We start from the raw sequence: 143514 nt of genomic DNA, 5'->3' as shown, positions 1-143514 counted from the left end.
TGACATTCTTAAGCTCTTTGTACTGCCTTAGCATATTTTATCTTCTGTAGAATTTCTGACAGCTTAGTAACCTACACGACAAACACATTTCAACAATCATGACACACGGATCTATCCTTGGGATGAAACCATCATAGCCAAGTGGTCAAAACGTTTTCACTAAACATGGTGGACATACTGGGAAGAAAGTAGGTCGTCATAATTAACAGACCTATGCCCCCCCACCATCTCGTCCCTCTTTAACATTTCAGTGTAACCCTGGCCAAGCCACATGAGATGTGGGTGGACAGCTTGTGATGTGCTGTGTATTTTTACACTCAGCTCATCAAGAGCTAATGTGCCACCTGGCCATGTGGCAAAGCAATCAGTCAACTGCTTCACCCTGTGCCCACTGCAATGTGGCACAGATCAGACTCGGCTCCCATGTCAGTAAGTGCAAAGGGTTACGTGAACCGGATCTCTGAAAATGTTAAGGAGAAACAGAGTATTTGCAACTGTAGATTGAAGTCACCATCTCTCATCCAGCTTCCAGGAAGAAGCGAGGGGCATTTTGGATGGTTCAGAATAAATTATTCAGTCCTAGCCATGTTTACATGATTGTACAAATACACAGATGGTGAAAATAAAAGCAGGGACCCCTAGTTCCAGTGCATATACACATAGCACTGTGATATCCTGCACCAGAACAGAGGGCCATCTTTCACTTATAATTCCCTTGTCTGCCTTTCCTTCTACATTTACTGGAATTACTGCAAATCAGAGGCACAATGCACTGCCTGGGCACCTAGGGCAGTGACATCATGTGACTTCTGGGTTCTCCCCAGAGGAGGGGCACTCACTGCATTGTCTTTGCACTTCCCATTCCTTCTCCTGTGGAGGCTCCCCTTGAAGGAGGGGTCAGTGCCTTCTCAGTAACTAGGGCAGAGCCTGAGAGGCAGTCGTGCACCCCCCTTGGCACAGCATCCTGGCAGATGCCCCTCAGGCTCGACCCTAGTTATAGCTCTGCTGCATTGTACACCAAGCCAGGCCTAGCCTAAGGTGAAGCAGCACTTGTATGCACCCCCAACTTGCAGCAATCCCATTTTGGATCTTGGAAGAGGAGCAATCAGAATCAGATCTTGCTTCTTCCACTAGCTCCACCGCCACAATCGCTTGCTTGCTTGCAACAGTGGTGCTGGAGGAGGAGATTAATCACTGTGGCTGCTCCAGCCCTGCTGTCACTCTCAGCCAGCAAAGAGGATCGGACTGCACAGTGAAGACTCATTTTGTGATCAGTCAACATAGCCAGCCAGGAAATGGCTCTCTCAAGAGCATCAGTTGCTTTTAAAATTCACACAAAAGGTTCGCACTTGACACTGGAATAGGGACAGGCATGGAGGCGACGACTGTTTTAGCAAATGCAACCTGCTTCTCTGAATAGCTCCAGAGATGTTGTGTTGATTACTGTAAAGATGCACACATATTCTGCCTGTCAATAATTGTTTATTTTGAATCTTAATGTGTCCAAAGTGGAATCCACTGCTATAGTCTGCTGTGAAATTGCAGTGATGTGGTTTAAAGTAGGTTTCAAGAAACCATTCTGGTGTTTCATACCCTGGGGAGTCTGGAGCAGCTTTCAGGGCCAGTTTCCTGGAAGAAAGAGCTAGATCATGGGAAACTTGTGAGGTCTTTCTAAAAACAAAACAAAACAAAATCTACCACATGTATTTACAAATGCTGAGCAGGCATAATGGGATTCAACAGGACAGGAAATGCTTATTCAATACTGTTTCAAAGCAACACCTGTTGCCTCAAAGTGCAGTATTTCAGACTAAGGGAAAATGCAAAAGTCTCAGTCCTTTTCAATTTCTTATCTGTTCTGACCCACACAACACTTCCCTCCCTCCTGACTTCATCTCCATTTTGTGATAATCAAATCTAGCATTTACATGGAGTTTTAGACACTTCTTGTAATCCTACAAGATAGGTTAGTCTTGAAAATGGGGAGGAGGGCTGAAGCTGAGAGACAGAGGCTTATGTAAGAGGACATAGGTGATCCCAAAAACAGAGCTGAGAATGCCTCTCTTTGTCCTTGGTGAACCTGCGCTTCTCCCCACCTTCGAGACACATCCACACACATACAATACACCCCATACCTGTTCCAATATTCTTTCTCTGCCACCAGCAACGTGACCTTAGGACCACATTACAAACCCTTCCCTCTGCTGGGTGGGGTGTCTGTAAGTTGACAGCCCCTCCTGACTGAGTTACCAGGCAAAGTAACTTGACCAATGAGCCCTCTCAGCTGTTCTGCCTCCCTCTCTAGATGGTGTTTGGTTGTGTAAGGTCTAAGATATAAGGAGGCAAAGTAGGTAAAGACCTTGGCAGGCTTGTTTAATCCAGAACAAAAGGGAAAGTTTCTTGGAATCAAAAGAGACCCCCCCCCCCCCCAAAAAAAGGGGGTAAAGTGAAAAATATACACAAATGCCGAAATTCCTCAGATTCTGGCATAATACCACTTTCTTTTCCTATGCAGACATTCACACAATTTTACCCCAAAAATTGCAGCCCAGTACAAGAATTAGGTAAAAAAAAAAAAAAAGCACATGCAATGTGAAAGTCCACTTGTTTCTTTAGCAACTTCTGACATTTGCAAAGATGATGATGGACTGTGTCTAATTTTATTTAGCTAACGCTGAACAGTACCAGAGCATAGTGAGTTTTTGTTTGGGTTGTTTATTTTAACACTCATTCAGAAAGAAAGTACAATTGTTCTTTCATAATAGTATCGTACCAAAGAACAGTTCTCTACATTCAGATTTGCATACCCAAATGGTACTCTCAAATTCTGGAAGCTGTTGAACAACTGTACATAAATTAATGCCTTTAGACAAGACTGTGTATAAACCATCTGGTCTAGATTAGAAAGCCTGGCTAATTGTCAAAAGCAGATGCCATAGAAGTTTTTGGATGCTGCTTCTTCAGTTACCCCCTTCACTGTAACCTTGAATGACCATCTTTCCAAGTAAAGGCTCTGCCTGCCTTCTAAGCAAAAACTGCTGATTATATTGTGCAAAACAATGGTCTTAATAGAGGTGCATTTCCATTAATTGGATTATTTGTTCATTTTATTAAATGACTACTTAATTTTATTAAAAGCTATACCTGCTATATATATATATATATATATATATATATATATATATATATATATATATATATATATATATATATATATATATATATATATATATATATATATATATATATATGGTGGTTGGCAACCTTCAGTCTCGAAAGACTATGGTATAAGCCTATAGCACCCGGTATTCCCAGGCAGTCTCCCATCCAAGTACTAACCAGGCCTGACCCTGCTTAGCTTCCAAGATCAGACGAGATCAGGAATGTGTAAAATATTAAAATGTGTAAAATATTAAAAATATTTATATTTTATAAAATCAATCAATCAATCAATCAATAAATGATAGATAGATAGATAGATAGATAGATAGATAGATAGATAGACAGACCAAAAGGTTGGCGGTAAGGAAAAGGCGCTCATATAGGGCGCGTAGCCCTCCACGAGCGCTCTGGATCCTGTGGAGCACAGCTCCGCGGATCCTCCTCCTGCCCACCCCCCCAACACACCTCCTGCCCAACCTCTCTCCGCCCCCTGTCAGTCTCCCCCTTTCCCGGGGGAACGCCTGCTCCCCATCCCCATCCATGCCCCCATCTCTTGTTCTGCAGCTCTGCGGTCCAAGGGACTGCCGAGCCACAGAACCTGGGCAACTGCCCCACGCTAGCCCAGCATCAGCCGGCACTGGGTTGGCACTGGCGGGAGCCCGGTGGTGAGCCCCGCAAACGTGTCTTACAGCACGTTTGCGACTGTGGTCGGCGGCACGGCTCCATTCTTAATCATGAATGCTGAAGGAGTAACATAATTTGCTTGATCTGTGTGATAAGATGTAACTATCGTGAGATTCAGCTATATGCTAGTGGAAATCAAGCTCCATCTGGTAACATATAAATCAGCCCCAAATGTTAAAAAGGGCCCATGAAGTAAGAGAGTTATTAGACAGATTTAAACAATCTGTTTAAACAGTTTAAACAATCATGATGTCTTCCCAGGAAATCCTGGGAACTGTAATTTTGTCAGTTGAGCCTAGGGTGGAGACCAAAGGAAGGTATAACAACTGTCTTGCTGTCACATAGAAAGTGGACTTGTTCTCTATGGCTTCTGAGGATGGGGCTAGAACCAGTGGGTTGACACTACAGGGAAGTAATTCAACTCTCGATTCTAGGAAGAATAGCAACAATTAAGATGAATTTTCTACCAAGAATGCTATTCTTGTTCTAGACAATTCCTGTTTTAACATCTGATATACCATTTAAACAATGGCAAAAAGATTTATCCAAATTTATCTGGCAAGGGAAAAAGCCACGAGTTAAATATAAAATTCTACAGGATGCTAAAGAAAGTTGGGACTACCTGATTTAAAATTACATTTTGCTGCTTGTTGTTTAACTTGGATGAAGGAATGGGTAACACTGAGAAATAGAAGATTACTGGAATTAGAAGGACATGGTTTGAGGTTTGGCTGGCATGGGTATGACAAAACTAAGATTAATGCAGAGTTTAATAACCACTCTGTTAGGTGTGCCATTTTGAGAATTTGGAATAAATATAGTTAGATTTTGACCAAAAACTCCATTGTGATTATCACCGCAAGAAGCTTAGCATAGAAAAGACATGATAACTACACATAATTGGTTGACTTATCGGGATGTGTTAAAATTTTCTCAGGGAGAATGTATGTTAAAATCAAGAGAGGAAATATTAGATGAAGGATATGTGTGTCAGTGGTTTCATTACTTGCAAATTCAGGAAAGGTTTAGAATAGACTAAAGAACAACACAAATCAGAATTTGAAAGGGAGTTATGTTTAAACGAGAAACAAATTATCGCTAAAATTTATAAATTCTTATTAAAACTTGAAATGGAAGAACAACAAGTAAAAGCCTGCATGATAAAATGGGCTCAGAATTTTGGTTATAATATTTCAATGGATGAATGGATGGGTTTGTGGACAAGAGGTTTGAAGATTACTTTAAATATTAATCTTAAAGAAAATTTTTATAAGATGATGTACCATTGGTATTTGTCTCCCATGAAATTGGCTAAAATTTATAATACAATGGGACGTTGTTGGAAATGTGAACACCAGGAGGGATCATTTTTCATATGTGGTGGTCCTGCAAATTTGCAAAAAAAAATTGGATACAAATTCATTCGCAGATTCAGAAAATTCTAAAGATTAATATGCATGTTGGGTTTGATGGACAAACAATTGGAAAGACAACATGGTGTATTATTGCTGTACATGATTTAACGGCAGCAAAGTTACTCTATGCACAGAAATGGAAGTGTTCCAGTACACCAAAAATAGAAGATTGGCTGGCAAAGATGCTGGAGCATATAGATGCGTCAATATGTAGAGGTCAGCAGAAGCCTCTGCGGTGGCTTCCTTGCTGCTGCTTGTGTCGGCGCACCTGCGCCGACACAAGTAGCAACAGTAAGCGTGGGGGGCGGGGAGGAGGGGGGCATTTCTGTGTGGGAGGAGGGTGGCAATTAAGCTGGATCCTAACCCGCATCCCTACGGAGAACGGAGCGGCTTCAAGCCGCTCTGCTTTCCTCGGACTTGCGCTACCTCCAGAGATGGCGCAGGTCCGAGGAGACCCATTGGGGTCAGCAGCCCTTACCCAGGGGTAAGGGGAAGAGCTTCTCCTTGCACCTGGCTGAGCTGCTGCAGCCAACGAACCTGCGTTGGATGCAGTGCAAGCCTCCTGGCTTGCCTGCTCCAGCGCAGGTTTGTATTGTGCCCTTAATTAGAGAAAAGATATAATTTTTACAGGCCTGATTCCTCTGATTTGCTACGTTTTGCTCTTTTTATCTGACTTTTTATCTGACTATGGTTTTTATGGGTATATGTTAATGTGTTTTTAATATGTTTTTATTTGTGGTTAAATTATGTTTTTAATCTGTTTTTAATATGTTGTGAGCCGCCCTGGGTCCCTTTGGGGAGAAGGGCGGCATATAAATAAAGTTTAATAATAATAATTTAATAATAATAATAAAGATAATTATTATGTATATTTGTAAGCCTGTAGTAGAGATAAGTGTACTAACCACATAAGTTAATGTGGTTAGAGATAAGTGTAAGTCTTTTAAAATTTTAAGTTAGTTCAACATTGTAATGAAAATAATAAATAAAAACATAATAAAAACAATAATAAATAAGTTCTCAACCATTAAAGAAAGAAGAAACTACAGGGAAGTAGATTTACTGCTCAATCTTAACCAATTTTCCAGTGCCAATGAAGCTGCAATGCAGCCCCAAGGTAATGGAACAAAATTTCCCTGATCTTGAAGAGGGCTCTGTGACTGCTTCTCCTCTGCAGGATACCGTGCAACATTTGCATAATTAAGAGGGGGCAGAAGGTATATTGCCCTGGGTACCATGCCTTGAGGGGGTGTCAACCGCACCCCTTGACAACAAATCCTGAGGCAGGCATCCGGGAGGTAATATGAAGCATTGCAAAAACCGACAGTACCTTTCTAAGACCTCAGTGAGGCCTTCTGAAGTGCAAGAAGGCCATGTGCAGTCTCCTCGTGCCTCAGATAACCTCCTGGGCACCCCAGGGTGGTGTTCTGGGCATCTGGCCCTGGGGGGGTGTTAAAAATTTTTGTGCCCCCTGATACCAGATCTCTTAACTATGCCACTGTAGTGCACGCCCCATTGGCACTGCTGCATCAGCTCTGGAAAGTTGGATAGCATTGGGTTGTGCAGCTAGAGATGAGAATTTCCTAATTGTAAGAGCTGTCACACAGTCTGCCTGTACAATAGTGGGTTCTACCCCATTGAAAGTTTTCAAGCAGAGGTTGAACAGCCACCTATAAGGAAAGCTGTAGCAGGTGCTTGCACTGAGCAGAGGGTTGGGCTAGATGACCACTAATATTCCTTCCAACTCTAATGTTCCTATTGCCTCTAACTGAGAATTTTTGGCACCTCACCAAACTACACTTCCTATGGTTATAGGGGTGGAGATGGGGAGAACACCAGGATGGTCAAACTTGTATTAAACCACTGTAAGATCGTGGTGCAGACAGGGAAAGGCAGTTCAGGGGGCAGAGTGGCTGAAGGAAGATATACATAGTTTATGGCGATGGTAAAAACAGGAGTTTGCCTTACCTGGGTAAGTCTTGTTCCTGGTGGAGGCAGGGGGCATTCCTCATCAATGAGATTGTCCTTTGCTGCTGCTGGAGGCAGGGCCAATGAAAAGGCGGGCGGAGCTCCACAAGCACAGGGATCCAATCCCCAGATACTACATGCTGAGCTGTGACAGGATCCTCATACACACTACTATGACTGGTTGTAAACTTGCATCACAATTGTACTCTGTTTGGAAAACTGCATTTCACATAAATAGGTTTAATACGCCAGAAACAGAAGGGTTTGAACAAGGGAAAGAGGTCATAGGAAACCCTAAATACCACCTTGCATCTATGTTTATGAAGTAGAGGGAGTGATCCCCTGAAGTGTGGTGGGCGGAATGCCCCCTGCCTCCACTAGGAACAAGACTTACCTAGGTAAGGCAAACTCCTGTTTTCCCTGGTGGAGGCGGGGGCATTCCTCACCAATGAGATCTACCAGAGCAGTGTCCCTTGGGAGGGGGGGGCAATTAGATCACTCACTCTCACACCTTCAGTACTTTCTGGAGAACTTTCTTCCTGAAGGAAGTCTCTGCCGAGGCTGATAGATTTACCTTGTAGTGCTTGAAGAAATCAGGATGCGAACTCTAAGCCACTTAGCTAGAGTTACCAGGGACACCTTCTCACCCATGGTAAGTTACAGATAGAGTGTCCATCTTCCTGAATGGACAAGTGCGTTCTGTATGGAAGCTTAGGACTCTTCTGACACGTAGTGTGTGCCAAGCCTTTTTCCTTTAGGATTGGGACAAAATGATGGTAAAAACTAGTTCTTGTGGTCAGTGAAAAATTGAATTAACTTTGGGTAAGAAAAATGAGTCAGTCCTAAGCACCACGGTGATTGGAATACACATAACTCAGGATGGATAAGTCCCCCTGTTCAGATACCCTTCTTTCTGATGTTATAGCTACTAGAAAAGCAGTTTTATATGACAGGACTTCATGGGATTATGGCCACAGGCTCAAAGGAAGAACTCATTAAAGATGTTAGGACCCTGTTCAGATCCCAATTTGGAAGCCTATGAACAGGGGGAATGTTCAGTAACACTATCCCTCTGAGAAAATGTTCAGGAGGGGGATCTGAAAGGCGGATAGACCCACCCCCTGCCCCTTGGATGCCTTGGAGAGCCGCTACTTGATGATGTAGCGAACTAGTTCTAAGCTCCTTGACTAAGCCATCCTGGGGAAACTCCAGGATAACAAACACATCAGGTGAGGTAGGAGAGAAAACCTTATCCCTGCACCAGTCCCTAAAGGTTTTCCAGGTGGTCCTATACATGTTTCAAGCGCTCAGAGAATAGTCTGGGCTTTATAACCCTATTGGAGAAGTCCAATTGGTGCAATTCCAACTTTTCAACCTCTACACTGTCAATTGAAATCTGTGTGGTTGTGGGTATTGTAAAGGGCCTTGTAAGAGTAGATCTGGCCAGACTGGAATCTCCCAAGGTTCCTGTCTTAAAAATTTGGGTACCAAACTGGCCACTTTTGTGCCACCAGAACAACTTGGGAGCCCCTGAGGCCAAGTGCTTCGATAGTGCATCCACCACTTCCACTCCCTTGTCTCTTACCCTGGAGTAGATTTTGTTAAGTTGCGAGTTTTCCGCAGTAGCAAACTATTACAAATAGCAAACTACCTACTATGGGTGTCCAAATCTGATCCTAGTTTCTGGATGCAACCTGCACTCTGTTTCCAAGAGGCTCCATTTGTGTAGGCAGTCTGCCTCTATGTTCTTCTCTCCTGCTAGGTGTCAAGTTGTGAGAGAAAACTCTGTGTGTGTGTGTGTGTGTGTGTGTGTGTGTGTGTGTGTGTGTGTGTGTTTTGTGGATGCTGTCTGTTCTTACTAGAACATGACAATGGCAAAAATGAGGTTTGAGCTGAAAACAGAGCAAGACAGATAGATCTCAGCTCCAGGAGACTGATGCTTTGAGACATCTCCTGAGAGGAATAATGACCCTGAATCACTCTGCCATTTAGTTGGGCCCTCCAACCAAATATGCTGGTACTTGTGGTCAGGATTACTTGTTGCCAGTCCTGAAGGCTCACCCACCACTGCAAATCCCTCCTCAGGGGTGGTGGAATCAGAGTGTGGAAGTGGCATCTCCTCTCTATCTTCTTGAGTGGGACCAAAGACACTCCTGAAGAGTACTGGTCCAGTACTGGTGGAATTGGGTCCAGTTGACCAACTGGTGACAGAACCAACATTCATAGCAGGTGGACCAGGTGTTCCAGTATCTTGATGGGAACCAGTGAACTGTTTGATTGGATTATCACAAAACCATGAGTTTGCAGGCAGAGCACCCTCTGGTGCATGTTGAGCTCTGCTTGCTCCCTGGACAACAACTTCATTTAAAAGTCATCCAGGTGAGGGAAAAGAAACAGTCCCCTCTGCCTGAGATGCGCCAATAGTACCACTAACACTTTTGTGAACCCCTTGGGGAGGTCATTAACCCAAAGGGAAAGGCATGGTACTGAAAGTGCAAGAATTTGTAGGAGACCTCAGATACCTTCTGTGATTTTACAAAAACAGTTCAGCAACCTTAGATCTAGGATTCCATGCCTCTCTCCATTCCGCTTCAGTACTGGAAAGAGCACCAAATAAACCCTGGTACCTCTCTCAGCAGAGGGAACTGCCTCTATCGCCCCAATATGAGGCAGATGGTATATGGCTGCTAGGATAGCTGCATGTTTATTTGCATCCCTTGATTTTGAGATCTGCCAGAACCTGTCCCTTGGTTTCCTTACAAATTCCAAGGAATAGTCTTTGGACATGTCTCCAGGAACCATGCATCCAATATTGTGTTGTACCAGATTTGCACATAATCCTGAAACCTAGCCTGCACCTTGGGTAAGAAACCCCTGTGCGTGTCATCATGCCAACCTGTTTCATTCCCTGCCTTGGAAGAATGGGAATGCTGGAACTTTCTGCGGAAGTTCCCAGATTTGTGCCACTTGGGGTTGAATTTGGACGGCTCTCTGTTCCTTCTTTCAAGATGAAAGGGGCGAAAGCTCTGGTTGGCTTTAGTCTTGGAAGCAGTGGGAAGTGCTCTGTTTTTGTCCTTGTTTCAATGAGAACAAGGTCTAATGCTTGCCAAATTACTTAGATCTGGAGAATAGAGTCCCCAGTAATCTACTTTGAGATTGCACAGCCACAAATTTCTTATGGCCCCCACACTGGAGGTGGTAGCTCTAGAACAAATAGTCAGCTGAGAAAGCAGCTGGCAAGGATACCTCTGGAAGAGGTATCCAGCCTTGATTGGTTTGGATAAGGTGTTGTTGTTCCTCCCAGAAATTGGTGACTCCAGAGAAAAACAAATTGGCTGCTGAGGCTCTGAGAGCAAACGAAATAATCTAGAAAGCTCTCTTCAGCTACGCCTCAATGCATTTGTTGCATGGGACACAAGGGCCATGTTGCCCATCTGAAGGGATCACGGCCTGAGAAGACAGTGCTGCAACAGGTGCATCCATTCACTGATGGTAGCTTGAGTTTATCTAAGATTCCCTTAGGAAGAGAATAAAACTTACTCATGCGTTTGGTGTCACACTAGCCATGCACTGAGGAGGACCACTCCATCTCCATCATTTTAGGATGGGTTCTGGAAAAAGGCATCTCTGCTGGCCTCAGTGGACGCTGAGGAAAGAGTCTTTCTGGAGAAAGATTCTGAGGCTTTAAGGCTCAATGGCTTAATAACCTTATCAAATATCCTGGAAAAAACTCCCTCTGGAAAGAGGTTTTTCCATTGATGTGAGCTTCCGCACTCTCCACATCCTCACCATTTTTTTTTTTTTTGGTCCTTTACTGAGGAATGGGCAACTCTGAATCTGAGGAGCCAGATTGGCCTGAACATTGTGAGGGAGAGCTGGAAGGGACGGGGCTCCTCAATGCCTGAGGCTGCTTTCCCTTTCCCAACCTTGGTCTTTCAGTTGTTTAGGGAGTAAGCAGACCCTGCAAGGCTAGCTTGCCATCAATCAAGCCCTTGAGCCACAGCACCCAGGACAGGAGGAACAGGGGTGACAGCAATACCAGTGCTTGACCCCTTAAGCTTATTAGCACCTCTAGGCTATATATATAAATATATATTACCACACTGAACAGCCTAAGAATAACCATCTGGCTGTTCACTGGACCACTTATGAGGGAAAAACAGAGGCTTGGCAAAAAGAGCAGGAAAACAAACCCCTTACTGGGTTACTCACTGCATGTGAGGAAAATGTTGCCCGCTGAGATACAAAATGGCACCCGCTGAGGTAAAGAACTGAGCCAATGCTTGTGAGCGTTGGGCAGGGTCTGGGCACACTGATGGAGAGCCCTGCTCGGCTGCCCCTGGCAATGCAATAGTGCCTGGTCTCCCTCTGTTCCTCAAACCTGCCGCCACCTCAGAGAGGTGCAGACCAGGCACTGAGCCCAAACAGCTGAGGTAAAAAACAGAGCCAGTGCTTGTGAGCGTTGGGCAGGCTCTGAGCACGCTGATGGAGAGCCCTGCCTGACTGCCCTGACACTGCAATAGTGCCTTGATTGACGGGTGCGCCTCAGTTCCTCAAACCTGCCACCACCTCAAGCGCAGATCAGGCACTGTCAGCCCAAACAGCTGAGATACAAAATGGCGCCTGCTGAGGTAAAAAACAGAGCGGATGTTTGTGAACGTTGGGCAGGCTCTGAGCACACTGATGGAGAGCCCTGCCCGACTGCCCTGACACTGCAATAGTGCCTTGATGGAGGGGTCTGCCTCTGTTGCTCAACCTACCACCTCAGAGAGGCGCAGACCAGGCACTGTCAGCCCCAACTGCTGAGGTAAAAAATGGCACTTGCTGAGGTAATAGCAGACCTGATGCTTGTGAGCATTGGGCAGGCTGTGGGCACTCATGGAGAGTCCTGCCTGATCACCCCTGAACACTGCATTAGTGCTGGGTCGATCCAGGTCGACCCAAACCTGCCGCCACCTCAGAGAGGTGCAGACCAGGCGCTGCCAGCCCAAGCAGCAGTTTCCCTCTCAGCGGGAGAAATGGTGAAAAAAGTGGCAGTTAATGTTTCTGCGGCGAAGAGAGCCGGGCCTCAGCTGTCAGGCAAAAACGCTCCTTTCTCCCTGGAACTTGCTGAGGAGGGGAGTTGAGACAGGCTGAAGAGAACCATTTTCCCTTCGCTTTGAAATCGCTGAGGAAGAGCTCCAAAGGAGATGACTGAACTCAAGTGAGACATGGACATTCTGGGGACTGGATCCCTGTGCTTGTGGAGCTCTTTTCATTGGCCTTGTCATTGGCCCTGCCTCCAGCAGCAGGGAGGGACAATCCATTGGTGAGGAACACCCCCGCTTTACCAGGGAAACTCCAGTTTTCAGTCTTGTGGACAAAATGGGGTGAAGACGCAGAATTCCACTCAAACGCTCAGAAAAGCGTCTTGCAAAGGTTTTCATTCTGCCCAAATTGCGGAGTGTAGAAACTGCCAAGTTCATCAGCAATATCCTTTCTTGGAGGAGGATGGAAGAGCTGGTGTCCTGTACCACTGCTGAAATGTGAAAGAGATTAAAAGAGGGCACACCTGTTGTTGTTGGAAAGTACCATGGGTGTCTGTGACACAAATGCATCTGGCAAACACATCACAGGCCCAGCCTCCTCTTGATTCTTAGGCTGTCAATTGCAAAGGAAAGCAGTTGGAGAGTCGCACTGGAAGGACAGGACATTAGCCACAAAGACCTACATTTGTAGACAGGGAAAGTACTCCTAAAGGGTTTTTGCAAATACCTGAGTCACTCCTAGACAATGTGCAGTTATGTGGGGGAAGCAGGGTCAGGCTTGGGAAGATCTCTTGTGAAATTCAGAATGCATTCTGCATTTCATGAACAAGGCTTTGTGTCATGTGTGCCTGGTTCATGTACTATTTCTTTTCCTGGTGTATGCGTTTGTACAAGTGGCATAGCTAGAGGGGGTGAAAAGCACTAAATATTAAAGGGAGCCTCACCGCAGCATGCAAGCCACCCCTCCCCTTTCGAGCCATACCAGGTGGTGGGAGCAAAACAGAGGTGAATGCAGGCCCGAAATGGCTTCAAAGGGGAGTGGAAGGGGTGGCTTGCATGCTGCTGTGAGGCTCCCTGCAAAACATATTGCTTTGCACCCCCTTCAGATACACCACTGGTTCATACCATAATTGACACATTTCTTTGCAAAACTTGATGGCAGAGCTGTGAATACAAAGCTGCATGCATGTTTTGAAAATATTGCATGGTGCAACAAACAAACGCTCCTCAGAATCTAAGGGCCCAATCCTAGCCAATGCAGCCCTGAGGTAAGGGAATAAATGTTCCCATACCTTGAGGAGGCCTCCAAGACTGCCTCCAGAACACAGGAAGCAGTGCATGTCCTATAGGCACAGCATTGGATAGGACTGGATCCTAAGTTCTTCCTCAGTTAGCTAGCAGGAGGGACAATTTGTCACTTGGGTACATAGAAGTGAACATCAGAATTGTTACTCTGGGGCAGACAGACTGTATTAGTGTACATTAGAGCTTCATAGAACTCTTGTACAGTTTTTTTTTTTAAATCCTGAAATTTACAAAGTACAGGAAGTACAAATCCCAAACTGGTGCTGTCAAGTTACGGTCTCCCACAATGCAGTTTTTCAACCTCATAAAAATGTCAAGTCATTAAAGATTTGGCAAGATCTGCTCTTGAACTTGACCTTTACAGAGTGTTTTACAACTAGAGAGAAATTCAATTCTGTACTGTATCCAGAAGATCTTTAAGGCTGTGTCTTTGGATTTAGAAATGTTTTCCCATCATACAGTACCTGATTAATTAACATCAGCTGCAACCTTTAAACTCAGAATATTGTCTTTCTAGCTGCTGAGCTAGCAGTTACAGAAATATGTATGGCAGAGAACTAATTATATTAAGTGTGTGCATGTATGTATGTACATACACACACAATCTCAAGCAGCAGATTGCAAACAGTTCACAATGGTGTTTATTGCACTCCTCTATATATAGCAAATCCAGTTTCATGGAGGCTTTGCTTTGAGAGCTGTTTGATCTGCCTTTTCATCACCATGTGATGGAAAGCAGTATCTTTGTCCCACAAGGCAAGGCAAGGAAGAAATATCCCCTAATTTTGCAGAGCATGAACTTCAGCTACTATGATATAGGTGGTGAGGTCTGTATTGAATTTGGAAAACAGCATTCACTCAGTGAAAAGCCCGGCTACTCTGCTGCCCAGGATGACATGGACAATGTAGTATTTCAACTGACAAACCAACAGGATAAAGGTGACTGAATTTTTATACTTTATACGTTTAGAAGACTGCTGCGTGTAGGCACACTGTTGTGCAGATTGCAAATACTTTTATGCTACTTTAGAAGCATTGGACAAAAAGCGTTTTCATGTTATGAGCAACTGTTAAACTGAGTGCACAGAGACATTAAGGAAAGGGATAAAGCAAGCATGCCCACATTTGTTAAAATTTTAATGCATTTCCATTTTAATGCATTGTGAAACTGGTTGCTTGTTAGCCTTATCACACTGGTGGTTGGAGTTACATTACATGCAGCATTGCAGCATAAGTGGAATGACCGTCTCATCCATCAAATGTATGAGGACTGCACTGAACATCGCATTTCCAAATGCACACTGATTACAGAAATTATTGCATCTGCATCACAATCTGCTCTGAATGTGTAGTTCGCAGAGCAGGAAGGAACTCTATGCCCTATGTTTCCTGGATTGCAACAAATGTGTACATTTGGAACCCCAGTTGATATATGGGTAAAAGAACAAAACAGGATCACTCTTATGAATGTAGAATGTGAACTGAGCCTCATAAGAACCAAAGAAACCTGCTCAATCAGACCAACAGCCCATCTTGTCCAAGATCCTGCTTCCCTCAAGGATCAATCAGATGCATCCAAGAAACCTATGACTTGGAGGCAATAGCTTTCTTTGGCTGTTGACCTTCAGCGGCCTCCATGTAATTAGCCATTCATGTGGGGGAGTCTGGTTCTTTCTGCAAGCTATCTGCAAGGCAGGTCTCACACCACTCCTCCGCTATAGTACTATGGTGCACAGGACTGGTGCCAGGCTATTTTTGCCCTAGGCAAAGCTGACTATTTGCACCCTACATTTTTTAAATAAACTTTATAATTAATCACAGGCCTACAAAACTGAGGGTCTGGGGTGCTGATTCCAAAAATGGCATCCGTTTTGTCCTATTGCATCTAGTTTTGGAAATATAGTATAGCCTCGTTAGTGAATGGTTTAAGCAGCTTCCTCATGAGTAAGCCATGGTGTAGGCTTCCTCATGAGGAAGCTGCTTGAACCATTCACTAACGAGGCTATACTATATCTCCAAAACTAGACAAGATAAGGCAAAACGGATGCCATTTTTGGAATCAGCACCCCAAATATACACAGGAATTGGTGTAATGTTTAAGGAAGCAAAATGTGTGTTGTGCAGTGTTACACAGGCCTACATACATTTTGTTGTTAGACCTATTCTTAGGTATATTTGGGGTGCTGAATCCAAAAATGGCACTGGTTTTGCCCAAACGGCTTTCGTTTTGGAGGTATGGCATAGTCACCTTATATGCTGATTCAAGCAGCTTCCTTGTGAGGAAGCCTACACCATGGTGGCTATGTCGCACCCCTAAAACTAGAGCCAATTGGACAAAACCAATATCATTTTTGGATTCAATACTTCAAAAATATCCTAAATTTGTTCAAACATCCTTGGCAACTAAAAAAAAGGGGTTTTGAGGTGGGTCGACCTGTGTTATATTGCATAGCACTATTGTAGTATTTATCTTAAAATAAAAAATATAACTCAATGTAATTGGGGTTTGCTTGGCACAGCCTGGGACACGAGTCTCCTTCCCTGTGGGGGGATTAGAGAGGGGCTGGAGCTGGGCGGTCTCAGAGGGCTCTTAAGCCCCCAGCATCCAGCCTTCTTCCTCCTTTTGCATGTGGGCACAGTACTGACACCCACCCACCTACCCCAGAGCAGGCTGAGTTCTACTGGTCGCTGTTCAGGGCCAGGTAGGAATTTTTTGCTGCAGGCAGGATTGGCTGATGGTGGGTAGTTTTTTCACCTACCCCAGATTATCAGGGGTTGGGGTTTTTTTTCCTCTGCTGACTAACATCGGTCACTTTATGATGGGAGGTGGTGTGGGTTAGAAGGCATGAGATGGACTTTGGCGTGCACCTTCAGGCAGCATAGGCAGGGCAGAACCCACTTGCAGTCCTCAGGGGCTCAGTGGTACGAGGACATAGATGGGACCCTAGCTGGGACCACGGTGTCCATCTCAGAGGCTCAGCGGCTCAAGGTGGCATAGCCTGCAGTCTGTGGTGGGGAGCCCTTACAGGATAGACCTCGATGAGCTGCGCCGCCTAAGAAAGGGGCAAGGCTTGGAGTTGGGTGCATGCCCAGCCTGAGATGTGATTCTGGTGCGTTCCAGTGGTCCAGCCTCCGCACCACAGGTGCTTCGCTGCCACAGCAACTGCAGGTCTCAGCCTCTCCTTCTGTACTATAACTACTAATAAAGTGACCCTTTCTCCCAGGTCCGTTGTCTTGAGTGTTCACTGGGGGGGTGCACAAACAAACTCAGTTACCGTAGATACTCACCTATAAGGTGAAAAATTTCTTCCCAGAAAAGCAGCCTGAATCATTGCCCCACCTTATCTCTGGGGCAGGCAAGCAGCAAGGGTGAGGGGAGGCAAGTGAGCCAGCCAATCACTATTGTTGGAGGGAGGGAGCATGTGATCTTCTGCTGAGAGGAAGCTGTGCAGGCTGGGGTGCTGCTGAGCATTTGCAGCTGCCTGCGGGTGTGGTGCGTATATGCTCCATGTGCTCCTTCAGGCTGTTGCCCAGCCACCGAAGCCATCAGCAGCCCCCCTCGCTCAGCACCAGCACCCACAGAGGCATCTCTGGAGCGGCACCCAAGACAGAGCAGGAGACAATGAGCTGTGTGTGGGAGGGGGCATCTAAGCAGGGAGAAGCAGTCATTTGAAACAGCTGAGTCCATCTCCTCTTTCCTTCTTGTTCCCCCTTCCCCCCTTCCTACTGTATTTAAACTTCAAGCACTCCATTTGAAAGCCCAACTTGCTAACCCCCTTCCCATCTCCCCACAGATGAAGTTGAACAGGGTGGAGAAGGGGGGAGAGTGATCTTTTTAAAGAGAGAGAGACAGAAAGAGAGAGAGAGGCAGCCTGCAGAAGGCTATACCTTTGTTTCTCAAGCCATTGAAAGGGTTAAGTCCATCTCCTCTTTCCTTCTTGTTTTTGCCCCTCCCCTTTATTGAATCCAAACTTTAAACTCTCTGTTTAGAAGCTGAGGCTTGCTAGCCCCTCTCCCCATAACCATTCACCACTGATGAAGTTGTGGGGGGGGGGAGAAGAAGAAGAGTTAACTTATGAAAGGAAAAGTTTGTGTGTGAGAGAGAGAGCACTTAAAATAGTTAAGGCTACAATCCTAGCCTCACTTTCATGGGAGTAAGCCCCACTGACTATTAAGGGACTTGCTTCTGAATAGGCATGCCTAGGATTGGGCTCCCTTCTTGCTTTCCTCTCCACCTCTCCCCTTACTGTATACAGTCACACTTCAGTCTCTCCTTTGCAAAACTTTTTGCAAACCTCATTGCCCTATCCTCACCAATGAAGTTGGACTGGAGGGGAAAAGTCCCTGCATTTGTGTATGGGGGGGGGGGAGCATCTGTGTGTGTGTGAGAGAAGCAATCTCCTGTGTGTATGTCCTGGAAGAGTCCTGGAGACCTTGCAAAGATGTAAAACACAGGAAAAGCAGAGAGTAGAATTTAAAGTAGAATTATTCTGCAGCAACAGGTATTTTAGCCAGAGATCTTAGCTGCATGCTGGCAGGAGCTAGGAAACACTTGCAACAGCTGCTTATGTAGTAAGTTTTTAGGAGAACATGCTTGCTTCTGCAGTATCCCCCTGCCAGGACCGCCACACCAGTGCTGCTGCCCATCCATACCGGGTAAGATAGTAGAATGCCTCATCAAAGATAGGATCTCAAAACACATAGACGAACAGGCCTTGCTGAGGGAGAGTCAGCATGGCTTCTGTAAGGGTAAGTCTTGCCTCACGCACCTTATAGAATTCTTTGAAAAGGTCAACAGGCATGTGGATGTGGGAGAACCCGTGGACATTATATATCTGGACTTTCAGAAGGCATTTGACACGGTCCCTCACCAAAGGCTACTGAAAAAACTCCACAGTCAGGGAATTAGAGGACAGGTCCTCTCATGGATTGAGAACTGGTTGGAGGCCAGGAAGCAGAGAGTGGGTGTCAATGGGCAATTTTCACAATGGAGAAAGGTGAAAAGCGGTGTGCCCCAAGGATCTGTCCTGGGACTGGTGCTTTTCAACCTCTTCATAAATGACCTGGAGACAGGGTTGAGCAGTGAGGTGGCTAAGTTTGCAGACGACACCAAACGTTTCCGAGTGGTGAAGACCAGAAGTGATTGAGGAGCTCCAGAAGGATCTCTCCAGACTGGCAGAATGGGCAGCAAAATGGCAGATGCGCTTCAATGTCAGTAAGTGTAAAGTAATGCACGTTGGGGCAAAAAATCAAAACTTTAGATATAGGCTGATGGGTTCTGAGCTGTCTGTGACAGATCAGATCTTGGGGTGGTGGTGGACAGGTCGATGAAAGTGTCGACCCAATGTGCAGCAGCAGTGAAGAAGGCCAATTCTATGCTTGGGATCATTAGGAAGGGTATTGAGAACAAAACGGCTAATATTATAATGCCGTTATACAAATCTATGGTAAGGCCACACCTGGAGTATTGTGTCCAGTTCTGGTCGCCGCATCTCAAAAAAGACATAGTGGAAATGGAAAAGGTGCAAAAGAGAGCGACTAAGGTGATTACGGGGCTGGGGCACCTTCCTTATGAGGAAAGGCTACGGCGTTTGGGCCTCTTCAGCCTAGAAAAGAGACGCCTGAGGGGGGACATGATTGAGACATACAAAATTATGCAGGGGATGGACAGAGTGGATAGGGAGATGCTCTTTACACTCTCACATAATACCAGAACCAGGGGACATCCACTAAAATTGAGTGTTGGGCGGGTTAGGACAGACAAAAGAAAATATTTCTTTACTCAGCGTGTGGTTGGTCTGTGGAACTCCTTGCCACAGGATGTGGTGCTGGCGTCTAGCCTAGATGCCTTTAAAAGGGGATTGGACAAGTTTCTGGAGGAAAAATCCATTATAGGGTACAAGCCATGATGTGTATGCACAACCTCCTGATTTTAGAAATGGGTTATGTCAGAATGCCAGATGCAAGGGAGGGCACCAGGATGAGGTCTCTTGTTATCTGGTGTGCTCCCTGGGGCATTTGGTGGGCCTCTGTGAGATACAGGAAGCTGGACTAGATGGGCCTATGGCCTGATCCAGTGGGGCTGTTCTTATGTTCTTATGTTCTTCCTCCATAGAGGGTCTACTTCCAAGTAAATCAGGTGCAACTATGTGCAGCTGCACTTGCTCAGTCACTCCTTGTTGCTTATCTCTCTACTGTGAACTGAATTGCACACTCCCAGTTGTGTGTTGTGTGTTCTACATAGAGCTTTTGGCTTAAGGCACCAAGCACTTTAAAGGAGGATTTCATTAATGGTTCTACTGGTATGCTGTTTCCAGTGTACTTAGAGCCAATCCTAGGCTTATCTACTCAGAAGTAAGTCCCATTAAAGTCAATGAGGCTTACTCCCAGGAAAGTGTGGATGGGATTGTGGCCTTACTCTGATAGTGTTTACAAATGGTTGTTGAGAGAACAATTTAAAAAAATAGTGAATAAAAATATATCTTATGATCTATGAGATCATAGTTTTTAATAAATTAGAGATTATTTTTAATACTGTTTTTGCTATACTATGTATACATAGTATAGCAAAAACAGTAATAAAAATAGTGTTTGTACGTATGTATGTATACATACTATGTATGTATACTATGTATGTATAGATGTATACATACTATGTATGTATGTATTGGCAACCTTCAGTCTCGAAAGACTATGGTATCGCGCTCTGAAAGGTGGTTCTGGCACAGCGTCTAGTGTGGCTGAAAAGGCCAATCCGGGAGTGACAATCCCTTCCACACCGGGAGCAAGTGCAGTCTGTCCCTGGTCTGTCTCCCTGGCTATGGGCCTTCCTTCTTTGCCTCTTAGCCTCAGACTGTTGGCAAAGTGTCTCTTCAAACTGGGAAAGGCCATGCTGCACAGCCTGCCTCCAAGCGGGCCGCTCAGAGGCCAGGGTTTCCCACTTGTTGAGGTCCATCCCTAAGGCCTTCAGATCCCTCTTGCAGATGTCCTTGTATCGCAGCTGTGGTCTACCTGTAGGGCGCTTTCCTTGCACGAGTTCTCCATAGAGGAGATCCTTTGGGATCCGGCCATCATCCATTCTCACGACATGACCAAGCCAACGCAGGCGTCTCTGTTTCAGCAGTGAATACATGCTAGGGATTCCAGCACGTTCCAGGACTGTGTTGTTTGGAACTTTGTCCTGCCAGGTGATGCCGAGGATGCGTCGGAGGCAGCGCATGTGGAAAGCGCTCAGTTTCCTCTCCTGTTGTGAGCGAAGAGTCCATGACTCGCTGCAGTACAGAAGTGTACTCAGGACGCAAGCTCTGTAGACCTGGATCTTGGTTTGTTCCGTCAGCTTCTTGTTGGACCAGACTCTCTTTGTGAGTCTGGAAAACGTGGTAGCTGCTTTACCGATGCGCTTGTTTAGCTCGGTATCGAGAGAATGAGTGTCGGAGATCGTTGAGCCAAGGTACACAAAGTCATGGACAACCTCCAGTTCATGCTCAGAAATTGTAATGCAGGGAGGTGAGTCCACATCCTGAACCATGACCTGTGTTTTCTTCAGGCTGATTGTCAGTCCAAAATCTTGGCAGGCCTTGCTAAAACGATCCATGAGCTGCTGGAGATCTTTGGCAGAGTGGGTAGTGACAGCTGCATCGTCGGCAAAGAGGAAGTCACGCAGACATTTCAGCTGGACTTTGGATTTTGCTCTCAGTCTGGAGAGTACCATACATATACTATGTATATATACTGTGTTTTTAATAAATTAGTGACTGTACAGTTCTTAGGTAACAATTACTGGTAGGTTATTTTTCAGGATCTGGCCTCAGGTAATATCAGACAAAATTATAGTCAGACACCTCCCTAAGTTAAACCGCTGTCTTATCCGAGGGTCATAGCAAATTCCATGATTCTGGGCTCAAAACCTGCCCTCGTCTTATCTGTGAGATCAACTTATAGGCGAGTGTCTACGGTGCATTTTTTGCATTGTCAAACAATAGCAATCATGCTATCTATAGAACTGTGCCCCTCTGAGGTCTGTGCCTAGTTGGTCAAATGATAGCACCAGCCCTAGTAGTGCAGCCCTGATTGAATGTATGGAGCATAAGAATTGTCATGGCAGGAAATAAGCAGCAAGTTAGCAACTGAGGGGATTGAAATCTCACCAGTTGGGTAGCATGAGGAGCTGGCCAAAGTGCTTGACATCATTCTTAACACCCACCCACACTAAAACTATTCATGACTTCATACTTCTTTTGCTGCCTTTCCATTATGTCACTAGTGCCAAGAAAGGAAGGAATTATTGTGGAGTGGTTTGATCTGGCTTGGTGGAGCAGAGGAAGGACAGGCCAGAAAGATTGCTCATTTCCCCACCCACTGTTCAGGATACCTCCAACAGGGAAGGATAGCATTGCAAACCCAACTGCCCACCCTATGACTCCCCAGGTATCCAAACCATTTTACCTCTCATATGCCGTCATCGTATAATCCATTGATATGTTTTTCATAAATACATAGCTAATACAAATGCCTGCTCATGCTGGACACAATTGCATTAATTTGCCATAATGTTTGGAAGCACTGAGTTGTTCTTGAAATAAACGGCCCTCAAATGCCTTTTTTCAGAGCACAGAGCTTTGGGGTTGCACAGAAATATTCCTGAAACATTAAGCAGAAAGCTGAACTATCTCTAAATAGGACACAATGAATTTGCAGTAGTAAGTGTAAAAGAATGTGATTTCTATATGTAGTAGCATAGCCAGAGGGGGGTGGCACAAGCAGATGCTGCAACATATCTTGTAAGTTGCCCCTCCCACTTGCCATCAGAGCCATTTGGGGCAGTGATGTTAACGTTTTTGTGAACTTCCTGAGGAACTCTCTGGAAATTTTGGAAACCTTTTGAAAAATGTGTAGAAATTGCTGGAGAACTTTAGACCTACTCAAATTTAGGGTCCAATCCTATGCAGTGTGCACCACCTCACTGCTGGCATGCATGGTCGCAAACATTTGCAGCACATTTGCGGGCCGGTGGAGCACCAGAGCTCAGCCGCTCAGCAGTCATGCAGACCGCCAGACAGCGGAGCGGTAGGTGGGGGTGTGGGAAGAGGCAGGGTGGAGGTGTTCTGGGGTGGGGGGAGGCAGAGGGAGGGCGGGGAGAGGGCAGGGAGGAGGCGTGCTGGGGGGAGGAAGCAGGGTGGGAGGGAGGTGGGACATGGGGAGCTTTGCTGCACCGGATCCAGAGCCTCTGTGTCGAGCTGGCTACCCAACACAGAGGCTCTTCATTCTACGCCGACCTTCAGGTCGACGTAGAATCAAGTAGCCCCATTGCAGGACTACTCGCTTTACCCAGGTGAAGGGAACGAAAGTCCCCTTCTCCCAAGGAGGAGGTGGCTGCTCCCTGGAGTGCGCTGGATGCAGCAGTAGCCATTTTCGGCACCACTGCAGCCCAATGTGCTGGGCAGCTCAGGACTGGGCTGTAACACTTCAGGTAAATACTGTTCTAGAAGGCCACTGTGAGGGAGAGAGTGTTGCTCCGGTCTCTACCCAGCATGGCAATGCTGCATAGCACAGAACTGGAATTCCTAGAGAGGCCTGGTCTCTGCAGGTTACATGCAGTAAACCGAGGTCATAGAATGGCTACACAAGTTTGAACTGCAGGTGGAAGATACCATTTTGGAAGCTCTTCCCAAAACTGTCATATCTGGAAGAAAGCTTCTGATCTAGTCGATTCTCTGTGATGCTGGTTTTCATTTATATTTAGAGAGTATTCAAACAATATAATTTCCTACCTGCAGTCTGAAGTAGTCCATTCCATTCCAGTGCTGTCACTAGGGGGTGCAGACCACACTGGGTGACACTCTCGGGGGAAGGGGAGGGTGACACCAGTAGTGGCAAAAAGTTTGAAAACCTTTGGAAAATTTGTAGTCATGAATAATACCATCATGTTATATATCACAGAAAGGTAAATTCATGCAGAATGTAATGAAACAAACTGTATTGAAATACATGTGTTCTATGAAACATTATGGCCAATTAACCAGAAAAAGAAAACACAACTGTCTTTGATACATAAGTGGATTTTTGATACAAGTGGATTTTTAAAACTCAAAACGGACCAAAGAGATTGTTTCGAAAGCCAATGAGGTGTTATGACACAGCAGGGAACGAATAAGGTGTTAGTAAGAGTCAGCTCTCATTTCCATGTATCAGTGCTAATGCTAGAACTCTTATTCAGTTATGTGAGTGTCATCAAGTTGGCCACTGTTTTTTTGTTGGTTACTGATTTGCTGGGTGACCTGCACTGTTTATATATTATAATTAATTAATTAATTAATTAATTAATTAATTAATTAATTAATGGGGGTTACGCCAACCCTAGTAGCACCACTGCATTGAGACTGTGCGTATGATAATGTAATTTATTCTGTATGGTCTGGTACAGAAGCAGGTCCATCATGAATGTGAAGCAATGAGCTCCTGCACTGGATGGCACTAACCCCAGAGATGCCTCTGGTCGATTCTATCACCTAGGGTGGCAGTCTGGCACCTCATTTCTACTCATTCTGTTGCACATACCGACCCAGCCATGGGCACTGCTAAATATTGGCTTAGTCGTTGGTTGCATCCAGGAATTTGCAGCCTGAATCCATCTAACGGCCATTTGATTTGATCCCATTAGAATAAAAAATATTAAGGCACCCCAGCAGTCCTGAGAATTTTGATATTACATGAGCATGGACAGAGACCATGGCCATAGACGTAGGGTCCTTGGAGGAAAAGCAAAGTAGGGGCCATGCATTACCACACACGCATAATGTGGCCCTTTGTTTTTAATTTTTTTTCTAACTAGAGCTCCAGTACCAGCTTAAAAAGATTCAAAGGGGGGGGGGAGATATGGGGCTTTAATGCTTTGCCTCTACCATAGTTTTCACTCCTATCACATGCTATTATTTTGAGGGAGAAACCTCCCATCAAAAGCCAAGAGCTAAAGCCTTCTTATCCTACCGTCACAGTTTTGCATCATTTCAGCATGCTATTTGGAATAAACAAAAAACATGATTTGGCCCTAAACTGCAAATAAACAAAGAAAGTTAATGATGTATCTCAATATGCATTGTTTCGTCCTCAACAGCCATTGAAAAGGCCAGAATCCAGTATTCATATCAGTTTTTCTTTTCTGTACAGATAATTCATTATCAAGTCCAAAATATCTGGAGCATTACTAGATTTCCACCTTATTGAAATAATATTTCTTGCAATAAAAGTCTTTGCCAATTGTGAGCCTGGTCCCTATGATTTGTCTGCCCCACTCCAGGCCCAGAGGCCTAAAAACATCACTTTTGAAAACTGGAAGTGACGTTTTTAGGCCTTCTGGGGGCTGGAGAGGATGCACGTGGCCTCTGGCAGGTCTTCTGGTTTTCTGTGGAGTGACTGTAGGTTTTCCGGAGGCCTCAGAAGGCCTTCTGGTGGCCAGGGAGACCTGAAAAAATTGGGCCTCTAAACAGACCTGAAGGAAAAGAAAAAAAAGGAGGGTGGCAGGGGAGGGCATCGTGACGGCGCCTGTCATGTGGTACCGCAGGGCATTAGTCCCCTGACTCCCCCCGGTACATCAATGGTCTTTGCCCTTTGTTCAAGTCCTGAAATCTTGTTTGTGTGTGTGCCGTGTGTGTGTGTCTGTAATGGCATCTACTGCCCAGGTTTGAAGCGTTAACTGCTTGGGTTTCAGTAAAGCCAGCTATTCCTATAAATATTCCTTCACACCAATGGCACTGAAAATTTGAGCTGGATGCAGTAAAGATTGTTTGACTCTCAGAACAGCAGGTGTTTACCTCTTAATTAGTTTGTGAGAAAGGCATTCACACCACAGAGGTAGAGAAAGTGCTCTGCTTTCTGGAAAAGGGCTTGAAGCTAAACACAGAACGAAGGGGGAGGATGCAAAAGGTTAACGATTCCATCCCTTCATCCTCCTGTGGTCAGCAAATTTCCAAGAGCATCTGCCCCGAGGCTGCGACTTGATTAAGGGGGAAAGGCGGTGCTTTTTTGCATGTGTCATTTCACAAGTCCTTCTTTCCCTGACACTAACGGGCTCAGTTACATGGCAGTAGATTGCAGTGTAAGACAACATGCCAGAACTTGATCCTTTCTCCTCCTGGACAGGAAATGGCAGCCTCCCATTCTAAGGGGCAATGTAAGGCCTCTAAATCTTTTTAATCTCCGTCAGGTTAAGGTCTTGAAACCTGTCCAGGTTTACAGTTCCATTCCTTGGAAGAGGGTCTCACTTGCAGGGAAAGTGAAGGTTGCCAGGAGAAAGGTTCAAAGTGTTTTACATATATAAAATGGCTTATTCGGATCAGTAAGTCCTTAAATCATTCAAGCAGACAGGGAAGCTGAAGGGGGATTCTTCTTCCTTTTTTTATTGTAAAGGCTGTGATCATGGGTCTCTTGATCTCTGGCTCATTAAAGCTCCCCCCCTCCCACATTACACAGACCCCAAAGCTGCTATTTGCCCCAAGAGGGAAGCTGTTAATTGCCTGCAGTAACTTCCTTTCAAAGGCAAATGGCAGCATTGGGGAGACATTTTTGTTGTCTTTGCCCATTTAACACAAGACTATGGAATATTTATTGTTGTTGTTGACAGATATTACATACACTAATACTCAGGGCTTTTTTTCTAATGGAACGCGGGGGGACGGAGTTCCGGCACTTTTTTGCAGGGGCCCCTCCCCTTTGGAGGCATTCCGGGGGGGGGAGCAAAACAGAGGCATTCGCTGGGTGGGTGCTGTGGGGTGCAGGGTGGGCGGGCGCCTGGCCCCTGCCTGACCGCACAATGACCCCCTCCTGTCCCCATCCCCAAGCTCTCGCCTGAGCCCAGCCCGCCTCCCCTCCCCCCATGCTCTGCTTCCCCGTGCAGCTTCCAAGCCGGTGGAGGGTGTGGGGGGGACACGCCGACGCCGGGGAGGAGGACGGACAGCCAGCCAGCCAGGGAAATGGGCTGCGGCACCCACGGAATGCCCAGGTACTGGCTTGGCGGAGGAGGAGGGGAAGGAAGCTGGCTGGTGCAGCCCTCGTGCCAATCTGCAGCATGAGCCTAGGCATGTCTACTCAGAAGTAAGTCTCATTGTGCTCAATGGGGCTTGCTCCTGGGAAAGGGTGCATAGCCTTGCAGCCTGAGAGCCCAAGCCTATGCATGTCTACTCAGAAGTAAGTTCATCTTTAGGGGGGAAGCACATAAAAAATATTTTATTTCTGCAATAAAAAAATGGTTTAAAAATAAATAAATAAATAAATAAATAAATAAATAAATAAAAGATTAACAAGTTGTGAGTTCCTGCACCATTTTTTGTACAAAAAAAGCACTGCTAATACTGAAGTCACATGGTTGAGTGCCTAGCCAATGAGAAGAAAATAGGGTCATCCACAAATATGGAATCATGCTGGGACCTTTAACACATTTTACATTGGTAACACTTATGCTGGAAAACCTCCCTTATGAGGAAAGGCTACAGCGTTTGGGACTCTTCAGTCTAGAAAAAATGGCGTCTGAAGGGAGACATGATTGAGACATATAAAATTAAGCAGGTGATGGATAGAGTGGATAGAGGGATGTTCTTTTCCCTCTCACCAGAACCAGGGGACATCCACCAAAATTGACTGTTCGGGAGAGTTAGAACAGACATAAGAAAATATTTCTGGCATCTGGTAGACTACTGCAAGATACAGGAAGCTGGACTAGATGGGCTCGTAGTTTGATCCAGCAGAACTCTTCTTACGTTCTTTAGCTGGATAAATCTGAGGAGATTCTGGAAGCTGGTTCAGGGAAGGGAGAATAGGATCCATCATGTGCAGCTGCCACTAAGATCCAGCACCAGTCCCCAAACTGCCCCAGGTCTGGCCTACTCACCAACCCAATCTGCCCTCATGGCCAACTTACTAGGAATAGTGGAGCTTCTACAGGCCAGTGTCACCCGTGCACAGCCTCTGGAACTTTGCGCTGATGGCAGCAGCCTGCAGAACAAAGAAGTATTTGCCACGGCAGTGGCATGGGCCTTACAGTAGCAGATCATGAGCTCCACCAACATAAATCCTGGACAGGACTGGGCCCAAAGAGTCTGGGATGAAACTGTATATTTAAATGAAGTACGAGTTTCAAAGCAGAAGTAAGTGACAAGAGAAGAAAACACTCAAATGGAGAAACTAGTTGATTTTTTGCTTATAGCCTTAGAGGAACGTGGCGACTACACCACTGTTCCTACCACTTGGCAGCATAAATTAACTTGGGTTGTCTAAATCAATCCTTAATTATTTCTAGAATTATAGGTGGTGCCTGATCATCTGTGGATTTTTCATCCATGGATCTGACTCAAAGCAGGCATCCCAACCCACATTGAGCTCTGACCAAGCCCAGCCTGATGAAGTGACATCACCAAGCAGGAAAGTTTTTACCAATCCTAGGCGGCAATTATACCCACATTGACCCAGAAGTAGGTCCCATTTACTATCATTGTTAAAAGAATATACATAGCAGCTTGTTAAAAGTACAGGTCTGTAACATTTCCCCAAATGCAGACATATACCATGGTAGTATCAAGTCTAATATATTAAAAATAAAATATTGAAATGATCATGGACCCACCTGAAATTGGCTCGCGACCCACCTAGTGGGTCTCGACCCACAGTTTGAGAAACACTGATTTTGAAGCTATGCAATAACCCACTAAAATCCAAGCTATTTGAACAATATAATTTCCCAACACTAGAGGGCTGTTTTGCACAAGGTAACAAACTCCTTGGTTATCTTTGCAGGCAGCCAGCCCATGGGTGACTAGAACACTTCAAAAAGAAAGTTGCACTCTGGAATGCTTGCAAGAGTTCTATTGCTCAGGAGTCCTATTGTGTTCAATGAGGCTTACGCCCAAGAAAGTAAACATAGGATTGGAACCTGAATGAGTTTAAAAATGCCTTTTAATATAGAATTGAGAAAAGACAGATAGTATTTTGTACTTTGGAGATTTTTGCAGGCAAACTTTTAAAGCAGCCTTGTCCTTTCAAATCCATTTTTGCCCTTCATAATCAATTTCCTCCCTGGAAATTGTTTTTCTCCCACTGGACCTTTGTAGACACTTGAAATAGCTCTATAACCAGACACTTGGTGTGAAATTCTGATACTTTTCCTTTCTCCTCCCCATGGATTGAAATCCCTCCTCCGACATTTTGAACACAGATGGTTGAAGAAGTGATTCATGATCCAAACCGATTCCCAAATTTGGGTATCCTGTATGGCACGTTGTTACATTATGAAAGCTGTATGACTGGCTCAGTGCCTTATTCTGATTGAATATCCAGCCTGTAACATAATCCGAACATTCCTTTTTCCTAGATATGCTGTCTTCATTCTAAGCAGATCCCAAAATTGAGTCTCACTTTATTGTCAGAGAATTTTTCTGAAGAGCCATTCATTTTTAATTGCTAGGTATCATATACTATTAGTATGAAACAAGTTGTTTTAAGACTTTTGAAATATTTTGGATATTCTGACAGTGGTGAATCACATCTCAAAATTCCAGTTAATCACATCTGATCAGAAATTGGCACATATTTAACACTCTCACCTTCCCCTCTTGGAATATATGGTCATTACAATTTTTAAAGACCTGCTATTAAATATATGTAGAGATCCACCTTATATTGAACCAGGACAATGTTTCATCTTATTCAATTATTGTCCAAATTGACTGAGGCTGCAATCCTAACCACACTTTCCTGAGAGTAAGCCCCATTGAACAAAATAGGACTTACTTCTGAGTAGACCTGGTTAGGATTGTGCCCTGAGTCTCAAAACCAAAATTTTGAGATGGAAGCTCAACTTTCTACCTGGGTTATTTTATTTATTTATTTAAGAAATTTATACCCTGCCTTTCCCATGCCAAAGCAAATGCCCAAGGTGGCTTACTAAGCTTTATAATCAAGTACAAAGTATCACAACAAGTAAAAAACATCAAACAAGGCATTAAACATTAATTTTAACATTGCATGGTGAAAAACAATATCAAAAACAGAGCAAAAAAAATGTAAGGGAAAAAGGGAAAAGAACTCATTGAGCCAATGGGGAACTGATGAGTCCGGGGAGGCAGTCAAGTCACCACAGTATATCAGAGAAAACAGAGGGCAAAAATCCACTCAGCAACCAAATGCCTGCCAAATCAGGTATGTTTTCAGCCTCCAATGAAAAGCCATGAAAGAGGGAGTTGTTCTCAGTTCCCCTGGGCCAGCATCCCATAGTTGTGGTGCCACCACAGAGAAGGCTTGCCCCAAGCAGCCATCCCTCTCACTTGGGACAAAGGCCCCTTCAGCTGACCTGAGAGGGTGGGCTGGAATGTATGAAAGAAGGTGGTCTTTCAGGTAGTCTGGACCCAGGTCATGCAAGGCCTTAAAGCACCTTGAACTGGGACTGGAAGCGTGTGGGCAGCCAGTGTAGCTGCTGAAGCAGTGTTCCAGCTGAGTCAAAATGTCTGGCCCCCATAACCACTCAGGTCGCTGCATTTTGCACTAATTGCAGTTTCCACTCTTTTAGCAGGTAGCCCCCCATACAGCGCATTGCAGTAGTCCATTGAGGATACTAAAGCATGGGTCACTGTAGCCAGGTCTGAATGGCTCGGAAGTGCTCCAGAACAAATAAAAGGAAAAGAAACTTGCTCCCTGACTTAAATAGCAATTCCCTTCATGTTGGCGATTGCTTTTTCCCCCACTCATGAACATTTAACATAGTTAACCATTTTCAAGGCAAAGCAACCTGTTGCATAACTCTAATGATTGATATCAAATTATTTAGTCGATTTTCATAGTGATGAACATTGTCCTATAGAATTCCAACTCAGACTCTGGTTCAGAAAAGGATATTGATTTTTCCAGATACAGGTCACCCAAATGAAGAGTTTTCCCAAACGGGATTAGCTATAGAAGTAGCTACTTGCATGCATTTATTTCTACCTGACCCACAATTTCACATATTTTGAGTTTGCCATTTCCCCCCCAGCCCTGTCTAACTAGCACTTTCTCTCTCTAAGTATTTGACAGTAGAAAGATAAGCAAGAACATTTTTATTAGAGGGGGGTTGGGATTCTTGCTATGAGTATACACATTTATTTTTGCTGTGTACAAGTGTGATAGTTTAAAATAGTACTTTATTCAGCCGGCTGAAATGACACACAGTCTATGTATAGTTAATAGTTTTGACCTAGCAAGTGACACTGATCATACAAAAATGCTCAGTAGTTGCTTTACTCTCTGATCAAAGTGGTTAAGAAAATCCAAACCCGTTTGACAATTTCCCAGCACTTCTCTTCAATATTCATTCCTATCCATTTAAGACCATTATGAAGACTCAGTAGGACATTATTTTGCTTCTTTTGGGATACAAAGAATTGCTTGTTATCTATGGATCAGCTCTACCAGATTCAGAGAGAAGGTAAATGATTTGTTATCCAATATTACCATTTGTGTCCAGAAATGTGATTAGATTTCATTATACAGTACTTTGTAACAAATGGCCACTATCCAGCAGGGAGTTACACATGTCAAAGCCCCTTTGATTATCATGGGATTTAAATGCACATAAATGCAGCCAACACACCTTTAGTGAAACTAATTTTCCTCAGCTCATTTTATAGGTTTGCTAAAATGCCTGTGCAATTTAAAATTAGTCAAATTAACTTATCTAATGATGTTTGAAGATATTCTGCAATATTCAAATGATATGTATTTCCAAGTATCTTTTACAGAAACAAGGATTTTCTTATGGGGCTTATTAAAATATTTATTTTCTTATTAAAATAAATGTCATGGGGGAGGAACACTTTAAGTATTTTTAAAGAAAATTTCAACCAAGGGGTTTCTCTAAGCACAGCACAAACCACCAAAGACTGGGTGTTGGAAAATGCAGAACGTTACATTTTTTATCACCGAAGGATGCAAATTGTTTGATCTTCACAATGCCTTCTTAAGTTAGGTTTGGTTCAGTGTTAAGCTCTTTTCCATGAAAACAACGCCTGGGAATGTTTATATTTTTTTAAGAAATGCTTCTAGCAGCATTACATGCTGTCCAGTCTTCCCATCATACCGGTTTTCTACAGTCCAATATACTGTTTCACGAATGAGCCTAATAACTTGTATAGTTATATACTTAAAATAAAATAAACAGGATCCTCCCCCTTCAGAAACAGAAGTATATGAATTTCCATAGGCTTCCTCTTCATTTGGAGATGTCTAGGGAAGTTGAGCTGCAGATGCTGCGAATGCTGCTACTTCTGTTACCAATGGCATTCAGACTGACAGCCCTTCGTGCCAAACCAACAACTGTACTCCGTAGCTCTGGAATAAGACACTGGCAGCGGCAGCGGCAGCAGCAGCTACCCCCCCCATCTCCACAGAGAAAACAGCAGCCACCCACCCTACTACCAGCCTAGCACTATCGGGCGTCTCTCCAGGGTCTACTACTAAACTGCAGGGAGTGAAGTTGGGAACCACAGCATTGGAGACACGTGCATATTCCCTGGCTTTGAGCCTTGGGTCCAAACCTTTATACCCTTCAGCCAGCTTGCAAAGAGATCGGCATGGAAGTGCTTACAAAGTCACCTGCTGAGCAGACCATTATTCAAAAAGGGAATGCTGGAGAAAGCAGCAGCCGAAGGAGGAAGCACCATTCTCAAGATCCATCAACATCCTCCTCGGAGGAATCAAAATATGTGGAGATTTACGATTTCCCTGGAGGGAGGAGAGAGAGTCCCGAGGCTCTAAAATGGACTTTGGCAGGGAATGGAAGTAAAGTGGCCTTTATCAGACCTAAAAATGGATCTTGCGGGATCAGTGAGGTTAACAGAGTGGCTAACAATATGCTGGCAGAAAAATCTGCAAATCAAGCATCCCAGGACTCTAAATCTAAAATGCAAGACACTCCTTCCCCCTTGGGGATGAAGGCTGATGAGGTGGGGGGAATAATCACTGGCACCAGCTCAGGAGGGTCTAATGAGCATACTCTATCCCCTAGTATCTCCAACATTCAGCTTTATACAAACGGCTGCCCAGAATCATCCTCATCCTCTTGTCCTTCACCGGTGCAAAAGACAGGCAGCTATCCAAAAATGGATGACATGGGAACAGAGGGAAAAACCTCCTCTTCTTCATTTGGATACGAAAGCGATGAGGATGATGATGTGGACTGCAAAGAAATCTGTCAGAGTAACCAGCGAGGAGGGTGCAGGCATGCTTCACAACTGCTGCAGACCCAGCACAGCTACACCAGTGAAAACAACAGCAACCACAATGATGAAGCACATTATATTACAACCCATGAAATCCAGCTTAGCGAAGTGGACCATGACATGGATTTTGACTATGGATTAGCCTCTCGGTGGGACTTTGAGGACAACAATGTTATCTATTCCTTTGTGGATTACGCTTCCTTTGGGAGCGAAGAGACTCTTGCAGACACACAGACGGAAGAGGACAATAGCTGTTATCTCAGCACGACCACCAGTGATCCCAATAATCAGACAGACAGTATTGATAATACCAGCAGCACAGAGATAGTCAGCATTAATTCTGAAAATGATACCCCTAGCACAGACAAATGCGCCAGCTCGGAAGAAAGTCAGTCCAAGAACCTCAGCAACATGAGTGAGAATTCTGCAGGCCAGATACTCCTATCAATCAAACCAACTTCCAGGGCTATAAATGAGCCTAGCAACCAGCACGAAAAGCAAAACATTATTTATGCTGCCAAGCATGAAGGCGACATGAGCCTCTGTGTCTCCACAGCTCATGAACGAAATGCAAGTTTAAAACAAGATGTGTTTCATGACTATGCAAAAAAATTTATTGCAGTTCCTGCACGCTTGCAAACAAAGTGTGGAGCCATAAGAGGACGGGAACTGGGAGGATATTCAAGTGGTGCCTCCAGTGTGGTAAGTGAGTTGGACGATGCAGATAAAGAAGTCAGAAGCCTCACAGCGAGGGCATTCCGGAGCTTGGCTTATCCCTACTTTGATGCCCTGAACCTGAGCTCCAGCGAGTCATCCACATCTCTTTCAGATCACACCCTAGGAATCAACCGATGGTCAACTTACTTGGATTTAAAGTGTGGCAGCCTTGGGCAGAAAGCAGAGCAGAATCTTTTCAAAAGTAGTACTGCATCTGCTGGATGGAACCGAAGCACTGGGACAAAGACATCCAGTGACCAGTTCTACATTCACGCCAATAAGTCACAGACTAAAGCACTAGAGTTTGTTGTCAGCAAGCTCGATGGGGAAATAACACATGTTGAAACGCCACCTAACCTTGAAAAACGGATCCAGTCCGGCTCCCGGGTTGTTACTTTGCTGGAGACTTTGAATTTTAGCAGCAATCTTAATGCGGGTGTTCCCAGACCTGCGAAACCTTCCGAAAATGCTGCTGCCAGATCAGGTTGCACAGATGAGATTACAGAAACACTGCCAAAGGAGCTGGGCAATGAAGCTTGCAAACAAACTGGGCTGGCTGCAGAAAGCATGGAAGGCACACAGAAGAAATCCAAATTTGCATCTAGCCTCCTCAAAAATGTCATTTCCAAGAAAATGCAACTGGAACACGAGTTCAAAATGGAAAGGGGAGAGATTACAGACACCTCGTACTCAGGTATGTCCAATTCTTTATCTTCTAAAGAGGTAGATGGCACCTCCAAAGAGAAGTTGAGAGATGGGGGTTTGCAGAGACAGAATTCAAGATATTCAGAAGGCAGCTCTGACTACACTATTGTAACAGCTGATGATTTGGGGGAGTTTTTTGAGAGCAAGTCCCCAACCTCCAAGCCGTCCACTCCCTGGGAGGGAAATATTAGCCTGGACAGATCCCTTTCTGAGACATTCTTAGAAGAGGCATGTAAAATAAAAGAGAGTGCTTCAGAAACTCTCAAGGCAACTTTTCTCCGTAGCCAGAACAGTGCATTTAGAATGTGGAAAGAAAAAGAAGCTGAGAAAAAGGAGGAAAAGCCTCTTGTGGGAAAACTGAAAATTTCATCCAAAGGCGACTGGAAGGCTAATTTGGGAGAAATCTCAGCCAACAAATCAACTAAAATGTCAAGCCTCTTTGTCCCAAATATCCAACCAACCACCAAAGAAAATCAATGCAACAAGCAAGTGACAACATATTCTACCGCAACCAGTGCAGCAGCTCAAACTGCCATTGCCACCACAATGATAAAGCCCAAACCTCCAGAGATCAAGATCAGCTTGGGCAGCTTGCAGCAGAACAAAGACCACCCCTTCAATATTGCTAAACTCCTCACACCCAAGATAGCTGGAAGTGCCCCAAACTTTTTCAAGGCAATTGAAGACACCAGGTGCCAACAGCAAAAACAATTCAAAGGTGAGGGTATGGATAAAGTGCCCCAGTTTCTAGTGCGTGATGTAAGAGAAAGCAAGCCTAAGGTCCAAGGGCCTATCCATCAGGTGAGAGATGTCAGGAAACTAATCAAGAGTAGTAACTACAGCCTTGACTCAGGGGATAACAACAGTGACAGAGGCAGCGCCAACTCTGATCAGGGAAGCCCTGAACAGAAATCCAAGCAGCTGGTGACAGCAGGCATTCCCAGGTCTCTGTCTCCCATGGTGATAACTTGTCAGGCCGTAAGCCACAGCAAGGAGGACAAGAAGGCCAGCAAGACTTCTGAGATGGGAGCCAAAGCAAGCAGCGGATCCAAAGTGCTACCTTCCAACCAGGAGGGGACAATCCTGGTACACAGGACCTCAGGGAGGCTGCCTGTGGCTACCATAGCTCCTAACAAAAGTGACCCTCGCCAGCCTGCTGTGCTGAAGATAGTCTCCAAAACATCTGTACCCTGGCGGCACCAACCACAGCCATCCCTGCAACTACAACCTATGCCAGTGGAGAAAAGTGGCAAAGTAGGACCACTGGTAGCAGCTGCAGAAGAAGAACTTCTCTCAGAGGATGTGACCAAGGCACCTCTTACTGTGAACCACCAGGCACTGGAGAAGCTCACCGCTGCAGTCCGGAGCATGGAGGAACTCTACAGCTTCCACAAGAATGAATGGAAGCGCAAGAGTGACCCATTGCCCATAACCGACAGCCACGTCTTGTCTCTCATTGCCAGTGAGGAACAGGCCATGGGGGCCAGCACCAGGGATGAGTTGATGGCTGGTGCCAAGGTTCTGGACCAGGAGGCTGGTCGGAGCATGAGGTTAACACCACCCTCCAGCAGCGTCACCGCCGCCACCAGCAAAGCCACCTCAGAGCGCCAACCCCGCAGCAGAACTGCCAACCTCACCAAGAACATGGAGAAGGTCTCAGCCAAGACAGCTGCCTTTGAGAGCCTGGCACTGTCTCGAGAGTGGCCACGTGGGTCGGGCTTCCGTGGGGAGGCAGCAGTGACAGGGCTTGCAGAGAGGGGCAAGGCCCCAGTGGTGCCCCGCAACATGTTCAACACCCAGAAGGCCAAGCAGCCCCAGGATCCTTCCCCACCACCGCGAGGTCTCAAAAGCCAGGTTGGGCCTCGCTCCGTCAAACTCTTCGGGGACAGGCCCGAGCCTGAGAAGGGCCCCAAGCCAGTGGCTCCAGACTGCGGGAACTATTTGGCCATCCCCCTCAAGGAGCCATCTGTGGAGCCACCGGCCAGAGATGGAGGCAGCCGCTCGGGCCTGGTTTCTGCCACCGCAACTGCAGCTGCCTTGTGCCGCCACCAGCAAACCCCCTACAGCTCAGGCAGGAGCCAGGCAGGTGCCATTTCAACCAAGGTGCAGCAGCAGCAGCAGCTCACAGGGGAGGAAAGCGGCGGCAGCCCTGCCATCACCATTCCCGCCGCCCCCCAGCCTCTGGCCCCTCAGCAGCTCCAGCCGGCAGCCTCAGCAGCTCCTCCACCTCAACTCGAAGTGTCTCCCGCACAGATCTTCCCTCAGGCCTTGTCACTGGCTGCCGCTGCTGCCGCCTTGACTGGTGCCCAGGCTGCGCCCTTGCTCTGCTTCTCACCCCCCATGCCCGCCCCCTCCGAGCCACCCCACATACAGCGCAAGGTACTGCTGGACCTTAGCACGGGCCAGTGCTATGTGGTGGAGGTGCCCTTGCAGCAGCAGCCACTGCCACCACCTCAGAAGCGGCGTCTCTTTGACCCAGAGACTGGGCAGTATGTGGAGGTGCCACTGCCTGTCCAGCCACCCATGCTGCCTCCGCCACCCATGACCCCCATGACACTCCCCATTTCCCCGCTGGCTGGGACCTATGGTGCCCCTGCCGCAGCCTACATGATCTACCCAGGCTTCCTGCCAGCCGTTCTGCCCGCCAACACCCTGCAAGGGCAGCTCGCCCCGCAGCAGCCTGCCAGCAGTGCTGACCCCAGTGCCAGCCCCGGGGCTGACAGCCCTTACTACATGCCCACAGGCAAGGCCGGTCAGCAGCAGCCACAGCCCCAGCCCCAGCAGCAGCAGCCAGCGGCGGCTCCCAGCAGTGAGGGGAAGGCACCACTCATCAGCATCACTTCACAGCCCCTCAGCGGCCCCAGGATCATTGCGCCACCCTCCTTCGACGGCACCACCATGCGCTTCGTCGTGGAGCATCGGTGATGATGATGGAGAGAGAGCGTTGCTGATGCTGTGACAGCTGGATGAGTGAGTAACTTGGTTGGTCACCTTGACCTCTTTCCAGGATGCAGGAGAAAGCAGCCAACAGAGGGTAATCCTGACTGTAATCCTTGGCACACTTACTTGGGAAGTCAGTGTTAATGGGGCTTCAGTGTCCCAAGTGTCACTGAAGTCAATGGGGCTACTTCCAGTAGACATGCATAGGATCAGTGACACACCTGGGGGGGCATGGATGCAAATGGCCTGAGTGCCATGTCTGCAGGGGCAGTGCCACCAGCCTCAATTCCGCTGCCTGTTTATGGCAATCAGAATCGCGCCTGGAGTGACTACGGGTTGCGGCCACTCCGGCTGTGATTTGGTGCTGTTCTGGGCTACCCCCCTCCTTTATAGGAGAAGAGGAGGGGGTGGCCTAGAGTGGCAGTGTGTCAGATGCTCCTGGCACGCAGATGCTCTAGGCTGCAGGCAGCCCCCCCTTTCCTCCTATAAAGAAGGAGAGAAGAGGGGCGACCCAGAACAGAGTTGAAACGCGGACGAAGTGGCAGGAACTTGCAGTCAACTCCGGGCTGCGCCTTTCATCTCCTTGAAGAGATGAAAGACCAGGCCCAGAATGGCAGCATGTCTGGAGTGGCAGCCACTCAGGGTGCGATTCTGCACCACTCTTGGATCTGGACTGTATCATTTGTCTCCTCCAAGGAGACAAAACATGTGCCTCAGAGTGGCAGGAATTGCACCCAGAGGAATTGCAATCCAGGTGCGATTCCAGAAGTGATTGAGGTGATGTGATGATATCACTGCAATTGCTTCTGGGTCAGGGGCAGGAAGGTGGCAAATACAGGGGTGGCCCCGGGCAGGAAAAGCACAGGACTGCCACTGCATAGGATTGTGGTGTAAATTCACAATGCGTTTAGCTGCAGCTTTTAGGGTCATAGCTGATGGTTTCCTACAGAGATGCAGGGCACATGGGGGGGCAAAGGGCCCAGTGTCAAAAACCTGGAGCCAAAGGAGGAGACCCAGAAATTTCCTGGGATTGTACTTTTTTTTTATCTCACCTGAACTCACTGCCTTTGCAAGATGCTAGGGGCACTATTTGGGGCAGTGGTTGCTGCAAGACATATGCATCGGGCTGCAGAATGCATACATGACACTCTAGGTCAAATCTGGGAGAAAACGGACCTGCTACAGTAGCACTTTGGCTTGTGGATCCCCTAACCATGTAGGAGTGGACCATATGTCCCCTAACCATGGACATGGTTCTGCAGGACTACAGCCACTGCAGAAGTAAGTTTTGGTATACACAGGATACTTTCCATTCTAGTGTGAGCCTAAATACGATGATGCTAATCTCCTGCAATGATTTTCTATATTTGAAAGATTTTAGAGATACTTGGGAGTGTGTTTGATTTTCCATATTATTGTATCTAGCTGCCAACACTGCATGAACAGATAGACCTGGGTTCTTCATTGGGAAGCTCAGTAGACCTGGGCTTCAATGACTTTTCTGGCTATTGCCAACCTCCCCCTGTCCTGTTTTGCCCCCTCCCTACTCCTGTTTTACTCACCCTTGTCACCATCACCCTCCCTGCTCTGTTTCCTCCCCTCCCCCTTTGGGAGGGGGCCCAAAAGAAACTTTGTACCCCATGATAAAATTCCTGTCAGAATGGCCCTGCAGAGGTGTATAGGAAGAAAAAGGGAGGGAAGCTGTGAAGACGGTTCAAGTGTGTGGCATGCAGGGCACGCCTGCATTAGGAACACTACCCATCAAGGTAATGGCACAATCAATGCTTGCGTGATGTTCACATTTGCATGGAAAGCTGTCGGTGAGTTATACACCATCCTGTGTGATCAGAGGCATATCTAAAGGCTGTGGCACCTGAGGCAGTGACGTCATGATGTCATGTCATCAAATGATGTTGTGACATCACTTCCAGGTTCGCCCAGTTAAGGAGGTGGCGCTGGTGGCTGCTGCTTCACAGTCAGGCTGCTGCCCCCCTTCCTTTTCCTGTGGGGGCTCCCCCTTTTGGTAGTGCCCAGGCCAATGGCCCCATAGGCTCCGGCCTTGTTACACCTCTGTGTGTGGTGAGTGCACACTTCTGTTTTACAGTTCACAGCTTGTAGTGTACTGATGCCCAGAAGCCATAACCAGTTTGGGCAGAATAGATATACAGGTGGAGCCTATTTATCCACGTTAGTTCCATTCCGTGACTCAGTGCGATTAACAAAAAATGCATTGTGCTAAATTCCATAGAGTTACGCAAATACACTGCAGCCTGACACTTACAGATGGAAGGAAACTAAGGCAGCTGTTATCAATCCCCTCCCCTCCGCTCTGTACTCAGCCCTCCCCGTTGCCAGCTGCCTGGCTTCTTTCACATGGGATGCTGATCTTTTAAGAGTCCAGCCCTATGCATTTCTACTCAGAAATAAGCCCCATTCTAGTCAATGGGGCTTTCTCCCAGGAAAGTGTGGAGAGGGTTGTAGGCTATATCTCATGCTTTGCTTGGTGGGAAGGCTTGCTTGTGTCGGTGATTGCCTGCACCATCTCAATGGGGGGGGGGGGAATTTGGCAAACACTCCCTGGGTTTTTTAAAGCAATCCCCTCTGTTGCTACCACTGTGTGTGTGTGAGAGAGAGAGAGAGAGAGAGAGAGTGCGAGAGAGCGCGCGCGAGCGCGCGCATGCGTGCGCGCGCGCATGCATGTGCTCCACCTTGCTGCATGTATTCTGGTTACAGAGATTTTCAGCCCCCCCCTTCCTCTCTTCAACCTCTTTGCTGGCTCAGGGGCTCCAGGAGTGTTACTGTTCCTTTGCAAGGAGAACCTCTTCCAGGGCTCCAGGGCTATTTCCCTGCCTGGGCGAGGCAGAGCCTTTTTGCAGTGGTTTGGGCTGCCTGAAAATGGATTGAGACGCCAGTGCAGGGCAAAGGAGGCAAAGGTGTGTGTGACTTTCGGTTCCCCCACTCCCATTTGTCTCCGTGGAGACAAATCCGCAGATAAAAAATTCGTGAATAAATAGGCTGCACCTGTATGTGGACTTGTAACACATGCTGGTGTAAATGTGGTTTTACGCATGGATTGGGCTGCATTGTAGCTGCACCAGTACTGGAAAGCTGGATAGGATTGGGCCCTTAGTTTTTGCACTTTGAGAAAAAGAATGAGGCAGAAAAAGTATATGTGGATCTTTCTGAAAGAAAAAGGGTACGCTGCAGGGGAATGTATTGAAATACTGTACTGGCTGTGGCTATTTTGCATCTCTGATCCTCCCCGTCCGTTGTGGTCCTCTTTGATTTCAAGGGAAGGTAAATTCAGTCAAGTAGGGTGATCAACAAATGCAGAACACACACAGAGAGAGAGAGAGAGAGAGAAGGAGTGATCAACACACACACACACATGCTGCAGGTCACAGATTCGCATCTGTGACCTGCAGTATGCTAACACTAGGGCAGTGGTTCTCAAACTGTGGGTGGGGGACCCACCAGTGGATCATGATCCAATTTTGGGTGGTTCATGAAACTGACAGGGCAGATTAGGCAATGTGCATCAAGGGTTAAGCAAGCTGCTACTTAGGGGAGAGCACTGCTGCCCAATCACCATTCTAGTCACACCCCTTGGCATTTATAAATCAGGCAGCAGTCTCTAGAGCCCCTAAAAAGTTTGAGAACCACTGCCCTAGGGTTACCAACCTTTCCCCACCCCTCTTTAACAGCTGCTTAACCTGCAGACATTCAAGAGAGGAGCTTTTCCTATAATGCATCTGCATAGTGGGAACAGTAAGGAACAGAAGTTTAGCCAGACGAATGTTGGCTGTCATAATACTCCCTCCCTCCCCCCATATTCCATTTCAGACACTGTCTCAGCTGCATGTCTGAATCCACCCAGTGCAGAGAAGGACTAGCATGGAATGTGCTATATGCCTTGGCCAAAATTAGCAGAGTTCTCCAGCACTTTTGTGTTTTCTGGGTTGCAGTTAAGTGCAGAAGTACCTGGTTCATCATAAAGAAAGCTACCTGTATATGACAGGGCATGCTTGAAAGTAATAAATCCTTCGTCTTAACGGGAGGGATATTCTATACTCGTAGTTGCACGAATGGTCTTGTCAGGTGTCTCTGTAGACTAGAGCTGCAAACAAGCTAGCATGCTCTTCTGAGGGCACAACTAGATGACTAGGTGTCATGGAGGGGGTGGCAGGAGATCTGTGATTGTATCACCACCTCTTTTAAAATTTAAAGCTTATTTAGGTGGTTCTAAATTACAGTGAAGTCATGGTTTTGGGAGGAGGGAACCCCTTGCCACTCTGCTTTTAAATCACCCACAACTGTCATTTGCCCTGCACTAAGAAAATATACAGGTGTATCTTTTTCCCCCTACAGGGCAAATAACATCTTTTTTGGAAAAGTAATTTAGTTTGGGGAAATGAAGAAGGGGGAAAGAAAGAACTTACTTCTCCCCCAATGCCACAGCCCTAATCTGAGTTGGATCTTCTCTTTCCTGCCTCTGAAATCCCCCAAACAATAATTGATCTCCTGTCATCTCATCTAGTTGTAACCTAAGTGCTCAAGTATAATGCTACATATGAGGTGTAATCTCCAATATACTAATAAATAAAAAAAATCATATTTTAGATTTTATTTTAAGAATTGTTTGATTATGTGTTTTATTTCACTGACCACTTTATGTGTAATACAAGCATTGTTACCAGCAAGCTCCAGTAACTGAGCCAAAGTTTTTTTTTTTAGGAAAAAAAAATGAAAAGATCTCATCACCCCCACATCAGCTTCTCCCCAATGTAGTTCTAAAAATGTCAGCGCAATCCCATGCATGTGTACTCATAAGTAAGTTTTATTATTTTCAATGGGGTTTACTACCAGGAAAGTTTGTATTAGATTGCAGCCCTCTTCCTGGGCCTGATCCAGCAATATTACCTGTGCAGGTCGAAGTGGCCCCATAGTAGCTGCTGGGGTTACTCAGGGCAAGGAAACAAATGCCCCTTTACCCCAAGGAGACCTCCAGCAGCCAAAACTCCCTTGCAGGATGCAGCAGAAGCTGCACCAGCACTGCTACATTGCAGCACGAGGAATTAGGATTGTGCTACAAGTTCAATAAAGTGTCAATTTTTATAGACAACACTGTGGGTGGCCTGAAGCAAGTCACTGTTTCTCAGTGGAACCTACCAGACTTTCACAGGGTTTTTGTTGAAATAAACAAGGCAAGAATCATAAAGCTGTGAAATGTGTTATAGATTTGATATTTAGGGCTTTATTCTAAGATTCTTTCTGATAACTTTTATGTAGAAAATAAAGAATTGAATTTGTGTTTTTACTTTATCTTGCAGGCACAAAGAACAAGGTTGTCTCTCCCTTAATCTGAAAATGACTTGGTAATGCTAAGAACTCAATTTTAACTGCTGCTTCTGTTTTCTTACATATTTCTCATGCAATTCTTTGTACAAGTGTTCAAAACAAGTGTTTGTTCTTTGCATAACTACCACCACCCCAGTTTTGAACTATGCATAAATTTAATTATGCAAACATGACTGGATGAATTATGGTACTTTCTATATAGTTTTTGTATGTAGAAACCATGCAGTAACTTTTACACCTACATAACACATGTGGCTAAGGGCGCAATCCTAACCCACTATCCAGCACTGACAAAAGGGCAGTGCAACTCCAAGGTAAGGGAACAAATATTTCCTTACTTTGAGGAGGCCTCTGTGAGTGCCACCCAACTGCAGGATGCAGCACACGTTCCATTGGCATTGGCATAGCTAAGACAGTGCTGGAAACTTGATTAGAATTTGGACCTAACTGTGTTATGTGCAAATGTGTGTAAAAGTGTCTATGGCCACTTTGTTTAAAATAAGAAGCAATTTTGAGTGGAAGGAAAGGAAAAGTAAGCACATAATCCCTTCCCTTCCATCTTTATTTTTACTCCAAATCTAGGGGAACCCAAAGGGAGGCTGACAAGAAAGGGTTGAGCCCCCTTAATCTTACCCAGCCAACTCAAAGTTGCTTTTCTTTGAAAACAAGAAATCAATAGGGCTTTGTTAAAGACATTGGTATGTAATGCTTAGTTTTCCTTTAAGATAAACTTTCAACATTTTATAGGTACCACTCCATTGTCTGGGGGAAATATATATGTACAGGTAGCATAGAGTCAATTCAAATGTAGTACTGTCTCTTAATTTCGATGCACTCATATTACGGTTATAGACCTGGTTTCCATTGAAGTCTTGGGATAATCAGAGAAGCTGATTGAGACTCTGGTTTACATTGTATGTATGCACTTTGATGAATTCTATTCAAAACACCTAGGTCCTAATCCAACAAAAGCTGGTCATATCTCAGTCCCACTGAAAAGAGTTGTGACTAACTTGCAACCTAGGTTTTAATGGAATGTGAAGCCTGATTGGATGCACTTTTACTTGGAAGAAGCCTCATTGAATTCAACAGGGCTTACTCCCAAGTGAGTGTACCTAGAATTGCAATAGCATTTGTCATAACTAAATTTAACTTGATTGGGCCCTGAAATTTAATTTATTATATTTTTGAATGATTTCAGATGCAGTTATGCAAATAACTAGAAACGTTGTTTGGTTGCTTTTATTATTTAAAGTTGCTGCTTTGTACTGTCTTGTGACATGACAAGGAGCCTGGACTGCCACTGTTTTTTTTAAACATCAGGAAGCTAGCAAAGGAATGTAGTTAAATATATCATTTAAAAGGTAGCCTCCTTTTTCTGGCAGCATTCTTATGCCTTAATACTTGCATCACAGGCAGAAATTTAACTGGTTAAGCTTTCCTCAATTGCTTTAGCTGCTTCAGTACTAGCTTTTCTTTCTGGAATTGCCCTCCTTTGTTCACTCAATTTTGTTGTATGTATTGTTTCCCTGTGTGATGATTTCTGATGATTTTGTGGGAGACAATTGTAGCATCATCTTGTCCAGTTTGGACAAAGACTTTTTCTGTGCCTTAAATTAAACTCTTTTGCACCCACCCCTTTCTATTGCAGGGTCAGCCCATTTTATTGCTTCTTGTTGATTCTGGCTAGGGAATTAGTGATGAATTGCTGTTTCATTGCCCTTTGATTTGCCACTTTAGTTGCCCACTGTCAGTTTCTGTTTCCACATAAGAGGGAGATGGATGAACTGTACAGATTTCCTTTAAAAATATAGACAGTGCTATTTTGCAATGAAATCAAAAACAAATGAAGGGAATCAGTCATTATTCTCCTCTCTTCCTCAAAGGCAGGGGTGCCCAAACCCCGACCCTGGGGCCACTTGCGGCCCTCGAGGATTCCCAATCCAGCCCTCAGGAAGCCCCCCGTCTCCAATGAGCCTCTGGGCCTCCAGAGCCTTGCTGGAGCCCATGCTGGCCTGATGCAACTGCTCTCAGCGTGACGGCCAACTGTTCGACCTCTCACATGAGCTGTGGGATGAGGGCTCCCTCCACTGCTTGCTTTTTCACATCTGTGATGCAACAGTGGCAGCAAAGGAAAGGCTGGCCTTGCTTTGTGCAAGGACTTTTATAGGCCTTGAGCTATTGCAAGACCTTCATTCATTCATATGTTCCATCTCTAATATATCATTTATGTAAATTTATTCAAAATTTAAATTTAAATTAATTCTTTTTTTCCTGGCCCCCAGCACAGTGTCAGAGAGTTGATGTGGCCCTCCTGCCAAAAACTTTGGATACCCCTGCTCCAAGGGAACAGAAACTAACCTGAACGATTCACAGAGGCCCTTCCAAGAGAAAATCATCACTAATCCCTCAGTCAGGATCTATAAAATAGGCTGAACTTACAGGCAGTACACTTTTAATTAAATTGCTAGGCATCTTGGCTGAATGGAACTTGCCACAGGAAAGCTCACTGTTAGGTAATATAACATTAGATCCGTGGTTCCCAAATGGTGGGTCGTGACTCAATTTTTGGTGGGTATGAAACTGACAAGCTGAAGGTTTACAAGAAAAATTTATTGAGCCCTATGGAAAGTAAAACTGAGCCACAATGTGTGTTTACTTGTGAGTAGGCTAATGAGCCTCAGTCCACATTGAAAGGCAGGCCAAGAAGCACACAGTGCCACCAGACTAGTTCTAATCCTCCAATCCAATGAATTTAGGCCCCAAAAAACTCTCAAGAAGGAAGTCCCCCCAACTGACAAGGAAAATGTATTGAGTCATATGGAAAGTAAAACTAAGCCGCTTGTGCACATTTACTTGCATGTAAGCAACCATGACTCAGCTCTTATTGAAGGCCAGGCAAAGGGGAGCACAAGGCCACTAGAATGGTTCTGATCTGATTAATGTGGAGCTCAACAAATGCATCGGAATGCAGCCGCCCTCCACCATAGTAAAAAGAATAAAAATAGAGGTTTGAGCGACTATTAAAGTGAAACGTTTTTTTAGTGTCATAAAGCTAGATGAGTCCTGGATAGTGTCATTTTAAAAAGTGGGTCTCGGTGCTAAAACGTTTGGGAACCACTGCACTAGATTATAACGCTGTGCAAAGCAATACACTTTCTGGTGGAGTTGTCAGGGTTTCTAGCTTAACAGAACTTATCTGTGATTAAGGGCGCAATCCTAACCTGCTTTCCAGCACTGACATAAGGGCAATGCAACTCTGAGGTAAGGGAACAAACATTGCCTTACCTTGAGGGGCCCTCCATGACTGCTCCCCAACTGCAGGATGCAGCACATGCCCCACTGGTACAGCTATGTCAGTGCTGGAAAGCAGGTTAGGATTGTGCCCTAAATGTAGAGGACAGTTTTGGCCATCACGAAGCACATTGTTGGATTTTTTAGTGTTGTACTAAAATTCTGTATGAACTCTCCATTTGAATTTCACTTCCAGCTCATTATAGAAAAACAATATTTCTACTACCCCTGTAGCACTGAAAGGCTCTAATACGAAAGTAACCATTAATCTTCATGTGAGAAAAGCTATATACCCAATGAATTTCTGCCTGTTGTTTAGCAGTCCCAATGGTGTTAACTCTAATTTTAAAACCTTTATTTCAAAGGATAATATTTATTTTCTGCTCTTTCTAACAATTTACCTGTAAGAGTTTCTTTTGTTTTTGATATGTATGCATTTTGGAGTTACTTCAGACAGTGTTTTGTAAATGTTAGCTACTCTGCATTTTCTTGTTAACTTCCCAGGTCAGCGATTTTCAACCACTGTGCCATGGCACATTGGTGTGCCACAAATAGTCTGCTGGTGTGCCATGGGAGTTTGGGTGAGGATTATGTATTAGTAGGGCCATTGGGGGATGGGAGCCCCCAGCCAGCAGTATGGTGTGCCTTGTCAATTGTCAAAAAAACTGATAATGTGCCTTGACAATTTTAGCACCTTTTCAGTGTGCCATGAGATGAAAAGGCTTGAAAATTGCTGACCTAGGCCAACAACTTGTATATTGGCATTTGTTTGAAGCTTAAATATTTACCTCAAAGCTCTCACAGGGGAGAAGAATGAACATTAGGGCTCTGATCCTATGTGCAATTACCTGGGAGTAAGCTCTATTGAAGACAGTGGTACTTGCTTCTAAGGAGGCATTCATGTGCTTTTAGAAAACACATGAACTTTTGGAAAGGAGAGATGTAGGTGGTTTACTTGGCGTCGGTGCTGCAATCTTAGCTGTACTTTGGGCATGTCAGCATCCTGAAGTTACAGTGGGGTACTTGAAGTGCACAATAACCAGTGCAAGAAGCAATATCCCTAGAAGACACACCTTGTAGTGTAGGTATTTCCATAACTGCCTCCCATATAGAGAAAGCCAGTACAGTTGGGCTTCAGTATCTGTGGGGGATCTGTTCCTGGACCCCCCTGCAAATATCGAAACTCACAGATAATCGAATCTACAGGACAGGGCCATAGACGACCTCCAGATGTAACAGGAAGTGTCTTCCAGTCATGATTGGAGGTGTTCTGAAGTGCATGGCCTCCCCGTGCCTTGTAAGACACACTTCTGGTTTTCCACTAAACTGAAAGTGCGTCACAGAAGGCTCCAGTAGGTGCAGGGAGGTTGCACCTCCCTACCAATGTGACTGGAAGACTCTTCTGGTCATGTCTGGAGGTACAGTGAGACCCTCCAGACCCACGTTGGGTCAAACCTGCAAGTCCTGAACCCACAGATAAGGAAGACCAACCTGTAATGCTGATCCTAATGTTTCCCTATCCTCCCACGTGAACTGTGTAAAGGTGCTATGTCATTCACAGAGACTGGGTATACTCAGTCAAATATGCTAACCCTAACCTCTCTCCCCAACTCACAGTTTACAGTTATGTCTTGATTTCACTGTTGTACTGAAATTAATACAGCTTTTAACAAGTCAGTTACGTAGTGTCATGGTGCCATATTTCCCTTGTAGGGGCCACCATTTCCCTGTTGTGATTTTATCAGATTTGCCACTGAAGTAAATCTGGATGTTCGTATCAGACAAAACACCTGGGCAGGTTTAAGCGAACCTGCTGTATGTGATGTTACCAGGAGGCTCTAACAGAAGCTGAAAACAGAAACAAACAACTCCTATACAGGGAAATGATGCCGAAAACAGATACTGGCAGCTGCAATACAGTCTGGTTTTGAGTTATAGCTGGATGGTATACCAAGATACTGGACCTTAAGAGAAGGAAATCTTTTATTGAATAAATCCATAGGGTAGAGGTGGATTTGCTCTGTCAGTCTTAACAACTGCTTGGCCAAGGCACTTCAAATGAAGGGCACAATCCTTAACTATGCCACTCTGGGTTGCTACAACCAACAGCCAAGTGTTGGCAAGCCCTGCAAGCAGCTATCATGTCACAATAATTGCTGGTGCTTCTTATAAGTGGTGGTATGTATGAGCTCTCAGCCAGGAACAGGGTACCACAGGCATATGGCTTCTAGCTGGAACTGGTTGCAAATGCTCTTGCTGCAGCAGGATCAGAGGCTCGTATCTGGATCCAAGTTACCCTGTGGTTTGCTGTGGCTGGTGAGCCATGAGCACAGCTCAGCAGGTTTATAGATCCATCCTTAGAACAAATATAATCACAGCTCCTTTCTGAACTCAAGTTCATAGCCAAACTAAATAACTCTGGCATTCTAACAATGAACCTTATCTATTTCTCCAGGGTTGTTGAATTACAGAAATATAAGCATAATTCAATGAGTTCTAAGCTATATGTTTCTTGAGACACAATCCAGCACAGTGAGGCTTAAGTGTGCATAACTGTGCTCTAGTTGTGATCTTGTTCTGAAATAGTGAACTTTAAACTTTCATAAAACATGGTTAGATAGGTGTTTAATTTGCCATAGTGTGAGCGAATTTCCATAAGTGCCTTTCACTTTCATTATCACCTAAGATACATCTCAGCTCTGATTCATTTGCATTTCCTTCACCCACAAGTGAAGAAGGGTTCATGCATTGAAGGTACCCTGGCTGCTACTCACCTGCATGTTTGCTCCACAAATAATAAGTTCTGTGGATAGTGGATAGAACACCAATTATGCCATGTTCACAGGTGGCACCAAAAGCTTTTCTGCTCACCAAAAGGCTGAAAATGTGATTGCAAAACCATCTTCCTTCAAGCTGTTCAAAAACTGAATTCCTGCACAGTCAGAGCTGCATTATAGTCATTCACATGACTATAATAGAATGGGAGAGGCTCAAAGATGCTTTTGGTGGTACACATGAATGGCTCTTATAGCCTTATGAAATACACTGCAATGTTTTGCAGTATACATCTGGTTAGTGAACACTTTAAGGCATGATGTTCCCATTTCTTTCTTTTTTTTCACTGTATAAAATAAGTCAACTCTTCTGTAGGATAAATAATGTTCTTTTTTCTCCTACTTGTTGTTCCCTCCCTCTAATTTAAATGCTTCCTTTAAAAAATGCATCCTTGCTGTTTTATGAAAACATTCTTTATTAACAAACATACTCTTATCATTTTTCAAATCCCACAAGGATTTGCTGCACAAGGATTTCTGCATGATGCAATACAGAAATGTTTGCAGAAAGGCCACACAATATAGGTACAAAGCTAGTTCAACCAGACTCATAACACTAGCATCTGGTCAATTGCATTCTCCTCTCCCATCTTGGTGCTCAGAGATGTTCCACTATATAGTTTACAATAAACAGGTTTGCACATAGACACACACATACCACAATTCAATACAAAGTTAGGCAACTTTAACTCTGTCTTGGATTGTGGACCAATACTCTCAGGGTTTACAGTTTTGCTTAGTGTACTTGAAAATAAGAGTGGAACTACTTGTTATCAGAAATACGAAGGTGCTGCCCAAAACAACAGGCCCATGTTAAGTGCCCCCCCCCCTCTGTTTTCTTCCGTATCATGTTGTTTAATTTACCTAATATCCTGACATCATCCTGTTGAACATTTGCTTTGGCTGATGAAGGTGGGGAAAAATAGCTTAATGACATCAGACCACCAGTGTTTCTGATATGGTGTTTCACATTTAAAAACCCAAAACAGCTGCCCCCTGTATCTAAGTACTTGTAGAGATTTAAGCAGCTGTAAAATATCAGTGATCTCATGAGGCAATGCCACAAGCCATCCCCCCCCCCCCCACAGATCACCTCACTTGGTATATTTCACTTGATTCTGATGTCAAGCTTTGTTTAATCTTTACTGTTGATGCTAAATAAATGTGGTGATTGCAGAAGGAAAACTCAATTCTGTATGATTGCTGTGAAATTCTTGGATTGCTAATCTGGACCCAAGCCAGCAAAGCAGTTAAGCACGTGATTTAACCTTAAACACAAGAATAGTCTCAGCAGTTAAAGTGGAAGCTGAGTACAGGTATAAGTATTTTTTTGCATCAGGGCCAGAGGTTCTATTCAGTACTTTGCAAGCTTAATGACCCCCAATACAAAGTGTATACAGGTCAGTATGGGGGTTCACCCTCCCTGGAGATACTAAGGTTCCAGGAGGTTGAGGAAATCTAATAAATTTGGTTCTGTGCATATGCCTGAATATTTTAGGGAAGGGTCCTAATTCAGTAGCAGAGCATGTGCTTTGCATGTATAATGTTTCAGATTCTGTATATTTGAAGGGTTTCAGGTAGCAGGGCTGCACAAATTTGTCTGGAGAGCGGCTGCCAACCAGATGACACTGCATTGAGTGGGCTGTTGATCTGGCAGAAGTGAGCTGGAGTTATCAAGCTGGTAATACAGGTTGCAATCCTGTACACTCTTATCTGGGAGTAAGTCTTATTAAACTCAGTGAGACTTAGTTCTGAGTAGACACACATAGGATTGCACTGTCAATCATATTTCTGGAATATAGGGAACCTTTGATTACTGCATGGTTTCCAAAATATTAAGATTCCCAGAAGTCCCAGCTGTCATCTAAAAATTAGGTGCTTGTAGTCCTTGTAGTTGCAAATGTGTGCTTTAAAAGTTGAAGGCCATGTTTACAGAAAGCCCTGAAACAGGCTTCCAGTGTCAAGAGTCAGATTTTTCAGTCTCTGCCCCTCCCAGCAGAGTATCTTCCCAGCTCTTCTGCCTCTATTTATTGCATGCCATATCCTGAGCTGACTTCATTCCGTCCCAATCTGACCATCTCTTTTTTCTGCATTTTTTAGAATTAGGATAGAAATCCTAACCTGGCCTTGTTGGCCATCAACCTGATTAGTCACCGAGGTATCGATTTATGCAGAACATTAGTGAATAAAATATGATTAATTAGCTATACTTTGGATCCACATTTTAGGGCTGCATCCAAAACTGTGAACAGGAAGAAAGCAGCTACTTTCTTCATGAAGATCCTATTCTGCAAGGTGCCTAAGAGTTTGTGCAGTGCTGTAATAGGGAGGCTCTTGCAGTTCTCATGCAAGGGTTTCAACAACTGGTACACAAGCAGAAACAACACCCTTGGACTAATTTCATTTTTTCCTGATGCAACTTTCTATCTTGATGTATAGAACAGCTCTTTTTTGAGTGGAAGACTCCTCCTGTAAGCAGAGGAGTTTGTAAGCAGATTCAAAAAACTAGTTTGAATCACCCATACGCTGGTCTCCAAAGCTGCCCCAGCTTTGGAGACCAGCCTATGGGTGATTCAAACTAGTTTTTTGATCAAGTCAGCTACATCTATCATTTGTTGAATTGGTCTGATTGTCAGCTGATGATATGTGTCAGAATTTACAATTCCAGGTCGCAGACGTTTGATTCTTGATTTGTGGTAAACTATGATCTTCCCATCTAAGCGTTAATAGGCCGATAGTATTATGCGTTTCACATAGCAAGGTAAAATTCATCCCAATTGGGGAAACAAGCATGAGTTTTAGATGTAATTTAACAAATCTACATCAGAGCCATAAGAACATAAGAACAGCCCCACTGGATCAGGCCATAGGCCCATCTAGTCCAGCTTCCTGTATCTCACAGCGGCCCACCAAATGCCCCAGGGAGCACACCAGATAACAAGAGACCTCATCCTGGTGCCCTCCCTTGCATCTGGCATTCTGACATAACCCATTTCTAAAATCAGGAGGTTGCACATACACATCATGGCTTGTATCCCATAATGGATTTTTCCTCCAGAAACTTGTCCAATCCCCTTTTAAAGGCATCTAGGCCAGACGCCAGCCCCACATCCTGTGGCAAGGAGTTCCACAGACCAACCACACGCTGAGTAAAGAAATATTTTCTTTTGTCTGTCCTAACCCGCCCAACACTCAATTTTAGTGGATGTCCCCTGGTTCTGGTATTATGTGAGAGTGTAAAGAGCATCTCCCTATCCACTCTGTCCATTCCCTGCATAATTTTGTATGTCTCAATCATGTCCCCCCTCAGGCGTCTCTTTTCTAGGCTGAAGAGGCCCAAACGCCGTAGCCTTTCCTCATAAGGAAGGTGCCCCAGCCCCGTAATCATCTTAGTCGCTCTCTTTTGCAGCTTTTCCATTTCCACTATGTCTTTTTTGAGATGCGGCGACCAGAACTGGACGAGCCCATTAAGTTAAAGGAAGAAGTCCCACTAGTTTCACTGAGCTTTGTGTCAGTCCAATCCTATGGTGTTTTGTGCTAGACATCTCTTCCTGGTAATGACTTGTAATGAGATAATTCTCTTTTTGGTAGCTGTTTCAGATAGCACCATCCTCTGTCTGTATTCAAAGATGCCTTTAGGCGCAATCCTAACCAACTTCCCAGCATTGACCTAGCCGCAGTGCAGCCCCAAGGTAAGATAACAAACATGCCCTTGAGGAGGCTCTCTTGACTGCCTCTCCACTGCAGGACGCAGTGCACGCCACATTGGCACAGCTATGTCTAAGCTGGTTAGGATTGCGCCCATTGTTACGTAGTTTCAATGGCCCTGTTGTCATCCCCCTCTAATTACAAACTGTAGCAAGGTTTGGGCTTCCTAAGGGCAATAATTCTAAGGTGCTTTTAAAAAATGATTTGTTTATTTTTTTCCATTTTTGGATAGGGAAGATTAGGGTCAAGGAACTTAAGAGTGGAGACAAAAAGAAAGTGAATGAGAATGTCAGTTTGCATGTTTGTTTTGAGTACAGTAAGGCAAAATGGTCAAGGCAGAATGCTTTGAGGACTGTGTTGTATTAACAAAAAGGACTGCTGCTTGTGGAGAACCTAAAGACAACGAAATGGAAAATTTTGACTCTACGCTGCTTTCGACATAGGTGACATTGTAGCAAGTTCTTCCTGAAGTCTAGTGATCCCAATACAGAATGTTGTGAGCTTGGAGTTTGAGGACAGCAAATCCCAGCTCTCTGGACTGCACTGCTGGTGTGTTGCAAATCGCAAAGATTTAATTGTGCCAGGATCACAAGGATATAATAAACTGTTGAAGTCCTTTAAGCACCAACACTTGTAAGCAAATGAGCAAGCATTTGTATATTTTTTGAATGTTATGACAAATAAAATGTATTTTTCATTAAACTATATTATAAACAACACCCCCAGTGCCTTTCTGGCTTCTTTTCCTTCTTCTCCACAGCACCGTCAAATACGCCTATGGAGAAAAAAAATCAATTGAAACAAGCAACTTCAGAATAGGATCTTCATGGTGTCTTACAGCCCAGTCCACCCCCCACCCCCACAGCTGCATCAAATACAGCTCCATAATCTGGATCACAGATTTCCTAATTAAAACCACCTCTGTCTTGTTTGGATTTAATTGTCTGGTTTGCCTTCATCCAGCTGTTACCAATTGCAGACCTACACAGCTTCCCTAGTATCAGATGGAATTGAGATGTAGAGCTGGATGTCATCTGGTTAGTACTTGGATGGGAGACCGCCTGGGAATACTGGGTGCTGTAGGCTTATACAATAGTCTTTCGAGACTGAAGGTTGCCAACCATTTCTAGTGCCTCCCCATCTCACCCCAACTCCTTTGATAAAATCTCCCAGTGGTTTCATGTAGCTGTTCATCAACATGGGGGGGGGGGAGAACTAAATGCATGAGATGCCAAGACAGTGGCCCCCAGTGCCACTTTCTGGAAAAAAAAAAAAAACCCTCCAGGAAGACCTAAAGCCATTGGAGCTGAGTTCCACCAAGTGTAATCTTCAGGCATTCCAGAAGGACCTCATGGTTGATGATCTAGATCAGGGGTCTCCAAACTTTTTGGCCAGAGGGCTGCATGAAATATCTGGTGCAGTGCTAAGGGCCAGAAGAAAATTTAAATATAAAATTTAAATAAATAAATTAGAGATGAAACTTAGATGAATGAATAAATGAATGAGTGGGCTCATTCACTCAGACACTCCAGCCCTCAGAACATCCTCCAGATGCAATCAGAGCACAGCTCTGGTCATGTTCAGTCAAGCGGGCCAGAGGCTTTCAGGGGCAAGAGGCTGGCTGCGGGCCAGATAGAGGCTCACTACAGGCCGGGGTTTGGAGACCCCTGATCTAGATATAGAAAACTGCTGAGAGGTTCAGTAGAACCAAGAAAGAAGCACTCCCCCTATCTAGTTTCTGGTATTGGTCATCAGTGACGGTGACCAAGGCTGTTTCCATCCCAAACTTAGTCAAAGATTGAAATGGGTCAGTGTAATAAGTGCTGTCCAGAAATTCCTGTATCACCAGTACATGCTCAAGCATCTTGCTCAAATGGGAGATTAGAGAGTGGCCAGTAAATATCCAGAACAGTGTCATTAATAGAGGGCAGGCAACTGCCATCTTAAGGCATGTTGGAACCACACCTCCCTGCCCACTCAGCCTGTATTCCCTGTGCAGATCTTTACAGGTACTGACAGACAAAGCTCAAGTGAGCATGTGGACAGCCTCACACTATCAAGTATCCTGTATACATCCTCAGGCTGCACAACTTGAAAAGAATCCAAAACAACTGGACAAGTAGATGTAGAGGGTACATTAAGAGGAATGGTCAAAGCAGAGTTAAAGCATTTTATCTGCCAAGTGTCTTGCAGATCGATCACAGTGGCCCACTGAGGTTTCCCCTTTCTGCGGGCCCTGCTGTAAAAAGGGCATGCACCACCTGGAACAATTCCACTGGGCAGCTCTACACAGACACAACGGTGACAGAGAAGCACATCCTTGATGTTGTCACTGCCACAGAGCAGTTCCTAAAATGGCTCTAGTTAGCCATGTATAATCATGAGGCTCCCTCCATTGTTGCTCAAAATGTCTGCCCAGATCCTTTGTTGCAACAACTCCCCAGGGAGCTCTATAGCTAGACAGAGGACAGTCAGGTGCAATCATCTCAATGGACCTTGACATTTCCCTATATTGGAGGACACTCAGACACCCTGAAGAGGCAGGTGAGTAGGTGACACTGCAGGTGAGCCAGGGAGATCTGTCTGCTCTGTGAAAAGCCAACAATAGATTGTCACTGGGTGTTGCCGAATATTTCAGGGACAGTTGGGTTTCATCACTAGCCTGTTGCTGTTTCACTCTTCCCACCCCTCCATAGTACAGTGTGCTCTGAGGAGCAAATGGTAATCCTCACTGCTGCAGGTTGGCCCCATTCAGCTAGGCCTGAGGTCAGGTTACTAATGGCAATTCTCTTGTTATGAGGGATGAATGAAGATGGGCATGTGGGCTGTATTACTCAAGGGCACTGTACCACCCTGTTGGGGTAGAGTTCCCCATAACTACCAGAGCAATGTAACCTGGCCTATCCAGCATGGAAATGCAGATCCTGGAATGGTAGTAAGGGGGTAGACAGTAGGTTGATATTTCCTGATAAATGAAACTTTGCATGACCTTGGCTTTTCAGGCCTCCAGGAAGACTCTTTTAAAGAAGGCAGGTGGGTTGGCTGAGTAAACTATTTTTAGGGCCCAATCCTATCCAATCCTGCACCAATGCAGTTGTGCTGATGAAGTGTGCACAACATCCTGCAGTAGTGGGGTAGCCATGGAAGCCTCCTCAAGGTAAGGCAACATTTGTTCCCTTACCTTGGGGCTGCATTGCAGCTGCACCAGTGCTGCAAAGTTGGATAGGATTGGGCTGCCTGTTGGCTATCTCGTATTTGAGTAGTTTAGATTGCATTATTTCCGTTTTTAATATGTATTTTGTTTTACTTGGAATAAATTTATGGCCCACTCCAATTGTGATCCTAGCCCATGTGCCACCCGGGGCCAGGACTGCAATATGCCCCCCCCAAAGCTGCCAACCCCCACTTATCGGTTGCATCTGGAACCTCATGCGATGCCCTCTAGCCCTCCAGATGTCTTCTGAAGGCCTCCAGAAGGCCTTCTGAGGCCTTCTGAGGCCTTTAAACATCACTTCCAGTTTTCCAATGAAGGCTTTTGGAGGGCGGCTAAAGGATTCAGCGCAAGGCCTCCCGGGTCCTCAGAATATGTTGTGCCAAATTCCCTTTCCAAGCTTATTCTAGAGAACTGATTCTGCCCCAATCTGACCACCTCCTTTTTTTTTTTTTCTTTTTGCATTTTTTAGAATTAGAAATTAAAATTTTGGCTGGTAGTGGTGTCACATCCCTTGGGCTCATCACCCAGTGCAACCCACACCCACCGCAGTTCCCTAGTGATGCCACTAGACACTATTTCCCAAATTTCTAGCTTTCTCCTTAAAAAATTGATACAACAGGCATACTTCAGACAACCAAAAGTGTTTAATTCTTGAGGCCAAACAATACAGCATGTTAAATGAGCAGTTTGGTCCCTGCATCTTTTTTTTTCTGAACAGAAATAGCAATCACATTGGGGTAGGATCCAAATTAAGATCATGACCTTGGCAGTGCATGTTTCCACCACTGTCCCAGACCAGATTCCCCCCCCCCATTTTCCTTGAAATTTTCCTTGAATGGAAAGCTATTTTCCTTGAAAGGGAAGCTCCCCTGGGGATCAAGATCAAGACCATGACAGGAGGATAGGGATGATACCCCTCGGCCACATATGGTTCTGTACTGGATTGGGGGACATGGTTTTTATTTCCATTGGAAATAAAAGAAACACACGTCTTTAATGTAACATGTATATTGGTCTTTAGCATACGTAAGAGTAATGACCTCCTCTCCTACCCAATTTTTTTGAATAAGTTGCTGTCCTGGGTGTTCTTCCCAATTGCAAGGAGGCAAGACCAAAGCAGTGACTCATGGAGAAACACAATGGATAATCTTTCTGGAATGGTAAAATGTTCAACTCTTCTCTAACATGTTAGTTTTCTACATGAAATTAGGGCTTTGTGTTTTTTTTACATAGGGGAGTATTCAAACACACAATCCCTTACCTCAGTGTTTCACAAACTGTGGGTTGGGACCAACTAGTGGGTTGCGAGCTGATTTTTGGTGGGTCATAAAAAGTTTTTGAAACGTTAAAAAAAAAAAAGCATTACAAACACCATTGCCCAGTTTGCAGAAGAAAATTGTTAGCTGCTATGAGATAATTTTCATACCACCAAATTAAAATGTCACATTCTCCAATTTTCTCTAGTACTGGCATGTTGTATCATGGGTGAACCCAGTTTTGGCCTTTTGTCTGACCTAGAAGTTTCTAACTGCACATCTTGCTCTCCAGTTCAGCCTTCTGGGTACCCTGAAATGACTGTAAAGGCTTGAGGGAACAGTCCTTGAGCTCCATTTCCAGGGAGAGTCAAGCATATATTTACACACACACACACACACACACACACACACACACACACACACCCCATATGTAAGGTCTCTAACAGCATCATGAGCACAGAACCCTGATTATTATTACTTAATAATGTATTAATTATTACTAATAAATACAATATTGTATCTTTCTAGGTCTCTTTTTTTGTCAAGTGGTCATGATAGATTGTCATTTTTAAAAGTGGGTCTTGGTGCTAAAATGTCTGGGAAGCACTGCCCCCCCACCCCCAAGCCTGTAATAATATAATTCCAGGAGGACCAATTTCTCTACATGCAAAGATTGGCCCCAAATGTGTGAAGTTGTACTTTTCTTTTTCTTTTTCTTTTTTTAAACAAGAGCTTCAACTACTTATGGTTGTCACTATATATTTTTGTCCATTGTAGGATTGGCATAGCAACATTTTCCTCCATGTAAGTAAATCATTACCTTCTGATACCCAGCTGTTGAGCTAAAATCTTTATGGAATCCCCATTATGTCCAGCTGTTGAGGTCAGATATCTTCAGAACTAAGTGCACTGCTATTCTATGAGAGAGAATTCAGGAGGGCATTTATCACTTCTGAAGGAGTAACATTGGCTTCAGAAGCTTCCGTTTGCTGACAGCTCTGTTTAATTGAAAGGAAAGGAGAATTGAGAGCTGGTAGAGCCTAGCGATGGAGCAAAGCAGCTGTTTAATTGCAAACAATTTATTTGCACTAATTCCAATGTCTTTCCTCTACTCTCATCTTGTTGGAAAGTAGGTACAATCTGCAGGGCACTGGTGGGGGGGGGGGGGGATGACCTAATCTGAAAATCCAAAACTGCTTGAGTGCTAACATGATGCCACAAGAAACACTTCCCTGGTCCTGAGCACTGAAGTGGCTCTGCCTTTGCAGAACACTCAACATCCCCAGACAGGCAGGAACTGAGAGATAAGAGGCTGCACTTTCCAAAAATCCAGTGCCCTGATAAGTAGCAGCAGGGGGCTCTAGCATGCTGAGACAGAGAAGGAGTTTCTAGAAACTAAACTACACCCACCTGCCTCTCAATGAATCTCAATCCACCAATGCCAAACAGAAAACCAAGCAACGTTTTCTGTGTTTCCCATCCCAATCTGCAGAATCCTGAGCTTGGATGTCACCTGAGTCTGCCAAACACCTGGGAAAACAGCTCTCACCACTGCTCCTTGTGGTGTGACTAGACTCTGTTACCAGCAGCTTAGCAAAAAGTCTCAGCGTTCCACCCACTGTGCTGTTCCAACTTCAGTGCCTCTAACTTACTGGCAACCAGCAACATGTTGTAGGTATATATGCAAATATTCTAAAATTTAAAAAATCCATAATCCAAATCGCTTTTGGTCCCAACCGTTCCGGATAAGGAGTGCTGTGAATAAGGAATAAGGAAACTTATTTTCCTTTTTTTTCCGTTCCGGAAAGGACAGGCAGGAGGGTAGAGCCTCTGTCTGCCTGAAGATAACATCCACAAGGTCGCCAGTTCGAGGCCACCGGCACCGTGCGACCTTGGAGCAGCTAACAAGCTGAAGCCGAGCAATTCCATCTGCTCTGAGCGTGGGAGGATGGAGGCCAGAATGTGAAGCCAGATCGGATTGAAACACCTGAATGTAGTGGTTCTTGAAAGAGAGAACCTTCTTTCAATTGTAAAAATCCCTATTTAATAAGGGATTTGGATAAGCCTGCCTATGTAAACCGCCTTGAATAAAGTCTTGAATAAAGACCAAGAAAGGCGGTATATAAATACCTGTTGTTGCTGTTATTATTATTATTATTATTATGTCTTGACCAGAAGTGACATCATCAAGAAGGAAAATTTTTAACATCCTAGGCTGCAATCCTACCCATACTTAATGGGGACTAAGTCCCATTGACTATCATATACAGATTAGCCTGTTAAAAGTACAGATCTGTAACATTTCCCCAAATGCAGTCACATACAGGGTAGCATCAAGTTTAATATATTAAAAATAAAATATTGAAATGAATGGGAACTCACCTGAAATTGGCTCGTGACCCATCAAGTGGGTCCCAATCCATAGTTTGATAAACACTGCTATAATGCATTTTATTTGTATCTCTAAGATTCTACAGTCCTTGGCTTTGATCCTGGGGCCCAGCAAAAAAATATTTCCAGTAACTGGAGTAACTTGGCACTGACACAATTCCAATTATTTGTTTTATTTATTTTTCATATTTTTAATACTCCTTTCCTCCAAGGAGCTCAGGCTGGTGAACAGAGTTCCTCCCCACCTTATGGCCTCACAACAACCCTGTGAGGTAGGTGACGCTGAGAGAGAAGCTGAGCCCAAGGTCACCCAGGAAGCTTTGGCCGAATGGGAATTTGGACCCAAGTCTGAAACCCAAACCACTACACCATTTTGGCTTATTACTTATTTTCTGTTTGGACTAAAGATCAGTTATGAAGAGATCAAAAGTAGTGAAGGTGCCAAGGTATCAGCAGGACAACTACACTAGGCCATGTACTGTCCAGGACTGGAATGGGCAGGATTTGTCAGTAGTGTCCAGCAGGGATGAACTCGTGATTCTCAGACTTGATGAGTTATGAAAACACACTTTTCTAAGACTCGTGGGAATTTGAGTCATGTGTGTCAATGACTCAGGCACTGATTTGTGACTCAGGGCTCTGACCAGAAAAGAATCATGAATTGTATAAACACAAGTCACAAAGACTTTTCATTTTGGGCCCACAACATGGTGACTCAGCTTTAAGTGTTTGTGCACTTGCTTACTATTTTTTTTTTTTGCCACTTCTGCACTCCCTTGAAAGGCCACATGGGTGATCAGGAAGCCACCATCCAAACCAGCATGAGCAGCAGAGCTGGTGGGAGGAGGGTAGGTTGGCTCCAAGTGGAAGGGGCTGGGGGGGGGGGGAAGGGAAGCTGTATGATGCTAGGGGAGGAATCAGAAGGTGGGGCAGCTAGGAGAGTTGGCTCTCTTGTCCATGTTCAGAAGGAACTGACGATTGATTGGCCAAATAGGTGGTCTGATTTTTTTTTCTCTAGACAAGGGAGGGGAGAAGGAGGAGCCCAATGGATGGGGGAGGGGAGTCTTCCAATAGGAAAATGCCTGGATAGCCCAGTGAGAGGGCCAAAGAGGTGGGCAAAGCAGGAGTGGCAAAAAATGCATTTTACTTGCAACAGAACACCTTCTAAACTTGTGGTTCATTTGAAGTGAAGGACTTGAACACATCACTGACAGCAGATGGGATGGGAAGATCAGGGCAGTGTTAAGTGAGAACACATAGCAGCACCTCCACTTTCCGAAAAGACTCAAGTCAAAATTACTGTAAAAAAAGACTCAGGACAAGTTGTGGCAGCTGCCCATTATGACTCAAGAGCGAAGTCAAGTCATGGGGGATGGAAACTCACAACTCGGCGCTGTGACTTGGGCACATCCCTGGTGTTGTTCTGAAATGAAATGTCTGCAGAAGCTCCCTGAAAGTCCAAGTTTTTCCCACTCATAAACCCTGCTATTTTCATAGATTATAAAGATCTACTCTAGATTAACCTTACATGACAGATTTTTTTTGTTGATTCCTGGAAAGGGGGAGCGGGGAAGATGACTAACAATTTCTCAGTTGCATAGACCAGTTGCTGTGAATCTATTTACATTTCATCAGATTCTTTTTTTTTTCTTAGCTTGTTACAAAAACAAATTCTCTTAAATATATGTAAATATGTAAACACTGTACACACTCAAGGTGTGATCTCAGGCCTCTTGAAATGAATAGCAAAGTTCTCATGGACTTGTTGTAGATTCAGGCCCTAAGCTAGCACAGTACATGAAAGCTGACCCCTACCATACTTCTGGTAAAATAAAAGATCAAGCTACTATTTCAAAACCAGCTTTCTGAGGAATCAGGCTCGTTGTTGAAAACTTTCCTGCACATGTTGGAGTTCTCTTGGTGAAGAGGGTATTCAGAGCTTGCTACCAACTTCACTTTTCCCTTCCGGGAGATATAAGGTTTTCCAGATGGTAGGCTTTCATATTTAGTTACATATTGCCTGCAAAGAAACAAGGACATTATATTGTAACCAAATTAATATAAACACATCTCACATTCATCTAGAGCAGGGGTGCCCAAACCCCGGCCCTGGGGCCACTTGCAGCCCTCGAGGCCTCTCAATGCGGCCCTCAGGGAGCCCCTAGTCTCCAATGAGCCTCTGGCCCTATGAAGATTTGTTGGAGTCCACACTAGCCCAATGCAACTGCTCTCAGCGTGAGGGCAACTGCTTGTTGTTTCATGTCTGTGATGCAGTAGCTGCAGCAAAAAAAAGGCCAGCCGTGCTTTGTGCCTTTTATAGGCCTTGAGCTATTGCAAGTTCTTCATTCATTCATATAAGTTCATCTTTAATATATTCATTTATGTAAACTTATGTAAATTTATTCAAATTTTAAATGTAAATTAATTCTTTTTTTTCCCCAGGCCCCCAACACAGTGTCAGAGAAATGATGTGGCCCTCCTGCCAAAAACTTTGGACACCCCTGATCTAGAGCACTACTAGAGCACTACTGTCTGAGAGGCAGCAAGTTGCCTTGCACTTGCTACACAAAAAGAGATCTTTTCCAGCCCTAATGGAATTAAACTTAAGACATTCTGCATGTAAATTATTATTATTATTATTATTATTATTATTACTGTTATTAACAGTATTTATATACCACTTTTCAACAAAAAGTTCACAAAGCAGTTTACAGAGAAAATCAAATAACTAATGGCTCCCTGTCCCAATAGGGCTCACAATCTAAAAAGATGCGAAAGAACACCAGCAGGCAGCCACTAGAAAAGACACTGCTGGGGTGAAGAGGGCCAGTTACTCTCCCCCTGCTAAAAAAAGAGGAGCACCCACTTGAAAAAGTGCCTCTTACTCAGGTAGCAGAGGTTATGAGGTTTGAGGTAATCCTCAAAGCATGCACTTCACCACAGATCTATGGCCTCTTCTCCTGCCTTCCCGAACCCATAAACAAGGGAGCTGTAAAATTGCTAATAAACACTCTAGAATTGCATCATAATTCTTTTCTATAAATTTATGATGCAACCACATTTGAATTATTATGCACAATTTTGGTTATCTTTTAGCCCTGCACTAAGATGGCTAACTATGCCAACAAACAAGTACATTTTTACTTCCTCCTCAAAGGAGGTTTCATTTTGTCCATCTGAAAAAAGCAGGTGACTTCCCAGACCAGCAGCAAAAGAAAGAGGAGGCAAACAGTGTTTGAACAAAAAGGTTCAGGAATGTATACAGGTTGAGCCTACTTATCCACAGATTTTTGATCCACGAATTTGGCTAAATGGGAATCTGGAAAATCCCTATTGAGCCAGATTTGTCCCAACCTGAAGCCACTGAATGCGACCGGAGCAATGCTCCAGTCATATTTGGAGCTCAGTGGACCCCAAAATCTGTGTGATTTTATATCACATAGAATTCAGTATCCATCAGGGGCCAGGAACAGAACCCTCACGGATAACGAGGATCCACCTGTAACTGAATAAATACAGCTGTGTAGGCCCAAAACAGAGACCAAGAGAGCTGATGTAGCACAGTGGCTAAGAGACTGAGGACACAATCCTAACCAGGTCTACTCAGAAGTAGGTCCTAGTTTGTTTAATGGGGCTTACTCTCAGGAAAGTGCGATTAGGATTGCAGCCTGAGCTACAGTAGCTTAGGACTTCCCAGTTCAAGTCTTACCTCTAGCATGAACTCACAAGCTGGCCTTAGGCAAGGCAAGCCTCAGCTCCCCTGCTGCAATATGGGGATAATAATATTGCCACTGCAATCCTACATGTGCCTACTCAGAAGTAAGCCTCAATGGAACTCCCAGGTAAGTGTGTGTATAAAGATTACAGTATTAATTACCTTCCAGGATTGCTTTATGGATCTTCATGCAAAGTGCTTTGGACATTCAGAAAGAACTAAACAAATGTTCAGTTTTAATGACTATAGTTGAGTGGAATGCCTTCTTCTGGGGCACCAAGAAAATTCTTTCCAACAATACGGATTCTCAATAAGTTGGGACTATTCTGGCAAGTCAAATGTCAGCAAATTTCCTACCTGAATGGGGAGTCACACCTGTCCATCTGTATGCAAACCAGAAATGGATACTGTGAAAACTGCACCCTGAAGACGAAGTCTAGTGTTGCTTCGATTTCAAAACTAGTCTCCATGCCAGCCTTCACGAAGGAGGAATCCACAGCGATGTTGCCAGCTACCACCAGAGCTCCCCTGTGGGAAAAGATTGAGGAACAAGCAGGATGGCCAACAATTAATGGTAAGGTGGTGTCGGGAGAACAGTCCACTCACTCCCATTCCTGTAACATTAGGCAATGTCATGTCATCACGTCACTGGCTGCTGCTAGCAAGGACATCGAAATACACTTGATGACACCACAGTGCAGGCTGATGGGGGCTGGGGGCTGGGGATAAGAATAGGCCCTCAGTTTGGCTGTACTTGTCGTAAGAGGCGACTAAACAGTCACCGGGTAGATGGGACTCGTCAGCCTGGGAAGGCAGCTCATCTGAGAGAAGGAAAACTCTGATCCCAAACCTCCACTGCCTTGTGGCTACATCCAGTTATGGAAAAGGCTTCAGGAGTCAACCTCGAGGCAAAATCTGGAGCCGGAGTCCCTGAGGCAGTTCATGGCTGAACACAGTCACTTTCTGGCAACTCCTGCGACGCCGCTGGAACCAACCGTATTGGCCTCTGCCTTTCCATTGGACCATTTCAGCGATGTGGAGAGGGGGGATTTGCTGCGTGGGTAACAGCCTATCCTCCATACCTAATTTACCCAGGCTTCGCAGACTGGAGAGGACACTCTGTTCCAGAACCACCATTCAGAGCGTGACACCATAGTCTTCCGAGACTGAAGGATGCCAACAAGAAGTGCAGGCTGATGTGTCCAGACAGTAGAGGAGGTGAACTTAACATGTCCCTGCCATTTTTTGGCAGCACCCAGATCAAATGTAATATTTAATTCCATCCATAGTCTCCATCTGAGAAAAGCATGCTCAAGTCCCACAGGTTTTGCAGTTCTTCTTGCCAGTGTCATTTCCACCTTAAAGCCATCCAGTACTACCAGGGTGTTTGTTGAAGCAGCTGTCCCATAACCTCCCTTTCTCTGACAATCACACCAAAGTCTGACTTCCAGTCAGAGACACAGAATAGCTTTTGGTGGGCTTTTGGGCATAGGAGCAAGGCTGGTTTGGGCAGATTATTAATGAATATTGACTTTTACCTATTTCATGCTTTTATTATCCTGTTGCCTCTGCAGAGATTTTGGGATCAAGTGGCTCAAAAGACTCCCCCAAAGAAAGCTAATGTGTTCTTCATTCCCAGTACGTTTCCACGTGACTATTCATTTAGGAAATTGTTCGAATTTCCTTGCTTCACGGGATTTAAAATTCCCCATGCTGATAAAATTATTAGAAGCATTTCCATATAGTAGTGTCCAAAATTAGACAACTCACCTGCTTTTAACATTGGTTTTGGATTCTCTGTACCAAAGACTGAATTCCATTCCTCCTGAAACATCAACGCTGAAGCCTCCTTGGAACTCAGTGCTACAGGTCAGCCCAGACTGTAACTGAATGACCTGAAAGCATAAGGAGCACAATTGTTCCTTGTTTTATTAAACGCGTGTTATTCTGGACATGGGTTTTATTATTGTTTAATTAAAATATGTCAATTTCCTAATCAATGAAACCACTTCTTTTGATCTGCAGTTCCCCAAGGCAGCTAAAAATATCAATGATAAAGCCATTCATTGAATGTCATCAGATGTTCCTTGGCTACACAGGACACAAGAGGGAGCCTTTCCAGTAGTGGCCTCCAGATTATGGAATTCCTTTTCCAGTTGGCCTTCTTGCTACTGCTGTTTAGACAAATGATTAGGAAAAAAAAACTTTATGTGTCCTATTGTGTTTTTAATTTGTTTTGGAGTTGATTATAATGGATTTGTTTTGTAACTGATTTTGCTTTTATGTTTTCATCTGTTTTTGGGTGTTTTATTTGGCTGTTAGGTTTATCTTTTTAAAATGTGCTGACAGTTATGTTGGGGGGTCATAAGAACATAAGAAGAGCCCTGCTGGATCAGGCCAAAGGCCTATCTAGTCCAGCTTCCTGTATCTCACAGTGGCCCACCAAATGCCCCAGGGAGCACACAAGACAACAGACACAACCTGCGTCCTGGTGCCCTCTCCTGCATCTGGCAATCAGAGGCAGCCTGCCTCGAAAACCAAGAGCTTGCACATACCTACTATGACCAAATTGGTGGAATATAAGTATTTTTAAATAAACAAACAACAGACACAAAAATCCAGATACAGCTGCTGCACAAGAATGACAATAGAATTTCCCAGGTAGCTCCCGCCGCCCAAGTACTTGCAGGAAGGACCACGTCTCTGCTGCTTGCTGAGAAGAAAGCTGCAATGGGGCCAAGTGGGCTCTGAGCAGGGCTTTCCACTCCAGTGTGTTCCAGCTGAGAAAGCCCGGTCTCATATTCTCATCCACTGTTCTTCAGACAGGAAGACAAGGGCAAGGGGATATAATTGGGTTTCCATTTTTGAGTGGAGTGTACAGCTAGATTAATATGGAAAGAGGCAGTCCAAAGATAGCTCCATCTATGCAAATAGAAATGTAATACCCTTGTTAATCCCTGCTAACTAGGCAAAGAGGCACCTGTTAAAGAGGTGTCCTCTTATATTTACTGGGGGAGGGGGACTGTTCCTCTTTACCCCAGCATGGCATCTTTTCCTATGACTGTTAATTATGTCTCATCTGCCCCTCTTTTAAACCTGTGAGCCCTTTGGGGATAGGGAGCCACTTACTGATTTATTTATATATGTACACCACTTTGGAACAATGTTTTGTTGAACAGCAGTATATAAATATTATTATTAATAATTATAATAAAAAATATGGAACAATTCTGCTTTTTCCTGCTACCATTGATAATTTGGAGTGTGTGTTCCACTGCCTGCTGTAAAGCTTCATGAGTGGACTAGACTTGGCTGGAATGTCACAACAGTACTTTCCTAAAGAATGTCCTTTAGTCTGGAGAGTATTGCTTGTAAATATTGTCAGTGCTGCACAGGAAGTAGAACATTAGAAATTACCGCAGACACTCGCCTATAAGTCAACCTCACAGATAAGTCAAAGGGCAGGTTTTGGAGCCAGAATCATGGAATTTTCTACGACCCTCAGATAAGGGGGTTAAATTTAGGGGGTGCAACTCAATTAGTGGTTGAGTTGATGATAAACACATCTGTCAAAAACCTTGTAAAGGGAGGTGGGGAAGCTGAGCTTGTTCTAAAAACACAGCAGTATCAATAAAAGGAGTATCAATATTCATGCTACATCATTGTAGCTTTCTCCTTCTCCCTTCTATCCCTAGCTAAAACAAAAGAACAGGTCTCTCCTGGAATCAATGGGACTTGTGAATGACTTAACAGTGTTGCTTCCCAAAATTTCTAGAAACAGTCACCACCTCCTTCCTCCACGGGTGCTTGGGCTTTAGTGATTTCCATGGCTACTTCTCTTTTTAAAGCCTGTGGTGATTGAGGGGGAACCCCCTGTGTTGGTGCCTCCTCCTTTCCCCGGGTTAGTTCCATGCAATGGTCAACAGCTGATAGACCACACTGCCATGATGAGGATACTCGGGAAGCAGGACAAGCTGAATGTACAGGTTGAGACTTGGAATCCATGAGGGTTTTCTTCCCAGAACCCCTGTGGAATCGTGTTAAAGGAAATTCATTTAAAAAACAATGTCCCCTTGCTCATCGATTTAAAAACAGCCTTGCTTACCTTCATAATGCATAAGAGTGGCAGCAGGCAGACAATCAATCAATCTCTCTCTGCAGGTGCTTAGAAAGGCTTCACTCCAAGGCAAGCAATCCCTCCCTTCACTTCACCTGGAGCTCTCTGGAAAGAATGCAAAGAGAATGCAAAGCAGAGGTGATAATCACTTCTGCTTTGCATATTCATGTGCTCCAGGAGAAGGGAGGGGTCGCCATTCTAAGGGCCTGGAGAGAGATTGATTGTTTGACTGCTGCCAGGTCACCCCCATTAAATCTGTGGATTAAATCTGTGAAAAATCTGTGGATACTTAGGTTATACCTGTATATACAAAAGTGTATTTCAGATTTAATGCACAATCCTAAGCATGAATACTCAAGTAAGTTCCACTGAGCTCCACAACTGCTTATGTGGCTGGCAGAGATATACTACTGATACCACCAGAATGCATTCCTGTTTCTGTGGTTGACGCTCATTGTTATGGGAGGTGCTTCATCTCCTTTATAGGCCTACAGAGTTGGCCAAAATTAAGGAATCCAGAACCTACATGCTGGCACAGTTCTTGAGGCAGGTAGCCAAGATATTCTGTAAAAGTATTTCTGGAGCTTAGCTAATGTCAATCAGTGGGAGTGTCCTGGAAGCACCACGCGTGTAGGCTCTGAAGAAGATTATATTTCCCATCTGCCAAGATTAAAATAGATTAATCCTGTTCTGGTTGTTCTTACCTGTGTTCTCTCTGTAAGAGCAGAAGAACATGTTTCCTTGGTGTGTAGTTAAGGGATGGAAGTAGGGAATGTTACATGTGTTTGGAAAGAAAATAAAGGGTCCAGTATATAGTTCATACCTGTGAGTAATCTATCAGAAGAATGAGTGCCTTCACCACATTCATAGTGTCTCCAGTAGCCGAGAACATTTTGGACATTAAATCACCATACCCATGGAAAAAGGTGACAGGTCTGAGCTGAACATCAATGAGTATGGCTGACATGCCAGCAAAGGACTCCAAATCTTCTTCACCTTCATCTGCAGTTGCAGCTATAAGAGATTCCAGGCCCTGAGCCTCAGTCACGACCTACAAGGTGACAATGAGATCCAGTATGCATGTTGAAGGCTGACCAATTGCAAGAACTCTAACTCTGTAGAGCCATACTGCATATTTATTTCCTGTAGGAAAACAATGAACTTTCAAACTTAACTTCAATTTAAAAATGTTTATTCATCTAGAATAGATCAATGGTTGTCAAACTTTTAGCACCAGGACCCACTTTTCAGACTGAGAATCTGTCAGGATTCATCACCAGAAGTGATGTCATTACCAGATGTGACATCATCAAGAAGGAAGAGTTTTAACAATCCTATGCTGCAATCCTACCCACACTCACCCAGGAATAAGTCCCATTTACTATCATTGTTAAAACATAGTAGCCTGTTGAAAGTACAGATCTGTAACATTTCCCCAAATACAGTCACATAACAAGGTAGCATCAAGTCTAATATACGTATTAAAAATAAAATATTGAAATGAATGGGAACCCACCTGAAATTGGCTCACAGCCCACCTAGAGTGTCCCAACTCACATGAGAAACACTGATTAGATGATGCCACATCAGAGTGAAACATTGGTATTCTCTGAGACTCCCATTTTCATAATCAGCAGTTTTATTTGTGAAGTGCCTATTGTCATTAGTCACTACACATTTAAAAAAATATATCTGTCCCCAAGTCTGCAACTGAAGCAGCCCAATCCTATTCCCCACCAGCCCAAAGCATGCAGTACCACCAAGAGAGCTCATGCTGCATGCTACCTCCCTGAGGCATGCTACCTCCTTTTAACTTAACTCCCTGTAGGCCACCTGGTCACCAATGGGTCTCCTTGGACCTATGCCAGGTATCTAGCTGGCATAAGTCTGAGGAGCTTCGGCATGTCGGGCCAGGAAAAGGGGAACAAATCTTGGTGTGGGCCAAGGTCACTGAGATCCTCCACTCCTACTCTCTGCCTGGCCCACTCCCTGCCCCATTCCACCCACTATCTACTTCCAAACCACCTGCCAACATTTTACCTGCTCCGGCAGGGCATCTGGGAGACACTACTGGGGCACTTCTGGTCCTTTGGGCTGGTGGCCCCAAAGCACACAACAGCAACACAGCTGGACCAGGACTTATGGTGGTAGATCACGAGGTCAGCCACCATAAGCCCCAGATATAATTATGGCAAAAATGGATTAATATTCTAGAAAGAGTAAAGGTAAGTCCTGCAATTCTTCCCCTGCTCCCACACTCTTATCAGGAAAAGCAACTCTTACGTGTGTATGTGTGGATTCAGGCTGAGTGGAGGATCAACGTGAGAAAAAGGACTGTTTAACCTTTTCCTTCTCAACCAGTTGCAACAGTTGTGTGTGGCACACTACAGGGTCCCAACTCACCAGCTGAAGTTCAGTGTGTTATACCTCCCCGTCTCTCAGCAAGGTATAGTGGCCTATAAATGAAGTCTGGTCTACAAATCAGGTGGAATGAGTTATCAAAGTTCTTAGGTGATGGAATGGATTGCATCTCTTTAGATTACAGGTTGAGAGTGCCAATTTTGAATGTTCTGCTAACAAAACAAGACCCTCTGTGAGGAAAAATATAGCAGAGGCCCAGCTCAAGCCTGCTCCCTCAGTATTAATTGTCAACTTGCACGGACACTTTTTAAAACAAGAGATCACTCAGAAATTGTATCGTCCAACTAGTCTGAAATTGTATGATCCAATCTACTTCCTTATGCACGTCACCCTTCCTATAAGCACATGTCAGTTTTGTAACAACAAAGCTACATCAAACTTAAACTATTCTCAGTTCAAACCTGCAGTGCTTGACCCCCATATGCTGATCAATTACTCTACCTGTGCCCAAGACTTACCTGGTTTACATGAAGGTGAGATAATTTATTGAAAAGAAAGAAATTCATGTGACTTTTCCTTAAGATGCCTGAGCCTGAGTAGAGTATATCAAGGCTATATGAAGATGAGACATCTGGGGTACCTGGATTAAATAGAAGGACACATTGAAATGATCCTTTTGGTAACACTGTATGTCAAAAAAGAACAATGAAATCTATCTAGTTTGAGAGTCACTTACGCAATAGGTACCCGGAGAAGGCTGAGGAAGAACCCATCTTTGAAAATCGGTCATAGTTATGGATGAACATGTCCTTCAGAACTTTCCGAATCATTTTGCTGAAACACAGAAAAATACATTTTACCATCAGCAAATTAAACTATTATTTATTAGAGATATTAACAAGTGGACTGCCTGTCCACATACACTGTATTTGCTCTATGTTCCTCCTTTGTCTTTGTTTCTTTTTAGGAGAACATTAAATACAGAGAGCAAGAGGGAGAGTGAAAGGGACAGGGAGAGGGAGGGGGAGGGGGAAGATGATATATGAGCTTTAGAAAAACAGTGCTGTCCATCTGTCCACTACCAGCTCATGCTGAAAACTCACAAAGCCTTTTTTTAAATTTCAGAGCTAGATGCTGGAGCAGAAAAAAGTATGCTTGTATGCAGCATGGTAAGAATGCTCTACATGTGCCACTCATGCCTTCACCCTCAAAAAGCATTATGTACAGACATGCACAGAAGCATGAATGAGAAAAGACACTTGATATACCTGGCTGGCATTTCAAAATGTAGAATGTCCTGGACTAGTGAAAGCATGTACTTATTCATTTCTAGTGGCAGCTCTCCAATGGAGAGCAGAATATTTTTTACTTCCATGTAGGAAGGATTGTTGTTGAAGATAATGGTAGCTGCTGACGTGCGGACAGTCTTCTCGTGGACTTTACGATTCTGGTGATAAATCCTGTTCATTGTTTTCTTCACCTAATTGGGATACAACTTGATTAGGAACTGAATTTCTTGGGCTGCAACATTTAATTGGTTCACTCATTAGACAAATTGATTTCAAACCCTTCAAGACTGAAAAATATGACAAGTGCCCCCAATTAACTGAGCAAAATATTTTTTTGAATAGTATTTTTAATACATATAAGAGGCCATCTTAGGAAAGGTACTCCCCCTTTCTCCCACATAGGAAAGAACTTTGTCCTTTGGCTTGGTGAGGAAAAGGCATGTGTCTCCTTTCTTGGGGCGATCTGAGGCGGGGGAGGGCAGGAGGTGGGCAGGCCGATGGGTGGACTGGGCCTAGGTGGGGGTGGTGCCAGGATCCAGCACTTTGTCCGGATCCTAACCTCCATCCCGGGAGACCTAGCACCGCCACCTCTTTAGGTGGTGCAGAGCTGAGAAACCCCATTTCAGCTGCTGTTGTGTTACCCGGGGTAAGGGGAATCAATTCCCCTTGCCCTGGGTTGTACCGCAGCCAGCCCTAACCCTGTGCTGGATACAGTACAGGCCAGCTGGCCCATCTGTTCCAGTGCAGGTTAGGATTGGGCTGCCTGAGTGGTTTTGACAGAGACCCCTGAGGTTCAGTATTGAAGTTCTGTATTGTTCTCCCAGGGGGTTCTGCCCAGGGAGCCAATCTGGTTAGCCTGATTACCTGTACTGGTGGCAGCACATTCAATCTACCAAGTCTTTTCCCTAGTAAACTATGTGTCCAAACGGGAGAAAATGGAGCAGAAAGGGAGAGAACATGCTAACCACTAAGGCACTACTACTCTGGATCACCTTGTGGTTGCTGGCAGCCCCTCCCTTGACACAGACGGGGCTACATTTAATATTTAAAAGGTCCTCTTGCCCTTTTTTCCGTAGTGGGAATCTCTTTACCTCAATGGTGATGTAAGAGTGGTCATATCTCTGCAGAGCAGAAATAGCAACATTGCTGATGGGTCCGTCTCCTGACTCAGCATATTTCAGAAGCATCGGAATACCTTCAGGCTGAAGGGCATTTTTAAGTGCCAGAAGGTAAACCTTTATGTCATTGGCCTTCTCTGCCCTGTTCAAGCCTCCAAAGATCAGCTTCTTGGCTTCCATGATAGCCTGGAAAGAAAACATTGCCACATTCTAAGAAATTGTCATACTGAATAAGAATCCATCTTACTGTTAATTATAACTATTATGAATAGTGCCTTGCAGAGCAAATCAGAAGACCGGACAGAACAGGGAGCATGCAAGAATCCAAGGACATAATGTATCAGTTTGCACATATAAATAAATGCAATGCTTTCTTTGTTGCCCAATCTACAGCACACTAGCACTGGTGGGATATGTGAGCACTGTCACAAACATGCCGTAAAGCACATTGTGGCACCATGGTCAATTGTGGTGTGGGCTGGAGCTGCATGAAAGAAGGTAGCAATGGGCAGTGGGCACCAAACCTTGGCCTGCGGGCCAGTGTCCCTGAAACCACATCCCCCATGTGAACAGAGCTTACCATTCTGTGGGGGAGCCTGCTATCTTGGTCTCTGATCTCCCCCACAGTTAGTAGTGCTGGCCAGCCACTTCTGCATTCTGGTACTTCAGCAGGTTCTGCACCTGGATTTCTGGGCAGATATGGCTGGCCAGGGTGAATTTTGGGAGAAACTGGAGACAGTCGTGGAACAGGAAGCTCCAATAAGCTGGGGAGGCTTTTTTCCCAGAGCATAGTGATCCCGACTTAGAGACCGCTGGTCTAGAGGGCTGTACTACAGCATGATGAAATAGTGTGTGCGTCATATATAGAAGGCAGTAGTGTACCTAGTGTATTTGACACATGGGATGGACCACTCCCACCACCCTTCCCGTGGCTACTCAGAGTCATGGGTAGACCTGGCCTCCACATTGAGATCCTTCCCCCTAGTAGAAGCCACAGCTACCAGCTGTTTGAAGTGAAGGGTGGACCTGGCCTCTGCTTTGAGATAACCTCCCATGTAAGACCAGGTCTACCTGATATTTGAAGCAAATATTTGGGCTCACCTTTGAGTTCGGAGCTCCCGGAAGGGAGGAATCTGTCAACCAGCCCCCAGAGCTCCAGGTGTTTCTGCTCTGCCACTGGGTGGAGGGAAGGAGCCAGCCAGCCACTAAGTTGGGGTGCATCTTGATGCTTGCACTGTGTGCCTGGAACTCAGCAAGCAACTGACTTGCTACAACAACTGTGATACCTCTGCTACCAAGTGTGTTGTGGCCGGAAGGGTGGGGCCAGATGGGAGAGGCAGGATTGGGCTACTAGAGGATCTATTGTATATTTTTCTGCAATATATCCACTGAAAGGAAGGACTACTTCAAAAGGTGTAATCTCCCAAGCAGTGGCGTACAAATGGGGGGCTGGGAGGGCTGCGGGCTGCAGGTGACAAGCTGCAGGGAAGTGGCAGAGGCCACCTCCCAATTTTTAAAATTTTGGTATTTTTGAATAATACAGTTGTGTTATATATCATTCAGTGTGTAATTTCATGCAGAATGCAATGAAACAGAAATATCTCTATTCTATCAAATATATGTATATTTTGCTTTTCTTCTTTATTACAACAAAACTGCTTGCGTGTGTATGATAGACCACAAGCCCGTTGCATATTATCTTGTTCTCTGTCTGCGCTTCTTCTCTGGCCATTATTATTATTCATTTCATATCATGACTATTACTGAAAATAATTTTGTCTTGGGGAGGGTGCAAAAAATTTATGGGCCCCGGGTACCAAATGACTTCACACAGAGATCAGCTGCTAGGATTTTCATACTGGCCAGCATGCAACAGGCATGTGATATGGGCACCTTCTTATTGCTGGCACCTGGGGTGGACCACCTCCCCCCATGCTACACCACTGGTAGAAGATCCAAGGTTTGGTTCCTGGCATCTTCAGGCAAGACTGGGTAAGAGTCCTGCCTTAAACCGTGGAAAATCTCTTCCAGTAAATGTAGACATTACTAATCTAGATGGATCAATGGCATTACTCAATATAAGACAGCTTCACATATTTATAGGAGACAGAGCTTGCATGGAGCTTCATATTGCACAATTCTCCTCATGTTTTCAACACATAGGATTCTGCTAGAACGAACAAGTACGTACAGGCAGTTTGCAGTCTCCCTTGTTGCACAGCTTTCTGATGAGTGCTCCCATGATAATGATAACTGTTTCTCGGATTTCACTGTTGCCAATCGGATTGTGATATATATTCTGTTATTTGAAGAAAAAGACACCATTAATCTAGCATTTAACCTTCACAGCCCATTTGAACTGTCCTTAACACCCTAGGCTGTGTTTATACTAGTTTTTCTTCTTAGGGGATATGTCCATAGAAAAGTGGGTGCAGTTCTTACCAAATCCTATGTGAATTCACCAGTTTAGTGCTTGACTTCTAGGTTTGGTTGTAGATAACTGATGGCCCAATTCTTCCTAAATGGCTGTTGAAAAGCCATAAAGCGCTTTGCAACAGCATAGCCTCTAGCAATGCCGAAAGAAAGGCCGGAGCCTTCTTGCTCGTGCTGATGCACGTGGGGACCTCTGTCAGAACAAGTAAGACCAAGGATGGGAAGAGAACAGAGAGGGTATGGAACCGGGCAGGGGGAGGGTGGCAACATGGCTGGAGGTGGATGGATTGGACCCAGAAGGGGATGGGTTCAGCAGTGCCAGTGAACACCATATCCTATCCCTTTTCCTGGCCCTGATCTGCCAATATGGTTCATGCAGACTTGCACAAGTGATATCACTGGCACAGATCTGAGTTGCCCCATTGCAACTCCTGAGGCTTACCCCAGGGCAAGGGGACAAATGTCCCCTTACCTTGAAGAGCCCTTTAAAAGCCAAAATTCTCCCATGGGATACAGCGTAGCCCATGCCAGCACTGCTGCATTAGCACTGGGGAATTTAGTTAAATTGGGCTGCCTGTTCCTCGTTAAATAAGAACTCATATCCCAGTAATGTGCCATGCAATGTCCAAAGAGAAATTGTGAGAAATATTGGAAACTTATTGTGAGAAATATTGGAAATATTGTGAGAAACTACAAATGAAAAACTACAGCAGTTGTGTGCTGAGCTATGGGGCAGTCTGAAGACCTTCCTACCACCAATAAACAGCTTTGCCAACTGCATCAACAATGTTTACCCACAATTAGGGGAAAACTACACGTGACATTAAATGCATCATTCTGTAGATATAAGCTAAGTTTTACTTGTGAGTGGCAATCATATGGGGCCACAATTTGGATTGGGACCAGAATTACAAGATAGTTTTAGGGTGAAATTGCCACTTTGTCGTACGGATTTTCAGTAGCAAAACAATGTGGAGGTAAAGAGCCCTCCCCCCCCCCACCGTGTGCTGTTGCCCTCAAATAAATCACAGACTACATCGCTCCTATTCATGAGTTAAACTTAGCCAGGAACTATACAATGATGCCTTGTTACTGAAAATGAGGCCCATGGCACTTAGATCAGTATGAAGATACTTGGAAGCCAATCCTATGCTTGTTTATTAAGAAATGGCCTGGGACCAAGATATCTGAAGGGCTGTTTTTTTCTCACATGAATCTGCCTACTTGCCAAGATCTTTCTGAGAGGCTTCCACCGCTTTATAAGACTCACTCGCAATTTGTTAATAACCTTGGGTGGTGGCCCCCACAATGTGAAACTTTGTCCCTTGGGAGGTGCAGCTGATGCCGTCCGTTCAGGAGTTTTGTCTTCCACTGAAGACCTGCATTGGCCCTCTGTCAAGCGGTCTGTGGTCTCTGTTAGTGATTTTTTTTTTAATTTGCTTTGATTTTTCTGTTGTCAAACTTTTAAATATGTTTGCAATTTTGGATTGTAACCCACCTTGGGTTGCTTCAAGAAAGAGAGCATTTACAGGTGAAGCCTCTTTATCCACAGTGGATTTGTTAGTGGACCCATTGCTCTGGTTGCGCCAGGGCCATTCTGAGCCTTGGAGAGGCCGTGCACACCGGGAGCATTTTTTTTTTGATGACTTTTGATGACCAGAGCATTTTGTTTTTTACACCACCGCATGCAGCTTCTCTGAGGCTCAGAATGGCACCCAGAGTGTTTTTGGGCAACTTCTGTTTTTTTTAAAAAACTGTAAGTCATTAAAAAAAACACTCCAGGTGCCATTTTGAACCTTGGAGAGGCCACATGCAGTGGTGCACAGTCTCTCAGAGGCTCAGAAACCTCCCAGATACGACTGGAACAAGGTTCTGGTTGCGACTGGGAGGTCTGCAAGACAGAGACCTGAGAGTTCAGAATTCGTGGTGAGGCCAATTTGCAAATGCCAAATTCATGAATAAAGAGACCCCGCCTGTAATTTCTAAAAATAATTAAGCCCTCCTCTACTCATTCAGTGAAGTCTTTCCTCCCAGATAATTGCATAGGTTTGCAGTTTTACTGTCATATTTTCACAAACTCATCTCCAGCTCCTATGAATTGTATCTCCTCTGCAAAGTTCTTGCTATTAGAACTGTGACTTACTATTAACGATCTGAGTAGTAACTCATCGGGGTGAGAGGCCAATCCACAGGCATAGAGGAACCGTTCCTGAAGGACAGACTCACTCTTGTTCTTGTAATCCAGAAAAGTCAGCATGGCCTTCAGAGAGTCTGGAGTTTGTGCAGCAGTTACAGCATCAACTAGCTGGGGACTGTATAATAGGGAAGAGCAGGGAAGTAAAAGTTAGCCTAACATCAAGTGAACACTTACTGTTATAGAAGCAATGTCTCTACAACAGTGTTTTAATACTGTACAGATTCCAAAGAGAAGAAAATTTTGGCCATTGTAGACAGTGGCGTCAATACAGGAGGGGCAGGGTAGTAAGGACTGCAGGTGCTGCAAACTCCACATAAGTGGCCCCTCTCACTCGCAACTGGAGCCATTCCAGACAGTGACAGTAATGCGCAGATGCTCCTACATGTTGCCATCTCTGCCAAGAATGGCTCCAACAGCAAGTGGGAAAGGCCACTTACACGGTGTGTTGTGGCTCTTGCAGTACGTACCGCGCCGCCCTTTGTAGCTACGCCACTGACTGTAGAACCAGCTGGCATACACTTGCATCCTGTGGTCTATCAGTCTGCAATCCTATAAACATTTTCATGAGAGTAAGCCCCACTGAACACAATGGGACTTACTTCTGAGAAGACATGCATAGGCTTGTGCCGTCAGTCTATTTGCAAATTTAACATGGATATGCAATAGATTACAAAATAGGTTGTTAGCAACTCACAGTATTTCTATGTTACTTTCACTTCTCAAGATCTGAAGAATTTCTTCTTGCGTTGCTTTCCTCAGGCCCTGAATAAAGGATAAAAATCCTCTCACAGCATCAGCTTTGGAAAGGTTTTCCACTCCCAGCTGTTTTCGGATGGTCTTCCATTGCTCAGAGAGCTGCCAAAAAAGGAATACAAATCGGTAGAACATTTTTTGCACTGGTTCTAATTTTGATGTGTTTGTTGTTAATCATGGTTGGTTGGTCAAAATCATAATCACCTAGCTGCATTTCTGACAAGAACAGAAATTAAACAGCTAGTTTTAGCTTGAAGGAATACATGAGTTTAACAGCCCAATCCTATCCAACTTTCCAGAGCCAATGCAGTTGCAACACAGCCCCAAGGTAAGGGAACAAACATTCCTTGACACTGAGGAGGCCTCTGTGGCTGCCCCCCCACGCTACAGGATGCTGTGTACGCCCCATTGGCATGCTGCATCAGTGCTAGAAAGTTGATTAGGATTGGGCTATACATTTAATGGGATAGCAAGCAAATAATGACCCACCCCCCGCACACGTTCCCTCCACCATGGATCTCTGTAGTATAAAGTCTTTGTCTTAGCCCATCCGCTCATCATCATGCTATTTGGCTATTAATGTGTATCTCTCGCAGCTTATACTGCTTTGAGTATGAGAAGATAAAGACTGAATGCAATTTGGATAATCAGTTTAGATAGAAATATTTTACCTTCCAGGCTGAAGAGTTTATTTGGAATGTATACAGAGCGCATGTTGTGCATGAATGGAAAAAATATTCAGAACTAGCAGTGCTATCCGTTCATTTGTAATTCTACTTATTTGATAAGCTGAAAAATAAATAACCCCTGAGCATAGCACATTATATTAGTTTTGGCCCTTACTAACAATACCTTCACGAGAAGAGGTAGGCAAACTAACACATAGTATTTATGGAATCACTAAGTGGAAATAGTTGTCTCTCCCTTCCATTCTCTGGCTAAAAACAAATTATTTATTTATATACCTAGAAAATGACATTCCACTAGGCTTTATTCATTCATTACCAACAAGGGTTGAAGGTCCTGCAAGATCTGTCATTATCCCATAGTTCACACAGTTCAATCCTATTGGGGCCTGCCACCAGCAGAATGCACATTCCACTGGTGGTGTCTGCCTTAGAGGAAGCTGTAAAATACATTCTAGCAGCTTGCAAAAGTGCATGCCGCTGGAGCACTGGCAGGAAGGCCAGAGCCTTCCACCACGTGCCAGAGGATCTCTAGCCTCCCAACAAGGCAGGTAGGGCAGTGGGGTAGGCAAAATGGTGTGGAAGAGGCTGGGATGGGGTGGGGATGGCAGAATGAGGCAGCCAGAATGAGGACAAGGGAGAGGGCAGAATGGGGCGTTGATGGGGACAGGTGGATCAGGTCCAGGAAGGGGGTAGGATTGGTGGTGGCATCAACCACCAAATCCTAGCTCCTCTTTCGGACCTGATCCTGTAGTATGGGTCCATGCAGATTTGCACATGCAAATTCACCAGCACAAGTCCAAGTAGACCCCTCCACACTGTGGAGAATTACCCCAGGTAAGGGAACATCCCCTTATCCAGAGGAGAACTCCATAACTGCCCCCCTTCAGGATGCAGCGGTAGCCATTTTGGCTGGATCAGGACAAGTATTAGCCACTTTCACTTTCACCCATCTTCAGAAATTATAATCTTTATTCATCCAACAGCACAACTCTATGCATGTCTATACAGAAGTAAGTCCTGTTGTGTTTAGTGGGGCTTACTCCCAGGAAAGTGTGTATAGGATTGTATAATGATATTTTGGATCTTAAACTTTGAGTCTAACTAGACTCACTTCCAGATCACTCCCTTTTGAAACATTTAGTGGACATTTGCACTAGGTTTTAGTGGACATTTGCACTAGTGGACATTTGCACTAGGACATTTGCAAAAGGTTTTTTCCTTTCAAACAACCTCCCACATTGAAACTTCCTGGGTGTTTTGGCCTGTGCTATCACATGCCTCCACTTCCGTTTTCTAGCTTTATCTATGGCATTCATTGGAGAAAGCTCAGCTGTTCTTTCCAGCAATGTTTATTGCAGCTCTCTGAACTGGGGAACCGCATCAACACTAGCTCAGCCTCCACTCAAATATCCTATCTCTATAGTGTCAATATTATTAAGCAGCAGCAGAATAGCACTACCATTTCAACAGTACAGAGTTCATCTTACCTGGACTATAACTAAACATAATTAGATAATAATGATGAATGAGATGCAGTCTATTTCCTGTGGATTAGTAGCCAGCAGGAGTATGTTAATATAGCCTAGGATGACAGGTGGTGACTATACATCTCAGTAGATCACAAAAGTTTAGTGCCATGGTCAATAATGCTGTGAACTTGCTAGTTGGGCCATAGGAGCATATTAATACCCTTCAGTCTCAGCCCTTCCATCTGTAATATGGGAATAATCATGATAAGGGCCAAATGACCTGTGACATTAAGGGAGCAACCCTAACCAACTTTCCAACACTGGAATAGCTGTGCCAGTGGGGCATGTGCTGCATCCTGCGGTTGGGGGGCAGTCACGGAGGCCTCCTCAAGGTAAGGCAATGTTTGTTCCCTTACCTTGGAGTTGCATTGCCCTTATGTCAGTGCTAGAAAGTTGGCTAGGATTGCAGCCTAAGCCTGTTATTATTACTGACAGGCTTAACTTCTCTTTGAAAAATAGCAACTGGCTTGGTCCTGTGTAGATTGGGAGGAGCAGGAGATGGGGGAGGTGGGCTCTAAACAGGCCCCCTGCCATAGCTTACCCCTGCAGATCTGACCAAAGCTGGACTGGTAGCTGAAGTGCACCTCCATTTCCCCTCCTTTTTTATAAGTTCAAGCACAGGCAACAGTTAGTATGGAGCTACTGTCACTCTCATCCTCTTCTTCCTTGCATGAGAAAAGGATTGGGCAGTGGCAAGGCAAAGTGGCTGGGTGAGTGTAGGCAGATGGCGGTACCCAGCAGGTGCGAGGTGCAAGGGAGTCCTCCTGCCAGTTTGCTGGCTTCTGCAGCCTGCTGCTCAAAGCGGCCACTTCCCCAGCCTCATGGAGGGTAAACCCCCTCTGGCTACCATTTTCCAAAGAAAGAAAGTTCCCATTGGCATAAATGGAATTTTTTTTTTTTTCTCCTCTTGGCAAATAGCAGTCATGGGACCTCCCAATATGAATTAGGTTCATGGCAGATGTGTTGGGTTAAAGCCCCCTTACTTCCCCATGGTACCAATCCACAGGGGCCTCTGATCTGGCTGATATTTTTACAGAACAAGTTAAGCCCATCAGTGCTAATGAGAGGCATGTGCTTCAATCCTATCTACACTTATTTGGCAGTAAGCCCCATTCACTATAGTGGAACTTACTTCTGAGCAGACATGCATAGGGTTGTTCTCCAGATGTAACATGCAATTTGGCCCTTACCTAGCATATAGGGCCATTGTGTGGGTTACTGAGAGAATTATGTAATGCATTTTGAAGACTCTAAATTGCTATACAACTGGAAACACAATTGTACTAGTTAATACCATGGGGCCTGCAGTGACCCTGTCCTCCTATATATACTTCCCTGTTCCCTAGACCAGGGCTGCCCAAACCCCGGCCCCCGGGCCACTTGCGGCCCATGGGGGGCCCCAATCTGGCCCCCCATGGGCCACTTGCGGCCCATGGGGGGCCCCAATCTGGCCCCCCAGGGAGCCCCCCAGCTCCGATGGGCACTCGGCCGGAGCCCTTGCTGGCCTGATGCGACTGCTCTTCACAGTGACAGCAAGGAAAAGGCTAAACACTCACAGCAGAGCAAGAGTCCCAGCCATCCGAAACCCTCCCATTAGGTTGGGGAGGCTGCAGCTGAGTCCAGGCGTAGGATGGGGGTAAGAAGTCCTGGCTCTGTTTGCCCTGCAGTTTGGGTTGGGGGGGCAGGGGTAGGCACTGAGGAGGGATGGGAAACTGTGGGTCTATTTGTGCTGCTTGCATGTGCTGGGGGGGCGGGCACTGCAAGGGAGAAATTGCATGGATGTTTGAATGCAGCTGGAGAGCATGCCTACTCCGCAGTAAATCCCATCAGACTCAATGGGGTTTACTCCCAAGAAAGTGTGGATCTGATTCTGCTGAGAGTTTGCTTGGGGTCAAGGGCTGGGACTGCAGGGGAGACGTCCTGGGGATGCTTGAATGCAGCTGGAGAGCATGTCTACTTGGCAGTAAGTCCCACAGAGTCAGTGGGGCTTACTCCCAGGAAAGTGTGGATCTGATTGGGCTGTGAGTGCTCTGTGTTGGAGGCGGGTGCTGCAGGAAAGAACTCATGGAATGTTTGAATGGGGAGGAAACCTACTGCTTTTGCTTGTTGGGGTTGCTGGCAGAGAGGGAGGAAGGTGGGGGGGTCAGTTTGTGAATGAAATACACATAGCTCTCTGCCTGCTTCTAAGTTTGTTTGGTGCTGGGTGCAGGCTGGGGGAGGGGGGACTGAGAGAGGGAGACAGGCAGCTCCCGTCTGTGTGTGAATGAGGAGAAACAAACTTCTGTCCCGAGGGGGCAGGTGCCCACCAGCTCCCTGACTGATTGTGTTCCTTTGCTGCTGCTTTTTGCCAGGATTGGGGGGGGGGGGGAGAGAGTGAGAGTAAAAACATGTTCCTGCATGGGGGGGGGAAGGAGCCCATGCTGACTCCTCTTAAGTTTGTTTTGTACTTTTCCCTAGGAAGAGGTGTGTTATATGTGTCAGGAATGATTTTAACAACCCCCCTTTTCTGGATCTCATGTGTATTATAAATAAGCTCAGTAAAATTCATTCATTCACATAAGTTCCATCTCTAATATATTCATTTATGTAAATTTATTCAAATTTGAAATGTAAATTCAGTGTCAGAGAGATGATGTGGCCCTCCTGCCAAAAAGTTTGGACACCCCTGTTCTAGACTGTCATATTGGCTCCATCTTTTTCACAGCATTAAACAAACAAAAGGATGCAGCTCACTGCACAAGAAACTTATCTGAGATGAAGCTACTTTCAAATCACCTAACCAAATCCCCATATACAATAATCTGATATTAGGGTTAGACAGAGTCCAATAGGTCATAAAAAAAGAAACAATGAGTAGTACAATATTTCACAATGACTTCATGAGCACAAATATACAAAGAAGGTATTTGGGACCTGTAGCAAACTCTCGTGTTAATTTCTAAATATCTCTGATTCCTTATTCATGTACTTTTTCCTTCTACTTAAAAAGTCCTGATCCAGGTAAGATTAATAACCAACACTGAATGGTTTATATCTCCTTCTCTAAACTACTGCATCAACTTTAGACAGTTATTAAGATACGAACAGCCCGATTCTATCGCCCAACAGCCCTGGAGAATTAAGTGAAGTATTTTTTGCTTATCTCTCCATAGGACGTCTAGTCCCCAATGGGTCTCCTCAGATCTATGCCAGCTTCTTTGCTGAAGTAAATCTGAGGAGACTCCTGGGGTTGAATGGGCTGGGAAGGGAGGATAGGATCTTGGTCACCTGCTGCTGAGGTGCTCCTTCTGCCCCTGAACTACCCCGGCCCAGCCTGCTCCCCGCCCCAATCCATCCACAATCTTTCTTTTCCACTGACTTACTGGCACTAACGGGATAAAGGAGATTCAGAGGGCTACTGTTGCCTGCACATGGTCTCTGACCATTTGCGCTGGCAGCCACAGCCTGCTAAATGGCAGAGCAGCCTGGGACTTAAGGTGGAGGATCATGAGATCTGCCACCACAAGTCCAGCATAGGATTGGACTGTAAATGAATGTTTTTTCCTCCATGTTGATGATCATTTAGGCCAGCGGTTGCCAAACTTGCGACTGCTGCGTAATGGAAAACCAGTCCCCTTTCAGACCGGAACTTACTATTCTGCTGCATCACTGCATGACTTTCAGTTAGATCGGGAGACAGGGAGACCCTGGGCAGTTGCATCTGTTGCCCAGCATCCCAGAAAGCTGTGCAACAGGGCATCTGGGCAGGCACGTCTCTGCCCCCCCCCCAATCTAACTGGAAGTCATGCAGCAATGCAGTAGAACAGTAAACTCCACTCATAGGGGGAGGGGTTACTTTAAACCCTGGATCCAGCTTGCGGGCCAGGGTTTAGAAGACCCTGAATTATACCTGCACGATCTTGGGTATACTGTGTTTCATTTCATCCCCATTCATTTACATTGGGGGTCCAGGTGACTCAAAACATTCTTTTACATTTTTTAAAAGTTGCAAACATTCATTACATTTTTTTAAAAGTTGCAATTGGGAGAGGAGGTTGAAACAGAACAATTGATCATTTTATTACAGGTGGAATATGAGATGGCATGGGTGGGGAAGGGAGAGTTTTACATATTTTTGTAGTTCTCTGGCATCAGTCATGATGCTCAACATGTAGATCTGGTAATGTTTTATGAGTATGGGTGGAATCCTAACCCCTTATGTCAGTGCTTTCCAGCACTCACATAAAGGCAATGCAGCTCTGAGGTAAGGGAACAAACATTCCCTTACTTTGAGGAGGCCTCCATGAGTGACACACAACTGCAGGATGCAGCACATATCCCATTGGCACCGCTATGCCAGTACTGGAAAGCACTGACATAAGGGGTTAGGATTGTGACCTATGAGGGTTAAAGTCAATTAACTGCTAAGTTCTTTGGCTCAACTAGATCAACAACTCAAGTAGCATAACTCTTACTTTTTCCAACATCAATGTAAATTCAGGTTAAGAACCCAAAGGCAAATGGTCTTTTAAACTAGTAACAACTTTATCCCCCTTCGCATAAAAAAAGTTCAAAATTATAATGCTCTGATACATGTTTCAGTGATACATGTTTCATCCATTGATCTCTAACCAAAATCAGGTGAAAAATAAAAATCTAGATTAGTAACAAGACCTGTAATATTGAACTGCATGTTTAAGGCCTGATCCTGTGGCTCTCTGCCCTTCACCAACAAGAAGCAGTTTATAATAACAACAGTGATGAACACTGTAACACAATAAGATGCTGTGTAACACAATAAGATGCTGTAGTGAAATTCTACAGTGTCAAATCTACCATGTTGTTGGGAAATTATTATGAAGACCTGAAAACATGTGTGCTTTGTAACTCTAAATCAGGGGCGCCCAAACCCCGGCCCTGGGACCACTTGCGGCCTTCGAGGACTCCCAATATGGCCCTCAGGGAGACCCCAGTCTCCAATGAGCCTCTGGTCCTCTGGAGACTTGCTGGAGCCCACGCTGGCCTGACGCAACTGCTCTCAGCGTGACGGCCAACGCTCACGTGAGCTGTGGGATGAGGGCTCCCTCCACTCCTTGCTGTTTCACATCTGTGATGCAGCAGCAGCAGTAAAGAAAAGGCCAGCCTTGCTTTGTTCAAGGCCTTTTATAGGCCTTGAGCTATTGCAAGACCTTCATTCATTCAAATAAGTTCCACCTCTAGTATATTAATTTATGTAAATTTATTCAAATTTTAAATGTAAATTAATTCTTTTTTCCCCGGCCCCCCGACACAGTGTCAGAGAGATGATGTGGCCCTCCTGCCAAAAACTTTGGACACCCCTGCTCTAAATCAAGACTATCCTTAGTATTCTAAACAGATTTCTTTTTAATATTGCTAGTTTCATACTTGAACCTAAACATATGAAGCTGGCTTATATTGACAGACCTCAATTTAGATCAGTACCTTCTACAGTGACTAGCACAGGTTCTTCAAGATTTCAGGTAAGATTATTTCCCAGGCCTACGTGGGACTGAATCTCTGATTTTCTGAAAAAAAAAGCATTTGCACAATGCTATGGCCCATCCCCCTAAAACAGATGTATCATGTCTTTTGATTTACTTACTGAGGGACAACTTTTGCATTCATGGTTGACTGGCACAGCCTCTAATGAAACTGCTACATAGTTCGAATCCAGGGCTTTGATAACGCTGGCAGCTTGCTTTGCAGTCATTGGTCCTGGACCAGCTTCTGTTGACTTCAGTTCCAGCTTCTGCCTGTTTTGAAATATAGTCTGAAATCTCTGTTGTGTTTTGAATATATATTTTATAAACAGACACATCCCCAATAATGACTCAAACAGTAAGTCACAATTATTATAATCTATGGGTTCCTTCATTTCAGTATTTCTAGGGTAGGGAATGCAAGGGCTTCACATTTTTAGCTATATAAAATTGATTACACAGGCCAACACACATTTTGCTTCCTTAAACCTTACACCAATTCCTGGGTATATTTGGGGTGACGATTTCAAAAATGGCATCCGTTTTGCCCTATCACATCTAGTTTTTGAAATGTAGTACAGTCTCTTTAGTGAATGGTTCAAGCAGCTTCCTCATGAGGAAGTTGCTTGAACCATTCACTAATGAGGCTATACTATATCTCCAAAACTAGATGTGATAAGGCAAAACGGATGCCATTTTTGGAACTGTCACCCCAAATTCATATCTAACCACCATAAAGTTTGGGAAAAACTTTTCTGACCCTCAGTTTTGAAGGCCTGTGTTATCATAGGCAGGGGCTGTGTATATCTCCAGTGGTTCACACCACACAAAGCTTTATCATTGTAGAACTGGTGGTTTATTTTCCCCCTCCCCCAAGTTTATAGTCTTGAAGACAGGATGGGGGCACTCTCATCTTTATATGGCAAAATGGACTGTGACATTTAGCCAAAAAATTGAGCAGAAGTAGGAAACTGAGGGCCCAATCCTATCCAATTTTCTAGCACTGGTGCAGCCACAATACAGCCCCAAGGTAAGGGAACAAATGTTCCCATACCTAAAGGAGGCCTCTGAGACTGCTGCCCCACCACAAGATGCATTGCATGCCCCATTGGCACCGTTGCACCAGTGTTGGAAAATTGGATAAAATTGGGCCCTTAGAGCCCAATCCTGGGCTCTGCGCCGCAGCTTCGTGCTGCTGCGTACTGTCGCAAACGTGCTGTAAGGCTTACTGCCGGGCTACCGCCTGTGTTAGCCCAGTGCTGGCTGGTGCTAGCATAGGGCGGACACCCAGCCTCCACAGCTTGGCAGTCTTATGGACCACCGAGCTACAGCATAGTAAGCGGGGGGCGGGGAGGGGGGCGGGGAGGAGGCGTTCTGGCGAGGGTGGAGGCCGGCGGGCAGTGGGGGGAGGTGTGACAGGGAGGCGGGGGGCTGGGAGGGGGTGTATTGGAATTGCGGAAGATCTGGCAAGGTGATAAGATATGGTGTCAGCAGTGGTCCCTTTAAGGGTGAAGGCCTGGGCTTTGAGCAGGCTGTGTGCTGCACAGCTGCAGCCACTAGAGGCAATGAGGTCCCTACTGATATAAGGAGCACCTGAGGCAGGAAGAGTTTGTGGGTTGTAGTGGAGAGATAGTGGAGGAGGGAAAGGAGACTTGCTTGCTAACTGAATGGACTGACTTTGTGGACTGCTAACTGACCTACTGGACTGCTAACTCACAGACTGACTTAGGGCTCTGCGTTTTGGACTGACCTTCCAGCTAACTGACTTAGGGTGCCATCCTAACCTCTTATGCCAGTGTTTTCCAGCTGGGACATGTGCTGCATCCTGCAGTTGGGTGTCACTCATGGAGGTCTCCTCAAAGTAAGGGAATGTTTGTTCCCTTACCTCAGAGGTGCATTGCCCTTATGTCAGCGCTGGAAAGCACTCACATAAGGGGTTAGGATTGCGCCCTTTCTGGCTACTGATTTATGGACCAAACCACGACTCTGCTAACGAACCAATGGACTGGCTAATGACACACTGGACTTTCGGACTGATCTGGCTCTCTAACTAATGGACTACTCAAACAGACTGCTGAGTGGAGGAGAGCTGAGGTGCAGCTGCTGTACCTGGACGGACTGCTGCATGGAGAGCTGGGACCCTGCAGACATACAGGCAAGCTACCTACTGGTCTCCTCCCGTCTGGTATTGGCAGATCTAGCTGTAACCAAGCTGGGAGAACTACCGCAGATACTCACCCATAAGTCGATCCCACAGATAAGTCGAGGGCAGGTTTTGAGCCAACAATTATGGAACTTTCTATGACCCTCAGATAAGTTGGGGGTTAAACTTAGGGGGGTGTCTGACTATAGTTTTTCTGATTTTACTCGAGCAGAGATCCTGAAAAATAACCCACCACTAATTGTTACCTAAGAACTGTAGCCTCTAATTTATTAAAAACATAGTAAAAGATCATAAGTTACATTTTTATTCTTTTTAAATTCTGGTCTTCATCACCTTTTTGTAAGCACTATCAGAGTAAGTGCACTGTAAACTACATACCAGTAAAACAGTGGTTCCCAACCTGGTATTCATGTACTCCCAGGGACACTCAACCTTTAGGGGTTGTACCTTTAGGGATACTTGAAAAAGAATGGAATAATGGTAGAAAAAGGCAGGTCATGCTCCAGAATGCCTTGCAAGACAGGAATGCCTTGCAAGGACCAGCAAGGCAGGAAGGGAGGTAGCTAGTTGGCTGTGAAAGCCCCACCAATAGCTAGTTTTTGGTCATCAATTCATGTATGAACCAGTGGTTGAAAACCAGCACAATAAAAAAGCTGAAACATAATATGGAAAGTGATCAATCACCCAGAATTTCTCAGCACACTTCTGGTGCAAAGCAGTGCAAAGGCAGAGTCTTCTGTTCTTCAAACAGATAAAAAGAGAAAACACTGTGATACATAAGAACAGCCCCACTGGATCAGGCCATAGGCCCATCTAGTCCAGCTTCCTGTATCTCACAGCGGCCCACCAAATGCCCCAGGGAGCACACCAGATAACAAGAGACCTCATCCTGGTGCCCTCCCTTGCATCTGGCCTTCTGACATAGCCCATTTCTGACATAGCCCGAATACATGAAGGCTTTCATATGGAGGAGATGAGGAATTGTATTATTAATTACAAACATTTTGCTAATATGAAGGGTACAATTTATGAAAACAGGCTGCCAAGGGATATGCAAGTCAAAAAACCACTACAGGAGAACCATGAATCAAATCCAACTTTAAGATGTCTGGTGTGTTAAGCCAGAAGCTCTACGTACAACATACAACCCATAACACATAACTGGGAGTGTGCAATTCAATTCACAGCATAGAGATGCAGCTGCATATATTTGCAACCCTTTTTACTCAGAAGTAGACCCACTGCTTTCCATGGCTGCTCCCTCCCCCTGGCACGCCTCCCGCCTGCCCCTTCGTTCTGCCAAACTCCCTGTTATGAGCTTTGCCTAGAGATCCTATGCCCACTTTACAGCTAATTACCGTAGATACTCGCTTATAGTATGTGAAATTTTTGCCAAGTAATCAAGTTCCACTTATCACTTTGCCTTATCTCCAGGTCAATCAGAGGGCAAAGCCTTTCAACTCTGAAAAGTTTCTCAAGCGGCAGACAGGCAGGCGCCAAGTTTCTCAAGCAGCAGGCAGGCACAGCTCCTTAGAAGCAATGTGTTAACCTTTTATTCTCCTTTCTTCTGCTGCAGCCTGGTTCTGCTTTGCAAATGCTTGCAAAGCAGGTCTGTTTTTTGGAACACCAGGATGGGAATCCTCCTTTCCACCTGAAGCAGGCTACAATTCAATGTACCCTTACTTAAGAATAGCGCAGGATTCGGTGGCAGCCGTTCTCAGTGCCGCCGAGGCTGGGCACCCCAGGCAGCTCAGGATTGGGGTGTAAATATATAGCTCAGATGATGAAAGCAATAATAAAAACGTATTAAAGTTCTCTCACCTTCATATAATATTAAATCATTTTAATATTTTTGTATTTTATATATTCATCATTTTCAGTATTTTAGTAGCTTTGCTTTTAATACTTGCATTTGGGAAGATCATTAAAGTGCACCAGACCAGTTATAAAAGCATCATTTGTTGGCTTCAGCCACTAAGCATTTTTCTCAACATGGCAACTTACTTAGAAACTACTTTCATATCAATTGCTCGGTAAACATTCAAATTCAAAATGTGGTTTTCTTCAGCCCGTACAGATTTAATAAAAGTATCCTCCAGCACATAAATTGTGGCAGATGTAGACTTTTTGCTGACATCTAAGAGCTGGAAAAAAAAATTAGAGAAGATAGCTAAGCTGCAAAAAACGAAATGAGATCGGATCCTGTCTCAAGCGTCCACTTATTTTGATATGCTGTGTATGTACTTTGGTGCAGTTACATGATCTCATTTGTAGTTGTAGAAGAAATCATAAGAATGCTCCACATTACATACCGCATGTGTGATTGGATCAGGGTCCTCAGATGCATGTGCACACGTGTTAAAATACATGCATATGAACACGTATATCATTCATCGCCCAATTCTACCTAAATCCTCCTGTAGCAATGCAACAACGCAGCATGGCTATCACTATATCCTGTGGGTGATTTTTGGCTGCTGAAGATCTCCTCAGGGTAAGAGAACATTTGTCCCCTTGCCTGCCGCTATAGTTAGCAGCTACTATATACATCTCGGACCTGCACCAGTTCAATCGCTGGCACAAGTCTGCATTGACCCAGAAAGGTAGATCATTCCTGGGAAGGGGGGTTGGGATTTAGCATGCACCACTGCTGATCCTGCCCCCTCCTGGGCCCAATTCATCCCACCTCAGTCACTACCCCATTCTGCCCATCCCCCACACCGTTCAACCCTATCTCCCTCCAACCTACTCTGGCTGGTCTCTGTGGGACCACAGGCACACAGGAGGCTGCTCCAGCCTCCCTGCCAGCAGGCCTGCAGCATGCATTGGCAGAGGCTGCTTTGCTACTGCCGTAAAGCAGCCTCTGCTGGTGCAACGTTAATTACATGGGAGGGGGATTGGTTTGGGCTGTCACACTTTCTGTGCTTGCTGTGGGAATGCTGGTATATCATGCTCAGCGACAGCACAATGGAAATTGATAAATATATGCCTGTTGCAGAAAGTATGAATAAAGTGAAACTATTATCTCTCTCCCAGAATGCTAGAACTCGAAGGGCCAAACTACATATGAGAAATGCAAAGGAAGCAAAACAGCAGCCGGGGGAGAGTGGCTTTTGAACTTTGCCCACAACCGTAATCACATCAAACCCCTCCCCCCATGCTATCTCACTACGCCTTCAGTGTGCAGAATACATTAACCATATTTGTACCTGATGGTGGCTAGTAAAGCCTGTCCGCTCCAGTTTGCAAGAATTCAGGGCTTTAATTTTAGTAACTTGATTTTCTCGAGTCTGATGATAAGTAACATTGCAATTCCCAGAGATATCCACCTAGAGAAAGGACAACATGCTATAATTCTCACAAGGATAGTCATGAATTGTAAATGCCACACAGAAGATGTTTAAATAGCAGCCTTCTTTGACTCCCTGGATTTGGATTATTTTTATTACTGCTATCAGAGCTGGTCCAAGGCAACTCAGCCAGTGCAGGAGGTTCCTCTGCCATGGCCATTCACCACCACCCCCCATCCCCCAAAAAGCAGGCTTTGTCCTTTGCTTGAAACTCCATTGTCTAATCCACATATATTTGTTGATTGGGGAAATTTCTCTATGTCTAGGGCACTGAGACAGCCATGCGCTTAGTGACTGGGCAGCCAAATTTGTCCATCTAGGCCAGCAGGTGGAATGGAGTGACCAGGTGGGTTCCACTCCTCCAATCAGATGATGACATCATCAAAGCAAAGTTATGTAAGCACCCAGCCCACAGGAAGTTGTTGTTGTTCTCTGCCAGTGGTCTCAGTGACCCATTTGTTGAGAACTCAGGGCCCAATCCTATCCAACTTTCCAGCTCTGGTATAGCCACAATGCAGCCCCTTGGTAAGAGAACACATGTTCCCATACCTTGATCAAGCCCCAGTGACTGCCCCTCCACCACAGGATGGAGTGCACACCCCACTGGCACAACTATATCAGCACAGGAAAATTGGATAGGATTGGGCCCTCAGAGAGGAGCAGCCACTGGTTTACCTGCAAGTGCAAGAGCTAAAGCTTCTTTAAGCCATGTAAGTAGCAAATGCTAGAGACCTTCTGGCTAGATAGTATTAAGGAATTACTTAATATTTCCTGGGTGCTAATTGACTCCATCCAACATGCAGGAAGGGATGCATTCATGTTAACCAGTAGGCACTACTCCCTCAGTCTTCTCGGAAAGAGAAAGCGCTTTGTTTGCACTTCTGTCTCAACATTCCAAGCATTGGGAAGCCCTGCAGAGGGCTGCGTGGGAATCCCCGCACCTCCTGGAACCTCCAGCAGCTCTCAGTGAGTGAAAGTAAGTGGAAAGCAACTCCCTTAGTGATGCAATCTTGAGGATCGCGTCACTGCCCTGGCCCCTCTCTCGCAAAGACTTACTTAGGGGGTAACTCTCCCTAAAAGTTTGAAAACCACTGGTCTAGAGTATACAAATATATTTCATCCCAGCATTGATAGGAGTTGGTTTAGCTTGACATGGTATAGTACCTCCCTGTTAACTCCAGAAGTCATCTGCATCTGAAACAAGCTTGCCAGGCCACTCTTGAGATTCTGAATAATGGCAGGTTCATTTTCATAGGTGTAGAAGTTTCTAATCTGAGTGAAGGAAAAGCGGACAAAACAATATAATAAGCATGAGGTTCCCTCCTATTACTTGCTATCCATTATTCAGGCCTTATTACTGCACCTGCTCAGGAAAATCTTCCAGGAGCAAATCAATAGCTGCATCCACCCACATAACCAAGTATCTGAAATGATCCTCTTGACCACTTCAGGATTCAACCACCTCATTCCGCTGCATACATAGATAGGGCTTTAGTTTTGAGAATAGAAAACAGAATATACTGAATGTTCTCAAATTTTGTAGTAATCTTTTCCTCATCATCCCGCAGCATTTCAAGATAACATATAACTTGTACTTTAACCTAGGTTACAATCAGGTAAAGATGAACAATAAGGAACCAAGCTGAGGGCATAGAGACGTGTCGATGACACAGTGATCTTTGAACTGCCAGACAAAATTGTTGCCTCTGAACTTAGCATATACTTTGCACCTTCCACTAGCACTCTAGGAATTGCAACCAGCTGTGCTTTATCCCACCAAGACATATCCAACAAGGTTTTTCATAGATGAGTCATCTCCCATCCTGTCTCATCTCACTCCTAATGTGCTATCTTTCCACCCTATTAGTTCAGCATTTGACCCAGCTTTCATCACCAGTGCAACATCACTATCTATGACATTGTATTGGTCAATAGCCTTTGATCCTACACTTTTTCTAGGAATAATATATCTGGAAGTTAGTGTTGGTTCACACAGTCCAAACTGTGTCCTCATGATGCATCCTGACAGTCCCTGGGAACACAATGGCATGGAAAACATAACATGGGACTGAGTGTATTCCTGGAGGCAGCCACAGTTTTCTTAAGGGAATTCCTCAGAGAATGAAAGCTTGAAAAATGATCCAGCCTTTCCTTCAGCATATCCACTTACAACATCATTTCTTTACAGCCATAATTTAAATAAAAGCCAACTTCAATTTTATTTATTCTGTGTTATTATTTGGATTCTTCATCTGTTTGAAGAAGAAAAAAGGTACATAATATGTCCTCTGTATACAGCACTCAATGCTTTGAAGGCCAATAATATATATTGTTAAACATTGGCTGAAAAATAAAGGTGACACTTTAGATCAGGTCCAAATAATTTGTGACCCGCCAAGCAAAAGGCCCCTCCCCCAGATCATGAATAGCAGCTCTCAAGGGGATTAATCTAATAAACTACTTGTTTTTTGCTGCCTGCCATTCAATAGATGGGTATGTTGGTTTGGTAGGTCACAAATCTTGTAGGCATGAGTTAAATCAAAGCATGCTTGCAAGAGATCACAACTTGTAAATTAACCTGAAATTGGACCAATACTTGAAAGTAAAAGTTTTTTTTCTTTACCTTCCCAAAAGTCCATTGGAGAACTACAGGTCTTTTTAAAAATGTCAGGTATTCTTTTCCAATTACTTGATCTGCATTTTTTCCTTTAAAAATGTTCTTTGTTGCAGGTCGCTCATTCACATTGTCAATTGTTACATCTGTTATCTGAAAAAAGCAAAAGGGAGAAATAAAACCTTTCTCCCTTTTTAAAATAAAATAAAATAAAAAAGGGAGAAATAAAAGCAAAAGGGAGAAATGATCCCTGCCCTGCAGTGGCAAAAGAAGATTTCAGTTCTTTTCATTTCTGAAGAAGCCATTTCTGCTTTCAGTATACATATTCTATTAACCCTGTGTGATGCTTGCAGAAGTACATTTTCAAAGCCATTCTATTTCAATCACTGAAAACCACTGGGGAATAACCATTTCTGACATAGCAAACCTATTCAAAAATTGTCATGGTTTTGGTGCTTTTTGAGATTCTTAACAAGACATTCTTGGATTGAGTGCGCTAGCATAGCTGGGGGGGTAGGGAGTACAGGGCTTTTGGTACCACACCTGAAGTCAATAGACCTCCCAGATGCAGCTGGAAATGCCTTCTGGTCACATCCAGGATGTGTTCTGAGGTGTGGAGAAGAGATGTGTGTGCTTCTCTGGTCCTCAGAAGGCCTCAGAATAGCATTTTTGGTTTTTGGTGAAAACCAGAAGTGCCTTTTGGAGGCCTCCAAAAAGCCTTCTGAGGCCGGGGGGGGGGGGTATATAAGGGGTGCCAAAAATGTATGTCCCCCTGGGTACCAGATTCCCTAGATATGCCACTGACTGAGTGTGAGATTTCATTTATAAAGCTGCCTACACTGAATCAAACCGTTGGTCCAATTCAGTATTATCTACATTGACTGATATCAGCTCTCCAGGATATCAGAGCAGGGGTCCTTCCCAGCCCTGCCTTGAGCTGCCTGGGATTGAACCCAGGACTTTATGCATGCAAGCAAGGGCTCTGGCTCTGAGTTATGGCCTCCCCAAACACAAACTTTTACAGAATATTGGGGAAAGCTATCACTTTTTCTATAACTATTTTATCCCACATTTCATGGTTTTTGTATACATCATATCAATACAGCTAGCAAAAAACATGTTTAATAAATCACTTTATGTTCCTAGCCTACCGCAATTTTGATCAACTGGTCATCATCATTATTGGGATTTCTCCATACTAAGTTGACATCCACTTCAGCTGAAATTCGGTAGCCCGTGCTCTCCTTGGGTGACCCTTTTCCCCTGTCCATAAGCACTTCCGTGGAGTAGGCAAATTTATATAATTTGTCATTGTTTATTTGAGGACCAGTATTGTGGCCTGTGTGAGGAAAAGAGTACAGAAAGCATTCCTTAAGAAATAGTAACAAAGCCAAATAACCCACCATATTCTCTCATACAAGAAAGCTATTCCAGAGCTCAATCACTTAGTGGATCATTCCTTTCTTCCTCCAGTCCATACCTCTAGTGACAGAGTGCTTGGATGGGGTTGCCTACTAGCGTGGAAACACTCTGCATATGCTCAAAGGTATTCCTTTCTTTATAAGCATTGTCAGGCAGGCAATCCAGAGAATTGATGTTACTTTCTTAAGCCCCTGCTTGTACCTGGGGACTGGCCAACAAAGTGGGAAGTATCTTTGGCCACTTTGGGTTGCTTTTTTTTGGGGGGGGGGCAACTGGGGGGAGGGGGAAATGCCTTTGCAACCAAGTGGTGAGAGCATTGGCAGCAATGGTGACAGAATCTGCACTGTGCAAGCACACAACCATTGACTGGCCAGCAGTGCATAGCATGGACAAGTTATGCATCTTTCACTGCAGCAGGAGACTCTATGGTAAAACCAGTTCTCTAGATTGTCAACATGGCAACTCTCTTACTTCACAGTGATCAATCCTTTCATTCTTTCCTTCACAGCTCTTCTTAAAAGCTTTGCTTTGCCTGAACCTTTTTGTCTTTGACATCTGAAATGGAAATTAAGTTTGAGTACAGGTAATCCTTCATTGACTCACATTTATCCTTGGTTACCCTTCTCTCTCTCTCTGGCCTGTCCCACAATCAACACAAAGTTTGGAAGTCTGCTGAAGCAAGGGCTTGTCTTCTTTGCTTATTTTACTCTATAAAAACCCATGTTCCTTGATGGCACTGGTTACCCAGATGATGACATCAAAATGGAAATATAATGGATATAGGAGTGAATTCTTGGTGATTTCTGATTCAGGTTAAGTCCTCTCAGAATAGGAGAAAGCAGTCCTTTTCACAACCTAGGGCCAAGCTACATGTTACCACAAATGCATTATGTGCCTCAGTCGTGCCACATACATCCCACATGACAATTTTTTGAAAACCAATGGACGCTTTACTTTTCCTTTTAAAAAATTTTATGTGGAAAAGAGAAAACAAGAGCAGAACCACAGTGGTTTAAAAGTCCTAAAGCCCCTGCAACACCCTTTAGTTATGCTTCCTTTCATGCTTCCTTTCATTCCTTTCATCCTATGTAGTTATGCTTCCTTTCATGCAGTCCGGCTGCCCCAGATGTTTCTATTTTAAAAAAAGAGCAAAGACCCCAAGTCAAGTCACATGTTTAAGGTAATGAGTAACTTGATACTCAGGCTCAGGGCCTTTCAAAGTAATTTTTTTTAAAGTCTGCACTAATACTAGTCAAGGATCATTATCATCGGCTCATTCTCCCTCTCCCACACAATGAATGGATGTGAAATAGTATAGTCTCCATTCCCCAGAGGAAAACAGGGACACTCTTGTGCACTTCTGTTACAGCACCAAGACCTCTAAGCAAGCTCTATTCTTTTGCATGACACGTTGCTGAAGGCTCTTCTCCACCTGCTGCTTTCTGTATTCATTTACTCTGCAACAGCCTGTCCCAAACCATGATCTGAAGTAAACTGTGTCAGTAATCTGACTGTAAGACTTCCCTTTTTTTTTAAACTTAAAAACGTTTAACAGAATGGCTAACCTTGCAACAGATCTGATTGTACTCATTAAAAGAGCTGAAGCTCTAACATATTCACCAATACTTATTCCCTTAATAGCTTGTTAAGAGGGAAGGAAGACAGTTAAGCTCGTGATAGAAATGAAATAACTTTTATTTTTCAGTAGAAGTATGTGAGGGATTGCGCCTCCTCCAAGACTTCAACTGTCCTAAGTCCAGACGGAAAAATAACCAGGGGCAGCCCTCAATTTAATAGCAGTTGTTATATTTAAACCTCAGTTTTTCTGCCCTGTGCCTTTCTAGCAAGTTGTAACCAATAAATAGTTGAGTTATCAGTATCTAGTATGTGTTGATGTACTTGTATATTGAACACAGTGCGCTGGCGTTTTGTGTTCATACTACCGCAATTAACACATTCTGGCAACCAGTCCAAAATTCTAATTTTCCCCCAAAATGTTGGGTAGCTGGTGCAGATTTAGATGCAAACTCAAAAACAAAACTGACCAGCTTGGCCTTTTTAGTTGGCTAGGAACCTTCTGAAGAAGATGGCATGGGTACCAAAGACTTAATTTGTCCTAGTTGTTTCACTGACTGATAGCATTTCATGACAGGGCTTTTGTGTGGCATTTATATGTTTAACAATGAACTTTCTGTTGAATTGTTTTTATATTGACATATACTCTCTTGAGCAACTCCCTCCCCTGAGAGACCACCACACAACTATCAGGCCACAGCACACCCCAGTTAGAAACTAGTTTAGTGCTGCTCAGTTGACTGACAAGCCCCAGACAACTCCAATGCTGGAGGCAAACCAATTGCAAAAAGACAAAAAACCTCCTAAAATTGTTTGTCAACAAGACCTGAAGGGAAATTCCTTCCCAAATTCAAATATAGTCATCAGTCAGACCCTGAGTGTTAGCTATAATTTATTGGGTGTACGTTTCTCTCCCTCCCAAACAACTCTTATTTCCATATGTGGCAAAGACTGATGATCTGAGGAAAGGGGGGGGGAATCTTGATCAGAGGTGTGGGGGCAGGACCGATTCTGCTCCTGCCTCCCACAGACAAATCAAACGTATGGGATGCATGTTTCAAATGCACAATGTCTTTTTGTTTTGCCCCAAAGCAGTCACAGGTGAAGGCCAATTTAAGTTGGGGTCATAATATGGGGGCAAAGAATTTGGTCCCCCTCCCTTTAGATGTATTTCCTTACATCTGCCCTGATAACATATAAGTAGGAATAGGTCTGTTTTTGCTCATGAAATGGAGCGGGCAAGGGAGAGGAGCTAACCCTCTCACTCCCCCCTCCCACATCACCTCACTGTCTTCTGTGCTTCCAAGTCATTTTCTTTCAGTCCAGTTCCAATATTGAATCAAACTGGGCTAGAGAGAAAATGGCTTGAAGTGACAGTGTGCAACAAGGTACGGAGGGGAGGAAGACATTTCCACTCCCCTCCTCTCTGTGTTCCTTTTATGTAAAAACAAAGTCACCCCACCTCGCCCAGGCTTCCTGGTGCCTGAGGCTGTGTGCCAAATGCTACCCCTCTTTTATCTGGTGATGTATCAGCCTCTCCTCTAAACTTCCTCTTCTGCTGTTTCTCCTCTTCCTTTTTACCAGTTGAGGCAGTGGGAGCAAGAAGAAGAGGAGGAGCACTTTGTGGATGGAGGTGGCACCCCCAACCAATTCAGTGCCTGAGGCCTCATGGAAGGGCCTCGAGGTCCAGTAGGCCTCATGGAAGGGCCAGCCTGGACCACAATAGCATGCCTGATCTTGTCTGATCTTAAAAGCTAAGCAGGATCAGGCCTGGTTAGTATTTGGATGGGAGACCACCTGAGAATACCAGGTGCTGTAGGCTTATACCATAGTCTTTCAAGACTGAAGGTTGCCAACCAACCAGTCCTGTGCCCGTGTGTTGCGGTCACTGCTCCAATGGCTCTGACAGCAAGTGGGAGGGGTGATTACACGGCATGTTGCAACATCTGCAATACTTAACACGCCGGTCCCTCTGGCTACACTACTGTATGCCGGTCAGGCAGTCACAAGAACGGGCTGCCCTGGTCACCTCTATTTGGTCCAAAAGAACTCAAATAAAATCTGAATTATCCTTCATAGCATTTGAAATCTTTGTGTCGTCGTCTCCCCCCCCCACTGTTCAAGTTCTTGTGCATGAGTAAAAGCCAGCATTGATGTGTTAATGTTCAGTTTGCAGCCATCCGTTCTTGCATCCATAAGAATTTCTTTAACCTATATTGCTCTCCCCTTTACTATATTACCCCCTTCTGATATAACTGCAGAGTGCAGTGATATATCCTTGGGTCTCCCACTTCTGTAAAAAGGACTATGCCTGAGCTTTTCATGCAGAATTTCTATATACTGTATTGAGTTAGGGTCAAGAGTGCCTCTGTGGTTGAAGTATCTTGCAGGGAGGAACAGGGAGACACAGCCTGACTCGCAATGCTTGTGTCTATCATTAAGGCTGTCTATAATTAAATCAGGATAACCTATAATACAGAAAGTTATGCTGCCTGAGCGGAGACAGCTGTCAGAACTTGTACCTTTTATTAGGACTCTTGGCATGCACAACATGTGCAGCTCTAACCACTAGCTGGATCTAAGATCATACGTTACACTTGTAATATTCGTTTGATTTTTTTTTCTTAATGTAAAAAAAGCAGCAAGCTATTTCTTAGATCTTAACAAAATACATATTTAGCTAACAACACATAATTTGCCATGACCTGGTTGAATGAACCCAAAATATCTGTAAGCATCACGATGAGATACCCTGCCACCAACTGCATGGTTAGGATAAAGCCTGCTTGTTATGTACACAACAGTTCACATTCATTGTAACCCTAACAGTGCTTGTTCAGGAAGGTCTTCAAAATTCTTCCATTTACAATCTATAAGTTCTTGACACAGTCAATAAAGTTCCTACTTTTATATAAAGAACATCTGCAGAGGTTACACAACTCTATTGTAACCCAAATACCACTAAATACAGGAGTCCTGAATGCACAAGTTGTTCACACACTTGTAGGTTCATCACTTTAAGCCTGTAATTATAGAATGTTGTGGATGTGATGGGAATTAGATTACAGAACCTTGTGACAGAATGGACTATACCACTTTAGACTGCAGGTGAGGGATACTGCATTTGAATACACTTCCATATAAAAATTCCCTGCAAATAGCAAATTAGTACATCCCAATCTAGATATCATTTTCAGTTAGTTCAAACAGAGAGGATGTGTCTAGTCTTTTGCCTACTATACCAGTTTTCTATTTGCAGGGTATTTTTTTTTAATAGAGAAAAGCATTAGAAACAGCATGCCCCACTTGCTACAACAAAATGGTGCAGTCCATTCTACCACCATCACCTTTTACCATTTCTTTCTGCTACCTATGCAGACCAGGCCTTAAACACCATGCTTTGGGGCACAAGGGCTACCATTCTGTCTCACTAAATCTGCAATCCTATGCATGCTTATCTGGGAGTTAATCCCACTGAACAGTTAGTTCCATTGAGCAAGTAATCATACATAGGATTGTCCTGCATGAGACTCAAGTCTACACAGATGCTGAAAAGTAGAGTTCAACCACCTCCATATTCTAGGAAGATCTCACATGTAATTCATGGTTGTAACCTTGAGTGAACTTCTACAAGTTCAGCTCACCATTTGCAAGTACCCAAAAAAGAATGTATCAGGGTGTTCAGCAGCACAGAAGAACTGAAGATTGATTCACTGTACTATGTTGCACCTTTGAGTGTGAATTTAGACTATTTCATTCTTAAAGCTTCTCCAGATCAACTCCCACGTGAATCAGAACATTTTTTAAAATGTTAATTCTAATGCCAGCTCAATAACACAAGCATTTGAGTATTCTTGGTATGGATCACACCACGTAATTTATACTAATTCTTCATATTGGCTGTAAAGGTAATCTGTTTGAACTAACTGAAAATGATATCTAGATTGGGGTCAAATTCTCCACAGCCTTTACCAAAGACTCTTGATCATACTTGATGTTAACAAGCATTTGCTGCCTTATAAAAGAAGAGAGGTGTCATCTACATTTTATAATAGCATTCCAAAAACATTATTAAGTGATTTGGCCAAGTTTACACAGAAAGTTAGTGGTGGGAAGTAGGTAAAACATTTTCTCAAAAGTAGATTCCTCTTAACAGTTTCCAGTAGGGAAAGGACAGATACCAGCTCCTTGTATTTTGTACCACGCTGGGTTGTATCCAAAGTTTCCATTCCTCTGTGGAAGATATTTCCTCAGAAGGAAGAATTATAGAACCAACTGATTTTCTCAAATTGCAGAAAACCTGCACTTGACCTGTTTAGAAACGCGTCACACAGGAGCCACAGTTGGGTCATCCACATATCATTCATATGAAACAGAACCCATGTTCAAATTGAATCAAATGGATAAGTTAAATCACTATTAAACCTTCTCTTCTTCAGCAGAAAGACACCATTCCACATTGACAAAAGTGACAAAATATTGACCAAATAAGACACTTACCTTTCACCGAAGCAGAATATGTAGAAATGATGCAAGGGAACAGCACAGTGAGCAGAATCATGTCTGGCTCCTCTTAAGTGATCAACTATGATACCATGAAATGTTCTAAGAGGCTCTTCAGAAGAGAACTGCACAGATTGGAGTGAAGCCTGAAAAGAGGGCTTCTGAATCTGTCACAATAATGTTTATCTAGATGTAGTAAGGGTCAGATTCCAAACTCCACACTTGAGTACTAAGTTCATTGGAGGTCTAACCAGTTAATGATTAAGAACTGAGGTAATGGGGAGCATTCAGACATTTTATTGTTCTCGTCCACTTTCATTAATTTATACTAAAATCCATGCTAATACAGGCGAGTCAGCTCTTATGTGACTCGTGTCCATCTCCTTGTAAGTTTAGTAAACGTAGAGCATCAGCAGCACATCTGGGTGGCAAAGGCAGACAAGTACCCCACTATGAAAAATTACACACTCCCATTTAGGCTGCAATCCTATCCACACTTACCTTGGAGCAAGCCTCATTGTCTATAATGGGACTTCTGAGTAGGCATGCATTGGATTGGGCTATTAGGGCCCAAACCTAGCCAATTTTCCCACTCTGGTGTAGACACAATGCAGCCCCGTGTTAAGGGAACACATGTTCCCGTACCTTGAGGAGGCCAAAATGACTGCCCCTCCACAGCAGAATGCAGCGCACACCCCACTTGCACAACTGCACCAGGACTGGAAAATTGGATAGGATTGGGCCTTTAGTCTCCCTGTCTAGAGCATCATTGCCATAATGCCCTGCACATGCAGGGCAGAATATACTGTGCCCTTCTTCTGCCCCTTCCCCAGTTTTCACAAGAAACTTTCATGTCACCTCTTTTTCTAAATAAAATAAAGGCTGCTTTTCTGGAAAGTTTTTTTTCTTCTCCATTATCAGGGGCACTCTTGAAAACTACCTTAAGGTGAGATGTGACTACTCTGTGTGTAATACGCCTAGGTCCAAAGAACTAGTTTAGGCAAAATTCCAGTGCTAATTCTGACTTTTATTTTCCTTTGAACACCAGATTCCCTGACCCATGCAATCTTGCACTCTGTTTTTGAACCTCCTCCCCTGCTGCATTTTTAAGAGTGACTTGATGTGTTTCTTGAAGATGAACTGCTCAACAGACACAACAAACCCAAAGCCGTCTTCAACATGTAGAACTACAGTCAATTCTTGTTACTCGCTATCGCAGGGGTGTTCAAACATTTTGGCAGGAGGGCCACATCATCTCTCTGACACTGCCAGGAAAAAAAAGAATTTAAATGTAAATTAATTTGAATAAATTTACATAAATGAATTTATTAGAGACTGAACTTATATGAATGAATGAAGGTCTTGCAGTAGTTCAAGTCTTATAAAAGGCCTTGCACAAAGCAAGACCAGCCTTTTGTTTGCTGCCACTGCTGCATCACAGACGTGAAACAGCAAGTAGTGGAGGGAGCCCTCGTCCTACAGTTCAGGTGAGAGCTCAAACAGTCGTTCTCATGCAGAGAGCAGTTGTTTCAGGCCAGCATGGGCTCCAGAGACTCACTGGAGACTGGGGGCTCCACAAGGGCCGGGTTGGGAGCCCCTGAGGGCTACAAGTGGCCCCCAGCCCAGGGTTTGGGCACCCCTGTGCTTTTGAGTTGGGTTTCCTGAAAACCTAATGGATACTGAATTAGTGGAAACAGATCAGGGAGGTGACAAGGAGGGACAGGGTTGTAATCATGGGGGACTTCAATTATCCTCATATTGACTGGGTCAATTTGTATTCTGGTCATGATAAGGAAACCGGATTTCTTGACGTGCTAAATGACTGTGGCTTAGATCAGCTAGTCACGGAGCCCACCAGAGGACAGGTGACTCTGGATTTAATATTGTGCGGTACGCAGGACCTGGTTAGAGATGTAAACGTTACTGAGCCATTGGGGAACAGTGATCATGCTGCGATCCGTTTTGACGTGCACGTTGGGGGAAGAATATCAGGCAAATCTCTAACAAAAACCCTTGACTTCCGACGGGCGGACTTCCCTCAAATGAGGAGGCTGGTTAGAAGGAGGTTGAAAGGGAGGGTAAAAAGAGTCCAATCTCTCCAGAGTGCATGGAGGCTGCTTAAAACAACAGTAATAGAGGCCCAGCAGAGGTGTATACCGCAAAGAAAGAAGGGTTGCACTAAATCCAGGAGGGTGCCCGCATGGCTAACCAGCCAAGTTAGAGAGGCTGTGAAGGGCAAGGAAGCTTCCTTCCGTAAATGGAAGTCTTGCCCTAATGAGGAGAATAAAAAGGAACATAAACTGTGGCAAAAGAAATGTAAGAAGGTGATACTGGAGGCCAAGCGAGACTATGAGGAACGCATGGCCAGCAACATTAAGGGGAATAATAAAAGCTTCTTCAAATATGTTAGAAGCAGGAAACCCGCCAGAGAAGTGGTTGGCCCTCTGGATGGTGAGGGAGGGAAAGGGGAGATAAAAGGAGACTTAGAGATGGCAGAGAAATTAAATGAGTTCTTTGCATCTGTCTTCACGGCAGAAGACCTCGGGCAGATACCGCTGCCCGAACGGCCCCTCCTAACCGAGGAGTTAAGTCAGATAGAGGTTAAAAGAGAAGATGTTTCAGACCTCATTGATAAATTAAAGATCAATAAGTCACCGGGCCCTGATGGCATACACCCAAGGGTTATTAAGGAATTGAAGAATGAAGTTGCAGATCTCTTGACTAAGGTATGCAACTTGTCCCTCAAAACGGCCACGGTGCCAGAAGATTGGAGGATAGCAAATGTCACGCCTATTTTTAAAAAGAGAAAGAGGGGGGACCCGGGAAACTATAGGCCGGTCAGCCTAACATCCATACCGGGTAAGATGGTGGAATGCCTCATCAAAGATAGGATCTCAAAATACATAGACGAACAGGCCTTGCTGAGGGAGAGTCAGCATGGCTTCTGTAAGGGTAAGTCTTGCCTCACAAACCTTATAGAATTCTTTGAAAAGGTCAACAGGCATGTGGATGCGGGAGAACCCATGGACATTATATATCTGGACTTTCAGAAGGCGTTTGACACGGTCCCTCACCAAAGGCTACTGAAAAAACTCCACAGTCAGGGAATTAGAGAACAGGTCCTCTCGTGGATTGAGAACTGGTTGGAGGCCAGGAAGCAGAGAGTGGGTGTCAATGGGCAATTTTCACAATGGAGATAGGTGAAAAGCGGTGTGCCCCAAGGATCTGTCCTGGGACCGGTGCTTTTCAACCTCTTCATAAATGACCTGGAGACAGGGTTGAGCAGTGAAGTGGCTAAGTTTGCAGACGACACCAGACTTTTCCGAGTGGTGAAGACCAGAAGTGATTGTGAGGAGCTCCAGAAGGATCTCTCCAGACTGGCAGAATGGGCAGCAAAATGGCAGATGCGCTTCAATGTCAGTAAGTGTAAAGTCATGCACATTGGGGCAAAAAATCAAAACTTTAGATATAGGCTGATGGGTTCTGAGCTGTCTGTGACAGATCAGGAGAGAGATCTTGGGGTGGTGGTGGACAGGTCGATGAAAGTGTCGACCCAATGTGCGGCGGCAGTGAAGAAGGCCAATTCTATGCTTGGGATCATTAGGAAGGGTATTGAGAACAAAACGGCTAGTATTATAATGCCGTTGTACAAATCTATGGTAAGGCCACACCTGGAGTATTGTGTCCAGTTCTGGTCGCCACATCTCAAAAAAGACATAGTGGAAATGGAAAAGGTGCAAAAGAGAGCGACTAAGATGATTACGGGGCTGGGGCACCTTCCTTATAAGGAAAGGCTACGGCGTTTGGGCCTCTTCAGCCTAGAAAAGAGACGCTTGAGGGGGGAGATGATTGAGACATACAAAATTATGCAGGGAATGGACAGAGTGGATAGGGAGATGCTCTTTACACTCTCACATAATACCAGAACCAGGGGACATCCACTAAAATTGAGTGTTGGGCGGGTTAGGACAGACAGAAGAAAATATTTCTTTACTCAGCGTGTGGTCGGTCTGTGGAACTCCTTGCCACAGGATGTGGTGCTGGCGTCTAGCCTAGACGCCTTTAAAAGGGGATTGGACGAGTTTCTGGAGGAAAAATCCATTATGGGGTACAAGCCATGATGTGTATGCGCAACCTCCTGATTTTAGGAATGGGTTATGTCAGAATGCCAGATGCAGGGGAGGGCACCAGGATGAGGTCTCTTGTTATCTGGTGTGCTCCCTGGGGCATTTGGTGGGCCGCTGTGAGATACAGGAAGCTGGACTAGATGGGCCTGTGGCCTGATCCAGTGGGGCTGTTCTTATGTTCTTATGCATGAATGTGTTGTGTAGATACAGTTGAAACAGGTTATACAATGTTTAGTTTGTAAGTCAAGTATCCACATACACAACACTCAATGATTCAGTATTGTACTAAATGATTCAGCATCCACTAACATAAGAACATAAGAACATCTCTCTCCTGATCTGTCACAGACAGCTCAGAACCCATCAGCCTATATCTAAAGTTTTGATTTTTTGCCCCAATGTGCATGACTTTACACTTACTGACATTGAAGCGCATCTGCCATTTTGCTGCCCATTCTGCCAGTCTGGAGAGATCCTTCTGGAGCTCCTCACAATCACTTCTGGTCTTCACCACTCGGAAAAGTTTGGTGTCGTCTGCAAACTTAGCCACTTCACTGCTCAACCCTGTCTCCAGGTCATTTATGAAGAGGTTGAAAAGCACCGGTCCCAGGACAGATCCTTGGGGCACACCGCTTTTCACCTCTCTCCATTGTGAAAATTGCCCATTGACACCCACTCTCTGCTTCCTGGCCTCCAACCAGTTCTCAATCCACGAGAGGACCTGTCCTCTAATTCCCTGACTGTGGAGTTTTTTCAGTAGCCTTTGGTGAGGGACCATGTCAAACGCCTTCTGAAAGTCCAGATATATAATGTCCACGGGTTCTCCCGCATCCACATGCCTGTTGACCTTTTCAAAGAATTCTATAAGGTTTGTGAGGCAAGACTTACCCTTACAGAAGCCATGCTGACTCTCCCTCAGCAAGGCCTGTTCGTCTATGTGTTTTGAGATCCTATCTTTGATGAGGCATTCCACCATCTTACCCAGTATGGATGTTAGGCTGACCGGCCTATAGTTTCCCGGGTCCCCCCTCTTTCCCTTTTTAAAAATAGGCGTGACATTTGCTATCCTCCAATCTTCTGGCACCGTGGCCGTTTTGAGGGACAAGTTGCATACCTTAGTCAAGAGATCTGCAACTTCATTCTTCAATTCCTTAATAACCCTTGGGTGTATGCCATCAGGGCCCGGTGACTTATTGATCTTTATCAATGAGGTCTGAAACATCTTCTCTTTTAACCTCTATCTGACTTAACTCCTCGGTTAGGAGGGGCCGTTCGGGCAGCGGTATCTGCCCGAGGTCTTCTGCCGTGAAGACAGATGCAAAGAACTCATTTAATTTCTCTGCCATCTCTAAGTCTCCTTTTATCTCCCCTTTCCCTCCCTCACCATCCAGAGGGCCAACCGCTTCTCTGGCGGGTTTCCTGCTTCTAACATATTTGAAGAAGCTTTTATTATTCCCCTTAATGTTGCTGGCCATGCGTTCCTCATAGTCTCGCTTGGCCCCCAGTTTCACCTTCTTACATTTCTTTTGCCACAGTTTATGTTCCTTTTTATTCTCCTCATTAGGGCAAGACTTCCATTTACGGAAGGAAGCTTCCTTGCCCTTCACAGCCTCTCTAACTTGGCTGGTTAGCCACGCGGGCACCCTCCTGGATTTAGTGCAACCCTTCTTTCTTTGCGGTATACACCTCTGCTGGGCCTCTATTACTGTTGTTTTAAGCAGCCTCCATGCACTCTGGAGAGATTGGACTCTTTTTACCCTCCCTTTCAACCTCCTTCTAACCAGCCTCCTCATTTGAGGGAAGTCCGCCCGTCGGAAGTCAAGGGTTTTTGTTAGAGATTTGCCTGGTATTCTTCCCCCAACGTGCACGTCAAAACGGATCGCAGCATGATCACTGTTCCCCAATGGCTCAGTAACGTTTACATCTCTTACCAGGTCCTGCGTACCACACAAAATTAAATCCAGAGTCACCTGTCCTCTGGTGGGCTCCGTGACTAGCTGATCTAAGCCACAGTCATTTAGCACGTCAAGAAATCCGGTTTCCTTATCGTGACCAGAATACAAATTGACCCAGTCAATATAAGGATAATTGAAGTCCCCCATGATTACAACCCTGTCCCTCCTTGTCACCTCCCTGATCTGTTTCCTCATTTCAAGGTCCCCATCCGATTTCTGGTCTGGAGGACGATAGCACGCCCCCAGTATTACATCGCTGCACAAGCCTGGTAATTTAACCCACAGAGATTCTACGGTGGAGTGGGACGCACCTTCAATCTCTATTGAGATTGACACGTCTATTGGTTTCTAGGTATAGGAGTCACTTGCTAGAGTGGGTTGTGTGGCTGTTAGCAACAAAACAGGTGTTGGGAGATTGGATCTACCACTGCTACATCATGTATAGTTGATCCTAAATAAGACTCTATATATCATAGAATTCTAATGCAAACGTAAATCAGAACTGACTACATTACTCCACTGAAGCTTGAAGACCTGCCATGTGATAACTGGATTCATTTTTTTCCATGGTGAGCTCGCTGTACACTGATGAAATTGAAAGTATTACCTTTGATTTGAACAAGGGCAGTAGGCCAGGCCCTCCCTGTACAACTTAGTCAAGTCCTACTGCCAGCGTTCCAGGGTTAAAGTACTACCACTGTCATAAATTTTTCCAGAGTCCAAGTCATAAACATCCGTACCATTATCACCTAATGAACTAATTATGCTTCCTTTGACCAAACTGAGCTCAATAAAACATTCTTATATTGCTCTTCATGCAAAGCAAAGATTTAGTGGAAGAAATGTCATTTACCAAATATATATATATATAGAGAGAGCTTTCCTGCCAAACAGAAATTAAGATCCCAATCCTACCATTATGCAACCACACCAAAAATGAGCATGTTGTATGCAGCAGCAGGAGGAGGAGTGGATGAGGAGAGTTGGGAGAGGTAAGGGGAAATATTTTCCAGGTAAGCCTCCTGCTTGCCAATGGATCTCCTGGGACCTGTGCCAGCTCAAATCTAAGGAGAGGAAGGGACCAAGTTGGGATGTGAAGAGAAGGAGTCCGCCCACCCATCCATCCATCCCTATGCTAGAGCAAATGCTCAAGGCAAAATCATCCCAAGAATGATTTTAATTTTCTATTGCATATCACCTTGAGTATAGGAAAAGCAGTAAATAATCTTTGAAATAAAATAAAGAAGCAAATGTCTTTGCATTCACAATCAATATACTGTATATCTTGCATTTTGTTTTGTCTGCTTCCACTATACCAGTGGTTCTCATACTTTTAGCACCGGGACCCACTTTTTAGAATGAGAATCTGTCAGGACCCACCAGAAGTGATGTCATGACTTGAAGTGATGTCACCAAGCAGGAAAGCTTTTAACAATCCTAGGCTGCAATCCTGCCTACACTTACCCAGGAGTAAGTCCTATTTTCTATCATTGTTAAAAGCATATACAGAGCAGCCTGTTAAAAGTACAGATCTATAACATTTCCCCAAATGCAGTCACGTACCATGGTGGCATCAAGTCTAATATATTAAAAATAAAATATTGAAATGAATGGGAACCCACCTGAAATTGGCTCACGACTGACCTAGTGGGTCCCAACCACAGTTTGAGAAACACTGCACGATACCATAGTAATTACGGTATAATATTCTTCCCATAGTATTAGGAAAGCAAAGACAAGCTTTACACAACGTATTCTATATCTAATCAGACAATAAAGCTGAAGGTGCCAGCGTGGATATATTGAATCAACTGTGCCACACACACAGCATGCATTTACTAAATTGGCCTAACCACCTCATCCTAAACTTTGCTGTGCCAACACACAATTCTAAGGATACGTGAAGAAAATCATAGTCTTTTATTTTGAATTGGCCTGAAACAGCAAGTTGACTCCCCCTTACAATCTCTGTTCCTCAAATAAACAGATTCTGAGCATGTGGCTGTGTTGTTGAGGTCCTGGCTTGCCATGCTGTTTCTGTTCACAGATCCTGTTCTGCACTGGGGTGAGCAGGGTGAGCCAGTGGGTCTGCCCCTTAAAACAACAGCTGTGCTATAAAGCCTCGACCAGAGAGATAAAATAAAATACTCAAAAACTCAAATAATCAGGCCTAATCTCAAACACAGCACAGTCCAGAGTTGCCTGGCGCCCAGAGGAGCAGCAGTGCCAAAGTGGCTGCCACTGCATTAAAAGGACATCAGGCACTCACTGGTGGCTCCTCAGGGTAAGAGGATAAGCAGGTAAAGGAGCAGGCCCCACAATGGGGCTACTCAACTCTGCACCAGCTATTTAGCAGCAGAGTATAGCAGCCCAGTGTTGGGTCAGGAGGCCTGCCTGATGCAAGGGTCTGCATCGCGTTGAGCAGAGCTCTGTGCCAGTTCTGCCCCCTCTCATCCCACTCTCTCCCCTCTCCTGCTCTGCCCCGCCCACCCTGGAACACCTCTAACCCAGCCTGACTCACTGCTGTGCCACCCAGAGCTTGTCCATAGCTCTGGGTAGCGTGTGACAGGCATCCTTATGTTTGTGACACTCCACACTGGTGCAATAGGTTGACTGGATTGGGCCCTTGGGAGCATGAATTTGTTCAATGCAAAGTGGGGGCCAAAGCTAGTCAACAGAACAGCTCTAGGCATGCCTTCTCAGGAGTAAGCCCCATTCAATGAAATGATACTTACAGCCAAAGCCTATGCCTACCTACGCAGGAGGAAGTCCCATTGTAGTCAATGGGGCTTACTCCAGGAAAGTGTGGATGGGACAGTAGCCTCAGAGCCCAATCCCATGCTTGCTTACTCAGAAGCAAATCCCATTATAGTCAGTGGGCCTTAATCCCAGGAAAATGTGGACAGGACAGCAGCCTCAGAGTCCAATCATATGCATGTCTACTCAGAAGTAAGCCCAAGATAGTCAATGGGACTTACTCCCAGGAAAGTGTGGACGAGGTGGCAGCCTCAGAGCGCTACGCTATGCCTGTCTACTCAGAAGCAAGTCCCATTGTAGTTAATGGGGCTTACTCCCGGGTAAGTGCACACAGGGCTGCTCCCTTCGGAAAGTCCAGCAGAGGCTATTGGGCACGAAGGCACCTGGCACGAGCCCCGCGGGACTCAAAGGGGGCGGGGTCGGAGGAACCGGGTACACAGGGCGGGGCACCCCAGGCCTCCACGTGACCACAGCTCAGACCGGAAGCCTCGTAAAGTGGACGGGAGCATGAAACCGGAAGCAGCGTGAGGTCGCGGGACTGCGACGCAGGGAGCGCCAGTAGCGCTGGGAGGAGGAGCCGAGCCAGCCTCTGCCTCACCCCAGCCGAAAACCCGGAGAGCTTGGCGGGGGTGACGTCATCGCGGTGCGCCGCTGTTAGAGGCGCGTGAGCAGAGGGGTCGTCGCGGCGACCGTTGGTCGGCGGCGGTTGGTAGCCGTTGAAGCGGGTGAGTGGGGGAGGGGCCAGCGCCTGGTCTGTTCCTCTCCCTCCCCCCTCAGGCGTCTCTTAGCTGAGTAAAGGGTCACGCTTACTTGGGAGTAAGCCCATAATGGAGCTTACTTCTGAGGAGGCCTGCCTGGGATGGGCTTTCAGGCTGCCAGTCTTGCCTGCTTGCCTTGCCAGTCTTGCTTGCTTGGGAGTAAGTCCCATGGAGTACAATGGAGCTTACTTCTGAGGAGGCCTGCCATTCAGCCTTAGTTGCAGGAGTTTCTGAGGGTGGGAAGAGTCTGGTCTTGGGAGAGCTGATGCCGGAGGTTCCCAGAGTGGGCTCCCCATCAGAAACCATCAGGGGAGCCGCTGAGTGCCTGCAAAAATCCTGCCACCCAATACAGTGTATGGGATTGTATCCCTTATGGAGAGCCATCCACTGAAAAAGCTTGGGAACCATTAACTTAAGCTGTGCTATGGATATATTAAGCTTTTGAGTTAGCACCTGTTAGCATACGAGGACGCAGTCCTGACTGTGCCCTAAGCTGGCGCAAGCCATAAAGAACGTTTGTGCCTCCTCAGGAGTTGTCTGGGCTGTCGCAGGGATGTGTGCCTGCCCACAGAGGCTGCATCCATCCTCTGTGCTGACTTGGGGAGGGAGGCTTGCACTGGCCAAGCTCAGCTGAACACATCTAGATATCAGTATTTTTAGCTTCCTGGTGCCCCACATGTCTGGGATTATAGCTCTAACCACCAGTGCATGAGAACTTTTAGACATGTTTATGTTAATAATGTTCACGTTTTCTCTTTTGTACCCAGGTAGAAATTGTACAAGATATTGAATTCACAATTTGTTTCATCTTCAGAGACAAGCCAGTGAAAGTTCTTTGACGCTCATGACATCAGAAATGCCTCCAAACAACCTTGTGGCAAGCAAGGTTACTGCTGAGGTAGAAAATAATAAAGCCAGCATTGGTCAGACTGAAGCTAATGAGTCAGCATTGGGGAAAATTGAGTATATTGAAACTATGTCAAAGAAACAAAGGAAGAAACTAATGAGGCAGAAACAATGGGAAGAGCAGAGAGACATGCGCAGGTATGGTTTATCGCTTTTTGCATGGATAGGATTGATGTCTTTAACTCTGGGTAGGATCAGATTCAATTAAGTGACTGCAAGTAGGTTAGACTTGCACACTCCCTCCCCTGCCTTTCTTCTATTCCCTCCCAGTGGAAAAAAGGAATCACATAAAATGGGGAGATTCCATATTTGTTTTAATGCAAGATGTCTCTGAACCTGAATGATAAAAAAACTACTTTGATTTCTGTGAATACATTGCTAATGCATGTGATCTGCTCACCTAAGCCATTATTCCTACAAAAAAACAGGCAAAAATGTCTATATTGGTTCTTAATGAGAAATGAGAAACAGGAATGCAGTTAGGTGTATCTAATTTCTCATCTTTTAAATTTTTTTTGAACATAACTGTTCTTTGTATCTTTCAAATATAGAAGGAGAGAATTTATGCACTGGCTTTTCTTGCCCTTGGCAGTTCTACCCTACAGCATCTGACACACTCTGAAAGGAGTTTTGAACCCTGTTTTCAAACTCTTTATCTATCTGCACCTTTTAATAGATATCTTAGAGATGTTCAGTAAAGCAACTCCTGCCCCACCAGTATGGATGATGTTGAAAAGTTCACAGATGTGCAGAAAAGCCACCTCCTTCATGGCCAGAACTGGTACCAGTCAGAGGCTAGTGACTGCAAGAGTGTACAAAATCTTGATTCCACAATTGAAACTGGAACAGAGAAGACACACACATCCCTCTCATAACTTGAGTAGGAGATAAATTTGAGAAGGCTGCCCTGCTCTAAGTTTCACATGCATTTTGGAAATTATTTCTGTTCTTGCTTTTCTCGGTTGGTAATTTTGAGAATTGGGCAAGTGAGCACTTGTATATACTAGTAAGAGGGTTGTCTTCTCTTCAGTTACGATTGTTGCTCTTCCTGTGATGAAATCTGTTTTGTTCAGTTAAAATGAGCATAAGTCTCATGTGTCTCTCTTGGCCCACTAAACCAAGGTGAACTGGCTCACGTCAACCCCCCCCCCCTTTGAAGACCCTTGCTTTTAAATCTTCACAGGAAAACTTAATTATCATTGGCAAGCACCTAGTTTTGCAGCTGGTGGATGTTCTCCATGTGAAAGGGCACAGTGCTTAGAATATGGCCAAAAGTGATGATAAATTACTATGTGTGATTTTTCAGTGATAATGAAATAACACATGACATCTGTCCGCATTTCTCATTTTTGTAAAAAAAAACAAAACAAAAAAACCCCCAAAATCTGTGGAAAAAATAAAACCGTTTTCTAACACCACTACATTTTGGTCACTGTAAGTCAATGTTTCTCAAACTGTGGGTCGGGACCCACTAGGTGGGTCATGAACCAATTTCAGGTGGGTCCCCATTCATTTCAATATTTTATTTTTAAATAGATTAGACTTGATGTTACCATGGTATGTGACTGCATTTGGGAAATGTTACAGACCTGTACTTTTAACAGGCTGCTATGTATGTTCTTTTTAACTATGACAGTAAATGGGGCTTGCTCCTAGGAAGGAGTGTGTAGGATTGCAGCCTAGGATTGTGAAAAATGTCCCTGCTTGATGATGTCACTTCTGGTCATGACATCACTTTCAGTAGGCCCTGACAGATTCTCATTCTAAAAAGTGGGTCCCAGTGTTAAATGTGTGAGAACCACTGCTGTAGGTGGTAAGGCTGAATGGGAGGGTGCATGCATAATGATTGGCTGCATCTGCTGATACTATATCACCTATGAAGTACACTTTAAAAACGATTATATTTTATAAAAGTGCACCATTGGAATAAAAACGTTGCTTTCTTCACTTCTCATTTTTGTCAAATCCGTGAAAAAATAGAAACGTTTAAGAATAGCTATTACAAAATTTCTCTCTATTTCCTATTTAATACTGTTTTGGCATATAGTGTCGTGTCTACTTTTAACTTTAGCAGATATATTTATATAGTAGTTATGTCGTATACTTGGCTACGTTCATTATAACATGCGGTGATACTTTGCTTTTTAAAACTTGCAATCTTTCAGGCAGAAACGTAAAGAAAAACGCTTGAAGAGAAAACTGGAGCGCCAGTCACAGTTGGATTTGAACAGTGAAGGAAGCATGAGGAAACGTATGCGTAGGGATGTTGTCCCTAGTACCCTTCGTCTTATAATAGACTGCAGTTTTGACAATTTAATGGAATTAAAGGTAAATGAATGCAGTACTGCTAGAAGCAGTTTATTCAGGTGCTACAGTTTTTCTGAGATTAGTAGTAACAGAGTAATCAGTTCAGTCTTGGCAAGGAATTTCTAGAAGGTGGTGGTTCAGCCCTTGCTAAGGGTAGGCCTATCTAATGACATGCTGTACTAGAACAGCAAAATGAGGCCACTGATATTGTAGCTAATGTAGAGTGCATCTGTCCATTCTAAGATTATATGAACATAATGCAGTATAATTCTACATTTAATAATGAATAGGAGTTGAAACTACATGGTGAAGGGGTTTATTCTAATGATGGAAGAAGTTAATAACTTTTAGTACTTTGAAGTTGGACTATAGTTCAATTCTCTGCCCAGAAAAGTCCCATTGACGTACTCCTGTGTAAATGGCGATAGGATTGCAGCCTAGACTTCCATTTACTTGGTTTGTCAATTAGGCTGGTCTTGTTTTAATTGCAGTGACTTACAAAAACAGGAATCAAGATAGAGTTTTCATAGTAGTTTATAAATGTGGTCTTTGCAAAAGCACCTTTGAAACTGGTACTGTAGATATTTATCTCACAAAGTTAAATATTCTTCTCAGAAAATAAACTTTGTTGGTTAAAAGTTTCCTTTCTCTCTCTTTAGCGTCTCTGTGAATCTCTTGGTTAAAGCATTTTATGGTGCTTTCTCTGAAGGACAATATAAAAAACAAATTGTGTTGTATACAGGATGTCAAGAAACTTCACAAGCAAATTCAGAGGTGTTATGCAGAAAATCGCAAAGCACTTCATCCAGTCCAGGTACGTCACCCAAAAATAAGGTAGTGATTTCTACAAATTCAGGTCTCCCTAAGTGTGTAGTCAGATAAGTTTGTAAACTGACAGGAAAATATACGTTAATAAATGCTTAAAATCTAAATTACACTTTTGAGCTCTCAGGATCTTTCAGAGATTATACTGAGTTAAGAAAATACTAAATTTGCCTTTTTCTTTAGAGAGAGGGAATGCCTGTATTTTCTTCTGCCTTCTGCTCAGGGGGATGGGAGAAGAGAATATATTGGATTTCTCTGTTTAGAGAAGAAAAAAATCAAGAGATCTAAATAAATCAAAAGTCATGCTATCTGTGTGAATCTATCATGTTAAGTCTGTGGTTGAAGGTCTGTGGACAGAATACACAGGTGTCCATTTGGAAAAAGCACGCGCGCACACACACACGCATACAGGGAAATGGGGATTGGGAGAGGAGAAGAGAAGGGAAATATGGCTTATAGTAGGATATCTGGGTGGGTTTATGGATTACGTATGTAATCCTCATAACTCCAGGAGTTAAGCTCCTGGAGTGAGCCCCCTGCTGGAGGCTGTGGGTTAAGTCCTACCTGGGACTTAAAAAAAAAAAAAAAAAAGTTAAAAAAAGAGCCTGCCTGGGACTGAACTTTGAGGAGTTTTGCAGCCTCTATTGGCCCCCCTTTTGGCAACTAGCAACCAACCTTTATATTTTGCAGCCATGGAGCACCTTCCCACCTTAAAAAAAAAAAATTATTATTCCTCAGTGGGATTTGAACCCCAGGCCTCCAGCTCCAGAGATCTATAATTTAACCACTGAGCCACCAGAGGTCTTAAGTTCAAAGTGTTTGGAACTAACACTTGAGGCACTGATGGCCACCAGCTGGGCTGAAGACCTTATATATTTGTTCTGAACACTTTAACTACTGTATAGGCTTTCCTATAGCCCAATGGAGAGAGTTTCCTATAGCCCAGTGGAGCACCTCCCCACCTAAAAAAAAAATGGGGTGATTCACTCCAGCTGTGGCAGGAGTGCTTTTGCTACCAGGGATCTCACACGGGATGGACGTGTGTGCGTGCGCGTGCGCATGTATAAAAAATGGTTTTAAAATAAATAAATAAATAAAAAGTTGTGAGTTCCTGCACCTATTTTTTTACAAAAAAAGCACTGACTACAGCATTTTGTTGCAGGTCCCACTTCTATAGGCTTAATAGAGAACATTGATACAGAACATCATGGTGTTAAGGAGAGTATTGCAGGAAAAAGGGTAGTTAATGCTTAGGTCTGGAGTGATGACAGTGCACATTCTCATGAATGCTTCAATTCTTAACAAGGGTACTCTAATATTAGAGTGTTGTTGTTTTTTTGCAGGGTGTCTTGAGGGAGAACTTCTCTAATCAGTAATCCTTTTGCACCTCTAATTCTAAGTAATAGTTCTGTTTTGAGATGATGCTAAAATAGTAATTTTATCTTAACACTTCATTAATATTTGCTTGGAAAAATAGGCTAGGACATTGGGTATCTAGTTAGGAGTAAGACAATAGATGTGGATATTGTACATAACACTTTTGCCTCTTTGCTTTCCAAAGTTTTATTTGACCAGTCATGGAGGCCAGCTGAAGGACAGCATGAATGAAACTGACAAGGGTTGGGTAAATTGGAAGGTAAATATTTATTTATTTATTTAAAAGGTTTATATGTACTTTGATCAAATATTACCATGGGAATACTGGGAAGTTTCTAATTTGTTAAGTTGAAATAAGTGAGTTTGGGGGGCACATGAGTAGGAGAATGCTTCTAATATTGTCAACTGTCTTGCTGTTGGCTTATTAGATATGTTAACTAAACTCTTCTTCTACTTCCCTACTTGGCTATCTTCCTTTGTCAGTAAGAACTGGTGTCCAGACTTTTTGGCAGGAGGGCCACATAATCTCTCTGACACTGTGTCAGGGGCTGGGGAAAAAAACAATTTACATTTAAAATTTGAATAAATTTACATAAATGAATATATTAGAGATGGAACTTACATTAAGGAATGGAGGTCTTGCAATAGTACCAGGCCTATAAAAGGCCTTGCAGAAAGCAAGTCTGGCCTTTCCGTCACTGCCACTGCTGCATCACAGATGTGAAAGAGCAAGCTGTGGAGCTTAACCAGTAGCCCTACACTGAGAGCAGTTGCCTTGGGCCAGCACGGGCTCCAGAAAGTCTCTGGAGGGCCAGAGGCTCATTGGAGACTGGGGGCTCTCTGTGGGCCAGATTGGAGGGCCGCAAGTGGCCCCCGGGCCGTGGTTTGGGCACCCCTGACTTAGATGAAGAGGTCACTGAGTATTGCTTCATTTCTAGATGTCTGGTCAAGGTCGACATACTTGAAGACCAATGAAAAGTATTGTGAATATATAATAGACCTGTGAGGTTCTTTACAAAAGAATCTAATTGCAACTTTATGAATTAGAATTTCAGAGAGTTCTGCTATTTTTGAGGACTATGAATTCATGCTCCACATCCTGGCTGCTTGGGACAAATTTCTTGGTTAGGAGTGGGTTGGTACAAAAGTACTGCTCAATGTATGTTCTTTTTGCCACTTTTTCTTGGGATAGATAGGCATTTGCCTCAGAAATGAGAATAGAGCAAGAGCAGTGTCATGGATAAACTGTTGGATTTGGAAAAGATAAATTTGTTCAAAATTTTCTCCATGATTGAAGTTAACCCCCACTAATCTTAGTGAAACTACTATTTCTCAGTTTAGCCTAACCTGCAGGTTTGTTACAAGGGTACCCAAGTCCTTTGGAAGAAGAACAGGATGCTAATGTGAAGATTGTTAGAAAAGTTATAAACTAGCTTCTCCTTTGATTAGCACAAACCCTTATGACCAGCTTTTCATTGTTATTGTTGTGTTCCGGAATGTAGTGGATGGAATCTTTAACAGTCTGGAATGTAGCTACTTTTTGTAACTGAATCTACAATTTTATTCTGATTGTCTAAATCAGGTGTGCCCAAACCCCAGCCTGGGGGCCACTTGCGGCCCTCGGGGACTCCCAATCCGGCCCGTGGGGAGCCCCCAGTTTCCAATGAACCTCTGGCCCTCCAGAGACTTGCTGGAGCCCGTGCTGGCCTAACACAACTTCTCTTAGTGTGAGGGTGACTGTTCAACCTCTTACATGAGCTATGGGATGAGGGCTCCCTTCACTGCTTGCTGTTTCACATCTGTGTTATGAAGTGAAGGAAAGGCCCGCCTTGCTTTATGCAAGGTCTTTTATAGGCCTTAAGCTATTGCAAGACCTTCATTCATTCATATAAGTTCCATCTCTAATATGTAAATTTTATGTAAATTCATTTATGTAAATTTATGTAAATCTATTCAAATTTTAAATGTAAATTCTTTTTTTTTCTCAGCCCCCCACACAGTGTCAGAGAGATGATGTGGCTCTCCTGCCAAAAATTTTGGACACCTCTAGTCTAAATGAAAAATCTTTAGTATTTGATATTGTGCAAAATTCTCTCAAGGAATTGGCACTTTGCAGTTACAGGTGGAGTTCCGTGACTCATTTCGATTAACACAAATTCCATAGAGTTATGCAAATACACTGCAGCCTGACACTTGGGGCTGGAAGGAAACTAAGGCAGCTGTTATCAATCCCCTCCCCTCCATACTCAGCCCATTGCCAGCTGTCCTGCTTCTTTCACAGGTGGGATACTGAACTTTTAAGCAGTCCTATGTTTCTACTCAGATGTAAGCCCCATTGTAGTCAATGTAGTCAATGGGGCTTACTCCCAAGAAAGTGTGGAGAGGATTGTAGCCTAAATCTCATGCTTTGGTTGCTGGGAAGACTTGCTTGTGTTGGTGATTGCCTGCACCATCTGGGGGGGGGGGAATTCAGCAAACACTCCCTGCATTTTTTAAAGCAATCCCCTCTGTTGCTACCAAACCTGCCCCTGTGTGTGTGTGAGTGAGTGAGAGAGAGAGAGAGAGAGCACGAGCGAGCGAGAACTCTACCTTGCTGCACATATTCTGGCTACAGAGGTTTTCGGCCCCCCTTCCCCTTTTAAGCCTTGGCTGGCTTAGGGGCTCCAGGAGTGTTACTGTTCCTTCGCAAGGGGAGCCTCTTCCATGGCTCCAGGGCTACTTCCCTGCCTGGGTGAGGCAGAGCCTTTTTGCAGTGTTTTGGGCTGCCTGAAAATGGAGGAAGATGCCAGCTGTGACTTTCAGTTCCTCTACCCCATTCTTGTTGAGACAAATCTGCAGATAAAAAATCTGTGGATAAATAGGCTCCACCTGTACACTGTTTTTGGTACTGTGTGGTCTGATTACCCACAATTCAAGTCTTAATTCAGAATCAGTCATGAAATACTGATATCTTTTAGGTTTGTAGATAACTTTACTATTTTAACATTTCTGTATGTCTTGAAGGATATTCACATTAAGTCAGAGCACTATAGTGAACTGATGAAGAAGGAAGACCTTGTGTATCTTACATCAGACTCTCCTGAAGTTCTGAATGAACTAGATGAGTCCAAAGCCTATGTTATTGGTGGCTTGGTGGATCACAATCACCACAAGGTACTGTAGATACTCAAGTCAATCTCACAGATAAGTCAATGGCAGTCAAGCCAAAAATCATGGAATTTTCTATTAACTTTGGAGAAATCGGGGGTAGAACTTGGGGGGTGTCTGACTATAATTCTAGGGCTCTAATTACTGAAATGGCAGAGAGGGAAATAGAGAGAGTGCAGGTTTAAAGAACCAGGCTAGTCTATGATGATGATGAGATGCATGCTATCAACCTGTGCAATTGGGTTTATTAAAAAGAAACTGAGAGGACTTTGCAGGAGCACACAAGAGGCATTTGTTTGTGTTTGCTCTTCAGCTCTTTTCTCTACAAGTACTCTGTATCCATTGCTCATGTTGTAGTGTGATCTACAGCTAAAGCAGTGTCAGCAATGTATCTTTGATTGCCAGAGCTATTAGCAGAACATCCTCTCTAGTTCTGTTTTGTTTGTTTCAGTACTGCTAATGATTTACCAAGGATAGACTGCTAAGTAATGTCATCCCTGATCAAAGTGTGTTTAACATATACAGACAAGCTGGACAAAATTAAGGGAAAATGTTTAGAGTGTGCAAATAGAGCAAGCTATTGAATGGTTGGTATGTTTGCCAACATGCTCTTCTCTTAAAAAAAAGCTCTGTGGCCTATATTGGGTTCCCAGTTGTCTTCTATCTAGGCAGAGATCAAGGCTACACCAATACTATAGGATTAGAAGCCCCCCTCCCAGATGGTTAAGCAACTAAAGTATATACCATTGTGTCTTTTAAAATTAGTGTTATTTGGGTTTTTTGTTTGCTTTGTGTTTAGCTTTTTCTCTTTTGCATAACTGCTTTAAAGTAGATGAATTTGAGAAGATTAATGACAGAAGTGGGGCTCACAAGTGGGGCCAAAATGAGCAAAGTAGAATCTGGTTGTACAATTAATTAGCATGCATACAATTAGAATGCATACATAATATTTTCAGGGAAAGGCACATTTAAAAGGAATTTGCCAATTTCTTGCATAGTTCAGGTTGTATTTACTCATGTCAACTCTGTTGACAGGTTCACCTTGTAGGAGCTGTTGCTTGCTTGTTGGAGCACTTCCCCAACTTGTTTGTTGGTTCATATATACAAGTCATGAGCTGTAAAAAGTTTGATGCCCTTTTCAGTTTTTTTTATTGTAGTTACAAAGTATCTTGTTAATTGCAAGAGCCTATTCAATAAGGGTTATATTGAAATACAGTACAGGGTTGATATGCAATAAGTATATCTAAGGTTCTTCAATTCCTTGCTAATATCCAACTGTGATTGCAATTGGTGAATTGGATCAATCTTCCATGTCTCTTGCTTGCAGGGAATTACATACAAAAGAGCACAAGAACTGGGTATAAGTCATGCACAACTTCCACTGGGGATCTTTGTGAAAATGAATAGCAGGAAGGTTCTGGCGGTGAATCATGGTAAGAGGAAATTGAAAAAATATTGGGGATAAGCTCATGAAGATTAAGGATAACATTGATTTTTATCTACCAAACTTGAAAGTGGTTAATTTGTTGGACAACTTTTGGGCCTTTGTTACTATGCATATGTTTGTGGGATATGCATCACCTGGGATTGTTGTCATATGTCTTCTTATTGCATCATATTTTTTACTTTACCCTCATTCTTATTTATCTTTAGGAAATCACTTCATAACAGTGGGTGGAAATGAATATGATAGTTGCCCTAAAGTAGCTGTACTGAGGAAATATGTTTGTGTATTATGGATGTGGAGTATGATGTTGAGGGGTAATCTCTAAGTGATTTTAGGCTGCAGTCCTAAAGGCTGCAGTGGGAGTTACTTCTAAGCAAACATACAAAGGTTTTGTTGTAGATTCTTATACTTCTTGAACATTTGTTTCAGAATTTGCAATTTAGCCAGTAGTTGCCTTTCACTCTGTGCATGCTTATGTGTGCCATGCATGTTGATGGCTTTATATAAATAATATAATACAAGTGTACTGATTATTATCTTGGCAGCAAGTTGCATTTTCACAGCAGGGAGCTCTACTTGCTTTTCTTTCTCTACTTCTTGTGCAATTGACTTCAGTAGTAACCCAATATTTCTATATATTTGGCTTATTACTATTTTTGATAGCTTTTTCTTTCTGTAAAGAGAAAGAAAACATGGTTATAAAGATCATCAGCTGTAGAATGGTGTTTTTGGAACTGTGGTTTTAAATGTATCAAAATTACAGAATTCAGCAGAGCTGGGAAATATTGGTAGTTCCTTCCTACAGCAATCTCATGTTGCTCTTTTGTGCCAATAGTATTGAAAATGCGATGTAAATTCAAATATTGACTTACATGTAGTGCTTGAATTGCTGAGCTTGATTATGTAACTACTTTTGCAATTATTGCAGATAGTTATATTTGGTAATTTGAACCTATCAAAAAGACACTATCAAATCTATCAAGACACCATGTATTTGTGTATTGTAATATGTGATTTTTTTCTCTTGTTTGCAGTGTATGAGATTATTCTTGCATACTTGGAAAAGAGAAACTGGGAGGAAGCATTTTTCACAGTCCTGCCACAACGAAAAGGAGCCAAATCACTGAATGAAATAACTGATGCTTCTACATGCAAGCCACAAGAGTCAGAAGCTGTCCAGGATGAAGACTCGGATAGAACCTAGGCTCCAGCTAGTACTAATATGCATAAAAGGGCCAAAGATGGCACGCGGGGGGGGGGGGGAATGGTGTGTGGAAGTGAGATGAATGCACATTAAAAATATACTGTTTTAGGGCCGAATCTTGCCCACTTTCAAGCACTGATGTAGCTGTGCCAACAGAGTGTGTGCTGCATTCTGTGGTTATGGGGCAGTGATGGAAGTCTCAAGGTAAAGGAATGTTTATTCCCTTATCTTGGGGCTGCATTGCAGCTGCATTAGTCCCATAAAATTACATAGGATTGGGCCCTAAATGACTTGAAACTGCTTTATAGGGTAGTTCACAGCTTGGCTGGCTGTTTCAAGCAATGAATTTCCATTGACTGATCTAGAGGTATATCTTTACCTCTGAAATACTTTACATCAGTAGCTTTTTACTAAAGGGCAGTTGCAGAGACCTTTATGTTTCCCAAGGAAGCTGGTACTTATTTTCCTCTTTAAATATTCTTATTTAATATTTGCCAAGAGGTAACTTTTTTTCCTTCAGAAGCTGGTAACAGAATTTTAGTTATGATGAATATTGAATTGACTGAAACAGTTGTGTTTGTACCTTTTTAAGGTTTGCTTTGTCCCTGCCTCAACTGCTACTCTCAGATTGCCCTGCTCTGCATTTTTGCTTTATTCTTGGCTGTTTGGGAGCTCTTCTTGCAAATCCATAACAAGTATGGAACTGTATTGTTCCTTGTGATGCATGGGTGGGAGGCTTTTCAATTCTCTCAGTTTTTATCTTAAAACAGAACCCTTCTAATCCAGGATGTCGAAGTTAAATTGTCTTCTAAACTTCAAGGGTCAGCGCTCAGATTCATTCTACAGATTGGCTCTGTTGAAGATGACTTTGCTGCATTGTAGCATATTTAAGGGCCCTTACTCTCCCCCGGCTTCTTCCTGCAGTGCAGCCGCCTTCCTGCACTGTGGGTGCCATCCAGAATCCAAGTCCACGCTGCAACTCCTCACTATGCCAGTTTTCCTCCAGTTTCCACAGAGAGCTGTGCAGGTGTGCTATCTGCTCTGTTTGCTTCATCAGGATGGCTTAGGCCTTCTCACATCATCCCCCACAATGAGGGAAGAGGTTGTGCTGTGACAGCTCCTGTGCAATTTGTATAATATGAGAAAGGCCCCCAAGTGATATTGCAGTTTGACTTACAGTTGTTGAACAGAACTTCAGATAGAACAGAAAGTTGTTGCAATACTTTAATTGGCAGTGTATGAAAACTGCTGTACTGTACGTTTTGTAACTGTTGTCTGTTATAACATCGCAGGGACTTAGCAAACATAATTTTGGATCCTCAAAGGGCTTCAGTTTTCAGGAATTCAGAACTTTGTAAATTCCTGCTTGTTACAAGATCTTGGCCTGATATAGCCACATCAGTGGATTTTAAATTTGGCTGCAGTGTAACCAAAGGCTTGCAAGTTAGCCTGATAAAATACTATGAACTATGTAGTGCTCTGATGTAGTTGAATTTTTGTGTATTTCTGTGTTAAACCCAAGTCAACTTTTATTTTTAAAATTGCTAATTGTGGGACTAGTGCCTATATTTTTGCCAATAAACCAATGGCTTGAGCAGCAAATTTACAGTTGTTGGTACTCCTTTGTAACCTAATTAATGAATATACAAACTGTGTAATTTTATTTGTGTTCTTTTTCTTCCTTGAAATTGAAAGTCCCTCAGCTTCCTTCAGGGGGCAGGGTGTGCTTGTTTTGACATGAAATGACATAAAAATGTTCTCAGTTACTAGTATTGCTTGTTAAATAACTAGTTCGCTTTAGAAATATGTGAATTTTTTTAATGAGGTTTTTTCTTCAAGCTGAAGAGCTGCATCTTCGTGGCTCAGTAAGGATTTTAAGTCCCAGGTCCAACACTGTATAAACTCTTATAAGAAGCCTTGCACAAGTCTTTCATGTAGTCTTGTGTGTAATATGTGCTGCTCCCTTTTAGTAATTTGCTTGTTTTTTGTTCAGTAACAAATACAATCACCCAGGCAAGACAGCAGTGCTACACCTCACATGCAATAGTACATTTCTGGCTGCGAAGCTCACAAGCACAAAACCAAGTGCTCATGGAAATAACTTTCATTCTCTGCTTCTTTAACATTCCGTTTTCTAAGTGAATAGTTGATTGTCAGCAACATCCATAACATTAGGAATACATATAGTATACTGGGCATGGCGCAGGTTTTTTTGTTGTAATGACTAACCAAATCTCCAATGATATGTTAATAGCTCCCTGCAATGTTGTATAAATATATGCAGGAATATTAAGTTGCAGTCTGAACACTTATATGAGGTGTTTGACATGGATGTATGACTGTATATATCAGTGTATCTGAGGCTTTTCAGTAGCTCCAGACAGACAGGACCCTGAAGACAGCAGACTCAGCTGTTAATGTCTGGGAGAGAGCCAGTGCTTGAAGATAGGCCATATCACTTTTATTATAGCACAATGAAATGTGACCATCTCACCAGATATAGTCCTGGGTCTCATTTCTGTACTTAGACTTGTTTTGGTTCTGCTTCTTTTGGTGCTCAAGGCAGCAAAAGAGCAGGTGCACATGGGTATTGGGTGGAAGGGGAATTGGAGGGCATAGGCATTATTTTCTTTCATGCAGCTTGAAGCTAGAGTAAATAAACAGTGTGCTATGCATTAATTTGGAATGCTCAAATGTAAGGCCAGGGTCCAAAGGCCATGTATACTGTTCTTCACACGCACTGGGGTTTTACCAGCCCCTTCCCACTGCAGCCATCATCCCCCCCCCATCCCTCCAGCTATTTCTGAAAGTCAGAAATCCTCCAGATTTCTGTGTTCCACATGACACAAGGTGTTCCACATGACACAAGGAGCTGAAGTCAAAAAGAGAAATGGGCAATTGCCATTCCCAAGTAATGTGGTAGTACTATCTGACCAATGAACATATTGGTCCAGTGGCTTCTCTGTGGAATAAACACCAATCACATTTTGTAGTAAAATAAATCTTGACATATTTGGCTGTGGATGCTTCAGTTCTGTACTGGACCCTTCTGCTCTGTAAAAAGTTTTTTGGCTATCAGGATTTTCAGAAGTAACTCTTTCTCTCTGTTCATTACATTTGGATCACTAAACATCAGAAATGCCTTCCAAAACCATAAACTTCCTGTTTACAGTCTAATAATGCCTGCCAACTTTGCTGCCTGTGTGTCTAAGAGAGAACACAAGTCTATGCCTGGATCTACTTATTTGGTGCCCTTGTTCATGTTTAACTTCTATACAGGGTTCCAATGTATGCACTGTATTCTTAAAACGAATGGCTCTGGTATAATGTCACTCTTGTAAATGGATCCTGATCCTGCCTTGCAAATGCATCCTTGAGTTTGTAAGTTTTGGGGCCAATTTCTCTTGCTGAAAGAAAATGCAAAATGTTGAGCCTCGTAACATTCTTCTTTCCAAAATGAGAAGTGTGCACCTGCACCTGAAGACAACAGTTGGAATAATGCAGGTAGATCAATGCAATTTGATTATTATGGAAGCAACATGCCTTACATTTCTGCCTGAAGAACACAACTTCCATTCTTCCCAGCAGAACTTGGTCCACAAAAGACTTTATGTGTAGTATTTGCCCAAATGTTACACATTATTCAATGCTAGTGTTGGACTTGCAGTTTGCAAAATGATATTTTTGTCCGTATTCAGCTGTGTTCATATGTCTACAGCTAATTACTCATTTCCAAAAAATTGACCAGGTTATGTAAACTTATTTCAGAAGCAATGGTCATTTGAACAGTGTTGGCACTCTTTTTCTATACCAAGAGGGCAGACTGAATATGGTTGTACCACACTGCATGCCTTTCTACTCTGGGCATTAAGTTCTTGGGTTAGTGCAGCAGAGCTACTGAATAGCTGGATTCTCTTGGAACAGCATACTGATGGCTTCCTTAGCACTCTTTCCTCAATGCTCGAAAAACTGTGGAGATGAGCTCCACTAAAATAAGTGGATTGGGGTGCTACTGTAGGATTATAGTTGCTTTGGGCATTCTAGATCTGGAATGAGACCAAGGAAGCTGTAGTAGGTGGTTAACTTGTATTAACTGGACAGTTTATGCAAGTTAACGGGATGCAGGGGGGAGGGGCAGGAGAGGGGTTTGTGTGTATCAGGAAGTTGAACAGGGAGCAGTGGTGAGGCAGACGGGATGCAGGGGGAGGGGCACGAGAGGGGTTTCCATCTAAGAGAAGGAAAACTCTGATTCCAAACCTCCACTGCCTTGTGGCTACATCCAGTTGTGGAAAAGGCTTCAGGAGTCAACCTCGAGGCAAAATCAGGAGCCGGAGTCCCTCAGGCAGTTCGTGGCTGCACACAGTCATGTTCTGGCAACTCCTGCGATGCCGCTGGAACCACCGCTGGAACCAACCGTATTGGTTTCTGCCTTTCCATTGGATCATTCCAGCGACGTGGAGAGGGGGGATTTGCTGCATGGGTAACAGCCTATCCTCCATACCTTCTTTACCCAGGCTTTGCGCACTGGAGAGGACACTCCAACTTCGCCATATGGCGTCGGCACAACACGGGAAGCAGCAGTTACCGGTTATAAGTCTTTGCTCGATTGGCGTAGGGCATGACGCCAGGGGCTGCTTCCGACGGTGGGAGAGATCATTGCATCTCATTGGGCAGCTACCGCCCGCCTTAAGCTGGGCAGTCCCCAGCCAGTAAGGTGTTGCCTCGCCACGGTCCGTTAACCTCACGGGGTGCGTGGGGTTTAGGGTGAAAACCGACAAGCGGATCGACAACTCTGCACCATGCAATAGAAAACAGAAAACTCCTGCCCTAAAGCTGGGCACCTGGAACGTAAGGACAATGACACCTGGCTTCTCTGATGACCTGCAAGCAATAGACGATGCACGCAAAAAGGCTGTCATCGACATGGAGCTGAGCAGACTGCAGATGGACATTGTCGCCCTTCAAGAGACAAGGCTGCCAGATTCTGGATCTGTCAAGGAGCGAAATTTCTCATTCTTCTGGCAGGGAAAACCACCAAATGAAACCAGGGAACATGGTGTTGGCTTTGCGGTCAGAAATACCCTGCTGAAATCCATCATCCCACCTACTGTGGGAAGTGAAAGAATTTTGTCCCTGCAGCTCCAGTCATCAGCATAAGAACATAAGAACATAAGAACAGCCCCACTGGATCAGGCCATAGGCCCATCTAGTCCAGCTTCCTGTATCTCACAGTGGCCCACCAAATGCCCCAGGGAGCACACCAGATAACAGGACCTGTCACTCTCATCAGTGCTTATGCACCAACTCTGTCGTCTCCAGCAGAAGCCAAAGACAAATTTTATGATGACCTGGCCACCACTATCAAGAAGATCCCCGTAAAAGAGCCATTGTTCATCCTCGGCGATTTCAACGCTAGAGTTGGTGCTGATAACAGTTCGTGGCCCACTTGCTTAGGTCAGTTCGGCACTGGGAAGATGAACGAAAATGGCCAACGCCTGCTAGAGTTTTGCTGTCATCACGGTCTCTGTGTCAGCAACACGTTCTTCAACACGAAGCCCCAACATAGAGTCTCTTGGAGACACCCAAGATCAAAGCACTGGCACCAGCTCGACCTGATTCTCACCAGACGCTCCAGCCTTCCCAGCATCAAGATCACACGCAGCTATCAGGGTGCTGCCTGTGACACCAACCACTCGCTGGTGTGCAGCAGAGTGAAACTGCAAACAAAGCGACTGTATCACACGAAAAGGGAAGGAAGACCTCGCATTGATACGAGCAAGACCCGGGATCAGAGAAAAGTGGAGGAATTTGCACGAGCGCTTGAGGAATCTCTTCCAGGCCCGGTCGATGCAAACGCATCCAACAGATGGGAACATTTCAAGAATGCTGTTTACAACACCGCCTTGTCCATATTTGACAAGAAGACCAACAAGACAGCAGACTGGTTTGAAGCCCACTCTGAGGAGTTGACACCAGTCATTGAGGAAAAGAGGAGAGCTCAAGCAGCATACAAGGCCTGTCCCAGTGAGCGCAACCTGCAGGTCCTCCGAGGTGCTCGCAGCAAAGTCCAGCAGACTGCCAGGAGATGTGCTAACGACTACTGGCTCCAGCTCTGTTCCGAGATACAGATAGCAGCTGACACGGGCAACATCAAGGGGATGTATGATGGTATCAAGCAGGCCCTAGGTCCAACACAGAAGAAAATTGCCCCTCTGAAGTCTGCAACAGGCGAGGTCATCCAGGATCGGGCGCAGCAGATGGAACGCTGGGTGCAGCACTACTCTGAGCTATATTCCAGAGAAAATGTAGTCACCGAAGAAGCGCTGAACAACATTGAGTGCCTGCCTGTGCTGGAGGAGCTTGACAGTGAACCAACCCTAGAAGAACTTCACGTGGCCCTGGACTCCCTTGCCTTTGGCAAGGCACCTGGAAAAGACAGCATCCCTGCTGAAGTCCTAAAGTGCTGCAAAGAGATCATCATCACTGAGCTGCATGAAATCCTTTGTCTCTGCTGGAGAGAAGGTGGAGTACCTCAAGACATGAGGGATGCAAACATCATCACGCTGTACAAGAACAAAGGCGACAGGGGTGACTGCAACAACTACCGTGGCATCTCTCTCCTTAGCGTTGCAGGAAAGTTGTTTGCCCGAGTTGCACTAAAGAGGCTCCAGGTACTTGCAGAGAGCGTTTATCCAGAATCACAGTGTGGATTCCGAGCCAACAGGTCCACCACTGATATGGTATTCTCCCTTAGACAACCTCAGGAGAAATGCAGGGAACAACGACAGCCACTCTTTATAGCCTTCATAGATCTCACGAAGGCTTTTGACCTGGTCAGTAGGGATGGCCTCTTCAAGATTCTCCCCAAGATTGGATGTCCACCCAGGCTCCTCAGCATCATCAGATCCTTCCACAAGGACATGAAGGGCACTGTTGTCTTTGATGGCTCCACATCACACCCCTTTGGCATCCGAAGCGGCGTGAAGCAGGGCTGTGTTCTTGCACCAACCTTGTTTGGGATCTTCTTCGCTGTCCTGCTGAAGCAGGCCTTTGGAACTACAACAGAAGGCATCTATCTCCGGACCAGATCAGATGGAAAGCTCTTCAACCTCTCCAGACTGAGAGCAAAGTCCAAAGTCCAGCTGAAATGTCTGCGTGACTTCCTCTTTGCCGACGATGCAGCTATCACTACCCACTCTGCCAAAGATCTCCAGCAGCTCATGGGTCGTTTTAGCAAGGCCTGCCAAGATTTTGGACTGACAATCAGCCTGAAGAAAACACAGGTCATGGTTCAGGATGTGGACTTACCTCCCTGCATTACAATCTCTGCGCATGAACTGGAGGTTGTCCATGACTTTGTGTACCTTGGCTCAACAATCTCCGACACTCTTTCTCTCGATACCGAGCTAAACAAACGCATTGGTAAAGCAGCTACCACGTTTTCCAGACTCACAAAGAGAGTCTGAACCAACAAGAAGCTGATGGAACATACCAAGATCCAGGTCTACAGAGCTTGCGTCCTGAGTACACTTCTGTACTGCAGCGAGTCATGGACTCTTCACTCACAACCGCAGAGGAAACTGAATGCTTTCCACATGCGCTGCCTCCGACGTATTCTCGGCATCACCTGGCAGGACAAAGTTTCAAACAACACAGTCCTGGAATGTGCTGGAATCCCTAGCATGTATGCACTACTGAAACAGAGACGCCTGCGTTGGCTCGGTCATGTCGTGAGAATGGATGATGGCCGAATCCCAAAGGATCTCCTCTATGGAGAACTCGTGCAAGGAAAGCGCCCTACAGGTAGACCACAGCTGCGATACAAGGACATCTGCAAGAGGGATCTGAAGGCCTTAGGAGTGGACCTCAACAAGTGGGAAACCCTGGCCTCTGAGCGGTCCGCTTGGAGGCAGGCTGTGCAACATGGCCTTTCCCAGTTTGAAGAGACACTTGGCCAACAGTCTGAGGCTAAGAGGCAAAGAAGGAAGGCCCATAGCCAGGGAGACAGGCCAGGGACAGACTGCACTTGCTCCCAGTGTGGAAGGGATTGTCACTCCCGAATCGGCCTTTTCAGCCACACTAGACGCTGTTCCAGAACCACCTTTCAGAGCGCGATACCATAGTCTTTCGAGACTGAAGGTTGCCAACTAGTGTGTAGTCTGAGCTAATGAAAATTTCCATGATGTCTCTTATTAGCAAGGATATGTGTCATGAAATATTCAAAAGACGTAAAAATATATTTATCATTTTGTTCACCATCTTGGTGTTCAAGGCGATGGGTGTGTGTTGATATGCATAAACTGCTTACCAGGTAAAACTCAAGGCTTAAAGATTTTGTGGATTTTTTTTGTCTGCTTGACGGCTGCACCTGACTGTGTGGCATTGACAGTATAATTTCTCTCAAGAGAACATCGTGTTGGGTTTCAGAAACTCTGAAGGCGGTGTTCTCTCAAGGGAAGGTTTTGTGGCTTAGGAGACTTCCTGTACATCAGCTGGGTGCTGGCTTTCGATGTTGCAGTAGATAGTTGGCTTCTTTCTTGAGCTTTGTGTCTGCTGAGAGAACGCTCTAAGGGTAGATTCTCCGAAGTTGGGATTCTGATTTTCTCTCTCCCCCTTTCTGAAACGGATTTGGAAAAACAAAGCTATATGCTACTAACCATGCTATCCTATGCATGTTTACTTGGAAGCAATCCCCACTGTGTTCAGTGGAACTTCCAGGAAAGTGTGTACAGTCGTCCGCTGCTTAACAACCTTCCTCTTAAAAACGGACTGCATATATAACAGCGGTCAAAGCACAACAGAGGCTCTTAATGAGGCAGTCAGGATTCCCATAGCCTGCAGCAGAGTGTTTACAAAACAAAGAGGCCCTTAATACAAAGAAGAGGCAATATATCTCCAGTAGCCTGTACAGCCAGCTAGTTTTTGGCAGGGAGTGTTTGTTTACACAACAAATGCACTAGATTGGGCTGAATGTTCACTTAACAACCCCATCACATAACAACGGGGATTGGAGAATGTATCCTCGTCCTTAAGTGGCGCACACCTGTAGTGGATTTTGGCCCACAATATTGGAGTTGATTTTTTTCTGTGCATCTGTTCTAATAGCATAGAACTGCTCAGCTTGATACCACCTGAAAGCAACTATGTTTTTCGTAGCAGGCTGACTGTTCCCCCACTTTTCTTACACCAACATTCTTACGAGCTCAGCCTATGGTGGTGTTTTCTGGGATTTAAATAGACACCTTTAAAATTGTCAACACTTACCTAGCTGGGATCTTCTACTGATTGCTGAGCCTTGGGTTAAAATCCTAAACAAAAGAAAGCAGGCTTATTCTATCTTTTCCTCTTGTATCCTACCTTTCACTAGATAATCCTAAGCAGCTAAACAGTATAAAAGCAGAGAAACTTTGCAATAAAAGAGACAACAATTTAAGTTCATGCATTCTGTATAAGCCTAGGCAATAGGTACAATACAAACATTAAGAGGAAGGAGGCAGGATAAAATTTTAGCACTCATAGGTAATCGGGAGTTAAAGGAAACATTGAGCGCAATAGTACTGCTTGCACAGGACTATTTTTATTTTAATCAAAAGTCAGAAGTTTTTGGTTTTCAGCATTATTTATTGTAAAGACTGCTGCTTAGTTCAGGACCCAGAGAGTAAGATACTCCAAGTTTGTATAACAGATAGTAGTTATCTTTGAATGACAGGTGCTGAGTTTAGACATAAGAAGACAGCACACTTAGCAAATGCATAATCAATCAACTGAGTGAAATCTATTTCTGTAATTTTTCCTTATCTAGTTTTTAAAATATGACTTGAATATGTCTAATTTTGCCCCCATTGCAACTGCTATGCTATTAAAACCAATTGCATTTGCTAGGAACAAATTGCATTTGCTAGAATTAATGCCTCATGAAACTTATATGTATGATTGCCTGCCTTTTGGGTAGACAGGAAATGGCACCAATGACCTTGTTGGTTGGTTGTTTTTGTCTTACTAATTCTGGAGAAATAAATTGGGTCATGTTATAAGATTCTCAGCACTGCTGCACCATCAATGAGAAGCCAAAGGCACTAGTTGTAAATCCTTCCTTAAAACCTTGCTGCTCACCCTGATGGTGAGGGCTTGAGAATTCTGGGATACATCTCTGATAAGAATATATAGCAGGTACTCAAAACCTGAAAATGAGTAACGTGTTTTTTTCTATATCTCCCCATTCCTAGAGCAATTTCTGTGAATTTACCTGCTCCTGCTTCCTTCAACTGGTGTTCCTTTGTGATGGCCTCTTGGAGACTTCAGCAGAGCTGGCAAATTCAGTTTCTCTGCCTCATTTTCATCTTCTGGCTTTTGCTGATAATTTAGCAGATCTCTGCTGGTCACATCCGAGCGTATGAAATTTGAAACAAATTCCTTCTCTGAAACATCAAGGGTATGAAAGGGATTGTATATTTAAAGAAGATTCACTTTCAGTAAAGTATGATATCATTGTGTTGTGAAATTGGGAAAATGGCAATGTGGTCGATGGGTGGGCTGCTCTGCTTTTTCAGAATGGCAGGGAATAAACGTTATTCAGAGGGCATCTCTTCCACAAGAAGAGCATTTCTGGCAAAACAAAGATTGGTTCAGGCTCCAGATGCAGAGAGTTTGGTGCACACATTCATGCTCCTGAATGTTTCATGTAATGAGTTGGGGTATCTTAACAATGAGTAAATGAGTATCTTAATAAATAAAAGTGAGGTGCTGGGGAGACAGACCCTCCTTCTCCTTTCTGTTTGAAATAAAATGTGTACAGTAGACCAGTGGTCTCCAAACCACAGGTCTGCTGCATCTGGAAAATGCCTTCCCTGTCATGCATAGTGCTTACCGTTCCACGCTGCAGCGCCTTATCTTGCCAGCCTTATCTTGCCAGGGCCTTATCTTTTTATCTTTGCAAAAAGTTACTTCGGACAGCCACTTCCACCCCAAAATCATAACACTGAGTGTGCTGGGTGATGGGCAGCAAAAGCGGCTGCCCGGCAAGACTTTCTGCAAAGATTAGCTGGCAAGGTAAGGCACTGACTGCAGTGTGGAATGGTAAGCACCATGCATGATCGGGAAGGCATTTCCTAGGCACTGGATCTGGCCCACTGGCCAAGATTTGGCGTCTGCTGCTCTAGGCAGTTCTTTAATCTGTCTTTTTCTCAGCTGAAATTATGGTGCATCTTCACACGTATAGCACAAAATAAAGATTTTTTCCCCACTTGCAGATCATTACTGGCATTGTTCACAACCAGAGATGCTCTAGCCTTGTACAACTGCTTCATTTTGTTTCTTACCTTTTAGACTTGCTGTTGACAACCATTGTTTGATCTGTACAAGGGAATCCGTCTGCAAAATATCATGGAGCTTTTCCAGGATCTGGAAAAAGGATGGATCAAATTGGTCAAAGGAGGTGTTGAAGTACTCTAGGTAGCTTTCTATTACAAAACTGTTTCCTTTTCAATCATATACCTCTTTTGAACAAAAAATTCATAAAACAGTTTACTTAGCAAAACTAAAATCATCTCATTTTCTTCACTTAATATTTGATATCTTCTTCTTTAATGTTTTTAAAAAAATCTTCCAGGAAAGCTTACAAAGTATAACAAAAAATACAAAAAGTCTCACTAGAAATAGTAAAATAGCCTAAATAGAAAGCATCAGGAAAAAAATTAAAATGCCTAAATCAGTGATTCCCAATCTCTACCATGGTGTGCCCCACCTCATCCAATGTGATTTTCCTAGTAGTGCTGGAGAAGGCCCCTGAAAGTTACTTCCAGTTTTCAAAGACAAACTGGAAGTTGCCTTCTGAAAATAAAGTAGCTTTCAGAGGCTTCTGCAGGCCCTCCTGTGGCCCACAGAGCCCTGTAGATTGGGTCACTGGCCTAGCGCAGTCAGGAAGAAGCCACTGGGTCTCCTTATGCCTCTGGAATAGCTTTTGGAGGTGAAGGTGGGTAGAAGAACCCAGGTTGTGACCCACACTTTCAGAAACCCTGGCCTAGATAAGTTAAGAGGTTGTTATGTGGTAAACAAAAGGCACAAGATTTATTGCCAAGTGAACTATTCTGAGGTGAAAATTTCACAGCCAGAACACCACCACCAAAAATGCTACTTTCCTCAGTTACCACCTGCTTTGTCTCTGACAATAAGGGCACCTGGAAAAGTGCCAGTGAAGTTGATCTTGCCTTTCAGGTCAGGTTCATGTGGTAGTGATAGGATATAAATATTAGGAAGTCAAAGCTTTAAAGGGGTCAAAACCTTGCATTTCGAATCATGCTTGACAGTTGAAGTTGTTTAAGGACTGGTGTGATTGTTGACCAAGGTCAATGGAATGCAACAATCTAGCAGCTATACCTTGAAGCAATCGAAGTTTGAGAAGTCTCCAAAGGCAGCCCACACACAATTAAGTGTAGTTGAATCTGGAGACTACTAGACTGAATGGCACTGGCCAGGCTGCCTCCTCCCAGAAGGGCTGAAGCTGGAACACCAACCATAGCATATAGAAACACTTTATGCTACAGGTACCACCAGGCCATCCAAAGACAAGGCTGAATCTAATAGCATCCCTAGACTGTGTACTTGATCTTTTAGGGGGAGTGTAAGACCATTCAGAACAGGCTGAACACTACCCCCAGAAGAACTGCCCACCTTGAGCATCTCTGGACTGAGCTCCAGTTTATTGGCTATGATACCAGGCATAGATTTAATACATTCACTACCTTGCATTAATCTTATGAAAAGGAGAAATCGAACTGGGTGTCACTGCTATAGTGAGGATACCTCACTCCAAATGACCTTACTCAGCAGTTTCATGTAGATGTGAAACAAAAGAAAGACAAAACAAAGTCCTGTGAAATGCCCTAGCAGAAATGCCATGGGGCAGATCCAGTTTACCATCACTACCTTCTGGGAGAGTTCAGGTAGGAATGTAGCCACTAGAGCACAGCCCCTGCCCCCTTTTCCCATTCTCAAAATCTGATCTAGAAGAATACCATGATCAATCATAATGAAAGTTGCCAATAGGTTGAAGAAAATTATCAGGTTGCGCTCCCTGTCTCCTGGCATAGGTGACCAAGGCAACTTGGGTATCAAATTCATATCCGAAACCAGATTGAAATAGGACAGATACACAGAATAACCCTTTCTACATTTGAATCTGTTATATATAGAAGACATTTTCATATGGACACATTATTGGATATTTGGAAGCCATTTTTAAACACATTATAGAGTTTTGTTAGCGATTTTCCGTTCATAGTAGGTTTTTAAATATTAAACCTTTATTTACACATACTTAAGTTTACTGACATTTACATACATTGGTTCATATTTTCCTTTTTCTTTCATCTTTTTGTTTTTGTTACGTATTCTTCTCTACACATATTGTTCTACTTATAATACTCTTATTTATAATATTATTGTATTATGTTAGTCATCAATAACAAATTTTTAAAAATGGATGCACAAAATAGTAACATCCCTTTTGCAAAGTGGAAGCCTATCTGTGTGTCTGCAGGGAGTCTGTCTGTCTGTGTGTCACCTTTCCGTCCCCAAAGGATCCTCCAAACAGCTTGTAAGAAAAAATGCAAGGATAATAATTTGTTTAAAATTAAATAATTGAACCAGAAGCATTAAAACATCATTTACAGTCAAACCTGTAATATATGAGAGAACCACCAATTTGTATCTTACTTTTACTTCTTGATCCAAGAAGTTTGGGGTGTAATTAATATTGTCTGTGATGGCTGGTCTGTAACGCATAGCCTGAAGAGGCTGGATCTCTTGGGCAGTTGAGCTCTGTGGATGGTCTTCAAGAAACTGCCTCAAAGGATCATCCTGATGATAAAGTAGATGCAAATGATATAGATGGGCATGGAATAAAGCTATCTGATTTTACTCTCCTTCAGCCGAGGAGTAAGAAGCAGGAATATGGTCAGGGTGCTTGAATACATTGTCAGAGATTGGAGGCCTGAGTTCCTGAACTAGACTTAGGTCTGACCTAAGTTATTTCTATGACTAAAGCAGCACCAAGTTTGTGTGTGTGTGTGTACACTCCCCTACTTGTCCTCACTACCACCATCTTTCTGGCTCTTTCTTTCAAATTGATGGGTGGAGCCTGAAGAATGAGCAGAAGAGAATCATGATGAGGACAAAACAGGTGCCCTCCCCTCCCCTCCCCTGATTCTCTTCCTGCTTGATCTGCTTCCCACAAGGGAAGTGAAGTTTGAAGAGGATGACAACAAATTCAGGATGTTAAAGATGCACAGCAGCTTCCAATCCCGACCACAGACTATGCAATTGACAGTGCAGGGATTCATAGAATTGGGTTTCAAGATGAGAAAGCTTGAGAGGCTAGGCTATCAATGCCAGAGAGATACCATTCTATCACCATCTCATTACCTTTCTGTTTAGAAGAGGGGGGTTTCCGGTCTTTTTTGAGAATTCTGAAATTTCGTCTCTCAGTTCTGGAATATAATAGAAACTTTTTTAAGTTTAAAGATTAACGTTAAAGTATCAAGGATGAAAACCTGATTAGATTTTTAAAAAATACAGTAATGCCATTTTTATGGGTGGATTTTTAATTCACTTGTTAGATATTTATTTACAAATTTATATCCCGTTTTATCCCTCAAATGGGCATTCAAAGCAGCATTCAGTTATAATTATAGTACATTAATATACATTATTTCCAAAATACTCAATCCAGTAAATTCATTCTATACAACACTATGAAGTCTGCAGTAGCTAGTTTTACAAGAGGATCCAACCTGAGGCAGTGAAGGAGGGTAAGAGGTCAACCTCATTCCCTAAAATGCATCATCCAACAAACCATTTGCCTCTCCCTCTTCTCTTGTTTTTACATTGGCAACTGAGATCTGGATTTGGCCCTAGAGCTGCTAGTAGCTGAACCCTACTGTAAAGCATGGAGAGAGAATTTAAAAGGGCCTGAAAGAAGAAAAATCAGATTTGAAAAACTGAAGCAATAATAGACCTTGGCTATCATCTACTTTTGACAGCTCCTAGGAAGAATTATTCACTGTGATTTCATAATGCAGGACTTGCATCTCTTTGTGCTAACAAAGCAAGGCTACTTGGCTCACGTGTGCCTTTCCCTCTGGATGGGTTCTGCACTTGTCCCGTTAGGGCATTAACTGGAACAGGATGATCAGTAGCTGCTTGAGTGGGCAGGTGACGCTGATTCTGTTCTGGGCCTGGGATTCTGCCCAAGTGTCCTGGAGCGTATCCTCGATCCCTCACAACACAGATAGGTACATCATTTAATCCTGGGCAAGAAAAAAAAGGACAGAAGCAGGTACCTTTTATTAACCTCCCAGTTGTGTGATTTGAGTTTAGTGCAAGCAGTTATGAGTTTTGAACCAGAATATCCTGGTTTCCCACAGTGTGAATCTGATCACACACTAGGCTGCGTCATCAGGTGACAAGTGATCAAGTGATGCACGTGCATGGGACTGTGAACCAACACTTGATGGCACACAGCTGAAAATGCAAACAAGCACCACTGTGTTAGAGTTGAGTTTGAACCATATGCAAAGAGAAGTCAGAGATGGCTCATTCCCCTATGCAAGCTGACATTTTGGCAGTACTAGAACCCATACTACTTGTAGAAAAGGACACAGCTTCAGTCCCTTGGCATCTCCAGGTAGGACTGGGAAAGGCCCACATGAGAAACCTTGGAGAAGTACTGTCCAGTAAGCATGGGCGACACTGATATTGACCAGACAGAAGGCAGCTTCATATCATATTGTCACTGATGACCGTTCCTAGTTGAACCCTAATTAGGGAGCCCAACCAGAGGCAGATAAAGCTGCAACCTGATGATGTTTGGCTTCCTAGGTCAAACCAGACATGCGCGCATGCAAATGTGTGCATTTTTTTTTCTTTTTCTAACAAATACCACAGAGAAGGTGGCACAAAATCATGGTGAGCCATAGGGACCTTTTAGCACTTAGCCCTGCTGTGATTGCTAGTCCAATCATGTGTCCCCATGTGCTATTCATAATTAAAAAAAAAAAAAGACTTATATTGGCTTGCAATATTTGATTACAATAAATACTATCATAAATTTTAATTAGTTTAATCCCAAATTATCTATTGGCTGCTGGTGCCTTGCTGTGTTCTATTAAGCTGTCAGGTCTTATGGCCTAAAGCCCCCTAGTTCTTACTAACTGTGCCTCACCTCTCCCAAGTTCTAAATGATGTACACCACCTATTCCAAACTGATCAGTGTTTAATTACACATGTTTCTTGGCCTGTGCATGTTTCTTGGAAGTCAGCTCCCATTCCCAGTGCTCCATGAACTGGACACACAGCCCTGGGAGCATGCCAGACAACAGAGAAGGGAGAGCGGAGAGTGATCTGCTTTACCTTTAATGTGGCACACTGTCTTGGGATGTGGAGTGTGTCTGCAAACAAGGTAAGTTGTTTTTCCAAAAGGCAGTTCATACTGGCCGTGTGTCATCAATCCTCTTTGGTTCAGCTGAGGATCAGGATGGTCTCTGAAATTGATATTCATCTTAAAGCTTTTCTATTTTCATGCAGTTATACTTGGGGCAGCGAGTTCTGGCACCATCTCCTCAGGGGCATCCTAATGCTGGTTGCACAAGGCAAAAAGTAACATAAGATTTAAGGATCTTTTCACATCTAAGGTTTCAATTACTTTGCCATTATAAATGTAAAACCAATTGAACAATGGCTGTCTCCTGTTTTCTGTTCTGTATGAAACAACATTCACACTTAGTGTGATGAGCTGTTCAAAGTCACATTTGTCATTGTAATTAAAGAACACAGACACAACTAACAAAAATTTGAAAAATATAAATTGCAAGAAGAAAACAAATATATTAATATAAAGCAATCTGAAAAGCAGACATAGTTTCACTGATTTTTGCCAGCCCCCTTTTCTACTGCAGTCTACCCCAAGGTGCATGTCAACATGGTCCAGAGTATGTCCCCCCAAAAAAACACTCTGGAGAGAGAGTTGGGGAGGAAGAGTACTGCAGGTGGAAAGGGCATAGGCAAACATCGTTAGTATTCTACTATACTTAGTATAGAAGTATTCACTTAAATGAATGGGATGTATGCCAAAGCACACCCAAAGTAAAGGCATTGGAAGGGCTAGTAAAGGGCTAGTAAAGGGCAACCACTCTGGCATAACTCTGTGTGCATACGTTTAAACAACCAAAGATAATCTATGAGGCCTAAAAATGCAATATTTTGGTAGGATTGCTATGTGCATGTTAATCAAATGAGGCAAAAATATAGAAGCTCTTACAAAAATATGTAATACACCAGAAAGTACCTGCAGCATTGCTTTGGAGGATCTTTTCCTTGGTACTGTAAGCACTCTATTTTTTCCCGGGGTATCCTCTCTTCTGTTGAATCAAGTGCTTAGGCTTTTCCGAAGTTAAAATATTTTTAACTGAACAGGCAAAGCATTGTTTGCAGTGATCTGTCAAGAGCTCATCTTAGACCTCATCAAGCCTCATCTGGAGACATTCAGCCTTTTGAACTAACTCTATATTATACTCATTTTTGCCTCACTGGCTCTTCTTGAATATCTCTGGCAAATGTGAAGAGGGAGGCCACAACTCCAGTTTGGAATCCAAGAATCTTTTCTCTCCAGTGTTCTGCACGCATCACTCTCTCTATGACATCTTCCAATCTCAAACAATAGTAAAAAAGGAAAAGTTCATCACAGGTTACAAGCCATGATGGGTATATGCAATTTCTGGGTTTTAGAAGTGGGCTACCTCAGAATGGCAGCTGCAAGGGAGTGGCAGGTATCTTGCTGTCTTGTGTGCTCCCTGAAGTATCTAGTGGACCACTGTGAGATAAAAGAAGCTGAACTGGATGGGCCTTTGGCTCTTCTTCTTTCTTAAGTTCTTAAAGTCTTTCTGCTTCTTAGAAATACAGATATTTTAAACAGTAAATTAATTCAGTAAATTAATTAATTAATATTAACAGTATTTATATACTGCTTTTCAACAAAAAAGTTCACAAAGCGGTTTACAGAGAAAAACAAATAACTAATGGCTCTAATGGCTCCCTGTCCCAAAAGGGCTCACAATCTATATGAAGATCACATGGAAATCAAGTGAAATGGAGACATCGGTTCTGGAATTCACTTCCTGTGGAGGTTAAACAGATCTCTACTGTATGCCTTTTGATGCCAGGTAAACATCTGGCTCTTTTAGAAGATTTTTAATGCTGCATGGAGGATTGTTTTGGAAGCAGTTAGAGTGAATTTTGCTGTTGACATTGAACACTTATGGTTGTCCAACATTTCTACAATATCTTCTACTTGTTTAAGCTATTTCTGCCCAACGTTGCATATATGCAACAGGGATCAAATGTGTACACCTGTGGGCTGGGCAGAAATGGGTTAACCTTGTTCTAAAAGCATTCATACAAAAGGCAATTCCAATGTGCTGAAACTGGAATAAGGATAACCGGTAATCCAGTATACCACTAGGTGGTGCTGTTTCACAGCCTGCATTATTCCACAGATGAAGACTAAGGGGGCAGGCTTGCCTGCTTAACAAAGACAGTCATTCTCACTTAAAGAATTCCCTTAGATTCTTCTCTGCTAAATGTATTCATGTATCCTGCAATAACTTGTCCTGCATTGGCTTCTGATGCAGCAGGCTCTGTTAGTAAACTGACCTCTCCATTCAAAACAATGTTTACCATCACAGTGGCTCTAACTGAAGAAGTGAATAGTTGGATCATGATGGATATAAGGCAGTGGTTCCCAACCCGGGGTATAGGTACCCCCAGGGGTACTTGAAAAAGAATTGAAATGAATAATGGCGGGAAAAGGCTGGTCTGTATTAGAATGCATTGCAGGGCTGGCATTAGAATGCCTTGTGGGGCTAATATGAGGGGTACAATTTATGGAAATGGGCTGCCAAGTGGTACGCAGGTAAAAAAATGTTGGGAACCACTGATATAAGGTATTGGGTGAGTGAGCAGCAGTCAGGTATTGAGTGAGTGAGCAGTGAGTGAGCACAATCTAGGAGTGATATCTCTTTGAAAGGTATTTCATACAGCAGGCCAAACTAGCATTCATGATGCCTGCTGAGGGCTGGAAGTGATGTCATTAAGCAAGTCATGACCAGAAATAAGTACTTTTTTCCAGTTTTCTCACTTTTTTCTCACAACTGACAGAAGAGAAAATATGCAAATCTTGAAAATGTTTTCAAGATATGGAAGAGCCAATTATCACGCAAGCCACCTTGTCAGCATTGACACCTCAGCTCAGAGCTGAAGGCAGTTGATGGTGGTGGTGGGAGAGCCTGAGAATCGGATAAAGAGCATTCGTGGGCTTTTAGTTTGACACCCCTGGTATAGATGTTAGGACCAGAATGAAGCAGAGCATCAGCATCTTGCTAAAGCTGGACAAAATGAACTTTTGTGCTGCTCATTAGGCGTTTGAGACAGCATCAATTTCATTCTCTGCTTCTCTGTCTTTTGAACAAGTAGGGTTGGCAACGTAGCCTGTTATAGTGTGTGCGCATGCAACCCAAATCACAAGGAGAATGGAAGAAAGAAGACAAAAGGCCCATATGTATTGCCAAGTTCCTTGTGAACCTAGCAGCGCATGTAACCTTACCCAAGTTTGGGAGATGTGGTAGATCCTTTTCCCAGTGGGATCCAGTGAGACAAGGCTAGAGGAGCCAATGACAGACTTGTGCAGCAAACACCCCTAAGTGTTGAAAAGACAACATGTGAAAGGAACCAGGCAGATCTTCCAGAACAGCTGGGTCTCAGCATGCATGCAACAGTCTTTTGTCTAGTGTTGGTGAGTTTGACAGTGTGAGTGTGGGAGTGAGCAGACCCAGCTTGCTCAACAAAATCTTAGCAGGACAAGTGTGTCCCTTCACTACGAATCAATAAAGTGCTTTAATTCTTTTTCACTGACTGGATCTGAAGTCTTCTAACAGAAGGGAGAAGGGATTTGGGACCTCCCCCTTGGGATTTGGGACATTCAAACTTCTCGTAGCAGTCCTGCTTTGGGCATCACCTCGTTTTTGGTTCTAACATAGAATGCTGGAGAAAGTGGGCACCAGTGGTGTGACCTAGAATGCTGCCAGATGCCACCTTGTATCCAACACCTTTGCACCATTACAAAAAAACAAAGCGGCTTACTGCATTCCTTGCAGTTTCTTCAGCTGCAGAAGTGCAGAAACTGTCTGATTTAAGGGACCATGCAAATGATGGTGCTTGTTCTGTGCAGTCCCTGTAAATCAAACCAGAAGGCCTATGCTTTCTTGTTGATGAAACTGCCCCTAGAGCAAGGTAAGATGTGAGAGATCCAATTTCCATTTGCTTTAAGTTGGCAGAGAATGGAACCATGCAGATTGCATCAGCAGCAGGCTGGAGGGAGTTGGTGGTGGCAGCAGACTGGCGGGTTGAAGGGCACTGTCTCACATCCCCACAGTCTGCCGCTGGTGCAACCCGCACGACCTTGGGCAGTCCCTGATGAGGGGGGATGAGTGAAGATTTTGTTCCACTGAAACAAAAGTGGAATGATGGGGTCTGATTAAAGTCTCAGTGCAGAGGCAAAGAAATACCATTTTAATGTTTCAGTGATCCTAAGAGTTTGTAGACAGCCTTTGGTTGTCTGTATCAATATCAGGGCCCAATCCAATGTGTGTCTACTCAGAAGTAAGTTCTATTATGGACAATGGGGCTTACTTCCATGTAAGTGTGAATGGGATTGTAGTCTCTGTCAATTGTAGGTTACAACGTTGATTAAATTACAGTTTTGAGATGAGAAAATGGAGAAGAAGACACTGTTGTCTTCCAAGTTTTTAAGATTAATTCCAGTATAGCATTTTTCTCCATGGGTGGGCGTTCTTAGGGCCCAATCCTAACCAGTGCATGCCAGCTTACCACTGGTGCACACGGTCACAATTGTGCCATATGACAAGTTTGTGAGGCCCTAGCTCTGGTGGATTACCTGTGCCCTGCTGCTTGGTGGTTGCACAGACTGCTGGGTGGAGTAAAGTTAGGTGAAGGTGTGGGAGGAAGCGGGGACAAGACGCTCTGGGCTGGGGAGGTGGGGGGAGGGCAGGGAGAGGGAGAGGGCAAGGAGGAGGCATGCTGGTGCGAGGGAGCGGGGTGAGAGAGATGCAGGACTGGTGGAGCTCCACTCCACCAGATCCTGAACCTCCGTTTCGGGCTAGTGGTCCAAAATGGAGGCTGTTGATTCTATGGTGACCCAGAGGTTGCCATAGAATCAAGTAGCCCCATTGCAGGGCTAAGTGCATTACCCAGGGGAATGGAATGAAAGTCCCCTTCCCCTGAGGAGCTGCCGGCGCTGCCTGGATAGCAGTTAGGATGCCGCTGCAGCCATTTTCTGTGCCATGGCAGCCCCATGCACCGGGCAGCTCAGAATTGGGCTGCCCATGATTACCGGTATTCATGTGGCTGAGTACAGTAAATAAAATGTGATATAAAGATAGAAAATATCATCTTACCCTAACACACCTTGTTGTGGAACACATTCACCCATGGCCTAGTGGCACCAGTGATCATGTGTAGAACTGGATGGGCACCTACAATCAGATAAACCCCATCTGTTTCAGTGTCTGGAAATGCCTTCTACATGCCACTGAAAATGTAATCTTACAACAGGAACTGGAATGTACCGTTCTTTAGAGGGGAGAAAAAGGAGAATGATCATCTTTGGTTTATCTGCTAAGAAATAAGCCTACTGACTGAATGAAAGGACATGCTAGGACAGTGAACATGGTGCACAGGGATTCCCTACTGGAGACTATTTGGCTGGTAGGTTTGCTCATATCAACACATGTCAGGGTTTTGTTTGATTATGATTATAACATCTCTCCACTGTAAATGATCCTATCCTGCTGGCCCAGAAGCATCACACTTTGAGACTACTTGTTTAGGCTTAGTACCTCTTGCATATGTACAAGCTCTGATGCAATATTTTCCTACTGTGGATGTACTGGTACAGAAATCCATATTAAGGGCAGATTGAGGGCAAGATACAGTGGTTCTGCCACCTTTGCTACAATATGAATTATCACTCACTTAACCTTGTGTCACCACAGGGACATGTGTGTGTGCTCATACACATGCACCCAAACATGCATGTTTTATGGGTCTTTG

At 44.2% G+C, this 143514-nt stretch overlaps 4 protein-coding genes across 6 annotated transcripts; 2 read left to right on the top strand and 2 right to left on the bottom strand.

The window, feature by feature from the left end:
- Nucleotides 1–32151: 32151 nt before the first annotated feature.
- On the top strand, nt 32152–37146 carry C6H4orf54 (chromosome 6 C4orf54 homolog). Its single transcript, XM_066631645.1, has one exon. It carries the CDS (start codon nt 32152–32154, stop codon nt 37144–37146), a length of 4995 nt encoding a protein of 1664 aa, XP_066487742.1.
- A 22282-nt stretch (nt 37147–59428) lies between these two features.
- On the bottom strand, nt 59429–100583 carry MTTP (microsomal triglyceride transfer protein). The gene is made up of 18 exons (XM_066632310.1): nt 100523–100583; nt 94177–94364; nt 93035–93178; nt 91576–91683; nt 90271–90390; nt 89066–89205; nt 85020–85170; nt 77141–77301; nt 76393–76561; nt 74008–74115; nt 71790–72002; nt 70678–70889; nt 70146–70243; nt 69928–70049; nt 67872–68099; nt 64702–64826; nt 63289–63459; nt 59429–61236 (listed from the first exon to the last, which is right to left on the bottom strand). The coding sequence occupies exons 1-18, from the start codon at nt 100581–100583 to the stop codon at nt 61068–61070; spliced, it is 2688 nt and encodes an 895-aa protein (XP_066488407.1). The 3' UTR covers nt 59429–61067.
- A 9322-nt stretch (nt 100584–109905) lies between these two features.
- Nucleotides 109906–122926, top strand: TRMT10A (tRNA methyltransferase 10A). Of its 3 annotated transcripts, none has more exons than XM_066632135.1 (8): nt 109906–110089; nt 110937–111166; nt 113194–113356; nt 114078–114149; nt 115722–115796; nt 118541–118690; nt 120012–120117; nt 121166–122926. In XM_066632135.1, exons 2-8 carry the CDS (start codon nt 110967–110969, stop codon nt 121333–121335), a joined length of 936 nt encoding a protein of 311 aa, XP_066488232.1. In that variant the 5' UTR covers nt 109906–110089; nt 110937–110966; the 3' UTR covers nt 121336–122926. The 3 variants fall into 3 exon arrangements, with proteins under 3 accessions (XP_066488232.1, XP_066488231.1, XP_066488233.1); XM_066632134.1 differs by having other exon boundaries at nt 110890–111166; XM_066632136.1 differs by lacking the exon at nt 109906–110089 and having other exon boundaries at nt 111050–111166; nt 113198–113356.
- A 6878-nt stretch (nt 122927–129804) lies between these two features.
- C6H4orf17 (chromosome 6 C4orf17 homolog) lies at nt 129805–137890 on the bottom strand. Its single transcript, XM_066632323.1, has 7 exons — nt 137743–137890; nt 136458–136640; nt 135757–135821; nt 135049–135192; nt 132654–132735; nt 131582–131753; nt 129805–129952 (listed from the first exon to the last, which is right to left on the bottom strand). The coding sequence occupies exons 1-7, from the start codon at nt 137888–137890 to the stop codon at nt 129805–129807; spliced, it is 942 nt and encodes a 313-aa protein (XP_066488420.1).
- Nucleotides 137891–143514: the final 5624 nt, after the last annotated feature.

The sequence above is a fragment of the Tiliqua scincoides genome, chromosome 6, assembly GCF_035046505.1.
Source record: "Tiliqua scincoides isolate rTilSci1 chromosome 6, rTilSci1.hap2, whole genome shotgun sequence".
NCBI lineage: Eukaryota > Metazoa > Chordata > Lepidosauria > Squamata > Scincidae > Tiliqua > Tiliqua scincoides.
The sequence above is the reverse complement of the archived record's forward strand: the minus strand, read 5'-3'. Positions and strand labels throughout refer to the sequence as shown.

Coding starts and splice junctions, on each gene's coding strand:
- C6H4orf54 (XM_066631645.1), top strand. CDS start 32,152: ATGGAAGTGCTTACAAAGTCACCTGCTGAGCAGACCATTATTCAAAAA.
- MTTP (XM_066632310.1), bottom strand. CDS start 100,583: ATGATTCTGCTCACTGTGCTGTTCCCTTGCATCATTTCTACATATTCT. Junction 89,206..90,270: donor GCTTTACTAGCCACCATCAG/GTACAAATATGG, acceptor TTTTTTTTCCAG/CTCTTAGATGTCAGCAAAAA. Junction 61,237..63,288: donor AGGTGTGACTCCCCATTCAG/GTAGGAAATTTG, acceptor GTTTCTTTGCAG/GCAATATGTAACTAAATATG.
- TRMT10A (XM_066632135.1), top strand. CDS start 110,967: ATGACATCAGAAATGCCTCCAAACAACCTTGTGGCAAGCAAGGTTACT. Junction 113,357..114,077: donor ACAATTTAATGGAATTAAAG/GTAAATGAATGC, acceptor TGTTGTATACAG/GATGTCAAGAAACTTCACAA. Junction 120,118..121,165: donor GGTTCTGGCGGTGAATCATG/GTAAGAGGAAAT, acceptor TCTTGTTTGCAG/TGTATGAGATTATTCTTGCA.
- C6H4orf17 (XM_066632323.1), bottom strand. CDS start 137,890: ATGAATATCAATTTCAGAGACCATCCTGATCCTCAGCTGAACCAAAGA. Junction 136,641..137,742: donor GACAGTGTGCCACATTAAAG/GTAAAGCAGATC, acceptor TTTCTTGCCCAG/GATTAAATGATGTACCTATC. Junction 129,953..131,581: donor GTTGAAGGAAGCAGGAGCAG/GTAAATTCACAG, acceptor AATCCGTTTCAG/AAAGGGGGAGAGAGAAAATC.